The sequence below is a fragment of the Pinus tabuliformis genome, chromosome 7, assembly GCF_031772625.1.
Source record: "Pinus tabuliformis cultivar Carrire ecotype Pingquan chromosome 7, CPIR1, whole genome shotgun sequence".
NCBI lineage: Eukaryota > Viridiplantae > Streptophyta > Pinopsida > Pinales > Pinaceae > Pinus > Pinus tabuliformis.
In genome coordinates, this window is record NC_142293.1 from 997706439 (window position 1) to 997850617 (window position 144179).

Here is a 144179-nt window from a genome sequence, read left to right on the forward strand (position 1 = left end):
AACGGGAACTCACAACTGACTTGTTCTTTGGTCTCGAAACCACGTCCCAAACACTGTTACGAACTATGGAGTCATACTCCCCCACAATAGCATCAACCCAAATCGGCTACACCACTGCTTCCTCAAAGGAAGATGGCTTGGTCTCAACACATTCCCCAGCAAGGGCCATGTATCCAGTGTATCTCTCAGGTGACCTCCTTTGTCTACGCTTAGAAGATGGTGCTCCCACATTCTCTCTCACATCCTCCAACAATCCGTCAGCTTCTTTTGTGTGCTTCTGTCCATCTCTGGAAGAATCTGCTTGAGTGGATGTCTCCACTCCTGGAACCTCTGCATGTGGCTGCTCCTCATAAGTCTGAGGCTCCTCCTCCTTAGGAACCAACATTCCTCCACAGCCTGTAGTTGGTGCTCCCTCTCAAGGGAAAATCGCATGGCCTTATGCTCATCAAACTTGAGATCTCTACGAACCATTGTCCTCTGACTGGTAGGAAAGTACACTTGATAGTTGTAAGGTGTATCAGTGTACCCCACAAATATCCCCAACTCTGCTATCAGGTCAAGCTTCTTCCATGCATCCTTTGTCACATGGCAATATACTGATAAGCTAAAGATCTTGAAGTGACCCACATCTGGTCTCTTACCAGAGAAAGCTTCCTTTTGTGTCTTCATCCCAAGTATGCGATGTGCGCTTCTATTCTGCAAATAGACCACTGTGTTGCATGCCTCAGTCCACAAGTGAAGTGGTAGGCCTTGGTCATGCAGCATTGCCTGTGCTACCCCTACAATAGTTTTGTTCTTCCTCTCGGCCACCCCATTCTTCTATGGGTTATGAGGTGTCATAAACTCTCGTTTAATTCCTTCCGTTACAAAAAAGTCCTTAAACTCTTGAGAGACATATTCTCAACCATTGTTGCTTCTCAAGGCCTTGATCTTCTTTTGTGACTCTTTCTCGATGAAAGCTTTGAACTCACAAAACTTTGTGAAAGTTTGGTCCTTCTTCTGCATGCAATAAATATTCTGCATGCAATAAATCCAACATTTATGGGAATAGTCATCAATGAAAATCATATAATACCTTTGCTTCATTGAGGATGCCATCGAGAATGGTCCGCACAAATCAGTATGAACTTGTTCTAAGATAGCCTCTGCTCGACTGTCTCGATCATGAAAGGAAGACTTGGTGTACTATCCCAAGGTATAACCTTTGCATGTGTCAACTTGATCAAGTTTACCTTTGGGAAGTCCTATAGATATCTGTTGCATTATCTTCAAAGCCCCATGATGAAAATGGCCCAACCGTCTGTGCCACAACTCGCCAATGTCTTGGCTTTGCACCAATTTTTCTTTCGTACTCAATGCTGCACAATCATCTACCTTTATTTTATAGAGATTCTTCACCCGAATCCCTATCCTCTTGGTCTGACCCATGGCTATGTGTCTTAGGAACGCCTTTTCTTTACTGAAGAAAACATCATGGCCTTTTTCCTCCAACATCGTGACCGATACCAAGTTCCTCTTCAGTCCAGGCACATACATCACATTTGTCAAGGTGAGAGGAGCTCCATGCTCCCTCCGAAAAGCAACTGTGCCCACTCCTGAAACACTATACCTTCCATCATCACCCATCTCTATGCGCATCTTGAGGTCTTTCTCCTCCAAGGCACTGAATAAATTTTTATTGCCGGTCGTTTGGAATGAGGCTCCACTGTCAAGATACTAGATGCAACCCATCATCGATGACACCATGCATTCAATGAGGGTAAAGTCCATTTCCAACTAAGAGGCTAATGCCTCACCTTCCGATCCTTCTGAGGATCCCTTCTTGGACTTCTTCGATGGGCAATTAGTCGCATAATGTCCCATCTTGTGACAATTAAAGCATCTTACTTTAGACATATCACCCTCCAGGAGAAGAATTCGATTTGAAATGGGAAGCCTTCCCCTTCCCTTTCCTTGCCTTAATTGCTAAGGCTAGATTTTCTTCATCATCATTCTTGGATGAAGAACCATCTCGTGTGCTCCTCTTGATCTCCTCATGCATAAGATCAGACCACAGTCGTTCCTAATCCGACAGTTTCTCCCTTCCATTCATAGAGTCCTGGTAGCTATTCCAACTATTTGGAAGGCTAAGGAGAGCAAGGCTCACCATATCATCATCGACAGTAGTTATTCCCACATTGCCAAGCTCATCTCTATAGGTGGTGTGCTTGTTCAAATATGTGGAAATAGTATCGCCCTTCTCCATCTTGATTTTTTGAAGCTTATCCTTGAGCGCTAATTTCCTCTGGTCACTACTGTTTTGGTAGAGGTCCTTCAATGTCTTCCACATTGAAAATGGAGTATCCTTCCCATGGAGACTCAAGACAACATGGTCTCGAACTCCCTCAAGGATGATTTGTCTCACCTTCGCCGCACACTTCCTCGACTCAGCAAACTCTTGTCCATTAGTTGAAGTTGGCTTTGGGATTTCTTGATCAATGAATTCCTTCAAGCCATTGTCTTCTAATACAACCTCCATTCTATCTTTCCATGCTATGTAATTTGAGCTACCTTCCAAGGCATACTCGAGTCTCAAGCCATAGAATGCCATTGGCCAACCTTGAAGTATGATATGAATTCGATTTGCACCTGCAACCCTGAACTTCAAACTTCAAATTCTCTTCTCAATATACTATTCATAGCTCTGATACCATGTAGAAAATCTGTGATAGGTTAACCCAATAATGCAATATAAATCAAAGCAGAATACTATAACCTACTTCTACTATCAATTTGCGGAAGCTTAAAGATTGAGCTGAACAATATAACCAGAATAAGAAGAATCAATGGCACAATCCACATGAAAATACTTTGGGGAAAGTCTCAGATAAAAGCCCCACATTATTGTATTATCATACATGGTGGAAGTACATAGGAATTATACAAAGCCTTAGCTCTCGCAGCTAGCCAGTTCTTAGTACAATCCTCACAGATGCTCACAAACAATCTTGGTTTCTCTCTAGCCTTCCTCTCTACCCTCCAAGCTCCTATTTCATTGCACTATTCCTTGTGGATGATTAGCCTATTACCAAGTGGAAAAACAAGCCTTCAAAACTGCGCAATCCTCAAGGATGAATCCTTGACTGTATGCATGAGTTTTCTCCATGAGGAAACACATGCAACTGATTGTACATTGTCCTTGAACATTAATCTCAACCAGGTCTTTCCTAGAATAGACATGCATGAGTTTCTGATGAGGGAATCTTCAGTTAACTGGAGTAGCACTAGTTGAGTGCATTAATGCATCAACTGACTGTTAACTCACTGTTAGTTCCTCAAACAATTTGGAACTAATTTAACTGGACTTAACTCAGTAAACCGAGTTAACTAATTACAACTCAAATATAACTCAATATTATCTTTTTAATTGAAGGGATAACTCTTGCATAACTTCAGAAAGAATTCTAACTTGAATTTCTCCAACTAATTAATTTAAAATTAATTAATTAATTATTTCCAAGTAGCTGTTAAGACTAAATTCGATTTTAACTCACAATTTAATTCAAGGACAGATTAAATTGGAATATTCTTGTTTCCATATTTCAACACCAATCTCAATCAAACTTGTGGGGTTGGAAATAGGACTCAGAGGGTTACCACATGACTAAATTTCAAACCTTGGAGATCTGCCATAGAAAAGATACAACAGATTCAATATCGAGCTCCTACAAAGAAAAAAAGGGTGTGTATTTTTTTAAAATTTTCATAAGTTTTGTTTGAAAAAATAAATGGAAGTGATTTAAAGAGCATATTGAAGCATAATACTCATTAATTGATGCCTCAAAGAAAGAAAATGGAAAAATCTAGTAAGAAACCTGAAAGTTTTACTATGACGCTTGAAGAAGAAGAAGAAATGCAACATGATATTGTTGGCATTATGATACAAGTGTTGTCCTTGATGGCAACTCACTCACAGGTCAGTTCAATTTCGATGAAAGGCAACCCATAGTGTAATAGGTCCATTCAGATGTAATAGGGCATTGGTACAGAAGAATAGGAAGATGGAACTAAAGTCTACTAATCAGAATGAAGAAATTGAAGGTAAAGGATGGTGAAAATCAGTTTAAGATGTATACGCAGGTCCACTTAGTCAAAATAATGTATACACACTGGTTTACAGAACAAAAGGAGCGTATATGTATACACACACTTTCATAAGAAGAAAAGTGTGTACATGTTGAAAAATTAAGGAAATTCAAGAGGAGACAATACCAGGGGTCAATACCATGGTATTAGCCCACAATATTGAGCGGAGTAACCACTATTTGATCCCGTCCAAGAATACCATGGGTCCTAAGTGGTTTTGGTCCAAGGTATTAAGAAAGACCAAAAACTATATAAGGAGGAAAAGATAATAAGACCAGGGTGGGCAAGCAAAAAGGGTTTTCTCAGGAATACTTCTACTTGAAGTATATTTTATGTTGTCGAGGTTTTGTTTGTGATTTGATCTGAAATATTATGTGCACCTTGAATTCAATGTTGGATCAGGATCATGAGACCTGAAATGACTTATCATTGAATGATCTGATATTGGTTGGGCTAGATCTGATTGTGTACACCTGTTTTATTATTTAAATGTCATGATCTGGGTTTGTCTAAAGTCTGGAATAGCAACGAAGTTATGAGTTAATATTTACAAATCTATACGCTAGTTCATCTCGGTAAAAGCGCGTATACATGCAGGTTCTACTCTTCCAAGTAGTGTATACAAAAGAAAATCCTATTCTTCAGATCTGACTGATCTATCTTATTAGTTCTGTTGTTTTACTGTTGTCTGTCAATGAAGTCTTCTTAGATCTGAATGTAAACTTAATGCATAAGGAGTTTGGTGTTTGATTGATTGATTGTCTAAGTAAGAAGGGTTATCTCTGCTACTACCTATGTAAAGCTCTGTAAATTGATAGTAAATGTTTAGTGTATTGCTAGTTGGTACAGACTTGATTCAGAAGTTTTATGTTTCAGTAGTTTTGAGGGTATATGCAGGTTTGGTTAAAGGAAGTAGCGTATACACACAAGTTGGGTTCAGTAAAGTAGCATATAAATTCTAATGCATGATTTTTTAGGTTACAACTGGTTTTGAATGATGATGCAGGTTTCTGAGTTCAATACAGTGTTCTGGTGACAATGATCTGATTGTTCAAATTAACCGATTGTTGGCTAATGTAGTTTGAGTTTCAAAGTTTATGATGGGTCCAGTATGAAAATTTGATGAAACAAGGCCTTCATTTGTATTTTTGTGTACCATGAGCATCCAGTCTGAAAATTTATGAAACGTGGTCCCTGGAGGAAGAGAGAAGGTCATAGCCTTCTATACGTTGGTGCCTATGTACTAGTAAACACATTGGCTAGTACAAGAGCTAGGGGTTGTAGCTCTGAACCTGGAAAACAAGAGAAGGTTGTAGCCTTCTGTAGGTGGGTGCCTGTGTACTGGTATGAGTCTACACAAGTACAAGATTGTAAACATATTTTCTTAATATTAAAAGAAGACAGAGATGATAGCAGCAGGTGGTTTTTCTCCCGCATTGGTTTTCCACCTTAAATCTTAGTGTTCATGTGTGTTGCTTATGTGTGATGGTTTATTATGTTTTTACTACACTGTTCAACAAGTTACTAATGCACTAATTAAGGTTTAACCCATGACAAATTGACTAAATCATAAGTTCTCTGGGTATACGTTGGTTTCTCTAATCACAGTAGCGTGTACACGCAAGTTCACTTCACAAAAGTAGCGTATCTAAATCTATTTTAGAAATGAAAAATTATTGAAATGCAAACACTAATTCACCCCCCCTCTCAGTATTATTTCCAACAATTGGTATCAGAGCAGGTCCTTCAGAAGAAGCTTGATCACTTGAAGGGAGATATTTCAAAATGAATAATCACGAAGGCATGGGATCAATCAGACCACCAATCTTCAATGGGAGAAACTTAGTATATTAGAAAATAAGAACTAGAGCCTATCTGCAATCACTTGGAGCCGATGTTTGGGAAATTGTGGAAGGAGGATATAAATTTCCAACAACATTTCCTTTAGACTCTACAGGTTAGAAGTTATACGAAACCAATGCCAAAGCTGTCAATACATTATTGGGAAGTTTGTCAGAATGAGAATTTTTCAAAGTCATGCAGCTCAAGAGAACCAAAGAGATATGGGATAAAATCATTCAGAGTTATGAAGGAGACTCACAAGTAAAATGTGCTAACCTTCAAACTATCAGAATTCAGTATGAAACTCTTAAGATGCATAGTGATGAGATTATTTCTAGTTAATTTTTACATATAGATGAGATTGTTAATTGTATGAAGAATCTGGGTGAAGAGATAAAGGAAGCTACTTTAGTTGAGAAAATTTTGAGATCTTTGTCTTCTAAATTTGAGTCAAAAGTGTCTGCCATAGAAGAAAAACAGGATCTTCAAACTATTACTATGACTCAACTCCATGGAATCCTAACTACCTTTGAAATGAGGAAAGGAGGTGCATAAGATATGAGAGAAGCCGCTTTTAAAGATTTAGCAAAGGGAAAAGAAAAGGAAGAGAACAATGAACCAGGATACATTTCAGAAGAAGAAGATGAGGTAAATTTTGTCAAGAAGCTTCAACGGGGTTCCGAAAGATTCAAAGGTAAGCTACCATTCAAATGCTTTGCTTGTGGTAGAGTCGGCCATTACACTGCCAAATGTCCTCATCAATATAAATATGAAAAGGGAAAGGAATATGCAAAAGGAAATAGAAAATAGGTTGTCAATAGAAGGAGTTACTATACGCATGAAGATATTGATGGTTTATCTAATAGTGATGAAGATGAAACTGAACAAGATTATATACTTCTCATGGCCTATGACAATGATGATTTTTTGGATGCCTTAGAAGAGGAAGACGTTCTTGAAGAAATAAAAAAACTCCAAATCTGTTTAGAAGAAAATAATATGATCATAGATACGTTGACACATCAACTCACTGAAAGAGAAAAACATAATGAAAATATAGAATATGAAGTTCTGGGTCTAAGAGAAGAACTTGAGAAGACACAATCTCTTAATCTTAGATTTGCTAAAGGATCAAAAAATTTAAATGAAATCATCAAAGTTCAACGTTATCCTCTTATAAAGATAGGTCTTGGATATACTGAAGAATCATCTCAATCACAGAAGCCATCAACCTCCACCGGAATTTATCTTGATGCAGCAAAGACCAGTAAAGAATATGCCAATCATTAACAAAGGCCTAAAAGTACTCCTCAGGTAAATCATACTCAATTTACTCCAAGAATGAATATCAGTAGAAGCTTCAACCAACAGGTAAACAATGCCAAAAGATTCTATGATCACATAAACTTCTTCAATGCACAATGTTTTTCATGCCATAACTTTGGGCATAAGGTTGCTCAATGTGTTGCTTACAAAACCATCATGATTAGAGAAGCACGAAATCAAAGGAGTGTAACTGGAATCAAGAAAAGTTCCTATAATAAATTTTATCCTCTTGAAGATGAAATAAAATGTTCAATTTGTAACAACTTTGGTCATGGAGAATCTGAATGTAGGAGAAAATTTCGGCCAACACTTCAAAAAGAGCAATCATCGTTAAATTCCAAGACATGGAGAAAGAAGGAATCTCAATCAGAAAGATGTGGCATAGATCTGTATGCAGAAGGACAAGAGAATAGGTGGTACATTGACAACAGATGCTCCAAACACATGACAGGTGATAAAGAGAAACACCATCCTTTTAATGCTTTAGAAGAGGAAAAGAATGCCTCATTTGTAAATGACACACCAGCTATAATTAAAGGTAAATGTTCTGTTTTTTTGAAAGAAAAGGTTAAAGCTGGAAATGTCATGTATGTAGACGGTTTAAAACGTAACCTATTGAGTGTTAGTCAAATGTGTGATCAAGGAAATGAAGTTGTTTTTCGATCAAATGGATGTGTGGTTTGTGAGCTTGATACAGGAAAGATTGTGATCAAAGGTACAAGAAATCCAAATAGCTTATACATACTCAAAGGAGGACAACGACAATGCTATTTAAGCAAAGTAGATGAAAATTGGCTATGGCACAAAAGATTGGGACATCTAAGCTTTTCTCAGATAAGAAAAGCATGCAAGCTCAAGGTAGTTCATGATCTTTTAGATATCAGCATCCCAAAAAATACCATATGAAAACCATGTTAAGTTGGTAAAAAAACCATAGTTCACTTCAGTGAAAAAGAAGGATCAACAAGTAAGCCTCTTGAACTCATCCATACTGATTTATGTGGACCAACATGGAAAAAGTCACCTCGTGGAGAAGAATACTTTATTTTATTTATTGATGATTTTCAAGGATGTGTTGGATAGGTCTACTAAAGCATAAAGATGAAGCATTTAAAAAGTTTAAAGCCTTCAAATCTTTAGTTGAAAATGAATCAAATTGAAAAATCAAATGTCTTAAATCTAATCGAGGGGGAGAATTCATATCAGATGAATTCTTTGACTTTTGTGAAAAACATGGAATAAAAAGGCAATTCTCCATCGCAAGAACTCCTCAACAAAATGGCGTAGTGGAAAGAATGAACAGAAAAGTTCAACAAATGGCTCGAGCTATGCTTGATGAATCTAGAACTCCTACAACCTTCTAGGGTGAAGCTGCATTTGCTGACTTGAATATTCTCAACAAAGTGAATGTTCGGGTAAATAGTAATCAAACTCCATATGAACTTTGGTATGGTAACCCTCCTATTGTAAAACACTTTAGAGTTTTTGGAAGAAAATGTTTCATCAAAAGGATTGATGAAAAACTTGGTAAGTTTGAACCCAGAATAGACGAAGGAATTTTTCTTGGTTATTCATCTAGAAGTAAAGGATACAAATGTTATAACAAAATACTTCGGAAAATTGTTGAAAGCATTGATGTTATAATTGATGAAGCATGCATAAATACAAAACAAATGAAATCAACAAAGGAATATGAAAATGAGGAAGATGGGGAATGCTTTCCTGCATCAAATCAAAATGATATAGAAGAAGAAACCAATGAAGCACTAGAATAAGGTGCAACATACAAGGAAAATACTCCATCTAGGTATGTTCAAAAGAATCATCCAAAATCTCAAATTCTAGGAGAAAAAGGGTTTGGGGTACAGACAAGAAGAAGTCTTACAGGGACCTCAAGTTATCTATCATTACTATCCTCCACAGAACCTTAGAATCTAAATGAAGCTTGAAAAGCTAAATTTTGGGTCAAGGCCATGGAAGAACTTGAAAAAATGAAAAGAATGATACTTGGGAATTAGTTCCTATACCTCACGATAAAAATGTTATAGGAACAAAATGGATATTTAAGAGTAAGCTGAATGAAAATGGAGAAGTTATTAGACATAAGGCAAGACTTGTTTGTAAAGGGTATGCTCAACAAGAAGGTATAGATTTTGAAGAAACTTTTTTACATGTTTCCAGACTTGAAGCCATAAGGATGTTTCTTGCTCTTTCTAGTTTTCGAAAATTCAAAGTATATCAAATGGATGTAAAATCGACTTTTCTTAATGGAGATCTAGAAGAAGTTTATATTAAACAACCATAAGGATTAATTCTTGGAAATGATGAAAAAATCATATGCAAGCTCAAAAAGGCTCTCTATGGTCTAAAACAGGCTCCAAGGGCTTGGTATTATCACCTTGACAAATATCTACAACAACAAGGTTTTAAAAAAGGTTCTGCAGATAATAATTTATACACAAAGATTGAAAATGACAAATTGCTAATTATTGTTGTTTATGTTGATGATATCATCTTTGGTAGCAATGAAGAATCCATGAGTCAGAATTTTGATTCAGTAATACAAAAAGAATTTGAAATGTCCTTACTTGGTGAACTTACTTATTTTCTTGGTCTAGAAGTACAACAAACAAAAGATGGCATTTTCCTTTCACATTTAAAATATCTCAAGCAGATCTTGAAGAAGTACAAAATGGAATATTCTAAACCAGTATGTACTTTAATGGTAACATGATGCAGTCTCAATCCTAATGATGAATCACCAGCAATAAACCAACCAACATATAGATCTATGACCGAAAGTCTGCTCTATCTAATAGGTACCGTACTTGATATCATGCATGCCGTAGGAATTGTTGGAAGGTTCCAAGAAAATCCAAAGGAATCACATCTTCAGTCAATTAAAATATTTTTCGAATATCTTCAAGGGGATCAGGAATTTGGACTATGGTATCCTAAAGATACAGATCTTACTCTTCAAGCATATATGGATGCAGATTGGGTAGGAAATGTTGATGATCAAAAGAGCATTAGTGGAGGTGCATTCTATATGGGTTATCGGTTAGTGTCTTGTTTCAACAAGAAACAAAGTTCGATTGTATTATCTACAACTGAAGCAGAATATGTGGCTATTGCATCTTGCTGCACACAACTACTTTGGATGATGCAAACATTACAGGACATCTAGATCACATGTACTCCACCCATCTCCATTCTATGTGGTAATACAAGTGCCATCAATATTTCGAAAAATACAGTGATGCACTCCAAGACCAAGCACATACCCATTAAGTACCATTTTCTACGAGAACAAGTGCTTGAAAAAAAGGTTAAATTGGAGTATGTTCCCTCCAAAGAACATGTTGTTGATATATTCACCAAACTGCTTGCTGGAGAATCATTTGAATATCTCAGACAAAAGCTGGGAGTAGTTGCTGCATCATCCTATTGTTAAATCTAGTTTTCAAAGGAAGGTTTTTATATGCAGGTTTCATGAAGTATAGTCACATATACATGAGGGTTTCTGTGGCTAAAGGAGTGTATATGTTTTTCTGATAAAAAAACAGAGGGTCAGACTATGATATGGGTGCTCAGTCTAATATTGATGATTACAGTCTGACGATATGATTTGTTCATTGATTTTTATCTCACTGACAAATATGCCTTGATGAATGACTTGTTGATAATGCACAGGTAGCACAGGTTCAGGGGGAGCATTATTCTTCACACACATTCTGCATTGTTGGCATCATGGTTGTTGAGTTCAGCTATGGCTTTAGATACTTATATCATTTGTTGCATAAGTCATGTAAAGATCTAGGGTGTGACATGACTTCGTCTATCATTGTCTATGTTTGAATGAGTCCTATTGGACATATGATGTAATTTTTATCCCCACTTTGCATGGGATGGATGATGTAATAATTGTTGTATTTTTATCATGTACAAAAGTTGGTATATCCCCATTTGGTTGGGTGATTGATGTATGTATGAGTTATTGGTCATAGGGAGGTCATACTCACTTATTTGAGTTATAGAGTCATGTTATTCTTTTGAAACATATCTTTGCAAACTCGGTATGCACTCAGGGGGAGCATGGACAACACACTGTATATCAAATGGGGAGAGTAGTTTGGTCCACCTTTTCCCTTGATGTCAAAGGGGGAGAGTCTTTTGGTGTTGCATGTTATCTCTAACAGTTTCTACAACTTGTAGTAATCAACACCATCATGGTTGCCATCAAGTCCAAAGGGGGAGATTGTTGGAATTCTGATACAAGTGTTGTCCTTGATGGAAACTCACTCACACGTCAGTTCAGTTTTTATGAAAGGAAACCCACAGTTGAACAGGTCCATTCAGATGTAACAAGGCATTGGTACATAAGAATAGGAAGATGGACATAAAGTCCACTAATCAGAATGAAGAAGTTGAAGGTAAAGGATGGTGAAAAGAGTTTTAAGATGTATACGTAGGTCCACTTAGTCAAAACAACGTATATGTGCTGGTTCATAGAACAAAAGGATCGTATACGTATACACATACTTTCATAAGAATAAAAGTGTGTACATGTTGGAAAATTAAGAAAATTCAAGAGGATACAATATCAGGGGTTAATACCATGGTATTAGCCCAAAATATTGAGTGGAGTAACCACTATTTGATCCCATCCAAGAATACCATGGGTCCTAAGTGGTTTTGGTCCAAGGTATTGAGAAAGGCCAAAAACTATATAAGGAGGAGAAGATCATAAGGTGAGGGTGGGTAAGAAAAAGGGTTTTCTCAGCAATACTTCTATCTGAAGTATATTTTATGTTTTCAAGGTTGTGTTTGTGATTTGATCTGAAATATTATGTGCACCTTGAATTCAATGTTGGATCAGGATCATGAGACCTAAAATGACTTATCATTGAATGATCTGATATTGCTTGGGCTAGATCTGGGTTTTTCTAAAGTTTGGAATAGCAGTGAAGTTATGAGTTAATATTTGCAGATCTATATGTTGGTTCGTCTCAGTAAAAGTGCATATACACGCAGGTTCTACTCTTCCAAGTAGTGTATACAAAAGAAAATCATATTCTTTAGATTTGACTGATCTATCTGATTAGTTCTGTTGTTTTACTGTTGTCTGTCAATGAAGTATTCTTAGATCTAAATGTAAAACTTAATGCATAAGGAGTTTGGTATTTGATTGATTGATTATATAAGTAAGAAGGTTTATCTCTGCTACTGCCTATGTAAAGATCTATAAATTGATAGTAAATGTTGAGTATATTGGTGGCTGGTACAGACTTGATTCAGAAGTTTTATGTTTCGGTAGTTTTGAGGGTACATGCAAGTTTGGTTAAAGGAAGTAGCGTATCCATGCAGGTTGGGTTCAGTAAAGTAGTGTATACATTTTGATGCACTATTTTTGAGGTTACAACTGGTTCTGAATGATGATGCAGGTTTCTGGGTTCAGCACAATGTTTTGGTGACAATGATCTGATTGTTCAAACTAACTGATTATTGGTTGATGCAGTTTGAGTGTCAAAGTTTCTAATGGGTACAGTATGAAAATTTAATGAAACGAGGCCTTCATTTGTATTTTTTTGTACTAGGAGCATCGAGTCTTAAAATTTATGAAACGTGGTCACTGGAGGAAGAGAGAAGGTCGTAGCCTTCTGTAGGCCAGCGCCTACATACTAGTAAACACATTGGCTAGTACAAGAGCTAGGGGGTTGTAGCTCCCTTATAGTAGAGGCTGGAAAATGAGAGAAGGTTGTAGCCTTCTGCAGGTGTGTGCCTACGTACTTGTATGAGTATGCATCAGTACAAGATTATAAACATATTTTATTAATACTAAAAGAAGACGGAGATGACAACAACTTGTGGTTTTTCTCTCGCATTGGATTTCCATCTTAAATCTTAGTGTTCATGTGTGTTGCTTATGTGCGATGGTTTATTATGTTTTTACTGCACTATTTAAAAATTTATTGATGCACTGATTAAGGTTCATCCCATGATAAATTGACTAAATCATAAGTTCTATGGGTATACTCTGGTTTCTCTAATCACAGTAGCATGTACACACCAGTTCACTTCACAGAAGTAGCGTATCTAAATATGTTTGGGAAATGGAAAATTATTGAACTGTAAATACTGATTCACCCCCCCTCTTAGTATTATTTCCAATAGATATATCAAAATTACGAGACCAAGTGCAACAATTTTCGCTCTCACAAAGAGTAACCAAAAATGAAATGGAAGCTAAGATGGATGGTTTCAAGAATAACTTAAAATCAGACATGGAAGGATTGAAGAATGCCATGAAAGCTAATATGGATGACACGAAAGATAATATGGAATATTTTAAGAATGGTTTAAAAGCAGACATGGACGGTTTCAAGGAAGGTTTGACATGGTTTCTACAAGAAATGTCCCCTAATGGTGGAAAGGTATTAGATGAAACTCATGATGGGAACAAAATGTTAATCATGATTTCATAGACTCTAACATTGGATCGAAGACCCACCATGTTCTAAAGATATATATGAGAAAGTCTGATGGCAAGGATCCCGTAACATGGATACTATAGATGGATTAACATTTTGATCTCCATAATGTACAAAACACACAAAAGTTACGCATTGCAAATTTATATTTGGAACCCAATCAGTTTATATGGTTTGGATGACTTTTATCTCATAAAAAAATTGTCACTTGGTAAATTTTTATGAAGGAAATGATGGCACATTATGAGGATACAAAGAGAAACACCTTCTTTAGTTAATTGATAAAATCTCAAACAAAAGGGTTCAATGGTGGAGCACATTGAGGACTTCCAAAAATTGAATATAAGGGTAAATGATATTCCAAAGGAGCATAAGATCGATGTCTCCATAGGGACCTTAAAGGATAACATCCAAAATGAGGATCACCTTTGGGAACCTGATTCATTAGAAAAGACATTCAGGTTGGAAAGAAAAATTGAAAGAAAAATTATGGAAATAAGGAAGCTTACCACTCATAACTATAAATATGGAAGTGTTACTGCCCCTAACCTTCCACAACCTACAAGTTTGACACCACAACAATTGGAAGAAAAAAGAGCAAAATGGCTTTGTTATAGTTGTGATAGCAAATACACTAAAGGTCATAAGTGTGCTGAGAAGAAATTATTTTACATAGATTGTGAAGAGAAGGAAGAAAAGGAACAAGAAATGTCAAAAGAAGAGGATATACGCCAAGAACCAACCCTAGAGAAATAAGAAATGAATCCAACCATATCTTGTAATACATTGGTAGGAATTACCACTCCTCAAACTCTCAAGATAAAAGGACATATCAAGAAGAAAGATGTAATAGCATTGATTGATTTGGGTAGTACCCATAATTTTATTCATTGTAGGATAGCCAAGGAATTGTATTGCTTCCTATCTCCAGCACCAGAGTTTCAAGTGATGGTTGCAAATGGGAACCATAAATTTCTCTGGAAAGTGCCATAATTTTCAAGTTAGCCATGGGAGAATATGTATTGAATAGTCCAATGCTTTCATTCCAATGGGCGATGTTGATGTTGTATTAGGAGTCCAATGGCTACAATCTTTGGGTACAATAGCTTTTAATTTTCATGAAATTTTTTTGGGAAGGAAAGGAAGTTGAATTAAGGGTTATCGCAGGGAAACCAGGAAAGATAATCAGCACTAATGACATGACAAATCTTCTAAAGAAAGAACAACGGGGCATAATTCCACAATTATGTTCACTAGAGGTTCCACATTGAAATCATCTATTTTTCCAGATCTCCAAAAAGCCTTGGAAAATCATTCCAAGGTATTTGAGACTACCAAAGGCCTCCAACCTATTCGTGATCATGGCCATGCTATTCATTTGATTCCGAGAAGTGTTCCTCCAAACATCAGGCCTTACAGATATCCCTATGCCTAAAAGAGTGAAATTGAATGTATGGTTGTAGAAATGCTAGAGGCTGGTATACTTCAGCCTAGTCAAAGTTCTTTATCTACTCCAATGGTATCGGTGCACAAGAAGGATGGATCATGGTGCATGTGTCCTGATTATAGGGACCTCAACAAGCTCACTATTAAAGATAAATTTCCCATTCCAGTCATTGATGGATTATTGGATGAATGACATGGAGAAATTTACTTCACCAAGTTGGATCTTCGTTCAGGATATCATCAAATCAGAATGAAGACTGAAGAAATTCTGAAAACAAAATTTATAACTCATGAGGGTCATTATGAATTCTTGGTCATGCATTTTGGCCTTACCAATGCACCTTCTACATTTCAAGGTTTGATGAATTCTATTTTCAAACCCTTCCTTAGAAAATTTGTGTTAGTATTTTTTGATGATATACTAATCTACAACAAGTCTTGGAACGATCATGTTCAACATGTTGACAGGGTGCTCAAATTATTGGAGGAGAAACAATTATACGAAAAAACCTCCAAATGTTTCTTTGGATTACAGGAGGTGGAATATCTAGGTCATATTGTATCTCATGAAGGTGTTAAGGTAGACCCTAGAAAAATTAAAGCCATTAAGGAATGGAAAATTCCCACATCCATAAAGCATCTGCGAGGATTTCTTAGGTTGATAGGGTATTATCACAAGTTTGTTAAGAAATATGGGAGAATAACAGAACCTATAACAAAATTACTGAAGAAAGATGCATTTTCTTGGACTCCAGAAGCAACGAGGGCCTTTGAACATCTTAAAGAGGCAATGTTCCAAGCACTAGTATTAGCTACGCCAGACTTCACAAAAACCTTTATTATGGAATGTGATGCCTTAGGAAATGAAATTGGTTTTTTTTTAATGTAAGAAGGAAGACCCATTGCTTTTGAAAGTCTTCCAATCAAAGGAAAGTATTTACACAAAGCTATTTATGAGAATGAAATGTTGGAAATACTACATGCACTTAAGAAAGGACAACCTTACCTAATGGGAAGACACTTCAATGTAAAAACAGATCATGATAGCCTTAAATATTTTTTAGAACAAATATTATATTCAGAAGAGAAAGAAAATGGGTCACAAAGATTTTGGCTTATGACTTTGAAATCATCTACAAAAAAGGGAAGAAAAATGTTGTTGCAAATGCCATCTCAAGAAAGGATGAGGATGTGGAAGCATTGTTTTGTGCCATTCCTATTATCCAACCAGATTGGATAAGTGAAGCAAGGGATGAATGGAAGAATGACGAAGAAGTGTGGGCACTCATTCAAAAGTTGCAACAAGATCCCAGTACATCTAACACATTTATCTAGAAAAATGTTTCGTTGTGTTACAAAGATTTCTTATACCTTTGTAATAATTTCGAACTCAAACAAAATATTCTTCTCAAATTGCACACCTCTCCATTAGGATGACACTCAATATTTTTAAAAACTTACCACATGGTTAAAAAGGATTTTTTTTGGGATGGACTTAAATCTGGTATTCAAAAGTTTATGGTGGAATGTTTGGTTTTCCAATAAAATAAAGTTGAAACAATTAAGACCCCAGGTCTGTTACAACCTTTATCCATTCCAAGTCAACATTGGGAGGAGGTTCCGATGGATTTTATCACAGGTCTACCCAAGTCTCAAGGAAAGAGTGTCATCATGGTGGTAGTTGATAGAATTACCAGGTATTCACACTTTTGTGCATTATCAAATCCATTTAAAGTCAGTATAGTTGCTACTGCATTTATGGAAACAATAAAAAAGCTACATGGAAACCCAAAGATTATTTTAAGCAACAGAGATCCCAATTTCACTTGAAACTTTTGGATGAAATTATTTTCTTGTTTGGGTACTCAGTTAGCTCATAGCTCATCTTATTATCCTCAATCTGATGGGAAAACTGAGATAGTGAAAAAATGATTGCAAGGATATATTTATTGATTTGTAACTAATAAATAGACACAATGGGTCAAGTGGTTGCCTCTGGCTGAATACTAGTATAACACTTCCTTCCACACTGCAACAAACATGACCCCATTTATGGCACTTTATGGATATCATCCACCGTCCATCACGTCATCTTTAAGAGAAAATCCTAAGGTTCAAGCAATGGAAGATCACATCGAGCATCAACAACAAGTTCTTCAACTCTTAAAGGATGATGCAAGAGCATCTAGACCTAGCCAACAATGTGATGGTGTCGTCACATGTTGTGGCTAATAAAAATTTGGAGGAAGAATTGGTTATCTAATTTGTATTAATTTCAAATTATGTAAGTAGTTAATTGTTACCTAATTCTGAACAGAATTAGGAATAAAATGGGAAGCGATCCTCCCTACGTGGAGATCAAGCCAATTAGCTATATTGATTAGTTAGAGTAGGATTTGATTTCTTAAATATGGTGAATTCCTTCATTTGTGGAAGGAAACTATTAGATAGAACATATATGTAATTTCCTTTCTTTTCTGGAAAGAAGATTCGAGACAGAAGAGGGGGAGAGAGGATTCATGAGGGAATTGTAATCCTATGGGCAGATAAGGAATAGAGGCCACTAATTGAAGAATCAGGCCAGAGAGGAAAGATTTAGGAGAGGATTGAGTAAAGTGAGAGTAAGTATAGTGTGTGGATTGCATTTTCAGGAAACAAAATGTTCGATGGATAAGATTAGAGAAATACATAATAAATGGCCAATCAAGTATGAGTATCTAGAGGTTAAAGCAAAAAAATCAGCGGGGGGGTTCTCACGCTATGGGACCCACAAAAATTTGGAATCCTGGATGTTGAGGCATCTAGGAACTATCTTTCTTTGGTATTTCAACCTTTAGGTGATAAGGAGATATACATGATCGCAAATGTCTATGGCCCTCAAAAGAAAGAAGACAAATTCAAGCTTCTTACCTCCCTTGAGGAACTAAGAACAAGATATCCTAATATTCCCTGGATCGTTGTAGGAGATTTCAATATGATAAGATCTCTTACAGAGAAAAAAGGGGGCATCAGGCAACTAGGCAGAGACTCCATGGCTCTCCAGAATTTCATAATGAACATGGGATTAGTGGACATGGAAACAATAAATGGGACCTTCACCTGGAACAACAAGAGGGGAGGTGCTTCACAAGTCACCTCTAAATTAGACAAATTTATTATCTCAGAGGAACTCTTTCTCTCAGGCCCTGCCATGAAAACTTCTATTCTTCCCTTTGGAGGTTCGGATCATTGGCCTGTATAGCTGAAAGCCATTTTTAAGGGTACTCCAAGAAACAGACCTTTCAGGTTTGAGAATGCCTGGCTCTCTCAGCCTGAATTCAATAGTGATATTAAAAAATGGTGGAAAGAGGATCTAAACATTCAAGGCACTAGAATGTTCATGCTCCAACATAAAATTAAACATATCAAATCTAAGCTTAAAGGTTGGAACAAAAATGAATTTGGAAATATCTTCAAAGCCAAAAGAGTAGCTGAGCAGAAACTCTAGGAAATCAATTAGATAAACATCACAGAGGGCTTTACTGAGGAACAGAAAAAGCTAGTTGATTCTTTGCAGGAAGAATGGGAATATCGGTGCTTGGAAGAGGAGATTTTCTGGAGACAGAAGTCAAGAATACTGTGGATTAGAGAGGGAGAAAGAAACATGAGGTTCTTTCACAAATCCACCATGGATCAGAGGGCACACAACAAAATTACAAAGCTCAAAGATTCTCAAGGGAGAGAAATTTTCTCTCACAAAGACATGGAATCTCTCCTTGTACAACATTTCCTCAGTATTGCAGAGGAGCCTCTGGAGGATAGATCAAGGTTCATCAACCATTTCACTCAGTACATCCCTCAACTGGTCACCAGATAAGATAACCACAATCTTAGCAGGCCAGTGTCAGAAGAGGAGGTTAGTGAGGTGATCAATGAAATGCAAAATGGGAAAGCTCCATATCTAGATGGGTTTAATGTAGACTTCTTCAAAGCATGTTGGAAAACAGTCAAACAGGATATCCTTGAGGTGGTGGAAGACTCAAGAATATCCAAAAAGGTTTTGAAGGCGTTTAATGCTTCCTTCATAGCTTTGATCCCTAAAAAGGAAAATGCCATGACTCTGGATGCCTTCAGACCCATAGCCTTATGTAATGTGGTGTATAAAATTATTTCCAAGGTGATCGCCAATAGAATCAAGCCCCTTTTACCAGCTCTCATCTCAGAGGAGCAAACAGTCTATGTGGAAGGAAGACAAATCCTCAATAATATCATCCAAGCTCATGAGGTGGTACACTCTCTCAAAAGCAACAAACAAGATGGTATGATCATTTAACTAGACTTAGCGAAATCTTATGACAAAATAAGTTGGTCTTATATAAGGGTAGTTCTAAAAGCCTATGGCTTCAACCAAAATTGGATAAGATGGGTTATGGCACTAGTTACCATGACTAGTTTCTCCATCCTGCTTAATGGCACTCCTTCAAGACTCTTCACACCCTCTAGAGATCTCAGATAAGGGGATCCGTTCTCACCCTTCCTCTTCATTCTCATGATGGAAGGGCTTGGTAGAGCGATTAAAATGGCTAACGCTGAAGGAAGAATGCAGGGCATCAAACTCACTTTGGATTGAGTGACAAACACACATCAACAATTTGTGGATGACACAATGCTGCAGGGCATACCTACAGTCACGGAAGCCAGAACGATCAATTTTTTTTTGAATGAATTTGCTATGGCTGTTGGCACAGAGGTAAGCCTCAACAAATCAAAAGTTTTTTTCTTTAACACTAACATTGCTATTCAAAGAAATATCACCAAAATTCTTGGGTTTCAAAGGGACCAGCTACCTTCCAAGTATCTAGGCATACCTCTCAAAGATAAACCTCTCAACAAGGAAGTGTGGGAGCCAATTATAAATAAATTGTAGGACAAGATCTGAAAATGGACATGCAGGTCTTTAAACTTGGTGAGGCGCCTTGTGCTCACACAGGCTGACCTACAGGCCATTCCTATATTCATGTTGTCAACTCTTCCTACTCCTAAAGGAGTTAAGTAGCAAATCAGGAGCATACAAAGGGACTTTCTATGGGGAAAAGGAGAAGAGAAAAATAAATGGGCTTTAGTAGCCTAGGACAAGATCTGCAAACCCAAGAGCCACGGTGGCTTGGGGCTTCATGATCCTGAAACCATCAGCAAGGTTTCAGGAGCTAAACTCTAGTGGAGATGGATCAAGGAATTGGCAACTCCCTGGGCTAAGCTTTGGAAATAAAAATATGCCAAGAATTGGCAAGATACAGATCACATTAGAATCTCAGGGCACATTAAGTGCTCCCACATTTGGAACCTTGCCTATGAAAATAAAAGTATTGTTCAGCAACATAGTTTCTGGGAAATTCGAGCTGGGAACCTAGCATGATTTTGGGAGGACAACTGACAGCAGGAACCTAACTTGTATAAGGATGAATTAGCATCTCTCAAGAATGACACAGATAATAAAGGTCTACTTATGGTAAAATACTTCTAGGACTAGGAAAGGAACAATGGAAAATGGAGAACTTGGAAGGATCTAGGCCACAGTAAAGAGAATACTTTGAGGGCCTAGGCAGACTCTCTTACCCAGGATCTAAAGCATAGGAGGATTCTAGTATCCTCCTTTCCTAACCAACTAAGATGGGGAAAGAAAAATGAAGGAAACTTTAACCTCAAAGAAGCTAAACAAGTAGTAACAGGATTTAACTATCTAAATCCTGATCAAGTTTGGAAGAATCTTTGGCAGAGCCCCCACTGGATGAAAATAAAGTTATTTATTTGGCTAGTTCATCAAAGGAAAATCTTAACTTGGGATAATCTCCTGAAAAAAGGCTTCACTGGACCATCCAAATGTTACCTTTGTGGTTCACAAGAGGAGACAATGGATCACCTTCTCAACCTCTGCCCTTTCACCTCCATCGTGTGGGAATGGGTGGCCTAATTCTTTAAGCACACTGATAGGGAAAGACTCAGCATCTCGAACACTTTGAAGAATTGTAGGAAAAAAGTTATCAGGGAATGAAATTATTAATAAATCTTGGACCCTGGTTCCAGGCTTTGTCATTTGGAATGTCTGGAAAGAGCGCAATAGTCGGATCTTCAAGAACAAAGCAAGCAAGCCCGAGCACATAATTGACCAAAGTTTAAGGCAACTCAAAGACACAGTTAGTAGCTTGTTGAGGACACTTCTTAAGGACCCTCCTCTACCCAAAGATGAGAGTATTCTACTACATTTGGGTCTCTAGTCCATAAGCCCATAGGGCATTATCAATGGAGTGAGCCAAATAAATTCAGATATAAACATTTGGAAGCCTCCTCCATATGGTTTCTTAAAGGTCAATATAGATGGAGCATCTAAGGGCAACCCAGGGTTAGCTGGTTTTGGAGATGTTATAAGAGATGAACAGGGGAAAATAAAGAAGATATTTCATGGCCACTTGGGGAAGGCCACTAATAACATGGCAGAACTCTTGGCCCTAGAGCAATGCTTGGAAGTATTGGTGGATTCAGATTCACATAATGTCATCATTGAAGCAGTGTAGAAATTGATTATTAGAGCAACCAAGAAAATACACAATGGTACATCACAAGATAAGTGTCGAAACACTGGAGGCTTTCACAGGTCTTTCACCGTATCTACTCCCACCTACAAACCTTAAAAACTATAAGCTTTGTCCATGTGAAAAGAAAAGCTAACATGGTAGCAGATTGTTTGGCGAATGAAGGAGTGATTAATAAGAAAAGGGACACCCAACACGTCTGGGAATTGTTAACCCCAGGAAAACTATTAGAGGACTGTCTCTGTCAGGCTACCAAACATGTGGAGCAATGGGAAAGGTTGGGATCAGCGGAGGAAGACCAACGATGCAGTGGCGTGAGGATCAATTCTGGAAGTGCTGCAGGTTTGTTCGTTCATTGATCGCTGTATGGATCAATGGTAACACATTGATTCAATGAAAAGTAGAGAAATTGGGGTTTAAGAGTAAATCCATCGAAAAGAAAAAGATCAATGGCGTAGGGAGGAAGAAACGGGAAACGTCTGATGGGTTGGATCGACAGTCATCGCTCAGCGAAAGGGCGTGCAAGTTAATTCGCAAGGAAGTGGTTTCTCATACCACAAGTGGTATTTTGGAAGGGGTCTAAGTGGTAACCGATATTGCGAGGAAGGCCTCCAATTCCACTTTTCAAGCGACACGTAGCAGTGAGCAGGAAAGAGGATACCGCTTTTCGGGCGAGGATTCCTCGAGCTACTTGTCCACCCGAAATTTGCATGGACCATTGGATCCACGAAAGGTAGATCAATGGTGGAGGGTTGGTTGTGCAAGTGGAGGGTCAGATACAAATATACGATTCAACATTAGCCGTTGATCATTGAATTAGCTGGATGGAGGATGTCATACTGATCAATGATCAAGGTTCAGTGAGCGCAGTGGGAGGGCGTTGTATCGGGAATGCGGACCTGCCATTTTTTTATGGTAACGAATGTAATAATTTTAAAATCCGACCTTATGGGTTGTCGGTCGAGTTTTTTTGTATTACCTATGTTATCCATATCTCCCAATAGAGGGGATGGTTCCAAGTTTTAATGGTTTAAAGCCAACTCTGCTTCAGATAGGTCATGTGGACCATTTTTTTGTAAACGCAAGGAATTTTGGTTTACCTTGTAAAATATGTAATGTACTTGTTTCAGTTAATAGAAAGCTCGATTCTTACTTGAACAAAAAAAATATAACATAGATCTTTCATTTGTGTAATCGGGCCAAGGCAAGACTCTGTAATTATCTTATTATGAATGAATGATTGCTGTGTTTATGATTGATTGTCGGGCCTGCGGAAACCCTTGTATACTTTCAGATTGTTTGTATTTAGGCTGGGTGAGTATCCCTTTGTTTTGTTATGTTTAAATGCCTAAATCATATGATTGATAGAAGTCATGGCTTTATTTTAAATATCATTGTTTGATGCGGGTTGATGAAGTCTATTTACCTAGTTTTGGTCCCGCAAGCGAAAACCCCATTTACACTAAGAATCGTCGCATAACACAGAATCGGATCTGAAATCCGGATTTGAAATCTTATAAAGGGTGGCTTATATCCATATCGATTCCGTAAGAATATCGGATCGGTGTTTTAGAGTGGCCAGAGCCTCGCTTGGAGGAATGTGACTATGCGATATGTGATTAAATCATAGCCGTTAGATCGCGATCAACTGTGGCCGTTGGATCACAGAAGCGGTTTCGTAACAGTACATGGTAATTCGGGCAGCTCAAGAGTCGTAAGCTGTATTGAAGGACAATCACCCGATCCCATTCACCCTTTGACATGTAACAACGAGGGTGAATAGGGAAACCAATTTATTGGGCATTAATTCCCATGTTTATTGTTCACCTGGAATAAGATGTGGACCGTCGGATCCACTACATGTAGATCAACGGTGGAGAATTGATGCGCCAATTCGATAGTTGGAGTAAATGTGGACTGTTGGATTGAAAAAGGGAATGAATGGTGGAGATCAGTTGATCGGAGATCGGTGATCAGAGCGCGCAGTAGGAAGGTGATGGACCAAAGGACGGATCCGCCGATAATTATAGTTGCAGATATATAAAATTTGAGTTCCGATTAAAGCATTTGGAGTGGGGTTTTGTTTGATTTTCTTGTGTTTCTGTGTGTTTCAATAAAAAGTGTTGTCTAGTATTTTAAGGTTAAAAGTGGAATAAAACACTTCCAATAATGTAATGGGTTTCGATAGCTTGAGTGGTTCCATATTTAAAGGAAAAGCACCAAACTACGCTTCCAACATGTATATGTGGGCATGGAGCTTTAAAGGTTTATAAGGGTGGAATAGTCCCGATAAGGTGTGAGGGTGTAGTAGCCATATGGTTGCATCATTTTTAGTATCAGAGTGGGAAAAGGGAAGAAATTTTCTGCGAGAAGGATGTCTTGCTTATGAATATTTATGATACAAAAGGTATGAAAGTTGCAGCAATTGAATGAATGGAAACGTTGGGCACAGGACTATAGTAGTAAGACTATAGGAAGAACTTTTGGAAATTCTTAGAGATTGTAGCAAAACCTCATTCTAGCTGAGGCTTGGAATAGATAGGGACAGAGGAGTCCTTAAGAGAAGTGAGTGGAGCAACTAGAGAGAGAGAGCAAGATTGCTTAGTGCAAGTTCTAAAGAAAGAGGACTTGGAGACTAGGCAGAGAAGAAGCTTGGTGAGAAGATCAACTTATAAGGAAGTTGATTGGTTGCAGGTGTAGAGCTCACACAGAAGAGAAGATGGCTATGGAAAGTCATATGGAAGGTTCAGAAGAAGACTACAAGATAAAGGAGAAGGGTGCTCAAAAAATCCGTAGGAAACAGATGAGTCAAGTAGAGATTGACAAGGAAATGGCTGAAATAAGAAAAGAACTCAATTTTTTAGTAATGCTGCTAGAGGAGAACCAAAGACAAGGTTGGGTCTTGAAGAGGAAGCCAGTGAAGTGGCCTAAGTTGCAGAGAAGGCTGCAACAAGAACAGATAAAGTGGTTGATGGAAAACCTCAGGGAAGCAGAGGCAGAAATGGAAGTTTCCATTTGTAGACCAGAATAGGGTGAAATGTTAGGTGAAGAGGATAATGAGAGATCAACTGAAGATCTCATGGACTATTGGCATAGTTCAGAACAATTCGAAGATATGTTGACAAGGGAAGCAAATGAGGCAATGAAGCTTTGTGATTTTAATTCTCATAGTTTGTGTATGTTTGTAGGATATGCAGAGGATGATCGATAGTCTAGTGAAACTGTCACAAATAGGAATGAAGCTCTTGAGGTGAAGTATGATGGAGAATGCCTTTTAGAGGAAGAAGGTGTTGATTTATTGCAGCAGAAAGAGTTCATAGATGAAATTCTGTTTGGTGTAAGACAGTAAGATGAAGTTGATATGGACCAGAAGCCTAATGAAAATTCCACAGTGGTATTACAAGAAGGTAAACAAATGAATTTGTTTAATGAAATTGATGAAAGAACTTTGCAATATGATAGTGCAAAAAACAGGATAATTCAGGAGGATTGCTAGGAAAAGAATGAAGCTGAGAATGGAAGTTGTGATGAACTGCTGGAGAGATTTCACATGGAAATAGAATTCTTGGAAAGATTTCTCAAGGAACCTGAAGGAGAAATGAAGCTTTCAGAACCTGATAAAGAAAAGGATATGGTTACTATGCATGATAAGGATGAAATGTCTCTAACATTTATAGAGTTAAGTAAATTTTTAGACTCTTCAATTAATGATGTGACTGTAGGTATGGAAGACAACATTAATAAATATGATGCTGAAATCAAAGAAATTGATCAAAGATTATTTGAAGGGGAAATGAAAGGGCTGGAGAAACAAGGAAGTTATTTCCTCAGAGAGATGAAGGAAATAGAAGTATTAATCCAGTAAGATAAATATGGAAGGAACCAGTAATTTAAAAGAGATGATCAGCTACATGAGAGTGAATTTGAGGAAGGCATTATATTGCAGGAGTATAGCAACTGGCAATAGAATGAAGAACCAGAGATTAGTCTGGCAATACAAAGAAAGACAAATGAAGACTGAAGATATAGATGGAGAATGAAGAAAAGGGTCAAGTGGAAGCTATTGCAACAGAGGTGGAATGGCAAGCTGATGAACGAGTTCAGGGAACTTGAACAAATTCATATTGATTCGTTAGAGAAGGAGAGACTCAAAGGAATGGAGTCACAACAAGGAGTATCTTTTGAAATCCAGAAGATCTATGATGGAAGATTGGTGCTTGGAGCATCAAAAGAGGATGAAAGGTATTGTATTTTGAAAACTAAAAGTTATTGTGTGTTTGCAGGTTATGAAAACTTGAGGGGAAACAAGTAGTTGTTGGAAACTATCATATTAACAGGTGAGAAGATGACTACCCACAGTCATATGAAGAATAAAGAGGAAAGTTACAGTCAAGTGAAGGAAGATGTTCAGTGAGGTGACATCCAAAGGATAAGTCAAAAGGAGGATGGCAAAGGAATTATTGAGATCAAAGAAATGTTTGGAAAGGAAGAGATCCATCCATATGAATATGGAACAAAGAGTTTTCTTAGGAAAACTGATGAAACTAATACAAACCAAATGGAGAATCTTATGAATACCTTGGTGTCTCATAGTTTTGAAACTAATATTTTGTGTGTAAATGCAGGATACACTAAAGTAAGGCAACTGTTTGATGTTGTCATAAGTGAAGGGAGAAGTAAAGATATGATTTTTCAGGAGTTAGAAGAAGGAAATTCACATAATCTGGTGATGCAGGGGAAAGAATAGTTGTTAAACATAGCTGTAGTGAATTATGTAGATATTGGACAACTATTGAGGACTAAAGCCAGAGGAGAATAGTTATTGAAGTTTGATATAGAATACTTTGTAGATATTAAACAGCTATTGAAGATTATTGACCTTGAAGAAAGCCAGATTAAAGAAGGACTATATGGAAAAGAAGTTGTCATAAATGTTGGCATAATGAGGAAACAGGGTAAAGCATTTGTGTTTAATGAATTGATTGATTCTGGTGAATATTTATATGTAAAAAGAAGGCAATGTGAAGTCAATTCGAAACAAGGAATTGATTCTGAAGATCAGATCAAAGTAAGGAAGGGTGAGATCAGAATGTCTCAGAAAGATGGAATGATGTTGAATTTACAGAATGAAATTGTTGAAATAAAGATGAGTTCAAGAGATGATAGTAACAAGAATACTATTGTACAACAAGGAGTTATTAATGAAGAAGAGGCTGAATATGGCATTTCGGAAGTAGACAAATATAATGCCATAATCATTAAGTGTGTAGAAATTAAGTTACTAGAAGAAGAGGTATTCCAAGTACCTAAACAAGTAGGAAGAATTCTTAGTTTTCAGGAAATTTGTGGAATTGCAAGTATACTGGAAATTGAAGAAGAGGTGAAGCCATGAATGAGAAACCAAAAGAAGGAACTAAAATTGTTGCAGGGGATCAATGGAGAAGGTATTTGTACATTTCATAAATGTATATGGAACAATATTGGCACAGGGATTATGATGTTATTATTCAAGAACACATCCAGATGCAGAAAAATAGTATTCATCATCTGAGTAGTGAAGTGGAAAAGAAATTGATGAGTTGTGGAAACTCATAAAACAACATTCCATTACACTAAATAGAGGACAAAAGAAGGAAGGACGATTTGCCGGAAAGAATGGTACAGGTGAAGGTAATAGTAAATTGCAAATTAAAGTGTGGAAGCTTGACATAAATTGTGATGATGAGCAAAAAGTAGTAAGATATATGTAAGAGACAGCAACAGACAGTGAGAACATAGCTAATGGGACAATACAACATAAAGTATGGAGATCTAAAGAACAACAAACAACAACAGTAACCAAGGACAGACTACCAAACAAAGTATGGGATCCAGGAGGACACAGATCAGAAGCACATGATCAGGAGATCATGATTATTTTTAACCTTGGGAGTCTGATGCAAGAGCATCTAGACCTAGCCAGTAATGTGATGGTGTGGTCACATGTTGTGGCTAATGAAAGTTTGGAGGAAGAATTGGTTATTTAATTTGTATTAATTTCAAATTATGTAAGTAGTTAATTGTTTCCTAATTCTGAACAGAATTGGGAATAAAATGGCAAGTGATCCTCCCTGCCTGGAGATCAAGCCAATAAGCTATATTGATTAGTTAGAGTAGGATTTGATTTCTTAAATATAGTGAATTCCTTCATTTGTGGAAGAAAATTGTTAGATAGAACATATATGTAATTTCCTTTCTTTTCTGGAAAGAGGATTCGAGACAGAAGAGGGGGAGAGGGGATTCACAATGGAATTGTAAGCCTATGGGAAGATAAGGAACAGAGGCAACTAATTGAAGAATCAAGACATAGAGGAAAGATTCAGGAGAGAATTGAGTAGATTGAGAGTAAGTATAATGTGTGGATTGAATTTTGATAACATAGATCTTTCGTTTGTGTAATTGGGCCAAGGCGAGACTCTTTAATTATCTTATTATGAATGAATGATTATTGTGTTTATGATTGATCATCAGGCCTGCGGAAACCCTTGTATACTTTCAGATTCTTTGTATTCAGGCCAGGTGAATATCCCTTTGTTTTGTTATGTTTAAATTCCTAAATCGTATGATTGATAGAAGTCATGGCTTTATTTTAAATATCATTGTTTGATGCAGGTTGGGGAAGTCTATTTACATAGTTTTGGTCCCACAAGCGAAAATCCCATTTACACTAAGAATCATCGCATAACAAAGAACCGGATCCGAAATCCAGATTTGAAATCTTATAAAGGGTGGATTATATCCATATCAGGTCCATAAGAATATCGGATTGGTGCTTTAGAGCAGCCAGAGCCTAGCTTGAAGGAATGCAACTATGTGATATGCGATTAAATCGTAGCCATTAGATCACGATCAACTATGGTCGTTGGATTGTAGAAGCGGTTTTGTAACAGTACATGGTAATTCGGGCAGCTCAAGAGCAGTAAGCTGTATTGAAGGACAATTTCCCAATCCCATTCACCCTTCGACATGTAGCAGCGAGGGTGAATAGGGAAGCCACTTTATCGGGCAGTTAATTCCCATGTTTATTGTCTGATCGAAATAAGATTTGGGCCATTGGATCCACTGCGTGCAGTTCGACAGTGGAGAATTGATGCGCCAGTTGGATAGTCGGAGTAAATGTGGACCGCTGGATTGGAAAAGGGAATGAATGGTGGAGATCAGCCAATCGAAGATCGGTGATCAAAGTGAGCAGTAGGAAGGCGATGGACCAAAGGATAGATCTGACAATAATTATAGTCGCAGATATATAAAATTTGAGTTCCGGTTAAAGCATTTGGAGTGGTTTTATAGACATTTTTGTGCCTTACAGCATGAAGCATGAAATGTACATAATCAAGGGATCCAAAGTCCCTAAACATGTTGTTCCTACCCCTAGAGGAACAAGGCCAGCAAACCACAGCACTTAATAAAAGTTCTCCACCTGAAAACACTCAAAAACAAGGCAATTCTAGATCATGTCAACTGCTCCACTGAGCATCTGCGCTGATTGTCAACTGCTCCACTGTCTACCTGCGTTGAATGTCAACTGCAAAGAAGGCTACCTATGCTGGGCGAGTTTGGACATGTGGCACAGTCATTCCTCAAGATGTCAATGCCCAGGAAGCTTCCAAAATGACACTTGGATCAGGGAATTCGACTAGTGATGAGTAAGAGGTTCTAGATCTCCAAGTGGAAGCAAGAACCTCCAAGTGGACTCAAGAACTGAAGAAGAACTGGAGTGGGAGAGGACACTAGTCACATCACAGGCTGACTCATCCTCTCTCCAAACTCCTATATATGGATCTCTCTCCCATGAGATCCAGGGGGCTGGAATCTTGTGAATGTAAAGAATTGCTATTGGTTTGAGTTTAGAACTATTGGGTGATTTGCTTTGAAGGAGGTGAAGAGGAGATTTCTTTCTGCTGGGAAGGTGATGCTGGATTGGGCCTCTTATGGTTGTATCACTTCTTGAACCTTACTTCTTCCATTAATAAAGCATTTGAGGTTCTTCTATATGCATGTGTCTCAATGGTGTATTGTTATACTTGTGTATTTGATTTATTCTAATCCTTGAATCAATTATGAATGTATGCTTCTTGTAGTTTCCCTCTCTTGCCATTTTGCAGGATCTTGGTGTAGTTGGGCCAGTGAAAGAGCAAGGAGCTGGGGGCAAGCAGCAAGGAGAGAAGATTGGATCAACCATTAGCGAAAGACATCGGTTAGTGGATCTCTTTCTCCCCTCTTTTACATCTCATAAAGAAGTAATCTCAGATAGCTTTGCTTTGATTGTTGCTAAGGAACTATCACCCTTAGAGTGGGATAGGGTCATTCCGTATTGGATACTTTTCCCAACAACAAATTGGTGACTCTGCTGGGGATCGTATCTTGTTGGTTGTTTGTGTTTTTGCTATTCATTTCCTAAACACAGGGAGTACCGAATCGAACTGCATTTGAATCTTTCAAATGCAAAGTAGAGGGCAACTACTCTAGCTCAGTTTCTGGGCATGTTTATGATTTGAAGAGCTGATCCACAAGGACTCTGAACAGCTCTTAGTGATAGCTTTTCATCCTCCTTTGAATCATCCTTTAGTGTGTACTTGATTGGTAGCTTTGATTTTGCCAAAAACTGTTGATTTTTGAGCAATCTGTAACCCGGAAACCAAGAGAAACGAGAGTTTCTCTCTTCATTGCAGGCACTGTGAAGGCAGTCTGCATTTCAACGCAGGTCCCGAAGGGGCTACCTGCGCTGAATGTCAAACTGACAGTGTTCTACCTGCGCTGAACCAGTGGGGCCTTGTGCAACTGGGGTTCTCTGCTTTCTGTTGCCCTGTTTTCATCCCTGTTTTTGCAGCCTGTTATCAGTCAATGTACCTATCTGAAACCACCTTTCTTTGCCACTATTCCGCCTCGGTTGTATAAAGAAACTGTATTTGTTCTTTGTGTATTTCTTACGTCATTTGCAGTTTCCCATAACGAAAGTGAACTAGTCTTGCTGTGGCCTCTTAGATCTAGACCTGTGATAAGTGTCGTTCTGATCTTAAGAGTTAGTTTGTTTGCTGTTCATAGCTGATTGAGCTTTTTCTTTCGTCATATGGTTTGAATTTATGTATTTCTAGTGTTGAAACAAGTAAATCTTAAGGTGTCTTTTGATTTTGGACAAAAGCTTGTTTGCTTTCACTTGAAATTGAATTCAAAGTTATACAACAACTTTCTTTTTGTAGTACATCAACATTAAGAAAGAGAAAAGAAATACTTGCATTGTGCATGAGCATTTTGACAGCTTGCATGTTGATTTAGGAAAAAGTGCATTAGTGTGTGCTCTATGATCTGTGTGAAAAGATGATGTCTTTCTTTTCCCTCAGTAGTTAAGATTTTCATAAGTTGAAAAGATTGAAAAAGCTTGCTTCTCATCTTTAGACTGCATTTAGGAGTTGTACCATACATCTCGTGGTGATCCATAAAGGCAAACTGCTAAACAAGATCAACCTAAAATAAATTGAATTTACATAACAATGCTTTGAAACATAATGCAAACACATAGAGGTCTAAGCTAGAGACGCGTTCCGGCGTCGTTAAATGTGATATCTTACCATTGAGTGGTTGGGTGATTCCTCCACGGTGAAGCGATAAGTATCAATACGGACTTGTGCTCCCACGTACCGTCGCGTATATATTGGGAGACCCCTATAGGAACAAAGCCTTTATCCATAGGAAGCCGTGTCGGCCGCCCTACTGATCGCAATGCAGTGAACACAACATTCACGAAGATCGACCACCTGTACCGTAAAACATATTCTGTGGTTTTGCGAAAAGTTTGGCACACCCTCTGCCTAGAACTCCAGAGTAGTTTCTTTTGGCCTTTTTCAAACTCTATAACTGAAAAAGTCCATCCGAGCATTTGTCACTTCGGGCTCGTTAAAACATCGAAGGAGACTAGAGTCATCTTTAGCTTTTTCTCGACTCTTAAAAAGTGAAAAAGCAAGTTGTGTCTAAAGCGTCGTTATAAAATTTATTTTAAAACGGAACATAATCACCTCCTATTCCTGCGTTGATCTGTAGGTTGAGAACATGGAACGCACCAACCAAGGAATTCCCCATGATGGAAATCCTAGTCCTTTCTCCTCTTGGGGAGAAGTTGGTGCGCCCCACATGGCCACATTGTCGCTTCCAGGACTGACAATTGGCCTGCCAATCTGGCTATTCTCAACCAATGTAGTTCAGAACACCATGGTTCCTGAACAGTCGAGTCAATAGTTAGATCAGTCTAGAGCTGCCCACCAGCCTTCTACTTCCTATAAATCTTCCTCCAATCCTTCATCTTCGCAAGGTAGAGCCGGCAAAAGACAAGCTCCCATGGAGAAGAAGGAGAAGAAGAAGAGAGAGAAGAAGAAGAAGGAGCCTAAGGCGACTGGGGGCAAGCAAAAGACATCTGACAAAAATCCACACACAGCACAGACCGGGCCTAAATCGCCATGTGTCATATGTAGAGGAGACCACTTCCATAGAGATTGTCCCTGTATTCCCCGGATACTAAGGGACTGGTCCCCTCGTTTGCACAGTTCGGGAGCATCAACCTCTGATAGCCATGTTGAATGCTTACCGTCAACCAGCAAAAGTGAAGGTTCAAGACAAAGAGGGGGAGCAAGATCCCCCTGCAGACTGTGTGAAGGCGATCACGCCATCCACTGTTGTCCCTTCTTAGACGAAGCGAAGAGAGTTTTGGAAGATCGTCCGGTTTCACCGTTGAGACTTCCTCCTGGGTACAAAAAACTCGTGCCAAGTCCTTCGTTGGTTGAGAATACAGCTGGCCCGCTCAAGTGGTCAGCTGAAGCGTCAGTCATTGAAAATGAACCTACTGAATCCAGACCGGACGAAAGTCCAAAGGTCGAAACGACAGTTGACCCGGTTCTCCCTTCAGAAGTTTCATCTTCAAATGACACCGTCACTGAAGATTCATCTTCAAATGACACCCTCACTAAAGAGAATAAGGATGACACCATCCAGATTCTTTTCATCAACACAGACTCTGACGAGCGTCAGGGAAATGCGCCCATTCCTTTATCGCAGGAAGGAACATCGTCAGTGTCATATCCAGCCGTGTATTCGGTCCCACCACCAAGCAACCTGGTTGTGTCCTTTGATTGGAACCAACTAGGCAGACCCCAGTTGCCAGCGAGTATACCATTCAGAATCATAGTCCAAATATACAGAATGGTAATGGCTGGCACTATCATTGATGAAGGGGCATCTGTGAGTATTCTTTCCTCTGTTGCTTGGAAAGCACTGGGTTCCCCGACGCTTTTGCCTGAGATAAGAAATCTCTCAGGTTTCGATAAAGGAACCAGTCGACCATTAGGGATCCTCCCCAATGTGCCCATTACATTGAAAGGGAAGGCCATTCAAATGAACGTGATGGTCGTTCAAGGACCCTTGGATTATAACCTACTCCTTGGACGAGACAATATATATTGCATGGGAGAAATAGTCTCCTCACTCTTTAGAGTAATGTGTTTTCCACACGAAGGAAGAATGGTCAAGCTCGTAGACCAACTTTCATTTCCGGGATCACGCATCACAAATAGTCACATACCAACCCTGAATGGTCTATTCAATCAAGAAATGTCTCCACCCCCAGTCCTTCTTCCCGATGAATGCGAGTGATTCAGAAAGATGGGACTGGAACCCAGGGGGCATGCGTCCTGGTCTGCTTCGGGCAGAGAAAACCTCAGGTATAGGGTAGGTTTCCGCAAGAGAATATGACTAGTCTGTACCCCGTCCGTAGAGGAAGAGGGGTTGTTCTGGAACAAGATTTTTTTGTCAAAGTTATGTGTTTGACGGAACAGGGTCATTCACCGTTGTCTATTTAGGTAGACATCGCCGAAGAAAATGTTTTATTCGTAGCCGCGAACGAGACAATCTTTGGGTAACCAGAAAGAGGTAAGCCTCCCTCACTAACACAAATGTTTTGTCTTTGAGTAGTGTTCTTCTCTTGTCGCAAGTAGCTGCTCTCTTGTCGCAAGTAGCTGTTCTCTTGCGATCTTGCGAAAAATCTGTTGAAAGTTGGGCTAACGAGAAGACAAGTATCGTATAGACCTGTTAAAATTAATGAGAAGACAAGTATCGTTAAAATTAGACTAGCAAGACGACAAGTAGTTGTGAACACCCAAAGAAAAGCAGAGGTGAGAAGGAGGAGGGGCAACCTTGAAATTGTATTTTATACCTGGGGGCATGCAAACCTTTTGGAGTGCAAGGAAAGAGCGGTTATTTATCTATTTTTTAGGTTAGCCGTTTCCGAACTTACATAAATAAAGGAGCGGAGCAAAGCTTAGTGAGATGAAGCTCCATAAAAAATAGAATCTTGAGGGGACATTTCTTATCTTATGACTGGTAAAACGAGCATTTTTAGCAAGGTTCATGCTCGTTAAAAAAAATAAACGCACAATTGAGCAGTTTTAGCAAGAGTTCATGCTCGTTAAAAATAAATGCACCTGTGAGCAAGCTTCCCCCCAGAGTTCAAGCTCATCCAGAAAAAATGAATCGGTAAATAACCATTTGAGACCGTAAATTCATCAGCCATAAAAGCCTTGGTCGTGTTTGCACCATCACCTCCACTTTTCATTTGGCCGATCATTCACCTCCACTTGATTGTTTACCTATTTTGAGGAACAGCTGCGAAGAGTGATTTCACCTAGCCATCCTTGTGACACTGCCGTGATTGGAAAATTCCAACCTGTACCTGGAATCTGCTGCTATCCCTGTTTATCACTCGTTCCTCAAAATACGAGTCTTCTTTGAGCTCTTTTCTTCTGACTCGTAAAATATGAAAAGTTTGCCGAGTTTTGGCCTTCCAGCTCGTTAAAATGGCCGGAAGAGCTATCCCTCCTCTAGATTTTAATCTTTTTGGACCTGAGGGATTATTGCACAAAAAGATCGAGCGCTTGTCTGATTCGGCTCGATAAAACTATCGAACATTCATCCCTTCTGTATTGTTTTATACTTTTTCGGACTTAAGGGATTAGATGACGAAAAAGGACCTTTGGAGTTAACTTTATGTACCTTTTCAGACTCTCTAAAAATGAAAAGGACCGAGTTTTCTTTGTCGCTAGACTCGTTAAAATGCATTAAATAGCGACAAACTTGTCTTTAGACAAGAACGAGTTTCCCTATCGCTAGGCTCGTTAAAACATAGCGATGGGCTTGCCCGAAGGGCAGGTTATAGAACAAGCATATGTTATCCTCCTCAAGCTTGACAAAAATAAAGAGGTACTGGTCAGAAATGACTGGGGAAAAATTGGGAGAACCTCAAAGCTTTAATGGTAGCAAGTCGCTCTTGAACATGACACTTTTCCTCCGTACCACATCGGGTTGGGTTGTTTCATTCACCGGTCTCATCACCATGGTCTCGCCAAACCATCCACATTTGGGGTAATGCTACCGATCCATCGCATCAGTGTCGTTATATGTTCAAGACATGTTGTTCAAAAAGAGTCAACCGTGTCCCATCCACTACCATACATCATCTTTCATCCTTTCATGACCGCCACCCTGAATCATATTTCACAGATCGTTTTCACCTTCATCACAATCATTAGCTCCGTTTTGTGTCACTGATGTGGGATTCATTAAGGCCCTCCTTTGACGGATCGCTTCTTGTCGTCTTCAGCTCATTATCCAAGAAGTTGATCTAGGAACAACCCCCTCAGTACTTTGAAGCTTGCATGCCTCAATGGCAAGTTTCTCACTTCCGGCGACAGGTATACATCAATGACCTTCGACCGAAAGATTTTGCGTGGTGTTCAACGCCAAGTCCTTTATTCACGCCACGTGGATTGTACTGCCGTACCTTGAGGGTCATCATCATTATCGGTGATTCCTCTCACGCTTGTTAACAGTTTACATCATTGACTGGTAATCAAGCGATGTCTTTCCATGTTCGGCTCCAAGAAATTCTCACATGGATCGACTTGTACTTAGAGTGAAGATCGGACGAGTTTGAAGACCTCGGATCTAGTTTCATCCATCCGGGCTGCGATATATATTCAGGAAATAAAGACATTGACATGTGCAGCAGATGATCATCCTACTCAAAGGATGATAATTTCAACAGAGAATTATCAGTCTACCATCAGACGATTGTTTGTTCTATGTACAGAAAAATGTATTTATAAAGCTGAGCATGGGAATGCCCGCCTCAGCTAGATCATGAAAGCAGTATGAAAAATAATGTATTGTATTGTATCTTATTACAGGTCACCTCTCAACGATTGAATGAACTTCGGATCCTCCTGATAAAGCATTTCACCCGATAAACGACCTCATACTTTAGGGGGCAACTGTTATAGACATTTTTGTGCCTTACAACATGAAGCATGAAATGTCCATAATCAAGGGATCCAAAGTCCCTAAACATGTTGTTCTTGCCCCTAGAGGAACAAGGCCAGCAAACCACAGCACTTAATAAAAGTTCTCCACCTGAAAACACTCAAAAACAAGGCAATTCTAGATCATGTCAACTGCTCCACTGAGCATCTGCGCTGAATGTCAACTGCTCCACTGTCTACCTGCGTTGAATGTCAACTGCAAAGAAGGCTACCTACGCTGGGTGAGTTTGGACATGTGGCACAGTCATTCCTCAAGATGTCAATGCCCAGGAAGCTTCCAAAATGACACTTGGATTAGGGAATTCGACTGGTGATGAGTAAGAGGTTCTAGATCTCCAAGTGGAAGCAAGAACCTCCAAGTGGACTCAAGAACTGAAGAAGAACTGGAGTGGGAGAGGACACTAGTCACATCACAGGCTGACTCATCCTCTCTCCAAACTCCTATATATGGATCTCTCTCCCATGAGATCCAGGGGGCTGGAATCTTGTGAATGTAAAGAATTGTTGTTGGTTTGAGTTTAGAACTATTGGGTGATTTGCTTTGAAGGAGGTGAAGAGGAGATTTCTTTCTGCTGGGAAGGTGATGCTGGATTGGGCCTCTTATGGTTGTATCACTTCCTGAACCTTACTTCTTCCATTAATAAAGCATCTGAGGTTCTTCTATATGCATGTGTCTCAATGGTGTATTGTTATACTTGTGTATTTGATTTATTCTAATCCTTGAATCAATTATGAATGTATGCTTCTTGTAGTTTCCCTCTCTTACCATTTTGTAGGATCTTGGTGTAGCTGGGCCAGTGAAAGAGCAAGGAGCTGGGGGCAAGCAGCAAGGAGAGAAGATTGGATCAACCATTAGCGAAAAACATCGGTTAGTGGATCTCTTTCTCCCCTCTTTTACATCTCATAAAGAAGTAATCTCAGATAGCTTTGCTTTGATTGTTGCTAAGGAACTATCACCCTTAGAGTGGGATAGGGTCATTCCGTATTGGATACTTTTCCCAACAACAAGTGGGGTTTTGTTTGATTTTCCCGTGTTCCTATGTGTTTCGATAAAAAGTGTTGGCCAGTCTTTTAAGGCTAAAAGTGGAATAAAACACTTCCAATAATTTAATGGGTTCTAATAGCTTAAGTGGTTCCATATTTAAAGGAAAAGTGCCAAACTACACTTCTGACATGTATATGTGGGCGTGGAGCTTTAAAGGTTTATACGGGTGGAACAATCTTGATAAGGTGTGAGGGTGTAGCAGTCGTATGGTTGCATCAAAGGATAACCTCACTTTGGCACAGAATAGAATGAATCAACAGGAAGATCAACATCACAGTGCAAGAAGTTTTGATGTAGGTGACTGGGTATTTCTATGACTACAACCATACAAACAAATGTCCCTCAAGCAAGCTAAGAAGGATAATACATTATCACCAAAGTATTATGGTACATACAAGGTTTTGCAAAAAATTGGTACTATGGAATACAAATCGGAGCTTCCTGCATATTCCCGAGTGCATCCAGTTTTCCATGTTTCATGCTTAAAGAAGGTTATAAGTGAAAAGCTCCCAATTCAAACAATATTTCTAGAACTTGACGAGGAAGGAAAAATCATATTGGAACATGAAGTAGTCATAGAAACAAGAACTCGACAACTACGAAATCGATCAATTTCAGAGTATCTAATCAAGTGGAAGAACTCACCCGTTGAATATTCCACATGGGAGCATGAGAATTTTATACAGAAGCATCCAAAACTACTAAAGCATTGAGGACAACACTTTTTTAAAGGAGAGGGCATATTAGGTCCCTATAATACTAGTGTATTCCCTCAGTATTATTGTCATTGTAGCCTTTATTATTATTGTTGTGCCCATGTTGTCACCATATTGTTATTATTGTGCCCCAAAGAAGCCCAATATTGTTATTGTTGTGCCCTTACATTATTATTTTTATGTCAGCTCTGATTATATTGTGACCCCTTAGACTCCTATATATAGAAAGGAGGTTTTTTCGTTTGAATGATCCAAGAATTGTTCATTTGTGTAATGTAAAGGAGGTTTCCCCCTTGAAGAGTCTGATTTTGAAGTCGTTGATCTATCTTTTCTATATTTTTGTGAGTTGGTTGCATAACAAATGCGAAAGCCCAATATTCAATGTTACGTATGTCGCAATGAAGGACAAACAACACAAGACTATAGATTCAACTTGAGATGCCATAAGGGAGAGGGACTTCCTATTAATCTAAGAGTCAACTCTATGGGATAGAGAAGGAGACAAGAGGAACCAAGATTAGATCTGACCCCTCAGATATAATCCCTTAGTGAAGGCTTCTTAAAAGTTATGAATGGTTGAATTGAAACTTCAAGAAGCAACTATATGCAGGAAAAATGATTTCTTTGCTATGAGGAAAAAATATGTTAACGAATAGTGATAGGGGGAGATTCCATTTGTAGAGAATTGGTAAGCTGATGATATCTCAAATGTAAAAGAAGTACAAGGTTGATGACAACAATAAAGGAGAGCAAGACTATGTTATGACAAAAATATAAGGAAAATATGAAGATGTATATTAGCAAGTGGAAGTGTATCGACGAGGGGAGATTTTGTTGATTAGGTCCACAAGAAGCATGGTTTCAAGAGAGACTCCACAAGGTTCACAAGTTAGTTGAGGGGAAATTAAATAACAAAAACATCAATAGATATGGCAGCAACTTATAGATGAAGGAAGCATGGTCCCACAGGGATACTTGATCAAATCCACAGGAAATTCTAGGAACAATCGGAGAAGCATTGGAAGTATGGTCTCAGGGGGAGACTCTATCAAGTCCACATGAAAGTCCAAGAATAGCTAGATAAGTATTGGTTGGAACTTACAACATAGTATTAGGGGGATCCTCCACTTATATTACTATCAAGCTCACACATATTCATGACAACTTGGTTGAAAACCATGTCCCTTTTCCATTCATGTTAAAGGGGGCGGGAGTGTAGAAATTGAAGAAGGAAGACAAGGAAGTAACAATACCATGCAACAGGTCAAAGGAGAGAGAGGAATGAAAGAATAAAGAAAAAGAAGAGAAGAAATAAAATCATGTAGAGGTCTTCAACAACATGTTAGGGGGAGTTTGGACTTTGATCCATTGCCATCAATAATTATCAATGTTTAGTGGTGTTTTCATCAATGAAAAAGAGGGAGATTATTAGACATAGTATTTTCACTGATGAAAACAAGTGTCATTGATTTGAAAGGCGACGCATAAGGAAGCAACAATGTCATCCATGAAGCAGTATGATAGCCTGACCTCTTGCTTTCCGTCATAAAGTGAAGTCAAATAGGTTTGAATTTTTATTTATTTATTTATTGATCTTATGATGTCCTCATGATCCTATGTATAGTATGGTTGGATAGTACTCATTGAGACCTTTCCAATGATATATTAGACCATGAAAAAATCCTCCTAGATGAGAAGTTATGGCCATTTGAAGATTGACATTCAACAAAGGACCCAAACCATGAAGCAAAACCCACATACACCAAATTTGTTAAAAAAATGTGCATATTCTCGATGGATATATGGTTCAATAATCAAATCTATGGTGGATAACGTCCCATTATGCATGAACTTTAACAAAATTAAAGTTCAAGAATGTTTTCTCAAATCGTATGGCTCCAACAATCAAATATGGAAGTGAATAAAAGATGACATATTAATGTGCCCAAAGTTTAACCAAGGTTAACCCCTCCATGTTGGAAAATTCCAAAATGCTACCTGGCACATTTTCATTGGCCAAAAGAGTTGATGTGGCAATCCTAACATGCAACGAAGTTTGATTGGCCATAGGAGTTAATGTGGTAGTCTTGATGACGTGGAAAAGATTGTTTAGTTGAAGACAATGACATGGAAAGTAAGGTGATGACATGGGATAACACATCATTTCAATGCTTCCACATGGAATGATGACATCATGTTGGATTCATCATGTAGAAAACCATGGACCCCTAGGGACAAGGTCACAGAGCATGGTAATATTGAAAAAGAAAAAGGGTTGAGCACTAATCTCAATAAGGTCACATGGTTATGGTCACATTGTTAGTGTTAGCTCTCCAGGAAACTCTCCTAGGTTGTAGCTCGGAGATGCCTGGTAACATATAATCTTCAATATGGTTCTAGGAACTTATTGGGATGGGTGATGGTTTGGTTCAAGCCAGATAACCACTTCTACTCTGTTTTCACTCCAGACATGCATGAACACCCTCAGACTACAAGAGTTTAGACCACCAATTCTCAAAAATTTTGGAATTAGGTGAATAGACGAAGAATACTAACCACACCAGCAGATGCATATAGAATGTACGATGGCCAACTGCAACTAGTAAAGAAACTTGCAAATCTAATCTATTAATGTAGAGATAAGATGACAATTATCTTGCATTCGATACAGAAGAAACCTGAGTGACCTACTCACTGATACATTCAATTGTCTAATCTAGAGATAAGGTGATAGTTATCTAGTATTAGATGTAGAAGAAATCATGAATACAACATTTAAAGCACAAGCTTATAACAAAGGAGAAATGGGCATTGAGAAATTAACAGCAAAAGAAGCTTGCATTGTTGAAAATGAAGATGAGATGCTACAAGTTAAAAAATATCTATAGTCTCCAGAAGTTGAACCGAAACATAATTTCCAACCCTGATTATATTTTTCTTATGGCTATTTATAATCTATCATTACAATGGCCCTTAGCCATTTAGGGATGGAGGGGCCTTAATTTACCACCAACTACCATTAACTATCTAATAGCGTCTTTGAACATAGTTGATTTCTCCACTACGAAAACCTAATCAGTTTTGGTACAGTGCTATCCTCCAGGTGGTCAGATTGATTATAACAGTGGATTTCCATGACTATTTAATTCGGTTGCTGAGTCGTGCTATGTACTTTTCTCCTCTGGCCATGCTCTTCTTTTAATTCAATTTCATGGTTAGATTGTCACCAGACTGACAGAGTCGGCCATCTTCTCCTTCGTGCAACAAACAGTGAGTGGAGTATGGAGTGCATCGGTAGATGAACGGTCAGGAGTGATTGTGAATGGTGGCTATCAGATCAAAGGAGATATGTGGTGGATATTGTGTTATGGAGGCTAGCGGTCGTGGTGGGAGTGGGACATGTCCAGGTCGTTAGACATTCAGGTGAGCGGGTCGGACGGGTATCGGGCGACGAAGATGTGCGGGTGATAACGCGTGCGGTGGTTTGATTTGAGTGGTAATGGTTTTTATCAGAAGGGCCTTGGGTGGTAAGTGGGAAGTGTCAGAACTTTCCTGATGCCATTCAGTGGATGACACATAGCGACGAAGGAAAGAGAGAAACTGCCCTCAACGGCCAGGTACTTTTCGCGCTTGTTGCCTATGCGATATGGGCAATAGTCGTTAGATCTGGTGGGGGTGATCTAACAGCGGAGGAGTGTCAGACAAATAGGTGTATCAGATAGGACATGCACCATTGGATTGGCAGGGAAAGATCAACGATGAAGATGCAGTGCAGGTACGAGATGTCTTTGGGAAATGTGTTATAGGCATGTAAGGCATATGGGTGAGGTTTTATGGGGATTTTGGCTATTGCGCTTGGGGCTAAGGCCAAATAGGAATTTGTCAGGGCATGAAGGTTAAGTTAGGGAAGAGAAAGGGTAAAGTGGGAGCGGATTAATGTAAGGTGTAGGAAATAGCCCTGTGGGACCGCTTTTACAAACAACAAAGCAGACTGAATTTTCCTGTTGACCTTCAAAAAGTTAGCACTGCACCTCAGGGCTAACACTGGCTCCTTCTGGGGATGAAACCCTCCCTGTGAGGTTTCAAGGACTGTAGACCACTGCCTTTTACATAAGAAACAAGATCATAAATATTACCTAGTATTCCATTGGGCGTGGAGTCTATCTAAGCCTACACTAAAACTTTAAAAAATAACATATTTACAATACTGAGGCCTGAAAACCTTAAACATAATAAAATTTCAAAAACCGCCCATTGACTGGGCCATCAAAAACAATTTCTCCTTCCAAACTTTGCAGCATGAATGTATTGTTTCCCTGGACCTGAGAGATGACAAATGGTCCTGTCCATAGAGCATCAAATTTATCATGATTGCCTTTCTTTTCCTTTAGTGCATCCCATTTGAGGACCCAGTGACCAACCTGAAGATTGTCCATATTTTCTTTCATGTCAAAAGCTTCCTTTATTTTCCTTTGATGTATTATAGACCTCTTAATTAGTTGATCTCTGATCTGATGAACTTCAGCCAAGTCACTCATCCTTCTTGCCATGTCACTTTCCTCGTTCTGCTCTTCTTGCAAGAATTTGGCCATAGGGAGGATCAATTGGATTGGAAAAATAGCCTCAGTGCCATATACCAACTTGAATGGAGAAATCCCTGTGGAATTCTTGGTTGTAACCCTGTCAGCCCACAATGCAAACTTCAGTTTGGAATCCCAGCTCCGCTTGTTGTCTTCCAACAGTGTCTTGATTATCCTTACTAGGCTTTTATTGGATGATTATTTTAGGCCATTACCCTGAGGATAATATGAGGTGGTATGCACTAATTTAATGCCCATTGACTCACGCATGTACACCAACTCTTTTGCCCTGAAAGCTGCTGCATTGTCTGTAACCAATTTGGTTGGGCAACCAAACCTAGTGAAAATGTTTTCTGTCAAGAATTTCATGACAACCTGGTGATCAACTTTCTTAGTGGGGATGGCCTCAATCCATTTGGTAAAATAATCATTGGCTACTAAAATCCATCTATGTTGGTCACTGGAATGTGGATTGATCTCCCCTATGAAATCCAAACCCCACTGCTGGAAAGGGACATTAGTGTGTATTGGTTTCAGAGGCAAAGATTTCAGCTACTGTCTTCCTGCAAACCTCTGGCATTTGTCACAAGACTTCACAAATGAAAATAAATCAAAGAATAGAGTAGGCCAATAATACCCAGCTCTTAGGATCTTGTGGGCTGTTGTTTTCCAATAATGATGCCCTCCACAGATGCTAGAATGGAATTGGTGCATAACTTCCACTGATTGTTCTTTGTCTAGACACCTTAAGAGGATTCCAGATGGGTCCTTCCAATAAAGCCGGTTCTTATTAATACAAAACTTCGCTACTCTGAGCTTAAGGGTCCTGGCTTGGATTGAACTAAGGCTTGGAGGGACTTCTAGCTTCAACGGGAAATGAGTTATACTGGAATACCAATCACAAGAAGCCAAATTCTCAGCTAATGACTGGTTCTGCCTTCATTCTTCTGTTTCTTCCCCTATCTGTCTAACATCTGAATTTGTACCCATGCAATTTATGTCCAGCAGTTTGCAATTTTCTTCAACCATCAGCTGAGCTAGGCCCTACCCTTTGACAAGCTTGGTGGGCTTCAATTCTATGTTGAACTCAATGAGCTTTGTAATCCATTTAGCCCTTCTTCCATCAACATCTAGCTGTGTTAGGACATCCTTTACTGAGGTAGAAGGTACATAGGCAATCACCTTGGAGTGCAGAATGTAGATTCAGAATGCCTTTAAAGACTTAATAAGATCATAAACTTGTTTTTCAATAATGTCATATCTTAATTCAGCATCCCTTAAAGTTTTGCTAAAAAAGACCACTAGGTGCTTTGTACTTTCATCATCCTTCTGCAACAAGACTGCTGCAAGGGTGTCATAGGAAGCACAAGAGAAGATATGTAACTCCTTGTTATAGTCTGGGCTAACTAAGGTGGGAGCTTTCATAATAGCTCTTTTGATGGCTTCAAAAGATTTTCTTGATGCATCTGTCCATTTGATCTTTGCTCCCTTTTTTAGCATGGAGGTGATATGTTTCACTAATTTTGAAAAATTGGTAATAAATCTCCTCACAAAGTTAATCTTTCCCAGAAAAGATTGAATGTCCTTTTTTAACCTTGGGATAGACAATGTCTGTATTTCTTTAACTCTTTCTGGGTCGATCCTGACACATGTAGTAGAAACATTGTGCCCCAAAATCTTGCCTTCTTCTAAAGTGAACTATGACTTCTTAGGATTTACTAAAATCCCAAAATTTCTGCACTTCAGAAACATCTTCTTCAAATGCTGCAAATAGATCCTGATGATTGTTGGAGTAAACGGTTATATCATTTAGGTAAACTAGGACAAAATTGTCCTTCTCTCCTACAAAAGCTATATCCATGGCCCTCTGAAAGGTGGCCCCAACATTCATGAGTCCAAAGGGAATCATGGAGTACATAAAAGTTCCCCAAGGAGTGGTGAAGGTAGTCTTTTCTTGGTCCTCTGGATGTACAACAACTTGGTTGTACCCTGAAAATCCATCCAAGAAAGACATGACTCTATCCCCTAAAACCTTTTGCAGAAAATGTTCCATTTTGGGCAGGGGATAGTTGTCTTTCTTAGAGCATTTGTTCAAGTTCCTGAAGTCAACACACAGCCTGATTTCCCCACTTTTCTTCCTCACAACTACCAAGTTGGCTACCCACTTCGAATACCTCAGGGGAACTATGATCTTGGCAGCCAACAATTTCTTAATTTCCTTTTCAATCAAAGGGAGTAGCAGAGGTTTTATGGGTCTTAGCTTCTGCTTGAAAGGGATGGTGTCTTTCTCCAGTGGGATCTTATGCTGAATGATGTTTTTGTCATAAGTCTTAAGGTCACTGTACTCCCAGGAAAAGACATCAGCAAATTGCTTCATTAGGGTGCAATATTCATAACTTTGGGTAGTAGACAAGTGGGTGGATAGATTTATATACTTTGGATGATCTGGGATCCCTATGTTATGCCTATGGACTATAGATTTATTTTCTTTTTGGGTAGTCTTATAGGGAACATCATTATGGTCAAACAACTTCTCTAGAGGCACTAACCCTTTAGGTATATGGTTACTAGGCAATTGTACAATGCTGTCTTGGCCAATTTTTTTTCTCAACTGGTACTGATGACATTCCTCCATGGCTTCATTCTCTTGATCAATTTGTAATTCAGAGAACTCATCAATGACTTGCAGAAACCTATTGACTTCATCATCATCCTCAAAAACTTTCCAGTATTTTACATTATCAGGCAGAGATGGTCTATATTTTTCCTGGACTTAATTTGCCAATTTAGGGTGCATGGGAGGAATGAACATGCTAGAAGACACAGTAAGGGAATTAGCAAGCTAATTTTTGACTCTAGGAATATATGAGATACAAAAGCTACTAAAACAATCTTTGAGCCTCCATACCTCATCTCTGTATGCTTTCAGCTTAGCGTGCTTTGCTTGGAATGTTTTGTTTACTTGTTGAATTATGATATCGACATCTCCAAACACCTTTATGTCTCTGATTCCCATTGCTTTAGCAGCATTTAAGCCCAATATCAAAGCCTCATATTCTGCTATATTGTTGGTGACCTGAAAAGGCAGTTTGAAAGATAGATGTATGCATTCCTGTGTTGGGGGTACCAGCACTACACCTGCTCCTGCAGCTTCCTTAGAGCAAGCTCCATCAAAGAACATATCCCAAATCTATGGCCCTTCCTTCTCCATGACCTCGCATACTGGTTTCTTGAGCTACACTGAGGCCAACTAGGATTCTTCAATTTGGAGAATACATGCTCCAAAACCAGTGTCCACAACATAAATGGGATTATTAGTGGGATCCTTTTCATCACTAATGCTATAGGCTAGCTGGGCTTCCCTGTATAACCTTCTGCTTTCTCCCCAAAAAACTGGGATAGTGGCATAGGACAGGTCATTTTGCAATGTCCCACCTAACCTCTTAATCCATCCTCTAGAAAGTAGCATGCAAACTTTGGGGGCACATCAACTACCACAATATCCATCATCATGCTCTTCATGGGCAGCTGAGACAAGGTGATGGCTAAGTCTTTGATTAACCCCAGACATTTCACCTTTTTGGAATCGAAAGAGAACAAGTCATGATAAGGTCTGGTGATATCAATGCCTAACTCATCCATGACAGCCTTGGGCATTAGATTATGACTGGCACCTATGTCCAGTAGACAGTTGTGAAGGATTTTGTCACGAATGATCAAGGAGACATAAAATTATGGGGAATTGTCATCAGCAAGTTCAGCCATGGCGCTAAGAATAATTGGAGGTTTATCATCTTGAAAATTGACACAGTCATTTGATGCTTGTGTGGCTTTGAGCTCAAGGGCATCAAGGATGGGTTTCTTAAAGGCCTCATTCTTTACTAGTTCTATTAGGGGTACAAATATTTTCAACTTCTGGACTTCTGATTCAAAACTGAAAGGGAAGGGGACTTGTCAGGGTGTCTTACCTCTTGAGCTGGTGCTTTGAGGATGATGGGATCAGCGGCTGGTTGCTTCTGCTTGCTAACCTACTACTCTGTGGGGACAACAACTCTTTGGACAGGGCTTTCTTTGACATTACTCATCCTTGACCTTAGGTTATATCTCTATTGATCTTCAGTTTGCAAAACAACTTCTCTGTCCCACTCTTGGCTGGTCTGGTCCTTGAGTAATGACTCCTCATAGGCAGCTAATGTCAAAAAGGAAGCACTACCTTTGTCTTCCATGCAGTGGATATCATCATCTTCTTCAAACTGCTCTTCATCCATGACTACATTCTGGAAAGGGGTATTCACTCTTTGGTCTTCATTAGCATCCTTTCTCCTTTGCATGATCTACAATTGTTCATTTGCTCTTCTATATGGATTTGGATTTCTAGGAGCAAATGTATTAGGAACCCTTCCTTTCCTTGAATGTTTCTAAACCTTCAGCTTGGAGATTTCAGAGGCCAATGACTCTATCATCTTGGTCATTTTTTCTATCTTGGGGTTTGAAGACGAAGAAGATTCACCCCTCTGTCTCCTTCGATTAGCATGTCCCTTGAGTTTCTCTGTAGCCATGATATTGGATTCTACCTCCAAGGCTGCATCTTGCATTTTAGCAGAGAAGCACATATTCTTTCTCTTAATAGCAGGTATAAGTCGGAATCAAAGGCAATGGTATAAGTGAGTTTGATATAGGTGGAGTAGGTTTCACTTCCGCTGGTATCTTGTTGTGCATGTTGTTGAACCTTTTATTGAAATTGGACAATGACTCCCCATTTTCCCTTTTTAGGTTGCCAAACTCAGTATGATAATAGAGCAGATCTTTCTTATCCCCCCAATGCTTTAGGAACACATCATCTAAGGCCTCAATATCTGTTATAGACCTAGGGGTTAATTCTCTGAACCATTTTCTAGCTCTCCATCTAGGCGTTGGACGAATACTCTCATCCATACATCATCTTCACTAATATCTAGGTTATCATCATAGCTATAGAATGACTCAAGATGTTCTTCTACTATGACTCCTTCTGTCTCAATGAACTTAGGTATGTACTTCTGATATTCTCCTACAGGAATGGCATTTAAAGGAGTAGGCAATACCAAGGGCCCATACCTAGCAGCTATGATCCTCTCCATTTTGGTGGGTGCTTGTGGGCCTGCCATGATTGGGGTAGATGAAAGAGTGCTGGCAGTCTGAAAGATAGGGAGTTGAGAAATAACTAACAGGGTTAAAGGAATATGATGGACAGGAGGGGGGGGTTTCCTTTGGGTGAAATCCAAAGGAGGACCTAAAGGAGCTTTATGAATCTCCAAAAAATTTTCTTCACTGCTAGTGTTAGAGGCTATACTCTCAACATGTATTTGTTCTATTACAAACCTTTCTTTCAGAGATATAGGGGATTGTTTAGGTTTATGTATCCTGGTGCTCATTTCTGCAATAACTTTCTTCCTTTGATGATCTTTTCAGGGTCAGGTACTGGATCAGCTAGTGACTTCTGAGGATTTCTTTGAGTATGCATCTCAAACTATGCCAGAACTGTGATGTGGAGTCGCCAAGAGGTTCGGCCTCTAATAGAGTCACCAGATAGATGATTACAACAAAAAATGTGTCCGAATTTGTCTATCATCAAAGCAAGATCTATGTTGTTCTCCTAGGGAAGTTGAGCTTTAATCTCCTCTCCCCGGCAGCAGTGCCAATTATGTTAGCTCTCCAGGAAACTCTCCTAGGTTGTAACTCAGAGATGCCTGGTAACATATAATCTTCAATATGGTTCTAGGAACTTATTGGGATGGGTGATGGTTTGATTTAAGCCAAATAACCACTTCTACTCTGTTTTCATTCCAGACATGCATGAACACCCTCAGACTACAAGGCTTTTAGACCACCAATGCTCAACAATTTGAGAATTAGGTGAATAGATGAAGAATACTAACCACACCAGCAAATGCATATAGAATGTACGATGGCCAGCTGCAACTAGTAAAGAAACTTGCAAATCTAATCTATCAATGCAAAGATAAGATGATAGTTATCTTGCATTCAATACAGAAGAAACCTGAGTGACCTACTCACTGATACATTCAGTTGTCTAATCCAGAGATAAGTTGACAGTTATCTAGTATTAGATGTAGAAGAAATCATGAATACAATACTTCAGGCACAAGCTTAGAATAGAGGAGAAAAAGGCATTGAGCAATTAACAACAAAAGAAGCTTGCGTTGCTGAAAATGAAGATGAGACGCTGCAAGTTTTACAGAATATCTACAGTCTTCAGAAGTTGAACCAAAACACAATTGCCAACCCTAATTACATCTTTCTTCTAGCTATTTATAATCTATCATTACAACGGCCCTTAGCCATTTAGGAATGGAGAGGCCTTAATTTATCACCAACTACCATTAACTATCCGATAACGTCTTTGAACACAATTTCTTTCTCCGCTACGAAAACTTGATCAGTTATGGTACTGTGCTATCCTCCAGGTGGTCAGATTGATTATAGCAGTGGAGTTCCATGACTGTTTAATTTGGTTGCTGAGTCGTGCTGTGTCCTTTTCTCCTCTGGCCATACTCTTATTTTAATTCAGTTTCATGGTCAGACGGTCGCCAGACTGACAGAGTCAGCCATCTTCTCCTTCGTGCAACAAACAGTGAGTGGAGTATGGAGTGCATGGGTAGATGAACAGTCGGGAGTGATCATGAATGGTAGCCGTCAGATCAAAGGAGATGTGTGGTGGAGATCATGTTCTAGAGGCTAGCAGTCATGGTGGGAGTGGGACATGTTCGGGCTGTTAGATATTCAGGTGAGCGGGTCGAATGGTTATCGGGCGGTGGAGATGTGCAGGCGATAATGCGCGAGGTGGTTTGATTTGAATGGTAATGGTTTTTATTGGAAGGGCCTCAGGCGGTAAGCGGGAAGTGTCAGAACTCACCCGATGCCATGCAGTGGATGACACGTAGCGGCGGAGGAAAGAGAGAAACCGCCCTCAACGGGTAGGTACTTTGCGCGCTTGTTATCTATGCGATATGGGCAATAGTCGTTAGATCTGGTGGGGGTGATCTAACGGCAGAGGAGTGTTGGAAAAGTTGGTGTACCAGATGCGACGTGGACCGTTGGATTGGCAGGGAAAGATCAACGGCAAAGATGTGGTGAAGGTATGAGATGTCTTCGGGAAATGTGCTATAGGCGCGTAAGGCATATTGGTGAGGTTTTATGGGGATTTTGACTATTGCACTTGGGCTAAGGCCAAAGAGGAATTTGTTGGGGCGCGAAGGTTAAGTTAGGGAAGAGAAAGGGTAAAGTGGGAGCAAATTAAGGTAAGGTGTAGGAAATGGCCCGTGTGGGACCCCTTTTATGAACAACAAAGAAGACCGAATTTTCTTGTTGACCTTCAAAAAGTCAGCACTACACCTCAGGGCTAACAGTTAGCATCATGGAAAGTCTAAGCCCCATATTATACAAAGTCAATTTTTAGAGCCATCAGATTTGAGAAAACATGCTCAAACTTTAATGTTGTTAAAGTTCAAGCATGTTGGGCCATTATCCACCATAAATTTGATTACAAAACTATAGATCCACCCAAAATATGCACATTGTTTAATAAATTTGGTGTTTGCGGGTTTTCTGATCTGGATCTTGGTGGGATGCCCCCAAGATCTTAAAAATTTAATTTCCAGAAGAAAAAGAGGAGAATGCCCAATAAACAAAACCACAATTTTTTTTTTATTAAAACAAAGAATAACTGTGAAGGCTACATTATGGTGGAAAATCTGTCCTTTTACAAAATGCGACTTGTTACTTATAGCCTTTTTGGGTTACAATATGATGGGTAAATTCCATGGGTGAATGAATACCATGGGTGGATGTCACAATACCATGGGTGCATGAAAACCATGGGTGGATGCCACTTACAATACCTTGGGTGGATGTCACTTACAATACCATGGGTAAATTCCATGGGTGGATGAATAATATGGGTGGATGCCATTTTCCATTCGGATCATTTTGCTCCATTATTTGGGTACTTCACTGAATTTTGATCTTCAAATGGCCATAACTTCTCATCCAAGAGGAACTTTTCAGATTGTAATATACCATTGAAAAGGTATAAAGGAGGACTTCCCAACCATATTATGCATAAGCTCATTAGGACATCATTACTCATAAAAGGTCAATAAAATTCAAAATTATTTGATTTTTCTAATCTCAATAATGTCATATGGTTATGATCGCATCATCAACATCATGGAAGGGTTATGCCGCATATTATATGAGCAATATTGTTTTTTTGGTGGAGGTCACAGAGCATAGGTTGACCCGAAGGTCGTCCCTCGAGCCCTGGGTCCAAGTTGATACACTCTCACACACACACACGCACACACAGTCATTCCATGGATGATCTAATTAAGACAGACATTCAATGGACACAATGTATATCCCTATGAACTAGCCCGAGCTCGAGCCTTGCAGTTGTGGTGCATTTGATCTTTTATGCAAAGGTTGATTGATGGTTTGATTTTTTATGAATGGTGGTATTTTCATATATATGGTGCTATGGTGAAAGTTCCTATGAGGATTTATCACTCAGGTTTTTCACTTAGAAGTTATTAGAGAAGGAATGGCCCGAGGTAACCACAAACCAATCTTTTAGACTCAGTTTCTGGCCAACCTAAGTCTAGAGAGGGCTCTCTCTTTAAGATTTAACTTTGTTTAAATAAGATTTCAGGCTAGTTCTTAATGTTTAGGGTTGTTTGTCTTTAATGGGTTGTGGAATTAAGAAGACAGATGGGCAGAGCAAATATTTAGGCCATTGGGCTATGGAGTTAATCAAGAAAGGCTTAACTAGATTTGATTTATCACTGAGGTAAGAGTTCACAGGGCAAGCTAACGCAACAAGAGCAAATCTGAAGGTTTCAATGAATGGAAAGTCCTAACCAAGGCTAAGGGCAATGAAGAATCCTATACTATGGGCCAAAAGGGGGATAAATTACGGAAGTAAGGAGGAAATTAAGAATCTCCAGACCAAGACAGTTTAGAAGAAAACATGAATAAAGTAAACAGTTAAAACAGAGATCAATTAAGCTAATTCTAATGATATTATTCCTTGTTTGCTTTTAAGATTATATAAGAAACACATATGAAGATTTCATGACATAAAGAGAAAATGAGATTTAAACATGAGAAAATGATACTTATTTGTTCCAACTGTGCACAAGAATCGAGTGAAATGTCCTCAACTTTATTTGATAATCCAGTAAACCAATCCAGTCTTGAGTACAATAGCTCCTTAGCTTAAAACAAAATGTCTCTAGAAACACTTTTTAATCCACCCTAATTACTTTAACTTTGTGAAGTATCTATACAAAATTTAATACAAAATATCTCATAACCATATGAGAATTATTCTAGGAAACAAAAGATATATTCAAAACGAAGATAGAGACAAATGGAAAACTATTTGCTTGTTGTCCCTTTAGTTGTGTGTGTGCTGGTTGCTGGAATTCAGATTTGGCTCTTGCAGTTGCCTTGGTATTTATATGCTGGATTCACTCTTATATTTAACTTATTGATACTCTTTACCTATGCTGATTAATCCTGGATTACCTGTTTTTACCTGGTAGTTATCTTTACCTTCTATATTTACTATAGTAACTTATAGTAAATCTGTCAAACTGGTCCACCATTCATTATCTGATAATTTTATTCTGATCATTTTCTTGTAAACTTCATCACCTTCTGTATATTTGGAAAAATTGGGTTTGCTAGTGAACAAATGCTTCATTTCATGTTCTATACAGAATAGATTCTCTAGGCCATCATAAAGTACTTTTCTTGTAGGAAATGCTTTTACTCCTGAAGAAATAGCTTGGCTCCTTGACTGTTTATTCAACCTTTTAATGTAATCCTCGTGTGTCATTAATTTGGCATGTATGACCAGCGGACTAGGAAGTCCTTTTTCTCTCAAAATGCCATATTTTAACATAAAGTTGTCGATGTTTGCTTGAATGCTTTGACATCTTTTCTCCAAATTAAGCATCATGTTCCTTTTAGTAAGAACCTTATTTATCTCAATAATAGTTTTTGTTCTATCCTGAATCTATAATTCATCCAGCTGGTACCTGTTTCTACGGTTCAAAAACTCTATCAATTGATTTTCTTCCTCGGGTTTGTCTCCTTGTTCTTCCTTTGTCTTTTGTATGACTTCCATGGCTATTTTGACTAATTCAGTCTGCTAAAAAATAACCTAAATTGAAGGCCAAATATCATTGATGGAATCAATGACATTGGTCCATAGTATATCCTTGATGTCTCCCAATGGCTTTTCTAGAGTCAAATCATTCTCAAGGATTCTTATTCTTTCTTCCATCCTTTGGTTTTTCTGAGTCTCTTATTTGTGATGTATTTGTGCAAGTGAACAACTGGTTTCTAGGCTTGTGACTTGCTCTCTGAGTTTCTTGAGTTTTGTGGCTTGGATGCTCTATTATTCCATAGCCTTAACCAATTCATCTGTCTTTTCTGTTGTTATCCCTACACTGGTCTATGTACCTATGGCTGAAGTAGTACTTGCTACTGGAAATGTTGTTGCTCTTGGATTCGTTGGTGCCAAGGAAGTTGCCAAGGTGGAGGGTAATGCTGTGGAAACTATAGGTGTTACAGCCTGAGGAGCGGTGGTCAACTCACTCTGCTTGGACTGTATCAAATTCTCCAATTATTTCTCAGTTTCCTTTAATTTATCATTCAACTTAAGGACTAGGTCCATAAGTTCTCCTTCCTTCTATTTTTCTAAAACTTTAGCAGTTTGAGGATGGTGAAGGGGAGGAACCTTGAGCTTCTTATTTAGTGAAACTATGTCATCATTTTTCTTCTTTATTAATTTCTCCACTGCTTTAACATCCTTGGGATCATGTCCCAACTCTATGACCAAGTCCTCTAAGGACTTTATTCTAGTGTCTTTGGCTTGAGATGAAGCCTTTTCCAATTGAAGATGTGCAGATGTGTTATTTAGTGATTTTTGCAGTTGATGAGCTGTGATTGCTTTTTTGGTCAATGTGGAGTAGACCATTTCACCTGTCTACTTATGTATCTCTATTTGATCAATTGGGTGAATACCCTTTGCCAAAATTTCAAAATCAGTTTTCAAATAGTCAACCATTGATCTTGGTTGTTGCACAGTTGGCTTATGAAAGCTCATCTGCATCTTTCCTTCCTTTATGTCAAACACTGACATCAACCTTGTCTGGTTTTTTGGGGCCATCCTTAAATAATGTGCATAGCTTTGCAGTTTTAATCTTTCACTCCTTGCTTTGATTTCTTTGTATTTTTCTTTAATGTCTAGGCTCTAACTAGAAGGAACCCTAAAGGAAGATACCTTGGTGCTCTGTTGCCTTTCTAATACTTGGAACTATGAGGTGGATGGTGAACCTCCTGAAGGGATAGTGTGCCCACTTTCTGTCCTTTCTGCTCTTGAAGTCGTTGTTGTTTCCTCAGTGTACTCTTGTTCTGCATATGGGTTTAACCTTCACCTTTTAGCAAAATTTTGATCAATAGGCCTATTGGAAGGAGTGGCCTCCTCTCTGTCTCTTTTAAGGTTTCTTTCCTCATTGAGAAGAGTCTGAAAAATATGAGGATTGCTCATGATTTGTTCAGGTTGAGAAAGCTCCTATGAAATTTCAAGTTGTTCAGATTCTTATTGTTGTTTTGATGGATCTGCTTATTCTAATGATTCTGGTTGTACTTATGCCCTGCTTGCTCCGAAGTTTGTCCATTGTTTTCCTGTGACTACCTTTGAGATGAAGTTTCTCTAGGCACCTATACAAATAAACCTTCAGCAAGCCTCCTTTATAAATCCATCAATACACTGTCAATTGCAACCTTTGTACTATCTTGATCTACTAATGTGTTTTCCACCCATTCAGATTGATTAGCATACTGTTCAATTTCTGGGATCCTATGGTGGATGTAAGGAGATAACTTATTTTTTGTCTCCTATTACAGATAAAGTTGTGAGGATCATAGGTCCACATGAAACTCTGTTTTAATTTCAACCTTTGGAGGATTTCATTTGCCTCCTTTCCTGCTTCTCTATTGTTACAAATGAAAGGGCCAAGATGATATTTTATTCTTAGTTGGGCCTTTTTCTTGGTTCTAACAAAATGCACCTCATCTGAATTGATTATTTGTCTATAGTACTCCAGAGCAAATAGTCTCATGGGGAGGTACTTTGGAATTTTGTAAGGTGGTAATACACTTCCATAGATTCTGATTTCGGTATGGTTTTGGTACAAGTACCAATCCCATACTTTGTATTGCTTTGACAACTGCAGGATCCTCTTGATGTCTGCACTGATTCTGGGATGAAGGCTTCCTAGCAACATGGTAGCCACTGTGTGTACAAATAGATCAATGAAATCTGTATATGGGTAGGGAGAATTAGACATGTGGAATAGAGGGGTCCAAAAGACAACAGATCTAGGATTCCCTTTGGTATCAAGTTTTTGGACAGAGAAGGGAAGCTTATCAATCTGATAGTAAAGAAATAAATGGTACAGGACTAATGGATATTTGAACACCCTTTCATTTTCCAATCTCATAAATTGATCATGTATCTTATTTGAGATGAATTTTTCATAGTCAAATTTGACTGAAGGAGGCTGGCCAGGGGTAAAAATAGACATGTAGGCAAAAATGATATCATCTTCATATTCACTAGTGGTAAAACGTAAAATGCATGATATCATTGATGTGATATCTTTGCCCAAATCAGAAAAGAAGGATGACATGTAAGGAGGGGGGTCCTTTGGCATGTATTTTTCTTCAACAATGAAAGTCTGGAGGATTTGAGTGCTTTTGGAACTAGATAGCATGGAAAATCTGTCAAGCAAGTCAGCAATAGTAATGGGAGTAAGGTTTTCACTAGGTTGTAACTGTAACATCTCATTTATGGATTCTGCAGTGATAGTGAATAGGACATTTTGATCTGGGGACATTACAACTCTCATGATAGGGTCATAGTTTGCATGACAGTAGTGAACAATCTCTGGGAAGACATGAACACTGGGGAATTGATATTTGGGCAGGTTTGATTCCCAGAGGCCTATCTTATCTGCATGGTTCAAGTAGTTATCTCAGTGTCTGCAATGCAATTTCAGAGGGGATTCTTCAAAGGTGAGGTCTTTAATCTAAAAATCTTTGTCAGCCAGGGGAAGATGGTCTAAATCTCTGTGGGGAGTAGTAACTGGCATGACATTCAAAGAAATTGGGGCATCCATCCTTGGTTCTTGTGGATTCAAGGATGAGGGCAAATAATTTTAGGGAAATATGGAAAAATTGGATTATCACAGAATATCTCAGGACTATCAGACACCTTAACCCACTGAATTACTTAATTTTTAAAGCAATTTAGCTCAGGTTTGGCACAAAAATAGGGTTTCTTAGTTGAAAATAGGGTAAATACCTGGTTTCAATTGTATGAATGGATTAATGGTACTGGTGTACTGTTCACAGGGAGCACACAGGTCTACAATGGTAATCTGGAGTTCACTGGCTTCGGGAGATTGATGGTTGGTAGTAGGTTCAAAACTCAAATGTACTCTGTGCTTGCATGGAGAATAGAAGTTTATTTTCTTGGTAAAAAATAAAATCCATAAGTATTTTTGGTTTATCTGCAAAGTCAATGATTTTGGCGGGTATAATGGAAAAACGACAATTGGCGTCGACTGACGGAGGTGACGTTTTTTCGAGTAGTGAAGGTGGTAAGCAGAGGCAGTAAGAAGATTCTATCGCATTGCTTTTGGGTGCTTGGTGGTATTGGGAGAGGTCCACCCAATGCCATTCATTGGGCGACACGTAGCAAAGGGGTGAATAGTAAAACCGCTTAGATCAGGCGGGTAAAGGTCGGCATCAGAGGCCGCTCGATATGAGCGAGAGTGGTGAGATCTGAAGGGGTCAAATCGTATGGTGATTGGGATGTGATTTGGTCGAGGGGTTAATGGAGGGGCCCAAAGGGATTTTAATTGCGAGTTAGGGCGGCTTAATGACGTCAGGGATGATATGATTGGGTGAGGGTTATTAATTAATCACTATTTGATTAACTAATCCATTTTTGCATGGCGGAAGGTTATGGCTCTTAATTAGTCACAAATCGACTAATTAATCCATTTAATCATTTACTATTATGGTTTATATTTCAAACCACGGGGTGGGATATTTAACATTTGGGATTTTAATTAACTAATACAGGAAAGGGGTTTATTTTTCGGGAGTTAAATATAATAAAAGTTAAAGTTAATATGAAATGGAAGCGAAAAAACAAATTGCGCTAAGTATGATATATTGACATTTATACATCCATATTTACACATCATAACTTAGGCTTAATGCTTTTTTATGGGTTTTTATGTAAACAAAGGGGGTTTTAGGTAAGGTTTATTACTTTTCCTAGGTAAATGAGGATTTCACCTTAGGAAAAGGGATTTTTAGGTGAGATGAATGTTCATGGAGGGAGTGAATGTTTGTAAGGGGGTTGTAGTACTTAAACCTTATAAGTTATTGGGCTAAGGGTCCAGTCCCTCTAGAAGTCAGAGAAATGCTTTGAGCCCCTTTAACTTAGGGTTTTAGGTACTTTTAATTTTTTCTTGTAGGAAATTAGTGAAAAGGTAAAATAAATGGGGAAATTAATCACTTGATTTTGTAATTGTCCCATTGTCATCCATACTTTAAGAAATTTGATGATGAAAGTAAATGACTTGATTTTATCCAATAAATCACCATAATATTGCAACCATTCACCTACTTACCCATCTACACATCCTACCCATTTTTCTACTCTTTATTAGGGTAAACTTAAATTGGCAAACCCTTATCAAAATTTTTCTTTTCTTTTACAATATAAATATATCTAAATCTATCCTTATTATATCCAAGGGCTCAGATTAAACAATTGAGCTCCTTTTATTATCTCTACCTATCTACTTATCTGCCAAGATTAAACAGTTTGGTCAGATTGTATTCTCTATCTCTAAGCACGAAATTGAAAACATGGAATAACCAAGATTAAACGTTTGGTTACCATGGATTGTGGCATAAATAACACATTGCACACAATCATTATTGTACAACAAATAAAATAGTAGTGGCATTTGGACTTGCACACTTTCATGGTCTTTTTCTTTTTCTTTGGGGTTCATTTTTCATCTTTTCTTTTAAACCTTTTTTCATTCTTTTTGTCCTTTGATTTTCTTTTAGGACATACCCTCTTTACATTTTTTAATTTTTTGATTTTTTACAAATATGAAAAACATTTGCAGAAAGCAAAGGTATGTACATATTACAGTTTTGACCTCATTCATTCAAAAATTATGACACCTATTGGTATAGGAACATAACATGAGCTACAATGATACTCATCGTAGTTCTATGCTCCTAAACCTAAATATGTATGTGCAAATTTCTCACAGGAAATGACTTGTCAATTAGGCTATTTGGTTATGTGGTTTGGTTTTCTCTGCATTTTTTAGTCAATTTTTTATATATGGGGTTATTAGCACACTAGTTTTGATAATTTTGTAGAACATTTAAGAGATTGATGATGTAAATTTTGTATAACCATTGTTGGGAAATTACCATTTTATAGAGTGTGTCCTGAAAATTCTATTCTGTAGAATAGTTGATTTAATTTTTTATTTTATATGGTTTTGGAGGGACTCTAGGCTCATTCCAAATCAAAATTGGATTCTAGAAGAAGCATGATGATCAAGATTCATTTGTGAATAGTTTTGATGGCATGAAAAACATTGATGATGCATTTTTTATGTTCATAGTCATTGTTTTGTGTTTTGAGGGCTTATGAGTAGGTTGCAATGAGCATTGTGTACATGATATAAGCAAGTTTCAAGAAGGGTTTACGTGAACATATTGATGAACATGTTATAATAGGGTATGTACAATATATGATAGATTTATGAAAGACTTATGACAATACTAGTAGGATCAGTTTGAAGACTTATATTGATTGAAGAGCATGTTGATCCAGTTTGAAATATTGTGGGAATTGGTCCACACAAAGTTGAAGAAGGAGGTGGGTGTCTACCCTGAGGTTGATGCCTCAATCAAGTTGAATCCTACAACAAGTCGAAGCTTTCTCATCTATGAGGTTGTTGCCTAAATCAGGTCATATCCTATTGCAAGTGATTGCTTGCACATTTTTTGAGGTTAGTGTCACAATTAGGTTGTACCCTATCACAAGTAGTTGATTTCACATCTTGGGGGTGTGCTTCTCCATTAGGTCATTGCCTGAAAATATATGTAATTAATTGAATAATAATAAGAATAATTTATGGTTTTCTCCTATAAGTTTTCCAAGTAAAATCTTGTGTCCTCTTGTGTTGATGTGAAGATAGCTTCTTGATGCATTATTTATGTGATGATGGCTTCTTGATTCATTGTTTTATTTACTGATATGTTGCAAACGATTATGATACATTTCCACATGATTTTTCATTAAAAAAATGTTTTAAAATGATAAGTTTTCCACCACACTGATTCACCCCCACCCCCTCCTTCTCTTAGTGTGATGTTTGGTCTAACAAAAGATGTCATAGTGCTAGGTTTAAATGGTCCTTACTGGATAGGGTGGAATACTAGGATATATATTTCAAAATGGATTGTATTCAAACTAAATTGGTTGTGATAGTGGGAGACTTGAACTTCACTTTAGGAGCATCAAAATTTTGTGTCCCAATTTTACAATTGAGCTCTCTCTATGATTATTTTATTGGGAAATTGGAAGAAACTGGTGTTTTGGCTATTGAACTATCTGAATCATTTCCTGCATGGAGAAGCAAGAGAGTAGGGGAAGCCATAATTATTGAGGCTCAATTAATTTTTAATCTAATTTGTTTGGACTAAACAATCGGTCATATCTATGGGGGACTTCATTCGTAATCATGTGTTATTAAAAGTGGCACCTATAATAGAGAAAAATAACAGTGCATTCAAGTTAAACTTTTTTTTCTAAGTTATGCTAATTCTATTAAGGTAAAATTATTATCATACACTGGGGCCGAAGCTTGTGCTTATCTATGCCAGAGGAAAGGCATCAACCAGCAAAAAAACTAGATTTGAACTGCCTAGAAGGGAAACCAGTTCTTAACCAAAGTGTTTCAAAAAATTGTCTTGCTACCCACGCAGGGGAAACCAACAAATTATCTAGTTTTGTGTCATTGTATCTGAGGAGACTAGAAAAAGTAAACCCAACTGAAGAGCCTAAAATTTTAAGCTTTCCCAAAAAACCATATAAAACAAGAACTAAAAAAGAGAGTTCCAATGAACCTGAGACACGTAGCATGCTGAGTGGAAGTCTACTAGGCAGGCGCATGGCACGTTGAGTGGCAGCAAGGTGGCAGATGAGGCGGCGAACACAAGGCATCAAGGTGGCGGCTAGGGACGTGGCGACAATGGAGGGTGCTCCTCCACGATGAAGCATCTGTACTCGTCCATGTCGCCACTTGCTAGTGGCGAAGTCTCCGTGTCGCCAGCCTGCAACTCCGGTTGTTCTTCCTCGATGAGGCAACAATATTCGTCTATTACCCAGTTCATTTGTGGAGCCTCTTTCACTTCCTTCCCTGCGCGTCTGGTCTGCTACTCCTAGCTCCGCTCCTCTGCACCTTGAAGACTCGTCTGAGCCAGTTCCGGCTTGGCTTTTGTTTGGCTGCTCCTCGCTGTGGTGCATCCGCCACCAGTAATGTTCGAGAGCCCCATTGCTTTGGTGTGACCACCTCCCATTGCTCCTTGTTCCTCATTTTCTGTGAGTTGTCCTCCAACCTCGGAGTCTTGTGCCTCATAATTTTTCTTTTCCTTTTGAAAGCTAATGGTGATGGTGGCGGTGATGAGGGGCTTGTTCAGGGGGGAGCAGAAGGTAAATTGGGCATTCTGGGAATGCAGTTAAGGAGCGGGAGATGGGCAGGAAGTGGAGGGGAGGCTGCTGGGAGGCGTAGCAGAGGCCACCGAGTGGAAGCGACCTCTTCCACTGCACGTATTTGGGTAGTGACCAGTTTTCTGCTCAGCCAGAGAGGAAGTGCTCTTTGAAGTAGAGGCGCACTGGGAGCGACTTAGGCTCCCTCAATTCCCACCTCTATGGCTGGGCATCTTGTGTCGCATTATGCTGTCTGCAATTGGAGGCAAGTTTCGTTCAGAATTGGGCACAATGGGATGCAACATTGAAGTGGAGCTAGTAGGAAATTCAGCAGAGGGATGAGCAACCAGGGCCGAAGGGATGATAAATTAAAAATTCAGGCTGTGGGTGAAGTGGATGCTTGACCCAAAATCAATACAAAAATAAACATTACAGCGTCTCCCAGTGGTTGTGCGGGAGCTGGGTGTCATCACTGCATGAGGGCAGAGGCATTGCAGGGGCCGAGGTTGCAGGGGAGGATTGGCAGGAGCAGAGGTGGTATTTTCCCAAGAGTTCATGGTTACCTTGAGCCGAGGTTGATGGCGGTTAACAGAATGGTGGCAGCACTCACTTGAGGTGCATTTATGGCGATGGTTAATGCCATTTTTGGACCACTATGCCGCCCTACGGGAGGCCATGTGGTCTCGCCACACACCAACCCAGTTGGCAGCCACCTCACCGTCCTTCATTGTCACCCGCATCTGGGAGATGGGCGTCCTTGTGCACTAGGTCAGTGCAAGCTTGCAATTGAGTTTGGTCATTTAGAATGTTGAGTGTGCTGGAATGTAAGACTTGATCTTGTTCCACCCGAATGTTTGCTAAGAGATCTGCTACCTTATTGTTGTCCCTTTTGACATGAGTAAATGTGGTTGCTCTCCTATTTTTCATCCATTGCTCTATTAGTTCAAGCCTGGCCACTAATCTCCAGCTTTTGGTGACTCTCGAGGTAGTGCTTCCTAATTGTATTTGAGTGACCATATTGATTAGAATTTGCGAGTCCCCATCTATTATGATGGGATGAAAATTATGTTGGTGAGCTAAGTTCATACCTTGCCATAGTCCTTCTAGTTCTGCGGAGTTATTCATATCCCATCCAATGGAGCTGAAGTAAATTAGCAGGGGTTGGCCTTCATGGTCTCTGAATATTCCACCATGTCTTGCTTTTCCTGGGTTTCCCTTGGAGGCACCATCAAAATTTAACTTAATCACCTTCTGTGGGGGAGGAATCCAATATGAGAGTTGCTTGGTGATAATGCTTGGTCTGTTGGGACCTAATTGTGCCTGTTGGAGCTTGAGGTTCCAATTTTTCCATATGCTTTGTTCCTGTGTCTAGGTGGGAAAGTCCTCAGCACTCCACTATTGGAGAGCTAGAGTTTCCTTAATATTCTGACATAGGTTGGTCCATATGATCTCTAAAGTAGTTCTTTGGTTTTTGAAAATTCGCTTGTTTCTTTCCTTCCAAATTGTCCAGAAAAGGAAGCTCGACAAAATTATCCATAGATTATTGAGAATTTTGCTGTTACAGGGCTCTGGAGTCCAGTTGCAGATGGTTCCTTTTATATCCCCTAGAATTCTGCATGGTCGCTGACATCTGAAAGTGAGCTTTTCCCATAGTTGGTTAGCCATGTGGCAGGAGTCCATGAGGTGTTGAATAGTTTCTTCATGATTTTGACAGTTAGGACAGTAGGATGGTCCCTGAAACCCTCTTTTGATTAAGTTGTCCCAAGTGAGAATTCTTTGGTGATATAGCAGCTAGGTGAAAGTGGATATTTTTAGCCAAATCCCTATAGTCTGGATTCGATTCCAAGCAGGATCAACTGGTTCTTGTGTTTGGAGCATCAACTGGTATGCTTCTTTGGTGGTGTATACTCCTTTCGGTGTTTAACCCCATCTTAGAACATCTTTTCTAATATTGAATCTAATTCTTCTACTGGTGAGTTCTTTGTGTAGCTCCAAGTTATAAGCTTCCATTTCTTGTTGTGTTATCTGAGCAGAAGGTTTCCATTGCTTGAAGCCCTGATTGGTACTGTGAGTCCAGAATTGTGCTACATTGTCCACCTGGTTAATGTTGTTTCCATTGTGATTTGTGCAAGGTAAAAGTTCTGCAATTTTTGGTCTCTATTGCCATGAATCCATCCAGAAGCACACTATTCTCCCGTCCTGTATCTCCCAAAAGCTATGATGTTGGATGATCTCTCTGCGTTATTTTGCCGCATTCCAGATTAGGGATCCTGTGGTCGTGGAAGTTATTCTTATTAGCTCTTGTTGCAGTCGATTGTTTGCATATTTTGCAGTCCAGAGTTGTGCCCATGGCTTTTGTGGGTCTGAGACCCATTACCACCAAATTCGTGCTCCCATTAATGTGTTGCTATGTTGTGGGTCACGTAAGCCTAGACCTCCCTACTTTTTAGGTGTACAAACCGTGTCCCATTTTACTAATGCCCATTTTCTGTTTTGTCCTGTGGATCCCCATAAGAAGTTGCGTTGCAGATTTTTTATTCTCTTTAGAACCCATTTCGACGTAGCAAGAACTGAGAAGAGATAGAAGGGCATAGATTGTAGGACTACCTTTATTAGTACGAGCCTACTTTCCATGTTGAGAGTTCTGTATGTCCATGAAAATAGCCGACTTTCCATTTTCTCAATGAGTTCATGCCAGGAAGCATGCTTTAAAGTTGAATCTATCAGTGGGGCACCTAAGTAATGAGAAGGAAGTTTGGCTTGGGAGAATCTAATGATTTGGAAAATGATTCTTTGAGTGGCTACAGGAGTATGGAAGAAGAAAATTTGGGATTTGGCAGTATTTATAGTGGTTCGATAGGCTTTTGAGAAGGTATCTAAAAGAGCTTTAAATGTTCGGGCTTCACTGACAGAGGGATGTCCAAAGAGCATACTGTCATCAACGAATTGTTGATGTGTGATCGCAGAGGTTCCATGTACTGAGATTCCTCTAAGGTCATGGGATTGAACGCCCTGCTTTATAAGATGACCCAAACCTTCAGCCATGATAATAAAGAGAAATGGGGATAAAGGGTCACCTTGACAGATTCCTCTAGAAGGGGAGTAGGGTTTAGAGGGGATCCCATTGACTAGTACAGAGCAGAGGGGGGAGGATATTAGAGTCATAAGACATCTAACCCAGGTCGGGCTAAATCTGAAGGTAGTCAACATCTGTTTTATATATGTCCAGCTAAGCTTGTCAAAGGCTTTAGAAAGGTTGATTTTCAGAAGCATACCTGCCTGTTTGTTTCTCTTTAAGGAGTGGATGGTTTCATGAGTCAGAATAATGTCGTCCAAGATTTGACATCCTTCTACATATCCAGATTGTTCTGGTGAAATGAGAAGAGGGAGGAGCAGTTTGAGGTGATTTGCAATTACTTTCGAGATAATTTTGTATATGACATTGCAAAGTGCAATGGGCCTGAACTTCTCCGAAGTGCTTGGCTGCTCTTCTTTGGGAATAAGAGCGATGAGTGTCGCATTAAGCGAGGGAAGTAGCAAATGCATAACTCATGATTATTTGACCACATTCCAGACTTCTACTTTGATCAAGTCCCAGAAATGATGGTAAAAGTTAGAGGTGAACCCATCAGGTCCTGGCGCTTTCCCAACTTTCAATTGATTTGATGCCTCTTCTACCTCCGTCAGGGTGACCGGTCTTAGAAATAGCTAATTATGCTCCTCTGTTATGATTCTGGGAATATGCTGAAGTATTTCATTGATTGCAAGCTCTCTGTATGTGGGCGGATCTTGATGTACTATTTTGAAGTGATTAGTGAGCTCTTTATTGATATCTTCCTGTTTCTCCATTCTGTCTCCCTGTGGGTTTTGAATATGCGAGATGGTATAATTCATTCTTCTTTGTATAGTTTTGCGATGAAAGAATTTGGTATTTCTTTCACCTTCTTTTAGCCATCTAATTCTTGACTTTTTTTTCCAGAGCAGTTCCTCTTGTTTCCTTCTTTCATCTAATTGTGTTAGTAGAACTTGTTCATGTCTGGCTAGTTCCTCTGTTCTGCCTCCTATGATGATCTTCTGCTATAGATCTTTCATACTTTGCTCGAGGACTTTTTTCTCCTGAAATATGTTGCCAAATGTAGTGTAATTCTAGGTTTTGATTTGCCTTTTAATGTGCTTCAGTTGCTGCTGGAATTGATACATGATTGAGCCACCATTGGGAAGGAAGCTTTCCCATGCTGATTTGACCACTATTTTGAACTCAGGGTGTGTGAGCCAGAAAGCTTCAAATTTAAATGGTTTTCCGTTTTAATTTGCCGGATTTTTCCATTGCAAGGAAATGGGCCAATGATCTGAGCCCGCCATGGGGAGTATGGAGGCGCATATATCACCACCTAAATGTACAAAGCTATCTGAGATTAGATATCTATCCAACCTGGTAGAGATTTGTTGTGAGCTTGCCCTTTTGTTATTCCAAGTATAAGTGCCATTATCAAATGGTAAGTCAATTAACCCATTATTTTGAATGTATTCTTTGAAGCTATTGCTTTCATTGTCCAACTTTCTTCTACTGCTAAGCTTTTCCTCCAGCCACGTAATCATGTTGAAGTCGCCTCCCGTGATCTAGAGTGGATAAGTTCTTGTAGCATTGAGAATCTCCAACGTTTTTAGCAATGTGGTTTTTTGCATTCCATCTTGAGGGAAGTATACATTGGTCAAATGGCCATGTATGTTGGTTCCTATAAGGTGGAAAGTTGCTTGAATGAAATGGTGTGAAGCATGGAAGTCTGTTAGGGAGACATGTTGAGTGTTCCATGCTATGGCAAGCCCTCCTGAGGCACCTATTGCATCTACTGTCATAGTTTGACATCTCGCCCAAGCTTTGGATAATATGGAAGCTAAGGTACTAGTGCTACATTTTGTTTCCTGCATGAATACTATGTGTGGTTGTTCTTGCTGAATCATGTTCTTTAACATTCTGTATTTCCCGGGACCGTTAAGTCCTCTTACATTCCATGAGATGAGCTTCATGGTTGACCTGTAGGTAGAGAGTGGTAGTATTTAGTCAACTTGGAGCACCTCCGGGACTCCACTAGCATTTCCCTAATTAGAATGGTGCACTGTAGATCTGCCTTTCTCCCTCTTTTTTTCCCATCTTTGATGATATGTTTCCCGTCCCCTTTACCTCCTTGTTGTATGCCCAATGTGTTGTGCTGGTGCACTCTTGATAGCACTACTTCCAAGTTTTCAAGTCGCCTATCCAGTATTGTGTCAAACTCTTTCCTCTTACAAGCTTGTTCTAGACTGAAAATGTCTATATCACCTAGATCAAAACTTTCAGGTTCTTATTCCATTAAACTTTGTTGACTATTGTCCTCCATATTCGGTGATGGCTGAGGAGGGTCTGTCAGTATATTATCAATGTCCATTACTTTGTCGGACCAGAGGGCTTTGTTATTAGCATGGTTGGGGATGGGTTGTGTGGCTGATGCATGTAGATCAAAGGTATTAACTTTTGATGGTTGACTAGTTTTATTATGAATAGGTATGGAGGAAAGATTGGTGGATGGAGCAGAGGTTGTCTTTGCTGTCGCGGGGGGATCTGATTCAGGCATATCTAGGTTTGCCAAAATATCAAAGTTGTTGCTTGAGGATGGCATATATGATGATGGAGTAACATTTTTTGGTGCTGTGGGTGGTTTTTTGGTATGCTTCTTTCTGCTGGCCACTTTGGTGAACCCTTCTGGACCAGACTTGCTTCCATTTTCTGTGGGTTTAGGAGGAGCGTTTAAGGGACAATCCCGAAATAGGTGTCCATGGGCATGGAACCTCCTATATCTGAAGGGTACATGTTCATAATCTATGGGTTGTATCCATTCAAAGTCATCGTGGAGGAGACTTACCGAGTCCGTGAGCGCCTTGCCCAGATTCATGTATACGCAAATATGAGCATAGGAGGTGTACCTGCGAAGCTTTGTTTCCTCTGCTGCCTTTATGAACTCGCCTAATCCATTACCAATGGATTTAAGTGATTCTTCATCCCAGTATTCCAGCGGAAGAGAGTACATGCGGATCCAAACTGGCACCCAACTGAATTCTTCCTTATCTGGGTTAAATATTTCTACCCAATCGCGTAGATAGAGACCTGCTGCATTGAAGAAATATGGTCCTCCATCCATGACTCGATTTCTGTCTTCAAGGCAGTTAAAGATAGCTGTGAAGAAGCCTTTGGGGCCTAACTGTAGGGTAACATGTCCTTTGGGCTTCAACTTTGAGGTTATCCAGTCTTGCAGAGCTTTCTCAGTTGGCCAGTAGCCTATAAATTTACCTATCAGGGCATGGTCTCTCATGTATTGTATTTTCACATTGATCCTATGACTGAGGAGCTCAATCTTAGGCCTTTATGTAGCAATGGGCTTGCAAGTGGATGACGATGCTTTCTTTGATTTCTCAGATGCTGCTGAGTTATCTTCTTTTTCTTTTTCCAGATCCTTTTGTGCATTCTTCTCCTGCTGCTGTGCAAGCCGTACCTTTGGCATCTTTGCATTCTCAGTTCTGCCTTCAAGTGGGTCTTCATTGTTACAGTATTTGGGGGGAGGTGCTGATGCCTCCCCCATCAGAATATTCATCGTTTTTAGCTTCCAGAAGCGCAAAGCCTGAACTGGAAACAGTCCGACTTGGATCTGAGCGGTTGCTTACTCTATATCTGTGTCGTGTAAGGGTTTGTCAGAAACCCTAGTCCGCCATTTTCCTTCAGCTCACATCTCAGTTTGATGCAGTTATTAATGCATATGCCTTGTTTACTTTTTTGCGTTCAAGCTAAAAGTTAAATGCTTGAAGGAAGAGGATTTTATGGGTAAAACCAATGCTATTTTGAAACCATATAGTGGCAACTTAAGAGAACATACTCCCATTCAATTTCACAAAAATTTAAAAGAAGATGGAAATGTAACTTATAATAGTGAAAGGGATAAAATGTTGAGAGATGATATGGTTCTTATATAAGTAGAGGAAGCCTTGAAGGTACTCTAAAATAATGTAGGGAAATGGATAAATGGTCAAGAGAGGATATGGTTCTTAATGCATTAGATGAAGCCTTGGAGCTACTTTGCAATAGTGAAGGTTTTGGGTATATGAATGAGGATAATAAATATGAAGTAAAGCTAGTAGTAGCTAAAGGAGGAATAATTATTTTTGAAAAATAAAATAATGGAGAATATATAGTAGGGATTTGCGGTTACATGTTGGTGATGAGAAAAAGAAAAAATTCACGGACATGCAAATTGTAGAAAGAATAAAAGAAGGGAGATGGTACTTGGGTGATAAAATTCAAGGTCATAAAATTTGATGAAATTAAACATTTATCTTCCATCTTAAAAGAATACATTCATGCTACAATAGTAGAGCTTATTAGGCTATCAAACTCCTTCCCGAGATTTGTCACTGAGGAAGACAACTAGGTGTTGATAAAGGAACATGGGAAACAAGAACAATATCAAATATTGAAAAAAAATTAGAAAAGAAAAAATCATAGAATTGTTGGTATACCCGTGGAAAGTTTCTTAGGATGTTATGGTTTTAATGAGGAATCTTCAAGGAATCATTGTGGTGACTATAAGAACTCAAGGAAAAATGTTTGAAGCTTTTAATACAACATTCCTAACTTTGATCCCTAAAGAATATAATTCTACAATGTTTGACAAATTTAGGCCTCCCTCTTTATGAAATTTCATATACAAAATTATCTCAAAAGTAATTTCTAGAATATTGAAAAGTATTCTAGAAAATCAAAATTCATTTAGAATATTTTGGGTTGTTAAAAGGAAGGAAAATATATGAGGCAGTTAGGATGGCCCAAGAATGCATTCGTTCAATAAAAATAAGTAACCAAAGATCAATATAGAGGAAAGTGGACCTATCTGAAGCTTATGACATCGTAACTTGGATTCTCATTGGATTAATTCTAATTCATTTGAGTTTCTATCATCACTTTGTTGTTTGGATAATGATTTTCATATAATCATTATATTTTGTTGTCTTAATAAAATAAAGAAGTAACCCCTTTCTTTAGATCAAGTAGAGGACTTATATAAGGGTACCCTCAACTCCCTTTTCTATTTATTTTAATACTTGAAGAGTTAAGAGGGCCACTAAATTAAGCAAAAGGAAATGACAATATTAAAGGGATACTAATAAGAGTTGCATGCAATATGTAGATGATATTATTGTTCTTTTGTGAAGGCAAGGCGCTATAAGACTTATTGAAATATACAGTACTATTATGGATTTATTTCATAAAAAAGTTGGAATGGTAATTATAATGGAAATATGAGATGACTTTATTGAGGGTATCTAAGTAGGAAAAGAACCATAATCCTCAAAGTTTCCTTTTAATATGATTGATCTAGATTAGGGCATGAAGAATCTTGGTTTTTTCTAGAGGCCAAGTCAATATTAAAAATAAATAAATAAATAAAATTTATTGAAAATGGCTAATAGATAAAGTGGAGAATAAATTAAAAACTTTGTGTAATAGGTGATTGTTAAGGGAAGGTCATTTGGTATTGGTAAAAGTGGTTTTTGGAAGTGACTCCAATCTAGTAGATATTGCTTACATGGGTTTTAAAAGGATATTTTTAGAATCCATTAGCAAATTTTGTTACAAATTTATATGGTGTGGAGATCAAAAAATGAAATAACTAATGCTGGCCTCTCCTAAAAGGTTGGCATTACTAGAAGCCATTTTAGGATGGGGGCTCAAATATTCCTTTCTCTTCTCAAAGGTTATTGCTACAAAAAAACTATGGAGGCTAATTTAACGAATAGATTTAAGGATTCAAGTAGTAACATCTAAGTATATAGTCCCTAATACCATGGAGGAATGGATTAGAAATTCACTTGAGCAATTAAATAATGTGTCAATCATATCAAAGGGTGCTATTATCACAATCCATTTAGTTGGGAATTGGTTGATCTAGAAAATTGGGAAAGATGATTAAGTGAAAATTGGTCTTAGCCATTGGGTAGGGAGAAATGTTATGCAAAGACTTCCCTTAGACGTGATTTAGTGTCTAAGAAATAAAGTTTAACAACCATGGGTTAAAAGTTCATGTAATAAAGAATAATAAAGGAAAAATAAGACCAAGGTCATGGGACATGTATTCCAAGCTAAATATTGGGAAAAACTCTATAGTGGGCATCACTTATGGTTTATTATGGCTAAGGAATTTGACAAAGGCATTGGCAAAACACAAAGAGGTATTAATTGGCATTTAATTTATGAGAAATAAAGGAAGATAGGAGAAAAGGAAGGTAAAGAGACATAGATTTACATTTTAAGGAAATTATAATGAAAATTGAAGGAAAATGGAGGAAAATGAAGAAAATAGAGGCCTCAATGATAAAAATTATTTTGAGGATCAATTCACAACCTTTTTCAGTTCAATTTTGGACCTCTCTTGTATTCTCTCATTCTCTTACACACATAGAGCATTCTTGGAGCACTCTAGCATTGGAGAAAGGAAGGCAAAGGAAGGACAAGAAAGGAAGGTTGGATCAAGCAGCTTCAACAGGAGGATTTTACAAATAGCAGGTTACATGTGTGATTTCCTAGCTGATGTGTGAGTGCATGGTACATGCATTTATTTATTTGGTTAATTTTTTGTCATTAGCATGTGTTTTTCCTAGTTTGACAGTGGTTTCACCCTTGCCTTGTCATTTCCTAAATAGCCATGGTGTGATGGGATTCATTTCTTGGTTTAGCTTTGGATTTCCCAAAGGTTTTGGAACCGGGTGAGGTGGTCTCAGGAAAATTCCCAAAGGTTGGGAGTGGAGATGGTTTTCTCTGGGAAGCCCTCGACAATTGGGTGAAGATAGGAAAATTCCTCAAGGTAATGGTGAAGAATTATATGGCATCCAAGATTTATTTTGGATTTGCAATCTCTTGACTGGTTTTGGCGAGATTTCGGTAGCCTAAGGGTGGGGGTCATTTAATCTCCAGGATGCCCTAGTTATTTATGTCTCAAAATCCCACGTTCATGCTTGGAATATGGCATGGGGATGATTAGCTAAAAGAAATATTGGGGTTAGCCCAATCTAAGTTCAGGTGGTACGTGGAAGTCCCTAACTTGGTTAGAGTTTGCACAAGTTAATAAGAAATATTTTCCTATTTTAATATATGAACACTTGTTATTATGATGATTTAATGGTTGTTATTTCATGGTTAATAATATGGTTATAAGCATGGATTTGTAATTTTCTCTAGCTATGACTTGTTTAGGATTTAATAAGTATATGAATGGGTGATGAATGCATGGATTAACTAGTGTTATTGCAGTTAATATGAGAGGGAATTAGACCTTCTTAATGATTATAAAATGAACCAAAAAATCCTAAGATTAGATATACATTGATGAACTTCTTATCTAGGTAAATCCTCTCTGCGTACAGAGACGATCCCTCTAGCCCAATGAGTGGGACTAGCAACCAATGTGACAATCTACAAGACACTTTCCTAAATTACAATCAAAATGAGAGAAGAGGAAGGAGACCTACCTCATTCTGATGCTATAACACACTCCTTTGTTGAAGATCTTGATCACTTTCTCCTCAGGCTCAACCCTACTTCTCACAGAATTTGAATACCCACACAAGAGGCCAAAAACACAACAAAGCGTACAAGTGCAACAAGCATAATAAAAAGTAACCCACTTAACAAATCAAGGATAATTAAGATAAATTATGCATTAACACAATCATTTATGGAAAGTGAACCAATAGTTGTATATATTAATGAATAAAATGGGAAGCATACAACCAAAGCATTGATGTTAATAAGCTCTCCTTGAGTGAATGTCCAAGTCCAAGTTCAAGCTCTCCAAGAACTCCTTCTCCAAGCCAAATCAGTAGCATGTAGGCACTATCCCAACATAAGGGTGCAAATAATCAGACACCAACTATTTGGGAATGGGAGAGGATGAATGTATAGGCAAGGAGAGGGAGTCAGGATCTCTCCAAAGATAGGGGAAGGCCCTCATCTCAAGGAGGTAGCTCATAGGGATAAGATCAAAGGGAAATATTGGGAGAATTTGACCACATCCACAACGAACAACCTCCATCTCGTTGTTCTGGAAGCCTCTCGATCACGAATCTTCTTGTTCTCTTTGGGAAAACTTGCCTTTTAGGGATCAACGCGAGTGTCCAAGTAAAAAGTGCGCTGGAAGCACGAGGCTAGTATTGTGCAACTCACCATCAGCACGAGTTTCTAGTGTCATGGTCATGCTGACCCTGAAGTTAGTGTTTTGAGCTTACTTATTTAGGTAAGGCTCAAGGCATGTTTTCATTACGTCTCCAGGGAGGATCTGGACTCTATATCAGGATGGGTACACTGCATAATTGCCATGTTTCAGGCACTTCGGGGTATGACCTAGGGAAGTGCAGGAAGTGTGACAAAATACTATGTAACAGATGCCCCCTAAAGCATGAAGGTAGAATAGGGAGTGATGGCTGGGATGCTTTACAAGATTTTGCAAGGAAGAGAACAAACACTATCATGAGACCTGCAAATCAAGGACGCATATACATATACATATCTAATATGAAAACATAAATCCATAGTATGGATGTAGACATCCAGATAGAAAGGACTATGTGAAAGGATCCATGGCATGGGCGCAACCATCCAAATGAAAAGGATTGTCTGGAAGTCTAGGATCCAAGGTATGGACGCAACCACCCGATATAGAAAGATCATCATTATCATGAATATAAATTCCCACGATATGGTCGTAGCCATTGGTATAGAAGAAACATGTATACAATCATGAAAAATACATAACACCACGCAGCTTGAGTTATAACAAACAAAACTCAGCGTCTTGCGCTCCATATCAACCCGATCAAAGTATGAATTCTAACATGCGAATGAACGTGTCAAAGTCGAACATGCTAGAAATCCACCTGATTATCAGTCAATGATGTGGACCGTTAATAGGCACGAGAGAAACCACCAATAATGACAATGGTCCTTAAGGTACGTCAGTATAACCTATGAATTTGAAAAGGAAGCTGAAGTCGAACACTTGTGGAATCATTCGATCGAAGTCCAATGATGAAAACCTGTCGTCAGATGTGAAGAACTTTCCATTAAGGCATGCAAGTTCCAAGGTACTGAAAGGGGGTATCTAAGTCATATTCCTGGATAATTAGCTAAAGTCAATAGGAAGTGACCTATCGAAAGAGGGCCATAATGATTCCCTCATCATCGACACTAAACAATGAATAAAGTGGAATAAATCAGTATGATCCAAGATTTTAGAAAAAGTTCAGACAATTTATAGGTAATAAACTGTAGATAGGACTTCTCCTGAACATGGGTGAAATGACTCTGGAGTGTGGAAACATTTGAATCAACATAGGATCAAGGGTCATGATGACGAAGAATAGTCAGATGAGAGGAAAAAAGGATCACCCAAAACCAGAAAGACAAGTGAGTAGGTGAGCATATCCCAAACCCGACACGAGAAAAATATGAGTGTCATGTTCAAGAGTGAGATGCTGCCTATACAAGAGATGTTTCACTTTCATTTTCCCCACTATTTCTAGTGAGTACTCCAATTATTTTTAATCACAGGCTTGAAGGGGATAGAATATTCTTGTCGTATAAGTTCATTCTTCGAATGAATACATCCTAGTAAGTTTTACGAGTCCTAGGAAGGAGAAACTCGATCTCATCATGGTGACAAGTCATTCGATGCTTAATTTTGACGAGTCCAACAGAAGAATAACTCAGTGTCTTTTCATATTTAGAGAGTTTGAAAATGGGACGAAAAATAAATCTCCATCATGTCCCTTTTCGTAATTTTTCTCTCGAACTTGAAAGGGTAGAAAACAATATTTGAGAGAACCTCCTGACCATGTCGACCAAGGTGTACCTTTTTTGTAAATAGTCAATCCCAGCCCAAAAAAGGGGTAATCTTATACTAACACGACATCAATTCATTTAATTTAACAAGTTTGAAAAGACAAGTACTCGACAATCTTTTCATATTTTGAGAGTCAAAAAAGAGCTTAAAGATGACTCTAGGGGGGTTCCTTTTTCGTTTATTTTTAACGAGTCCGAAAAAGAGATAAAACAAAAACTCATTGAATCGGTAAAAAATGATCATTGTAACCACAAAAAAGAGCTTGTAACTACACAAAGACAACCACACATCACTGATATCGAGAAAAATAATAAAATATTGGCAAAAATGTGTTTAAAAACTTATAAAAAGACCAAAAGTAAAAACATTTTTACCATTTCACTTGGAGTAAATTGGAGAGTGCATTTTACCCCATTTTCCTTGATTCTTCAGGCAAGCAGTGTGGGAGATCCAGGGCACCATTTCACAAACCGTCAGCTGCGGGTAAGATATCTTCCTTTTCTATTGATTTTCATTCTGATTTCATGTCATTTCATAGGACTTTTAGTTGGTTAAGAGGAGGATTTCAATTTTTAAAATCAGGGGCAACTAGCATGAGTCTGCTCATCAGATCCTCATTGATCACCCCTGAGCCCAAAAGGCTCTCGCGCTACCAGCACAAAAATAATTTAGATAATCACTCTAGATAGCAGAAAAACAAAGATAAATCCTCTCTATTGATTGCTTTTTTCAAGATTTTGATCCGTGGAAAGGAATCTAAATGATGTTTATGGGTCGTTTGCAGGAGATTTCGATAGTTGTGGCCATCCAATGGAAGGAAAGAGGTTATGAGGAAGAAGATCACTAAGCTTCCCAAAGTTTTGAATGTGTCAATGCCTTGAGGGACCACGGGTTATTGAAATTCTTCTGAACCCCAAGGCTTGAGCTCAAAATGAGTTGTTACATTATCTGATCGGACTATGGGATGTTGATCGACAGATATTCATCATTGGAGATTAAGAATTAGAGCTGGAAGTAGCAAATATCTACTTCATCACTGGATTGTCCAAAAGAGGGGAAAGAGTCCAACTCTTTGGAGCTCGTATTGGAGCTGAGAACACCGACACCTTGATAAGAAGGCATTGCCTGAGTGCAGAGATAACTGCGAGCGGGAAGGTGAAGATAGAAACCATAAACAATCTTCCCTTGAGGATGATTCTACACACCATGGCTCGTATAGCTGGGGTGCATGTGTTGCATGAGGCAATGAAATCACAATTCCAATACTCAGTGTATTTCCTTGCTCCAACATTGTTCAACTGGTGCAAGGGGCTGTTGGTTAACATGAAGAGATAGCTAACCAAAGGCAAGTTGGGAAAATTGAAGCAGTTTGGCTTTGGATCAATTTTTGTTACTTTATTTTTGGAGCATGTGCCCTTATTTCGATACCAATGGGTAGAGGTGGACGACCCAGATCCACAAGATCCGAGGTTGTTTAGTTAGAGTCAGATCATACCTCGAGTAGGGGGACGTCAACAGATGCATTTTCCTCGACCATTCTTTGGTTGGCCACACCAACAATTGATCGTCGTGGATGACTATGCCTATGCAAGCACAGATTTTAGAGGAGATCCAAATCTTCCTCTACCACAGGGTGCACAGTGGATCGATGCAGGTAAAACTTGTTTTTTCAGAATTTTTTCAAGTTTTATGATTTTTTTTAAAGTGTATCTAAGAGTTTACTTGTAATAATTGTGTAGATGTAGGACTAGAAAGGCCTCCTGGTATATCGCCAATAGCACAGAGAGTAGGATGTCAGATAGAAGATGCTACAGACAAGGAAGGAGTAGATCCTATGGTAGAAATGGAACAAAATCTGGAAGTTCTTACCCGAGGTATTTCAAAATATGTGACTATAGATGACGTGCCATTGCGATACCAGAGGCATATAGTAGAAGTGTATGCGAGACTACGTCCGTCGTTAGGCCGAGTGATCAGAGTGGTATCATGCTATCGCAAGCATAATGTGGGTGAATAGCCTTTTATTAGTCATGTTTATCTGTGCTATTGTAGGCTTTGAAAGCCATGTGTCCTAGAACACTTATTTTTTTGAGATTTTGATGAACAAACTTTGACAGATTCAATATGTGTGTGTGTGTGCATGTTTATATCATCTACTTTTGTGTTCAAGATATCATGATCGATTTTTTATATGTGATGAAAATGTGTATCTAAAACATAATTTGGTAATGTATCGATTAATGTATTCAAATTTCGTGGAATGTGTTGATATGTGATATAATTACAATTTATTTCCAGTAATTGAACACATAGATACATACGCAAAATTTGTGGACTTCTTACTGAGTAATGATTATTTAATTTTAGCACAACGAGTTGTGAATCTAACTTAACAACCAAATTTCTAATTCCAAGAGCAACTGCTTCTGATAGCAATTCAATAAGTGCATTGTAGTCGGCAATATTATTAGTTGTTCGTCCTAGGCAAATAACTTGTAAATTGATTAACTCACCATCAGGGGTGAAAAGTGCCCAAGCTACGGAGGATAAGTTCCATGTGCTACAACAAGCACCACCAGTGAAACCAACATAATGGTTTGACGACATCTGTGAACCGAGTGAAACACAAGGTAAGCAGAGGAAACATGTCTGAAAACAAAACAATCACACCAAAAAATGTAAAATTCACACCAATGAATTCACACTAATGTACAAAAGTAATTACATGGAACTCACGCATAATAATTTTTCAGATGGAGCCCATTCTCGAACTCGGGTAATCGATCAATAGAAAATAAAACCGAAGTTTCATGGTATGACATGTAAGCATCGACTCGGCCAAAAAGTGGAATAACACACAAATGGTTATGCCCCCATGCCTCGCGAACGAGTAACAGTTACGAGTCATAGGATGAATACCCCATTGTAATAATGGGAAAATGGTAAAAACTCGATGAGGAAAGAAAGTCTTAAGCTCATGGGGACAAAAAGATGCCTCCAGCTGAAATATTTTGACAACTTTAGGTTGGACTGAAATGTCAATGGGCACGGTTGCAGTAACATTTCCCATGTTACCTTCAGAAGAAACTTTATACACCAAAACAAGTATCTAAAGTGGATGTGTTGAAATATGAGAAACAAAATCCTCAAGACACGAAGTAATCTCAGTAAGGCTCAGAAGAAACGAGGAATGATGATGAGCATCATTCCAAGGAGTTTCATCAAGAGACATAACCTCAACAATACTGTCGTTGGTGGGGAATATCTCATTCAAGGGATCTGGAGAATCCCAAGAACCAAGCCAAGGAGATTACAAATACGTATCCAGGTTCATACTAAGAATGGTATGACTTTCTGAAGCGGATACTGAAGCAAAGACAACTTCTTGATAAGCTTGTTCTAAAGGACTTAGTGGCATAGCATCACCAAAAGAATCAACCTTATCTGGAGTAGGAATGATCCATGGATCATTGGAGATAGAGATCATTTTGATCAAGGCGACATGTGGAGGTAGGAGAGAAAAAGTTCCCATTAAAGAAGAATATTTGAAAATACCTACCCCCACACTCTTATATGGAATATCAGTATTTCCCACATATGGGACATTTCCATTTAAAGCACTGGAAGATAATAAGGACAATTGATCAACGGTGAAATTCTTTCCTTCATGAGGAAAACTAAGCACTCGGAACAAAGAGGAAACCACAAAAAACTTGGCATGGGTCCAACTTCATCCAAGCAGAGGGTTGTAATTAAGATTTGCGTCTATAACTTATACTTCTAACTCGACAGTCTTCCCTTCCAAGGTGATGGGAAAACTTGCGATAATGCCATAAGGATGGGAACCTCTTCCATCAAAGGCTTCTAAGGTGTTCGGGGACTAGTTGAGAGGTGGAGAGCCAATGGATTTCCAACATGAAACATACATGACATAGGTGGAAGCACATTCATCAATGGAATTATTATGGATCATCTTTCCTTTTATAATGACTTGAATAAAAAATTTAATTTGATGAGGAAGACGAGGAACATGGTTTTCTAGATCGAAAGTAATCAAGTTCAAACAGACAGGATTGATGCCTCCTATAGAATGCAATAATGATTTCTACTGCATTGGACAAGTTTGGAGAACTTCCAAGGTAGACATCACCAAAGGTGCTTGAGCTAAATCTTCAACAATACTGTAATGTTGAGCAACTCTAGCGTTCAGCTTATAGGATGACTTCCCAAGCACACCTTTGGGAGGAATTTGGATGAAAGATTCATTATTAGGTCTCTCGATGTGGAGAGGACAAGAACTTGGTGGAGTGGAAGTAGAAGGTGTATCAGTTACTTCCTTTTCCACCATATTCTTTTGAGGAGCTTGATAATCTTTCGATCATGTGGCAACAAAGATAGGCAGTGAACCCATCATGTAAACCTAAGAACCAAAAGAGGCAGAGGATTGTGGTTGGTCTACCAACTAGGTCTACTAAGATGGAAATGTATCTTTTAGTATAGTTTGGGTACCTTTCAATAAACGACTAAATTTTTCACATTGGGGACAATCCTTAGTGTAATGATCTACCTCACAAATGTGGCAAGGATATTTCGGCTTACGTTTGGAGGCATCATCAGAAGATGGATTAGGAGGATCCTATTTTGGGGTATCAAAATTTCCTTTACCTTTACCCTTTTTCTTACCTTTTGAGGCTTTATCTGTTGCGATAGAATGGATGGAATTAACCTTGGAGGTTTTACTAGGGTTCGATGGGGTTTTCAAAGGAGGATTGGAACTAGTATTCGAAACAGGTTTTTTCTTCGAAGAAGATTTAGTGGAAGTTTGAGATACTGATCCAATGATACCATCAATAGGTGGCACACATAGAGACTTTGAACATGCTAGATCCAAATATGGCCTTGGGGAATCAAGGAAAATTTCATACGATGTTCCAGATTGGGAATAAACCAAATCCAAATACTGGGCACGGGAAATGACTTAATCCTTGGTAACACAACTTGCCATTGATATATTTGCAATGATTTTGTTTACAAATGACTTGGTGAACCATTTTGTTAACAAATCATAAGGTATTTCAAACTCAATGAGGTGACACCAACGTCTCCATTCATGGATGTGATCGAAGATATGAGTTGTGGTATCCTATTTCAAAGATGTAAGCAAGTGGGTATCAGTTTCATAATGGACTGGTAACTAGAAGTGGGTAAGGAAGGCCATGGAAAAAGAGTTGAAGTATGCATAGGTACCTCAAGGCAACTCGGTGTATCACTTTGTGGCAACACCTGTCATGGTTCACTGAAAGAGGTGGAGACGAACAAAATCATCAACATAAGAATTGGAAGAACACCATAAGTGATATGTCATCACATGGACCTGAGGGTCCTCTTTAGATTTTCCTTCGAATTTGGTTTAATCAATCAAAATTTTAGTGGGAACTCGAGGCCAATAAGGCGAATGAAGCATTGGATAATTAGTAAGCCTCAAGATATCGGGCAGTTCCAACATTTCTAAAAATGACAATTGCAGGTTACAAGGCATATAAGGCCTTTGGTAAGGCCCAGTCTGTGGGTTCCAACCTTGTTGGTAAGGGTTCTACTCCCAAAGTGGAGGATTTTGACCATAAGGGGCTTTCTTTTTCACCCAATGAGGGATACCTTGACCATGAGGCGGATTCTGCCCAAGGTAGGGTTGATATTGACCTGCCATAGGCCGTTGATAACCATAAGGTCGATAAACATTGTGCGCAACATATGGATGGTAAGGTTGTTGCAACTGCTGACCCTAGTAATAAATTTATTGGCCCTACTGTAGCAGAGGTTGGGCTTGTATCTGCAAGGTTTGACCTTGTTGATATAAAGGTTGAGCTTGATGCTCCAAGGGCTAACCTTGCCGATGCAAAGGGTGACCTTGCAGATACAAGGGTTAGTTTGCTTGTTGGACAAACTGCGTTTTCTATTGCAAAGGCTGTTGAAACTGCTGTAAAGGTTGCCCCAGCTACTGCAAAGGTTTCCCTTGCTATTGTAAAGGTTTCCCTTGTTGCAGTAAAGGTTGTTGAACAGTTCCTTGAGGGATTCCCTATTGGTACTGATAAGTTCCAATTGGGATTTGACCATATGCACTGGGAATAGGATTTTGACTAGGTTGCACATGAGGACCTACTTGTGGAATATAAGGTGGATTTTTCAGTGCTTGTGAACCATATGGACATAATACTGTTGGAGAGGTATCTAAGTCGCATAAGGTTGTTGATATTAGACATTACTAGTAGTGACTAGAATAGATGAATCAGCAGGATTAGGAATGCCACTAACAAAATGAGTTACTCCAACCATGTGAGGTTGCGATACACTCACATGGGTTCCACCTGGAACAAGAGGGATATTTGGAATTCCCCTCCCATGCTGGGAATGAGGCGGTGGCACATTTTGTCCACTTGATGGGGGAATCAAGGAACTTACAGATGTATAAACCAAAACTGTTGGTTGCACCAGAATGGAAGGTTGAAATGAAGGTAACAGTTGTGATGGAATCGTCGGTTGAATCAGAACTGAAGTAACAACAATTTGTATAGGGATCTGAGAGGTCACGTTAGGAATAAATAGACCAGAAGTAGGCATAGCATTTGATGACCAAATTGGATTTTGGTATAATGAAGAAGCACTGGGAGTTCCTGAAACTAGTTGAGCCAAGGTTGTATAACCATGTGGAAGCATAGGCCCACTATTTTCAAGAGGCAGTTGAGATGGAACTCTTCCTACATAAGGAAAGCCTTCCGGAGGAAAGTCATATTTGGAATCATTATCAACACTAGGAGTGTGAGTAGTGAAGACTTCCAAAGGACTTCGATGAGAGGTTGGAATGTCACCTTCTGATGCCATAGGTGGAAACAACTGGTGAGGAGGAATCCAACATGGATGAGGAGATAACTCCAAAGGAACACCAGGTTGATCGTATGGACTATAAGGATGTTGAGGAGATATCACAAATGGGTCGAATAACAGATTTGGAGGGTATAAAACAAACCTTTTTGGACTCTCAGGGGTTTCTGGATCAAAATCCTTAGATGAAAATGAGTCTCAAGGTGGAGGATGAGAAGCAAGGGGTTGGCTACTTGGGATAATTACAATTTCAAAACCTTGAGCTTCACGTGGCTGCGAAAGTTCAGGATGAACTCCTTGTGAATACCCTTTAGTATCAGACAATGAAGGGGAACTGTGAGGTGAACGCAATGGTTTAGCCACAGTGACTTTCTCTCAAGAGTAGAAGGAGAAGAGATGATTCATTGAGGGTTGATTAAAATTAAAATTTACAAGGAATTACTCAATGTGAGGCCAAGAATCAATGGCATGGGTTTGACATGTTATATTTGGCAATTAATTTTATGACACGAAACAACAAATAAATCAAAATGGGTAATTCTAGGCAAGAGGGTTTACCAAGTATCCCTGAATCATTATATACAACTTAGCTGAAACCAAGGACTTTATGTATGATGATCGATATCCCCGAATGTTGTGTTTGGTGTATCACGTTTACAAGGTGGCTGACTCAGTTACATGTGGCTAAAAGATAGCATCCTAGTGGTGTCTCCCAATATATACACGATGGTATGGGATCACAATTCCATATTAGCACTATCTAATGCATAACCGTTTGATGAGAGTGTCCCTATATACCTTCCATACTGAAGTGTCTCCTATATACCTGAAAGTACTAGAGGGTATACTTCCATTTTGGGATAGGATTTCACCCCCGGGATACAATGCAGGAAATTAACAATAGTTTCTATGTTTAAAGACATCATAACACATCTCTAGCCTATACCTCTAGATATTTGCATTAGGTTACAAATTCTTAGGTTGATTGAGGTAAATTTTAAGTTTATCTTGAATTAGGTTTCAGTTTTATGGCTCAACGTTGTCACCTGAATTCCTAAAATGCAACTAAATTAGAAAAATGAAATCTTTTCATTCAATGAAGGCTAAACTAATGAGGGAAGAGAGACAACCAAGAAAATGCATCAATCAAGCAAAAGTGTATCAAAACATAATTCTTTAACTTTCTAATGCAAAATGTAAAAATTAAGTCTACTCTTTCACTTTCACTAACAAATGCAATGCCCAAATGCAATCCTATGAGAAATGAAACTAACTTTTCTTTCACTAAGATGCACTAATCTTTTTTTTCTTTTCCTTTCACTTTGATTCAAAAATGCAAACTAATGCAATGAGCAAAGGGAAAAATGCAATCTAAAACAACTAAAATGAAAATTTCATTCACTTTTTGTTTTGAATGCAAATCATTTCAAAAATACTTAAATGAAGAAGTCCTTTCACTTTTCTTTTCGAAACAATGAAATCAAAACAAGCATTCACTTTTAGTTTCACCAAAGCAAACAATTGTAATCTACTTTTGACAATGGAGTAGAAGCAATTTTCAAAGTACCAAAATGATCCAACACTAATGAAAATAACTTCACAAACATGAATCGAAAGCAACTTGAAAATGGTGTCCTGACTGCAGCAAAACTCCCAAATGGAAGAAATCAATCTCACAGAGACAAACCAAGCAATGAGTGAAGGGTGACCTAGAAACTCAAGAAGGAAATCAAGCTTAAAACAGACATCAACAAAGGCAAGAGACAATTTCAATCCTACAAGGATGACAATCAAGACAAACACACTGTAATTACATTGAAAAATCACTCACAGAGTTTGAAAACCACCGAAAACAAGAAGAAACCCTAATTTTTGTTAGAAAATTATATATTATGGAGCAATGGAACACATAAAATATTGCAGAAATATAAACAAAGAAAGCACATAAAACAAGAGAGACACAGATATACGTGGTTCACCCAGTTTGGGCTACGTCCACCCCGAACAGCCAGTCCTTCCTTTCTATTATCCAGCAAAAAGAAGAGACACAACCTATAGCAGATCCGCTGTAATATCCTCTGTTTTCTCTCACAATCTCACCTCTCTATTTCCCGCTCACAGAATACACATCTATCACATAGCCTCAAATACAATGCCCTCATACAGAGAGAGGGGTTGCCTTCTAGGGCAAAAATCCTAAACTAAACATAAGTTCTACCGTTAGATCATCCGCCTAATGAATGACCCAGATTGACTAGAAATTACTATACTTTTACAAGGCAATTTTACAGCTATTTTTAGCTTCGGGGGCGCTGCCCCTGAAACCCCCCGCTAGGGGGGGGCTCCCTAAGGTCGTAGCTGCCCCCCCTGGACCCCCCCTGCAGCGAATATTTTACGGGCGGTGTTGTCGCCCCCATTTCGAACTGGGGTCCAATGTGGCAATACCTTTGAATATAGAAGATAATCAGGCTCCACACCCAACAATCTCCCACTTGGAGACTGATTGTAGCAACTCCACCGCTACTCCATTTGCTGGACAATGACTCCTCTTTGGACCTGGTTGTTTCTCATCTTCATCGTCATCCTTGAAGACCAATTGAAACTGAGCATATTCTCAGTTTCTCCCTGGTTACAACTTTTGTTAGCATATCTGCAGGATTCTGGCTAGTGTGTATCATTTCCAGCTTCAACTCTCCATCTTCCAACACTGATCATATGAAATGGTACTTGAGCTGTATGTGTTTAGTTCTGGAATGAAATGCTGAGTTCTTTGCAAGATGAATGGCACTTTGGCTATCACTGTATAACGTGCCCATATCATGCTCCTTACCCAATTCACCCATAAACCTTTGTAACCAAATCATTTCTTTACTAGCCTCTATAGCAACAACATACTCTGCTTCTGTTGTTGAAAGTGCAATAACACTTTGGATTTTTGAGACCCAACTGATAGCTGTTCCTCCAACAGTAAATACATATCCTGTAGTGCTCCTCCTGTTATCTCTGTCACCTGCCATATCTGCATCAACATATCCTTGTAAGGAGATGTTTGAACCACCAAAGCATAATTCTTGATTTGTGGTACCTTTCAAATATCTGAGAATCTATTTCACTGCCATCCAATGTTCCTTTCCTGGATTGTTCATGTACCTGCTTACAACTCCCACTGCATGTGCAATATCAGGCCTTGTGCAGACCATTGCATACATTAAGCTTCCAACTGCTGATGCATATGGAACTTTAGACATATAATCCATGTCTTCTTGGGTCTTTGGGAACATTTCCTTGCTAAGTTTGAAATGGCTAGCAAAAGGTGTACGAACTGGTTTTGCATTGTGCATGTTAAATCTTTTCAACACCTTTTGTATGTACTCATTCTGAGACAATGTTAATTTACGATTTTTCCTGTCTCTAGTTATTCTCATACCAAGGATTTGTTTTGCAGCTCCCAAATCCTTCATTGCAAATGAATTTGCAAATTTTCTTTTGAGCACATTAATTTCTTGCATGTTAGATCCTGAAACAAGCATGTCATATACATACAATAACAATATAATATAGCTGCCATCATTTTTCTTTTTCAAACAAACACAATGATTAGAGTGACATCTAGTATAACCTTGTTCAGACATAAACTTGTCAAATTTTAGATACCACTGCCTTAGAGCCCGTTTTAAGCCATACAAGCTCTTCTTCAACCTCCACACTAGTTTCTCCTTCCCTTTCACCTCATATCCTTGTGGTTGTTGCATATATATCTCTTCCTCCAAATCCCCATGGAGAAAGGTTGTCTTTACATCTAACTGCTCAAGATGCAAATCTTCAGCTGCTACAAGACTTAAAATAGTTCTGATTGAAGTCATTTTAACAACAGGAGAAAATATTTCACAAAATCAATACCTTTCTTTTGTGCAAACCCCTTCACCACAAGTCTAGCTTTATGCCTCTGTTTTCCTCCATCTTCTTCCTTTAGCCTGTAAACCCATTTATTCTTCAATGTAGTTTTTCCTACAGGAAACATGACTAAATCCCAAGTCTGGTTATGCATTAAGGAGTCCATCTCTTCTTCCATGGCTACCTCCCACTTCTTCCTGCTTTCAACCTACATTGCTTCTTCATAATAGTCGGGTTCACCAGAACCAGTCAACAATAAATAATAAAATGAAGGAGAGTATCATTCAGGGGGTCTACTTATCCTGATAGATCTTCTAACACCACTTTCAGGTGTTTGGGGTGCCTGTTGTTGTTGTGGTGGTTTCTGTTGTTGTGGTTGTTGATTATTATTATTTTCAGGCACCTTTACTTTTTCAGTGATTTCATCAAGAACTGCGTATTCCTTGTTTTCCTTTTCCTGTTTCTTTTCCTGCAACTGATTCTTATACATGACCTTTTCATTGAATATTACATCTCTGCTCCTAATGATTTTGTGATTTTCGTAATATATAAGCGATAAACAAAATCATTAACACCATATCCAATAAAGGTACATTTCTTTGACATTGCCTCAAGCTTTGTTCTATTTTCTTTATCAATATGGACAAAGGCCTCACAACCAAAAGGCTTTAAAATAGAGTAGTTTACCTTTTTACCTGTCCATGCTTCCTCTGCAACACCACCATCCAAGGAACTTGAAGGCCCTCTATTTATTAGATAAACAACAATATCTACAACATCTGCCCAAAACTGTAAAGGCAATCCTGCATGCAATCTCATGCACCTTGCACGCTCCATGATTGTTCTGTTCATCCTTTCTGACACACCATTTTCTTGTGGTGTTCTTGGAACTATCTTCTCTCTACAAATTCCATGCTCTAAACAGTACCTATCAAACTCTTTGCTGCAATATTCACCTCCATTGTCTGATCTAAGACACTTCAATTTCTTTCCTGTCTCAATCTCAACCAAAGCTTTCCATTTCTTGAAAGTATCAAATACATCAGATTTATTATTAATACAATAAATCCAAGTTTTTCTAGTTGCATCATTAATAAAAGTAACATAATAATGAGAGCCACCGAGAGATAATACTTGAGCAGGTCCCCATACATCTGTATGCACAAGCTCTAATTTTTCATTCTTCTTTTCTTTCCCAACTCTGAGAAATCTGACTCTCTTCTGTTTTCCATAAATGCAATTCTCACAGAAGTCCAAATCAACATTCTTCAAACTCGGCAACAAATTCCTTGAGTGAAGAATCTTCATCCCCTTTTCACTCATGTGTCCGAGCCTATGATGCCATAATGCTGCATCTGCTCCTTTGGAAGGTAAAGCATTAACAGAGTTAGAAATACCATTGCATAAATTCGATGTACCAACCTTTTCGCCTTTTGATATTACTAGGGCTCCTTTGGTGACCTTCCAAGCTTTATCTGTGAAAGTTGTCACACAACCTTCACCGCCTAACTGCCCTGTTGAAATCAGATTTTTCTTTAGATCTGGAACATGCCTTACCTCCTTTAATAGCCATTGGTTTCCATTCTGTTGTTTTACAAGAACCTTACCCATTCCAACGATTTTACAGGGTTTATCATCACCCAGATGAACTTGTCCAAATTCTCCTTGAACATAGTCATGAAAGTATTTCTTATCAGGTGTGGCATGGAATGAAGCCCCTGAATCTACCACCCAAGAATCAGTAATATTTTCGAAAGAAAGAATCTTGCTCTTAAAATCTTATATGCAATAGCCCTCCAAACATAGTGTCCTCCACAAATACTTGCATGAAATTGATCAATGATTCCTTATGTCTCACTAATTTCTGTCAATAAAAGTAAAAGGATGTTGAATGGATCCTTCCAATATAGATTTTCATTAATAATACAATATTTTATGGCCTTCAACTTCAGTGTTTTACATTGATTCTTTGTAAATTAAAATGGACACTCAAAATATCTAAGAAAATGCACAATATTAGTGTACCATTCAAATAACAAAAAATTCTCCTCAACGTGAATCAGAGTTGGTTGGATAGAATATGAAGGTTCTTGTGGATTCTTCTTTGCTAGAATTTCAAAAATAGAATTAATTCTCAAGAAATTACAATTTGACTCAGCTAAAATTTTAGCCAAGCCTAGACCTTTTACTAATTTTGGAGTTTTAATAAGAAGATCAAACTCCAATGTCTGGTAATCCATCTCCCTCTCCTTCCATCAGTATCAGGTTGAGTTGACACAATTTTAACAACACTGTTAGGAACATAGGAAATAATGGAAGACTGAAGGACATAGAATCTAAAAGCTTTCAGAGCTTGGACTAAGGAATATGCCTATTTTTCAATGATATCATATTTAATTTTAGAATCCCTCATGACATTACCAAAAAAGGCAATATGTTTGTCATCTCCATCCTCATTCTTTTGCAAAAGAACAACAATTAAGGTAGTTTTAGAGGCAAAGGAAAAATGCTAAATGGTTGAGAATAATTTGGACTGGCTAGTATGGGGGCTTCTAAAATGGAATTTTTAATATGACCAAAAGAATATCTTGTTGGAATGGTCCATTTAAATTCATGATTATTTCTTAACATATCAATGATATCCTTAACTATTTCAGCATAATTAGGTATAAACCTTCTTAAAAAAATTATTTTCAGAAGAAAAGCCTGAATTTCATTCTTATTTCTTGGTAATGCAAGTACTTCTATACCTGAAACTATTTTAGGATCAATAATTACTCCTTGGAAATAATATGGCCAAGAAATTTTCCTTCCTTGAGTGCAAACAGGGACTTTATGGGATTAAGAGAAATCCCAAACTTCTTGCACTTGTCAAAAACTTTCCTCGAGTGCTTTAAATGTTTTTTATCAGAATTAGAAAAAACAGTCAAATCAACAAGATAAATGACAATAAATTTGTTTGTCTTACCTACAAATGCTAAATCCATAGCTCTTTGAAAGCTATCTCCAACGTTGGTTAATCCAAAAGGCATCCTTGCATGCTTAAATGTACCGCAAGGAGTTGTGAATGATGTATTTTCTCTATCTTCTAGCCTCACCATGATTTGACTGTATCTAGAAAAACCATCTAACATAGAAATTCTTTTAGCACCTAAAACTTTTTGAAGCAATTGGTCCATCTTGGGTAATGGATAATTATCTTTCAAAGAAGATTTATTCAAGTTCCTACAATCCACACATAGTCTAATTTCACCATTTTCCTTTCTTACTGGAACTAAATTAGCAACCCAATTAGAGTATGTCAATGGAACTATAATTTTGGCATCAAGTAACGTTTTAAGTTCTTTTTCAATGGTAGGAAGAAGGACAAGATTAATTCTCCTTAATGTTTGCTTAAAAGGTTTAGCTTCTCATTTTAAATGGATTTTATGCTCAATTCTAGATGTATCATATGTCTTTAATTCACTATAAGACCAAGAAAAAACATCTTTATAAGCTTTAAGGAGAGCTAAATATTTATCTTTGACTTCCACTCACAAGGATGCAAAGATTTTAACATTTTTGATTTTTTTTGAAGTTTCAATATTACATTCTTCTATATCTTCTTGTGGTGAATTTGATAATGGATTTTTAGGGATATCATTTTGATCAAACAACTTTTCAAAAGGCACAAAGGCCTTAGGAATGAAATTTTTGGATAACTGAATACTACTGTGATCACCAATTTTTTTGTCAAATTGAGAAGTTTGACTTTCCTTATTTGACTCATTGTTATCTAGTTATTCTTCTTCAATTTTTAAAACTAAAAATTCATCAATTACTTGCAAAAAGGATTTCAATTTCTCGTGACCATAAAATATTTTCCAATATTTAAGATTTTCAAGTTTTGATGGTTTATACTTAACTTGAATTTGATATTGGACAAGCATTTGATCAGGATTTTTAAAAGAACTGGCTGAAACATCTAAAGAATCTGCATGAATATTTTCATCCCTAGGAATAGCACTGATGTTAAATGCTTGAAAGAAATTATCCACTGAATCCCACACTTCTTTCCTATAACATGTAAGTCTAGGATGTTTGTTTTGACACATATTCCTTACTTGTTTGACAATGAGCTCTGAGTCACTGAATACACTTAGATTCTGTACTCTAAGATTTTTGGCTAATTCCAAAACTAGCAAGAAGGCTTAATAATTTGCAACATTATTTGTCACATCAAATTCAAGTTTATAGGATTGAGTAATATTCTCTTTGTCTAGTGAAATTAATACAATTCTAGCTCTAGCTCCTTCCTTTGAGCAAGAACCATCAAAGTATAATTTCCAAGTGTCAGTTTTAATGGTTTTTGGCTTGTCTAAAAAGTTTTCATTACTAAGCTGAGTGTTTTGTGAATTATTTGATGATAATTCAAAGCATCCAAAGTCTTGATCCACTGCATAAATGGGATGATTCCTAGCTTGATCAAATTTACAAATAGTATTCATGAATCTTACTTCTCTATATAATCTGAGATGTTCACCCCCATATACAAGAATAGTAGAATAAGACATGTCCATTTGAAGACTTCCTCCTAATTTGGCACAATAGTAACTTCCTAATAACATGCTAAATTTAGGAGGGATATGAGTCACTACAATTTCTAAAACGACACTCTTAATAGGGATTTGAGCTAAAGTGACCACTAGATCCTTTATAAGTCCATGACAAGGTACAAGGTACTTTCTTGGAGTCAAAAGTATAAAGATCATGATAAGTTCTGGTAACTTATAATTAAAGTTGGTCCATGATAACCTTTGGCATCAAATTCTGGGAGGCTCCAGAGTCTAACATGCAGTTATATAACAAGAAATCATGAACCTTAAGAGTCACATAAAAAGGTGGTACATTTTCATCAATCATATCTGAGCTGGGACCAATACTATTGAAGGCTTTTCATCTTGTAAACTTATTTCATCTCCTTCAACATCAACACTAGATGACTGGATCCAATAAGAAACTTGGTTTTTGTATCCTGGATTATTTGAAAGTTCAAATAAAGGAATGGGTATTTTGACTCTTTCTAATTCATTTTCGACATTGAAAGTGACTAAAGTAGTTTTATCAATTGAAGTTGCTTCATTTTATTGATTCAATGGTTGAATTGATGTTGTTTGAGATTCGATAGTTTTGCTTTGTGGTTCATTTACAATGGGATTTTTGGGGGGTATACTAGGCACTGACCTAGGTCTTAAGTCATATCTCCTATTTAGTTCAACAATTAAAAACTCAGAAAAGGGCTGATATTTTGAAACTTGTGAGTCTTCTTGATCTTGTTGAGAAGACGGATTTAAAGGAACATAGAGAATAACATTTTGTACAAATGAATGAACAAGATTATTTATATCCTCATTAATCAAAGGGCTAGTGTCTTTAGGTTTCTGATCATCAATCATCAATGGAGGTTGAATTTGTTGATTAGTATTTGGTCTTTGTAAGATTTGGGTTTGAGGAGCTCTCCTAAATTGAGTTTGAGGTCTAGCAACAATTTGTTTAATTGTTCTAGGTTGAGTTTCTATTTTTGAAATTCTGTTTGAAAGGTTTCTAAGTAATGAAGTGATTTCATCTATCTTTTGATCTTCATTTTTAGTTTTTGTGGAAGAAACTTCTTCCTTAGCTTTCATTTTCCTTTCAACTTTTTCTGCCTTCGCTTTAAGTTTAGATGATGTTGACCCATTGTCTTCAACTTCTATAGAATTTGTTTGCATGTATTCTAGGTTATGAGTTGTCCTTACCCTATGCATAACTGCAAAATCATATTCAAATGCTTTAGAAACCCTTACTGCTAGTAGTGGTTTACAGTCAGGTGGCATCTTATGAAAAAGTTTATTGAATATTTTTATGAAACCTGCCACTGGCTCACCATGGTTTCTATTCAATTCTTCAAATTCTGTGAGATAGTAAATAGGATCCTTCTTAACCCCCCATTGATTCTTAAATATGGTAGTTAATTCATTCCAAGAAAGAATTGAATTAGCTCTTAGTTGTCTAAACCAAATGATCTAAATGTTCTTCAGCGGACAAACCCGTTTCTCCATTAAACCTTGGTAGGTGTTTTAAACACCCATCAGGAAAATTATTGAGTGCATTAGAAAACTACAAAGCAACATACCTAGCTTGAATAATAGTTTGAAAAGAAGCTATAGGTGAATATGAAGATGAAGCAGTATAAGATGTGGTAGATGATGAGGCATATGATGAGGTAGAGAATAAATAAGTTGTAGGTGAAGATGAAGATGAAGCAATAGAAGATGTGGTAGATGATGAGGCATATGATGAGGTAGAGAATAATGAATTTGTAGGTGAAGATGGAGGTGTAAAAGTAGGAGGAGGAGGAAAAGAGGGTGGATGATCTCTAAAAGTTTTAAAATGTGTTTTGATGACTAACTTTTGAACCTCTGTTTCAACTTCTTCTTTATTTTCAAACAAAGGATTTGAATATACAGAAAAAGTTTCCTTAGGTTAGTCAGAAGTAGATGGAAATGTATAATCAGTGGGGGAGATCAAATAAGTAGGTTTTAGCTCTGATAAATGTACATCCAATTTTTCATCTGAATTGGGTGAATCAAAAAATATTTCAAGGATTTATATGATTCGAAAGAATGGACTAAAAGAGATGATTGCAAATCAAATCCTTTGAATAGTAGTTCTAAAACCCTAGTTGTTAAATCAACCAAATATAATGGAGATGGAACAGACCTAAAGGGATCGGAAATTGAAATATCTTCAGGTTGTAATGGTACAGAAGAAGAAGTAAAATCCTCAAGTCTCCTTCTTAAAGAGGCTTCTCTTACTGGTCTCTCCAGGTCAGATAATAGAGAGAAAATTTTAGAGTCAGAATTAGACTTGGTAGATCTTGAAGGAGCCACTTTGGGTTTGTGAACTCACCAGGTGAAATATTTTAACCTGTTATTTCCTTATTCATGTTAAAGGAAAATATTTATTGTTGTCCTAGGGAAAAATACTTCGTTTTTGTTCCCCGTAAACGGCACCAATTTGTTGTTGTCCTCTGAGATAATTCTAGGTTAATTAATCATGCCAGATCATCTAAAAGGTTTTGTTGTTTTAAGGTTTTTTGGATGACAAATGTTATGAAAAATTAAAGTCAGGTGCTTAAACCTTAACAATGTTGAATTTAATGAAAGGGTTGTTTGTTTGTCTCTAAACAATTAATTGATTTTTAGTTGAATGAATAATAGAGTTGAAGGGGTTATAACTTACTGAATATTCAAACTGAGTATTTAGTTAATTATAAGAGAGAGTGCAGGTAAACAATGTTTACCCGCTCACAAAATGTATTTAATTTTATGAAGATGGGTGTGACATTTTATAGATATATAGGAATTTATAATAACAAACAATTCTATAAACTAATCTCTAATTATTGATTATAACTTCACCGGGGATTTCAGATAAACTAACATTCATTTTAATCTTACCCAAGGTTCTCCATTAAAATTTAAATACATGAAGAAGAACATAATGAAATGAAAACATGAGAAAAACTCACAAGGAGACAAAATATTTGAGGAAAATCCAGAATATTTTCATTAATTTGAAGTAAATCTCCAGTTGATTACAATTCTGCTTTGAAAATATCATCCAAGGGTTCAACCCATAATAACTTGAAGCAAGATTTTTTTATACAAATATTGATTTTATAGAAAGATCCATTAACAGAATATAAAAATAGTACAAAAATATAGGAATCCTAAAATTGCTAAGATGTTGGCACTATCTTCAAGGAATTTGTTGATGAACTAGCACCCAAAATCTGTTGCCTCGTTGTCTATGAGTTGGTGATGAAAGTTACTCAATGATTTCACACAAGTGATCCCATCTATCTTTTCTTGGTATATCAAGATTAATTAATTTCCTGTAGACTTCATCCACCTCAGTATATTTTTCAAAAGTAGGCTTATTGACAAAGATATATTTAATTTCATGTTTGATCATTAAATCAAAACTCAAATCGTCTGAGAAAGCCTTCCCTGTAAGATGACCTTTGATACCTACAAATTTATCTTTATCAGTTGCAATTGTGTAAAGATTTTGGCAATACTCCTCCAAACTGGTCAATTTGTCATTAGGTGTGACTAATCCTAGAAATCCTCTTTGGTTGAGCAAGTTGAACTTAAAATGAAACCTATGGACAACCATTTTCAAAGTCTGGCACTTTTTCTCCAACTGAGTCATGAGTTTTTTCTTCTGCAAAACTTTCTTAATCTCAATAATGGTTTATGTCATGTCTGTAATCTCAATCTCTTCTAATTTGGCTCTAGTTTTTGAATTGAGGACCTTCAGAATGCTGATGAAATGGGCGCCTTAACAGAGATTAGTTCCTGTAAAAACTGGTGAGGGAAATGTTAACTTGAAATATAGGCGCAATATGTAGCAGAGTTTAACCAAAGTGAAGCTTTAAAACCTACAATTGAAATAGCAGTAATATAAATGAGGGAGTCATGTGAAAAAGCGATGAAGGTTTATTTATAATAGTGTAGTGATTACCATTAAAATCAAACCATTATCCTACAGGATTAGTGTGCATTAAATGGACAACAAAAGACAGACAACGGGTAGGAGGAATGGGTAAGAGGAGTCGGGATGATTTTAACAGATATGAGTGTAACAGATAGGGATACATGGAGGAAAATGATAGGTGGGAGGAAGAGAACGAGAAACGAGGATAACCATTGGTGGAGTGACGTATAAATGAGATAAGATAAGCCGATTTCAGAGGGGGAGGTAGTGGTAAATGGTATTGTGCGGGGGGCGGGGGGGGGTGTGCGAAGTGATGAGGAAGTGACACATTGCAATGGGCCCTCTGAAAAGGAAACCACTTTTTGGACCCACCCCTTGTTTTTAATGTGAAATGATAGAAGGGGGTGTGAAATGGATTCCTTGTCGTTGATCTCGGCGGGGAAGAAGATCACCGTCGAAAGGTATCCACTTGATATCGCTCCATGACAAAATTCTTTTGTCGTTTATGACTTTAAACTTCACTTTATAACTTCGTTTATACAATATTAATCACATATAAAAGGTAATTAACCCTATTTAAAGAAATTTTTTTATCTATGAATGGCACATTTGATCTAGTAGTCATTTATTTTCCCTAATCCTATTCTAATCTTCTTCTAATACATCACTTGGCCATGTTTTTAGCATACCAGGCCAAATTTTATTCTATTCTATCCTATCTAATCATGTTCTACCAAGATTACGCAATTTGGTGAACTTATTCACTAATCTAGAGACACAAATTTAAATGATTTGATCATGGTTAAGATAAATGATTCAAATCAAAACATCAGGCTGTGGCATTTTAAATAAGCTCGACACAAAATGCTAGTTTATTTGTAATGTAATTTAACTCTTTCCTAGTGGCATTTTAATTTTTTCAATTATAATTCTTTTTTCTATTGATGAGGTTTCATTTCATATTTTTATTTTTATATATTTCATTTTCATTTTTATTCTATATTTTTTATACCCTCTTTTATAAATAAAAACTAACTTATCAAAACCAAATATGTTACAACATCAGCTCCAACTGGGGACTGCTTCCTCCTGCAGGATGCAGAGAACTTGTAGATCCATGTTCCTTGTCCTTGGGCTAATGGAGTCTCTGTTGAAAACAATTTCACATTGCATGTAAAGAAAAGCACTCCGGTGACATATAAATGATGAATGAATGAGGAACTCCTCAATATTGAATATAATGCTTCAAGTATTTCCCATTGACAGATAATGTGGAATACTGTCCTTCCAAGTTTTGTTGATCTCTTTGGAGAGATCTTGTTTGCCAAAAATGCATATATGAGATGGTTTTCCCAACTCCCTTTGTGGTCCTCTAGTGTTTTCTTAAAGGCTTTAACCAAACTCTTATTTGAGGACTCTGCCAATCTATTTCCTTATGGATATTAAGGGATAGAATGATGCAACAAAATTTGATATTTCTGACAAAATTGAATCATCTTGACACTACTGAATGTTGTTGAATTATCTGTAACTATCTGTTGGGGGCATCCAAACCTAGACAATATGTTCTCTTCAATAAATTTAATCACTACAGTGTCACTTGGATTTCTAACCATAATTTCCTCTACCCATTTGGTAAAGTAATATGTGGCAGTCAATATCCATCTGTGTTGGCTACTTGATGGTGGATGAATTTCCCCAATGAAATCCAATCCCCATTGTAGGAAAGGTGCTTGAACTAGTATTGTAACTAGAGGAAGTGTTGCTAATCTTTGTTTTCCAGAAAACAATTGACATTGGGTACAACTTCTAACCTTTGCTCCTACTTTTGCAAACAACGTGGGCCAACAAAATCCTTCTCTTAAATTCTTATATGTTGTATCCCTCCAAGCATATTGTCCTCCGCAAATACCTGCATGAAATTAATCAATGATTCCTTCTGTCTCACCTTTTTTTCAAGAAAATTAAAATGATGTTGAGTGGATCCTTCCAATAAAAAATTGCATTAATAATACAATATTTTATGGCCTTCAACGTCAGTGTTTTACATTGATTCTTTGTAAATTTAGATGGACACTCAAAATATCTAAGAAAATGAACAATAACAGTGTACCATTTAGATAACAAAAAATTCTCCTCAATGTGAATTGGATTTGGTTAGATTGAAGATGAAGGTTCTTATGGATTCTTCTCTATTGAAGATGAAGTTTCTTGTGGATTCTTCTTTGCTGGAATTTCAAAAGCAGAATTAATTCTCAAGACTTTACAATTTCACTCGGCCAAAAGTTTAGCCAAGCCTTGACCTTTTACTAATTTTGTAGTTTTGATAATAATATCAAACTCCAATATCTTGTTAATCCATCTCCCTCTCCTTCCATCAATATTAAGTTGAGTTAACATAGTTTTAACAACACTATTAGGAACATAGGCAATAATGAAAGAGTGAAGGACATAGACGCTAAAAGATTTCAAAGCTTGGACTAAGGAATAGGTATGTTTTTCAATGATATCAAATTTAAGTTCAACATCCCTCATGACTTTACTAAAAAAGACAATAGGTTGGTCATATCCATCCTCGTTCTTTTGCAAAAGAACAACAACTAAGGTAGTTTCAGAGGCAAAGGAAAAAATTCTAAATGGTTGAGAATAGTTTGGACAGGCCAGTATGGGGGCTTCTAAAATGACCTTTTTAATATGATCAAAGCATATCTTGCTGGAAAGGTCCATTTAACTTCATGATTCTTTCTTAACATATCAATGATATCCTTAAATATTTCAACATAATTAGGTATAAACCTTCTTAAAAAAATTATTTTCCCAAGAAAAGCCTAAATTTCCTTCTTATTTCTTGGTAATGAAAGTGCTTATATAGTTGAAACTCTTTTAGGATCAATGATTACTCCTTCGTTGGAAATAATATGGCTAAGCAATTTTCCTTCCTTGAGTGCAAACGAGGACTTTATGGGATTAAGAGAAACCCCAAGCTTCCTGCACCTGTCAAAAACTTTCCTCGAGTGCTTTAAATGTTTTTGATCAGAATTAGAAAAAATAGTCAGATCATCAAGATAAATGACAACAAATTTGCTTTTTAAACCTACAAATCCTAAATTCATAGCTCTTTGAAAGGTATCTCCAGCGTTGGTTAATCTGAAAGGCATCCTTGCATACATAAATGTACCCCAACGAGTTATGAATGATGTCTTTTCTCTATATTCTAGGTTCACCATGATATGATATCCAGAAAAATCATCTAACGTAGAAATTCTATTAGCACCCGAAACTTTTTGAAGCAATTGGTCCATCTTGGGTAATGGATAATTATCTTTCAAACAAGATTTATTCAAGCTCCTGAAATCCACATATAGTCTAATTTCAGCATTTTTCTTTCTTAGTGGAACTAAATTAGCTACCTAATTAGAATATCTCAATGGAACTATAATATTGGAATCAGGTAACTTTTTAAGTTCTTTTTCAATCGTAGTAAGAAGGAAAAGATTAATTCTCCTTAACTTTTTCTTAAAAGGTTTAGCTTCTCGTTTTAAAGGGATTTTATGCTCAATGAGAGATGTATCATATGTCTTTAATTCACTATAAGACCAAGAAAAAACATCTTTATAAGCTTTAAGGAGAGCTATATATTTATCTTTGACTTCCACTCGTAAGGAAGCAGAGATTTTAATATTTATGATTTCTTTTGAAGTTCCAATATTACCTTCTTCTATATCTTCTTGTGGTGAATTTGATAATGGATTTTTAGGGACATCATTTTGATCAACAAATTTTTAGAGGGACAAAGCCCTTAGGAATGAAATTTTTGGATAACTGAATACTACTGTGATCACCAATTTTTGAGTCAAACTGAGAAGTTTGACTTTCCTTATTTGACTCATTGTTATCTAGTTCTTCTTCTTCAATTTGCAAAGCTGAAAATTCATCAATTACTTGCAAAAAGGATTTAAATTTATCATGACCAGCAAATATTTTCCAGTATTTAAGATTGTCAGGTATTGATGGTTTATACTTAATTTGAATTTGATATTGGACAAGCATTTGATAAGGATTTTTAAAACAACTCACTGAAACATCTAAAGAATTTGCATGAATATTTTCATCCCTAGGAATAGCACTAATGTTAAATGCTTGAAAGAAATTATCCACTGAATCCCACACTTCATTCCTATAATATCTAAGTCTAGGATGTTTGGTTTCACATAGATGCCTTACTTGTTTGACAATGAGCTCTGAGTCACTGAATACACTTAGATTTTGCACTTTAAGATTTTTGGCTAATTCTAATCCTAGCAAGAAGGCTTCATACTCTACAACATTATTTGTCACATCAAATTCAAGTTTATAGGATTGAGTAATATTCCCTTTGTCTAGTGAAATTAATACAATTCTAGCTCCAACTCCTTCCTTTGAGCAAGAACCATCAAAGTATAATTTCCAAATATCAGTCTTAATGGTTTTTGGCTTGTCTACAATGTTTTCAATACTAAGTTGAGTGTTTTGTGAATTATTTGATGATAATTCAAATAATCCAAAGTCTTGATTCACTGCATAAATGGGATGATTCCTAGCTTGAGAAGATTTACTAACAGTATCCATGAATCATACTTCTTTGTATAATCTTAGATGCTCACCCCATATACAAGAATATTAGCATAAGACATGTCCATTTGAAGGCTTCCTCCTAATTTGGCACAACAGGATCTTGATAATAACATGCCAAATTTAGGAGGGATATGAGTCACTATAATGTCTAAAACCACACTCTTAACAGGGATTTGAAATAAAGTGACCACTAGATCCTTTATAACTCCAAGACAAGGTACTTTCTTGGAGTCAAAAGTGTAAGGATCATGATAAGTTCTAGTAACTTCTAATTGAAGTTGGTCCATGATAACCTTTGGCATCAGATTATGGGAAGCTCCAGAATCTAACATGCAGTTATATAACAAGAAATCATGAACCTTTAGAGTCACATAAAAAGGTGGTACATTTTCCTCAATCATATCTAAGGTGCGACCAAAGACTATTGAAGGCTTTTGATATTGTAAACTTATTACATCTCCTTTAGCATCAATACTAGGTGACTAGATCCATTTAGAAACTTGGTTTTTGTATCCTCGATTCTTTGAAAGTTCAAATAAAGGAACGGGTATTTTGAATCTTTCTAATTCATTTTCAACATTGAAAGTGATTAAAGTAGTTTTATCAATTGAAGTTGCATCAGTTGATTGATTCAATGGCTAAATTTTTGTTGTTTGAGATTTTGTAGTTTTGATTTGTGGTTCATTTACAATGAGATTTTTGGGGGGTATACCAGGCCTTGACCTTGGTCTAAGTCATATATCCTATTCAGCTCAACAATTAAAAACTCAGAAAAGGCTTGATATTTTGAAACTTGTGAGTCTTCTTGATCTTGTTGAGAAGACTGATTTAAAGGAAAAGAGACAATAACATTTTGTACAGATGGATGATCAAGATTATTTATATCCTCATTAATCAAAGGGCTAGTTTATTTAGGTTGCTGATCATCAATCATCAATGGAGGTTGAATTTGTTGATTGGTATTTGGTCCTTGTAAAGTTTGGGTTTGAGGACCTATCCTAAATTGAGTTTGAGGTCTAACAGCAATCTGTTGAATTGTTCTAGGCTGAGTTTCTATTTTTGAAATTCTATTTGAAAGGTTTCTAAGTAATGAAGTGATTTAATCTATCTTTTGATCTTCAATTTTTAGTTTTTGAGGAAGAACCTTATTCCTTAGCTTTCATTTTCCTTTCAGCTTTTTTTTCCTTAGCTTTAAGTTTAGTTGATGTTGACCTATTGGCTTCAACTTCTATAGCATTTGTTTACATGTCTTCTAGGGTATGAGATGTTATTTCCCTAAGCATAACTGAAAAATCATCTTCAAATGCTTTAGAAAATATAACTTTGGTTGTTTCTGCTGGTGGTTTACAGTCATGTGGCATCTTATGAAAAAGTTTATTGAATCTTTTTATGAAATCCACCATTGGCTCACCATGGTTTCTTTTCAGTTATTCAAATTCTGTGAGATAGTAAACATGATCCTTCTTAACCCCCCCCCCCCACCCCCCGAATTCTTAAATATGGTATTTAATTCATTCCAAGAATGAATTGAATTAACTCTTAGTTGTCTAAAACAAATCCTAACATTCCCTTATAGTGATTGAACAAACAATCTCGTATATACATCTTCATGTTCTATGTTCATGTTATCAACAAAATCCAAGAAGGCAACTATATGATCTTCAACAGACAAACCAGTTTCTCCATTAAACCTTGGTAGGTGTTTTAAATACCCATCAGGAAAATTATTGAGTCATTAGGAAGCTGTAAATCAGCATACCTAGCTTGAATAATAGTTTGAAAAGAAACCATAGGCGAAGATGAACATGAATCGATAGAAGATTTGGTAAATGATGAGGCAGATGATGAAGTAGAGGATAATGAAGCTGTAGGTGAAGATGGAGGTGTCAAAGTGGGAGGAGGAGGAAAAGAGGGTTGAGGATCTCTAAAAGTTTTAAAAGGTGTTTTGATAACTAAATTTTGAACCTATGTTTCAACTTCTTCTTTATTTTCAAACGAAGGATTGGAATACAAAGAAAACGTTTCCTCGGGTTGGGCAGAAGTAGATGGAAATGTATAATGAGTGGGGGAGATAAAATCAGTAGGTTTTAGCTCTGGTAAATGTACATCCAATTATTATTCTGACTGGGTGAAGCTGAAAATATTTCAGAGATTTTATATGATTCCAAAGAATGGACTAAAAGAGTTGATTGTAGATCAAATCCTTTGGATAACAGTTCTAAAACCCTAGGTGTTAAATCAACCAAATCTAATGGAGATGGAATAGACCTAAAGGAATCGGAAATTGAAATATCTTCAGGTTGTAATGGTATAGAAGAAGAAGTAAAAGCCTCAAGTCTTCTTCTTAAAGAGGCTTCTCTTACCAGTCTCTCTAGGTTAGATAATGGAAAGACAATTTTAGAGTCAGAATGAGACCTGGTATGTCTTAAAGGATACGGTTTGGGTTTTTGAAGTTTCCAAGTGAAAGATTTTAACCTACTATTCCCTTATTCACCTTAAAGGAAAAAATTTATCGTTTTCCCAAGAAAATACACTTCAATTTTCATTCCCTAATAATGGTGTGAATCTGATGTTTTCCTCTGAGATAATTCTAGGTTAATTAATCATGCAAGAGCATCTCAAATGTTTTGTTGTTTTAAGGTTTTTTGGTTACCAATGTTATGAACTATTAAAGACAGATGCTCAAACCTTAACAATCCTGAATTAAATGAAAGGGTTGTTTGTTTGTCTCTAAACAATTAATTGAATTTTAGTTGAATGAATAACAGAGTTGACGGGGTTATAACTTACTAAATATTCAAACTGAATATTTAGTAAATTATAAGACACAGTGCAAGTAAACAATGTTTACCTTCTCACAAAATGTATTTCATTTTATGAAGATGGGTGTGACAATTTATAAATATAAAGGAGTTTATAATAACATACAGTTCTATAAACTAATCTCTAATTATTTATTATAAGTTCACTGAAGATTTTAGATAAATTGATATTCAGTTTAATATTACCCAAGGTTATCCATTAAAATTTAAATACATGAAGAATAACATAATGAAATGAAAACATGAGAAAAACTCACAATGAGACAAACATTTTGAGGCACATCCAGAATCTTTTCTTTAATTTGAAACAAATATCTAGTTGATTAAAACTCTGCTTTGAAAAGCTCATCCAAGGGTTCAACCCATAATAACTCGAAGGAAGAGTTATTTATACAAAATATTGATTTTCTAGAAATATCCATTAACAAAATATAAAAATAATACAAAAATATATGAATCCTAAAACTGCTAATTTGTTGGCACTCTCTTCAAGGAAGTTGTTGATGATCTGACCCCGAAAATGTGTTGCCTCTCTGTCTTTCAGTTGGTGATGAAAGTTACTCAATGATTTCACACATGTGATACCATCTATCTTCACTTGGTATAAAAATATTAATTAATTTCATGTACACTTCATCCACCTTGGTTACTTTTCAAAAGTAGGCTTATTGACAAAGATATGTCTAATTTCATGTTTGATCATTAAATCAAAATTCAAAGCCTCTAAGAAATCCTTCCCTGTAAGATGACCTTTGATACCTGCAAATTTAGATTTATCAGTTTAAATTGTGTAAATATTTTGGAAATACTCCTCCAAACTGATTAATCTATCATTAGGTGCCACTAATCCTGGCAATCCTCTTTGGTTGAGAAATTTAAACTTAAAATGAAACCTTTGGACAACAATTTTCAAAGTTTGGCACTTTTTCTCCAGCTCAGTCATGATATTTTTCTTCTGCAAAACTTTCTTAATCTCAAGAATGGTTTATGTCCTATCCGCAATCTCAATTTCTTCTTATCTAGCTCTAGTTGTTGAATTGAGCACCTTCAAGATGTTGATGAAATGGGTATCTGAACAGAGATCAGTTCCTGTAAAAATTGGTGAGGGTATTGTTAGCTTAAAATATATATGCAATCCGTAGCAGAGTTTAACTAAAGAAAAGCTTTAAAACCTGCAATTGAAATAGTAGCAATGAAAACAAGGGAATCAAGCGAAAAAAGGATGAATGTTTATTTATAACAGTGTAGTGATTACCATTAAAATCACACTGTTATCCTACAAGATTAGTATGTATTAAATGGAAAACGGAAGGCAGACAACGGATAGGAGGAATGGGTAAGAGAAGCAGTGATGTGTTTAATGGGCATGAGTGTAATGGATAGGGATACGTGGAGTAAAATGATATGCGGGAGGAAGAGCATGAGAAACGGGGATAGCCGTTGGTGGAGTGACGTATAAATGAGATAGGATAAGTAAATTTTGGAGGGGGGGTAGTGGTAAATGGTATTGCATGGGGGGTACGAAGTGATGAGGAAGTGACACGTTGCAATGGGCCCACCAAAAAGGAAACCACTTTTCGAACCCCCCACCTTGCTGTTAACGTGAAATAGTAGAAGGGGGTGTGAAATGGGTTCCCTGCTATTGATTTGGGTAGGGAAGAGGATCACCATTGAAAGGTATTTGCTTGATAGTGCTCCATGACAAAATGATTTTGTCATTTATGACTTTAAACTTCACTTTATAAAACTTTGTTTATATAATATTAATCACCTATAAAAGGTAATTAACCCTATTTAAAGAATTTTTTTATCTATGAATGGTGCATTTGATCTAACAACCATTTATTTTCCCTAATCCTATTCTAATCTTATCCTGATACATCATTTGGACACGTTTTGAGTATATCATGCCAAATTGTATTCTATTCTATCCTATCTAATCATGTTCTACCAAGATTACACAATTTGGTGAACTTATTCACTAATCTAGAGACATAAATTTAAATGATTTGATCATGATTAAGCTAAATGATTCAAATCAAAACATCAGGCTGTGGCATTTTAAACAAGGTGCACACAAAACCCTAGTTTATTTTCAATGTAATTTTACTCTTTTCTAGTGGCATTTTAATTTTCTCACTTATACAAAAAAAATCTTTGATGGGGTTTCATTTCATCATATTTTTTATTGCATTTTCATTTTTCTTTCTATGTTTTCTATAATAAATAAAAACTAACTTATCAAAACCAAATATGTTACAACACCAACCATTTGGGAATGGGAGAGGATGAATATATAGGAAGGGAGAGGGAGTTAGGATCTCTCCAAAGATAGGGGAAGGCCCTCATCTCAAGGAGGTCGCTCATAGGGATAAGATCGAAGGGAAATATTGGGAGAATTTGACCACATCCAAAACGAACAACCTCTAGCTTGTTGTTTTGGAAGGCTCTAGATCACGAAGCTTCTTGTACTCTTTGGCAAAAATTTCCTTTTAGGGATTAGTAAAAAGTGCGCTGGCAGCATGAGGCTAGTATAGTGAAACTCGCCATCAACACAAGTTTCCACTGTCACAGTCGCCCTGACCCTGAAATTAGGGTTTTGATCTTACTTCTTTAGGGAAGGATCAAGGCATGTTTTCATTAAGTCTTTAGGGAGGATCTAGACTACATATCAGGATGGGTACACTACATAATTGCCAAGTTTCGGGCACTGCATGGTATGACACAGGGAAGTGGAGGAGGCGTGACAAAATGCTATTTAACAGACCTGTAACTCACATGTTCACCATATGTTTGATGAAATGACTATCATGGTTAGGCCTGGTTAGGTAAATTTCTTGTTTAATTTTTGTATGAATAACATTCTCATTATGTCATTTATCATTCTGAGAAGTTATAGGAAGTTCTGGGAAGTGGTCTGGAGGTTGGTTTGGAAAGGTGGCTCAGATCTTAGGACTGCACCCTCTAAAATGAATATTTTGGGCCATAACCGCAAGGAGAAAGGCTTGTGCATGTGTTTGGAGGACTATAATTAAACCCTTGCCTTGTCATGCATGTGGTTGTGGGCCCAGGTCAGTGAAAAAGTAATTCAACTCAGAGTTTGGTCACTTGGGGTGGTTTTTTGGCCCCTAGGTTTCCTGTAAGCCTTCAGTGATGTCTATGAGTTGTCAATTGTCGGCCCCACTTCCATAATTGAAGCTTGGAGGTTAGGTCATGTCATACTAACTCTTCATCTCATGTTTACCCTGACAGGCCAATGAAATTGGGTAAATGTGGGATGGGGTCGTTACAGATTGTTATGAGAGCATAGTGAAAATACTTAGAGTGGAAGTGTTGGATACATGTTATTATGCATGCATTGTCTTGGTTATGGCTATTATGCATGAGGTCATTGTATGTAGTTAGTAATATAATGCATGATTTCAAAATATTGATATGATCATCTATATATATGTATATATATGTACACACACATATATATACATAATATATATATATATATATATATATATATATATATATATATATATATATATATATATATATCATGCTAATCTGGATTGATTTTGCAGATGAGATATCCTCCCTTGAACTTCACTGAGGTATGTTTACTATGTATATATTTGGTTATCTCACATGGTATGTTTGCGGGAAAAAGAAGAGGTTCATAGACGACTGACATAATGGTGTATTATAGTTAATGTGACTCTCCTTATAGATCAAATGAGCAGCACAAAGATGAGTACTCTCCTGACATAGCAGACCCTTTGAGAAGTTTAAAGGTAGAAATCAGAAGTTGGAAGGCAGATAATGACAGAGTCATTCAGTCGCAAGAAAGGTTTGCTAGGGCTCAATAAAAGCAAGAAGAGGTCAATGTAGTAATCATTCAAATCTTATCAGATTTGTAGAGACGAAGACAACTACATATCAATTATGGAAAGGAGGACAGGACTAATGGGGCATATGGTCACAGATCTCAATCAGGGCACATATCGGATAGGGATGACACAATCAAAGATAGTAGTTTCTTGGATACACCTAACAAGAGAGGTAGTGGTTATGGGTTCTATTCTAGTTCTGGTTCAGATAGGAAACATGGTCTTCATCGGTATCATCCTTGCAGGAAGAATGAGAGGGGATACTTGTCAGATGAGTTCAAGAATGCCAAGCCTCCTACCTTTGATGGAGAGTTTATGAAACCAGAAGATGCAAAGACATGGTTTCTTGGGATGAAGAAGTTCTTTGAGCTGCATGATTAAACGGAGACCATGAAAGCTAATATAGTTATTTTTAGTCTCAAGGGAAAATAGGACATCTGGTGGGAAGATGTGAAGTGTGTCAGAGGCATCAGGATAGAGGAGTTGAGTTGGCATGAGTTCAAAATAATCTTTAGGAAAAAGTACTTGTCTGAGAGATACTATGACGGTAAGGCTAAGGATTTCTACGAGTTGAAGATGGGATGTATGACAGATGAGGAGTACATGACTAAGTTTCTAAAATTGTTGAGGTATGTTCCTTACCTCAAAGACGAGAAGATGAAAGAGTTCAAAGGTTCATCAATGGACTGCCATATGAGCCTCAGTCATTGGAGGAAGTCATGGAAATTTGAAGCATGTTTTCTTACAATCGAAGCATAAGTCTTAGACTAAGTGAGATTGGAAAGGGAATGACAAGACTAAAGGAAAGTGGCCACCAAAGTGAGCAAGACCTCGGGATGTAAGTGAGAAGGAAAATGTTGTTCCTTACAAGAAATTTAATGTGGTAGAGAAGGGACACAGACCTCAGCTTGGAGAGTAGAAAAATAAGGATAGTGGCAGAGAACCATTGCAGTGTTGGATTTGTGGCATAAATCATTGCAAGAAGGATTTTTTGTTTCATCAGGGTGGAAGACCTCAAATCTACAATGCTTAGGAGGCACGGGTAGTTGGGGATGTAGGCTAGAGAATTCCTCGGATCTATGCAGCATTTGATAAAAAGCAGGCAGATCACGAGGAATCCATTATTGAGATGGAAGTTAAATTTTGTGATCGAGTTGTTTCCATTTTGATTAACCCTAGATGTAATTATAGTTATCTTAATCCTGACCTGGTGGATAAGTGTGGTTTGAGAAAAGAAGTGCATGCAGAGTCCTGGTCGGTGCAGTTCGATACAGTTACTAAGAAAAGATTTTATCATTGGGTGAGAGCCTATGTATTTGAGTTAAACAATATGTCTACATCAACACATCTAAACGTGCCTCCATTGGGATCATACAATATGATTTTGGGTCTAGATTGGTTGTACCTTCACAGGACTATGGTAGGCTGTTATGAGAATGCTATCGAGTGCTTGGATGATCATGGACAGAAGAAAATCTTATAGGGAAAAAACAAGCCTACATAAGTAATAATGGTTACAGCTATGCAGGAAAAGTGAAGTTGTAGGAAAGGGTGTGTATTGTTCGTAGTGCATGTTTGCAGTGAAAAATGTAACAATGTTGAGGATGCGAAAGTCTTGAAGAGGTATCCGGTTTTGCAGCAATTTCAAATGTATTTCCAACAAATATTTCAGAGTTGCCTCCTCATAGGGAAGTGGATTTCTCTATTGAGTTGGTACCAGGAGCAACACCAGCGTCAAAGGCACCTTATAGGATGAGCACTCCAAAGTTTGGGGAACTGAAGTTGCAATTGAAGGAAATGATTGAAAAGGGATACATAAGGCCAAGTGTATCGCCTTGGGGTGCACCAGTGTTGTTTGTGAAGAAGAAAGATAGTACTCTTAGGTCGTGCATTGATTACAGGTAGTTGAACAAGGTGATGATCAAGAACAAATATTTGTTACCCAGGATTCATGATTTGTTTGATTAGTTGAAGGGAGCAACAATGTTCTTGAAGTTTAATTTGAGATCAAGATATCATCAGGTACACATCAAAGAAGAGGAAATTTACAAGACTACATTCTAGACTAGGTGTGGGAATTCTTAGCTTGTTGTGGTTACTTTTTGTTTAACCAATGCTCCAGCTACTTTCATGTGTTTGATGAATAGTGTGTTTCATCCTTTTTTAGACAAGTTTGTGATAGAATTCATTGACGATATATTGATATATTATAAGAATGAGGAATATCATGCAGAATACTAGGAAACAATCTTAAGATTGCGAAGAGAACATCAGTTGTTTGCCAAGCTTAGTATGTGTAGTTTCTTCTAGACAAGATTTCATTACTTAGGACATGTCATTTCCAAGGAAGGTATAACAGTGGACCCGGAAAATATCAGAGCTATCATGGAATAGAAAACTCTTAGGAATGTGGATGAGGTCAAATCATTCATGGGGTAAGTAGGTTAAGGTTCATCAGGAAATTATCACGAATTTCCTATCCTATTACATCATTGCAGAGAAAAGGAAAGAAATTTGAATGGACAGAGGAATGTGCAGCTAGTTTTGAGCAGTTGAAGCAATTTCTTACAAACGCTCTAGTTCTAAAGATTGTAGATCCAGATAAATAGTTCATGGTGTGTATATATTCTTGCAAGAGAGGACTTGGTGGAGTCCAGTTGCAAGAGGGATAAGTGGTATGGTATGAGTAAAGGGAATTGAATGAGCATGAGTAGAATTATGTGATTTGTGATCTTGAGTTGGTAGCGATCATTCATGCATTGAAGATGTGGAGGAATTATCTTCTTGGAAGGAGGTTTGTTTTGATGAGTGATAATAGTGGGTTAAGATATTTATTTGACTAACCTAATTTTAATGTTAGGAAAGCCAGATGATTAGTCACGCAGAGTGATTTTGATTTCGAGATCAGGTACATTAAGCATAAAGAGAAAAGGGTTGCAGATGCTCTTTCGTAAAAGAGTGTAGGTAAATCACATTACGACTATGAGTTTATATGGGATAGATTTGCAGGAGTATATATTATTGGTAGGGAAGTAGGATGAAAAGTACCATTAACTTAAGCATAGGTTACAACAACAAAGTACAATTGATCAGGATGTAGATTATCATATCACATCAAATTGTTTAGTTAGATTTAGGGATAGGATCTATGTGACAGACAATAGTGAAATCAAGAAGATTATCTTGAGGGAATTTCATGTTAATCCATATTTAGGGCACCCAGGATATCAAAATACTTTGAAAACTATGAAGAAGTTTTGCTACTCGTTGAACTTGAAAAAGGAAGTGGTTGAGTTTGTGGCTAGTTGTTTGGATTGTCAACAGGTAAAAGTAGAGTGAAAGCATCCAAGTGGTTTATTGCAGCTAATTTCGATTCCATAATGGAAATGGGAGGTCATTTTCATGGATTTCATTACAAGTTTTCCAAGGACATCATGGCATCATGATTCCATTATGGTTATGGTTGATAGGTTGACTAAGGTAGCTCACTTCATTCCAGTGAAGTATACTAATTCAACTAGTGAAGTAGCTTAGGTCTTCATTAGGAAGGTAGTGAGACTGCATGGTGTTCCTAAGAAGATCATGTCAAATAGAGATGCCAAGTTCACTTCCAGGTTTTGGAAGGAGTTGTTTGCAAGTTTGGGGATAGAGTTGGCTTTTAGTACAACCTATTATCTGCATACAGATAGACAGATAGAGAGGGTTAACAAGATTCTTGAGGACATGTTGAGGATGTATGTCATGCACCAGTAGAGGAGGTGGGAGCAGTATCTTCCAATGGTAGACTTTGAATACAATAATGGCTATCAAGGGTTCTTGAGGATGATTCCATATGAGGCACTTTATGGGTGGAGTTGTAATACTCCCATAAACTAGATCAAGTGAACAGGGTGTTGATTGGAATGGACATTTTAGCTGAGATGGAACAAGAAATGAAGGTTATTAAAAGGAATTTAAAGGTAGCACGAGACAAGCAGAAGTGTTATTTAGACCAAAATATGACCTTTAAGTAGTTTCAGGTTGGGGAGCATGTGTACTTATGCATCAAGCCCAATAGGAGATCCTTGAGGTTTGGGTCATGTGCCAAGTTGGCACCTCGGTATTGCGATACTTTTGAGATCTTTGAGAGGATTGGACTAGTGGCCTATAGACTTGCACTGCTGCCAATGGTGAAAGTCCATGATGTTTTCCATGTTTCATTACTTAAAATATATGTGAAGGATGTTGATCATGTGATTGACTGGTTTGTATTGCAGGTGGAATCAAAAGGATAATTCCAGTCGATACCTCAGTGCATATTGTCATGGAAACAAGTCATGCTCCGAAACAGAGCAATTGAGCAAGTTAAACTGAAATGGAATCACTTTGGGCCTAATAAAGTTACATGGGAGATGTTTGATCAAATGCAGGATTTATATCCTTCATTATTTGTTGATTCAAGAAAATGATTTTTGGTATATGTACATATCTATATATGGTTGTTATTGTAGACACCACGATGAGATATGTTATAAATCTCCAATAAATGATATGATTGTCATGTTGTCACGTTTTTCATGTTGGTTTTGGCATTTCAACAACTTTTTATTGTAAATACTGCATCGAGCTAAGTTATAAAGCTCCATAAGCATTATGTTTTGGTTTCAACGGTTTTGTTGGTAATAGTTGGCATAGAACACCGAGGATGGTGTTCTCTCAAGGGGGAGGGTTTTGTAACAACCCCAGGTTAAGCATGCATGTAATAAAGGATAATAAAGGCAAAATAAGACCAAGGTCATGGGACACGTATTCTAAGATGAATGTTGGGAAAAAATCTATAGTGGGAATCACTTATTGTTTATTATGGCTAAGGTTTAACACCTTCCTCCCACATCTACCCAAGTAACAAACCAATCGAGGAAAACATGTGATGAGAGGCTACTATGATTGGATTCAACCTCCTATGTGACCTTAACGAAGTGGACTCAATGGAAACATAACACACAAACATTCAACGTCAACTTTCAGACCCTTAGGAACCGATCCAACACTTCAGACAACTTCCCTTGGGTCCTAATGAAGTTTTGACCATCTTAAGCCTCAGTCGCTCTCATGCTATAGGCATGAAAATGTCCAAAAACCTAGAGTCACTCTCACGGGCTTTCTTGCTAGCATCCGGAGACTCATTTTGCAAGTTTTATGTCAGCGTCCCCAAGATTTGAGCCACTTTTTCAAGCTGAGAGCCCAGGTCACTGCCCATAATGAAATGTTAACCTAGGAGCAGTAAAATAACAGGGAAAAAATGATGCAAAATCAATAAGTTAAGCAAGACCTTAAACAGACCCCGACCTTAATCAGATCCCTACTATCCATGACATACATTTCATCAAACATTACACAAGCATGTAATCTATGGGTATAACCAACATAATTAAACATAGGGATCTTGTACTTATATGAGAATATCTAAGAACCATTGTTCCCTCATGTTATTTGCTACATTACCATCTATTAGACCATAGATACATTATCCATTCATTTACAAGTAAAAGCATGTTGAGAGCCATACATAGATGTTTTCATAAAACACACATATAACCAAAATAATAACAACAAAAATGCTTATGAAATTATAGCCATATAGACCACATATAATCCGTCAAAATGATTATATAAATACAAGGAGAAATTACCTTTCATTAGTGATGCAAAAACCAAACTCGGGATGGGACTTCCACGTTCCACCCAACCATAGAATGACTTAGCCAAATATCTCTTCATCCATTCACCCTCATGCTATATTCCAAGCATGAATGTGGGACTCAAATCAAAAGAACCAATGGGAGCATACCGAGGCTAAACCATCTCACCCTCATCAATAGAAACTAGGATTTACTGTAATCCATCCTGGATCACTAGGACAACACAATGAACACATCATAACAGGCTTTACCATAATCTCCAACCGATCACTAGGCCAAACAAGCATGGATGCCACCAGATTTCTCCACCTACACCATGAGGAATTTTCCTGCCTCCTAGTCTCTCAGGCTTTACTGCAATCCAAACCCGGATCACTAGGCCCTAAACTGAGACCCACTCTCCAGGCTTTACCGCATATCCCAAACCCAGGATTACTAGGCCCAATGGAGAGAAATCCACCTCTTGGCTTTACTGTATATCTTGTCATTCACTGGAAAGGATTCCTAGGCCCACCGAGGTAACACAATCCTAGATTTACCGCAACCCACAATCTGGCTCAGGGTTCACTAGGCCAATGGCTTTACCATGATCCATAGTCCAGTTCAGGGACCACTAGGCCATGTAATCTATCATTTAGAGATCCACCCCACTCATCTTCGAATCCATCCGGCAATCCAGCTTAACCAAAACATGATGATCCCATCACACCATGGCTATCCGAAAATGGCAAGGATAGGTTGAAAACATTGTTACACCTGGAAAAAACCGTGCCACGACAACGAAATAAGCACATGCAATACCATGCATGTTAAATATAGCAAGGAAAATACACATGCAAATCGATACCTGCAATGAATCATGATGTAGCTTCTTGATCACGCCTTTCCTTTCTTTCTCCTTCCTTCCTCTTGCCTTCTTTGCCTTTCTTGATCCCATGCATAACCAAAGAAAAATATTGAGCCAAGAGCTTACACTGACTAAGGGCTTGCCAACTGATCCTCATAAGCCTTTTTATGAATGAGCCGCCTCTATTTTTTCATTTTCCATTATTTTCCTTCAATTTCCTCCTCACATTCAACCTGTGACCTTTCACCTTCCTTTTCTCCTAATTTCCTTTATTTTTATAAATTAATGTGCCAAAAATTCCATTTTTCCCTTCCAAAGCCTTAGCCATTGCCTTTGCCAATTTCCTTAGCCATAAACAAGCAAATGAACACCCCCTATGATGACTTGCCCAATATTCAGCTTGGAATACGTGTCCCATCATCCACAGTATTTATATATTTTACATGAGTTTTTAACCAAGGCTGTTACATAAGGAAATTGACAAAGGCATTGGTAAAGGAAAAGAGGCATCAATCGACATTTAATTATGAGAAATAAAGGAAAATAGGAGAAAAGGAAGGTGAAGAGACACAAATTTTCATGCTAAGGAAATTATAAGGAAAATTGAAGGAAATAAGAAGAAAATGAAGAAAATAGGGACCTCATTTATAAAATGGATTTTGAGGATCAGTTCAAAGCTTTTGTCAGTTCAGTTTTAGAGCTCTATTTTATTCTCTCGTTCGCTCATTCTCTCATACTCTTACACACAGAGCATTCTTGGAGCAATCTAGCATTGGAGAAAGGAAGGAAGAGGAAGGACAAGAAAAGAAAAGGACAAGTAAGGAAGGTTAGATCAAGCAGCTTCAGAAGGAGGATTTTGTAGGTAACAAGTTGCATGTGTTATTTCCTAGCTGTGGTGAGAGTGCTTGGTACATTAATTTGTTCATTTGGTTCATTTGCTGCCATTGGCATGGGTTTTTCCTAGTTTGATAATGGTTTCAGCCTTGCCTTGCCCTTTCCTAGATAGTCATGGTGTGATGGAATTCATTTATTGGTTGAGCATTGGATTGCTAGAAGGTTTTTGAACCGAGTGAGGTGGTCTAAGGAAAATTCTCAAGGGTTGGGGGTGGAGATGGTTTTCTTCAGGAAGCCCTAGAAATGTGCGTGGAGAAAGGAAAATTCCTCAAGGTAATGGTGAAGCAATTCTGAGACATGCAAGATTGTTTTGGTTTTGTGATCTCTTGACTAGTTTTGGCAAGATCATAGCCTAAGGGTGGAGGTGGTTTAATCTCCAAGAAGCACTGGTTGTTTATGTCTTGAGATCCCACATTCATTCTTGGAATATGGCGCAAAGGTGATTAGCTAAAAGAAAGATTTGGTTCAACCCTATCTATGGGCAGGGATACGTGGAAGTCCCTCACTTGGTTGGATTTTGCACAAGTTAATAACAACTATTTTCCTCTTATAATCTATGAAAACTTTCACTTTTTATTATGATGATTTTATGGTTGTTCGTTCATGGTTAATAATCCGGTTATATGTTGGTTATAAGCATGGATTTGTAATGTTCTCTAGCTATGACTTGTTTAGGATTTGATAAGTATATGAATGGCTGATGAATGCATGGAATAATAAGTGATATTGCTGCTAATATGAGAGGGAATTAGACCTTCTTGATGATTATCATATGGACCACAAACACTTAAGACTATATATGAATTCATGACTTGTAACTCACATGTTCACCATATGTTTGACAAAATGACTATCATGGTTAGGCTTGGTTAGGTCAAGTTATTGTTTAAGTTTTGTATGAATATAATTTTCATTATGTCATTTATCATTCTAAGAAGTTACATGCCATTTTGCACTGTGGTTTGGAGCCTGACGTGGAAAGGTGGCTCAGATTTCAAGACCATGTCCTCTGAACTAAAGATTTTGGGTTGTAACTAGAGGGAAGGAGGCTTATGCATGTAGTTGAGGCCTATAACTACACCCTTGCATTGTCATGCATGCGGTTGTGGGCTCAAGTCAGTGAAAACGTAATCCAACTCAAGGTTTGGTCTCTTGGGGTGGTTCTTTGGTCCCTGAGTATCCTGTAAGTCTTGAGGAATGTCTCTGAGTTGTCAGTTGTCAGCCCCACTTCCATAACTTAAGCTTGGAGGTCAGTTCATGTCATAGTAGCTCTTCATCTCATGTTTACCCTCACAAGCCAGTGAAACTGGGTAAATCTGGGAGGGAGTTATTTACCCTCACAACCTGGTACCAATAATGACTATCATGGGAAAACTTAGTTTGGGGCTCAATATGTAGAGGAATGAAAAGGTGCACAAATATAATAAAATACTACAATGTTAGATGCAAAGAGAAGAGGACTATTTGATTTGGTCATTAAATCATACGAGGGATTATGCTCCCAAAATAACAACCCTATAAAACACTAGAAAAAGAAGGAAGAGACAATTAACAACTCTAGTGATGGAAAAATCATTTGGAAATTGAATTGCTCAACAAAAAATAAGAATACATAATAAGAATCCCACATTGAAAGTTCCCTAGAAATGAAATTATATTAGGCAAAGATGGTGTTATCAATATCGTCTTCTAGAAGAAACTACTTAACATATCATTATGGAATGTCCATATTTTAAGGAGGTGTGGAAAGAGGTGGAAAGGGTAATAGAAATAAGGAATACTTTGGGAAGGAAATAGTCTTGAAGTGGAATTTCAAAATTGGTGTAGTAGAAGGGATACTTCTAATATCAAAGCACTACATGTTAACATAGACTCAGGTGTATGTATAGCAACAAATGTAAAGTAATTTGAAGGTATGGAAACATTACCCCTCAATTGTGTAGTCTAGGCAATAAATATTGTAAAAACCTACCATGGGAGCTTCACTCAATGAACCTTTGACATATCATGTGTGCTCATGGCATACTAAACAATACTCTCAATTTGACTACATATTGGAAAATACCTCTAAAATTCACATTATTTAACCCCCTAACAATATGAAACCCAATACACCCTCATAATTTAAAGAACCCCTACTTTCAATAGATATTGTAGGTATCAATTTTTTCATTAAATTTTTTATACCTCTTTATATTTATTGAATAGAAGCTTTTGTGATCCATATCCAATTTTTGAGATAGGTTTTCAGCGATAATCACATCATATATTCATTTTTCGACGCATTTCGAACTAACAAGTGTGGTCCATCGTCAGGACAAGATGAAGAACCAGATCGAGGCATAGCTTAAATAGAGAGAGAACATTCAAACAATTAGAAAGAAACAACTATAATTGACCACAGGGACATGGCAACAACTATATTTGACTGGTCTAAGAGTTAGTTAATTCATTAATTAATTTATTAGAAATAATCATTTTTAATTCATATGAACCTAAACAAATCTAATTAAAAATATTCTTAACCTAGGAACTATAATCAAAATATTTATAATCATTTTTAATTCTAAATAAATCTAATTTAAAAGTATTTTGATTACCCTCATTATCTAAAGAATTAAATAACTCATAATAATAAAGTATATTATGTGTATACTAATTAGTTAATTAATTAGTTATCAAACCTATTTTATATAATCAAAGATGAATAATTTTTATTAAAATATATATAAACTCATGATCATTCCTAACCTATGAGGTACTATGGTATTAAATAGAATAAAATTCATGAATAAAGGATTATTAATTACTGAATAAATTGGTTAACACTATTAGTCAAATTAGAATATATTAAGGGAATGCTAATCGATTAATTAGTTGATTGCAATTATAAACAGATTTATTTATATATTAAATTAAAAATATTATAGAATTTAATCTCACTAATACTAGAGGCTTTTTTATAAAAACAAAAAAAAAAGACAACAACAACAACATCAAAACAATAAAATGGGAAATCCACTCGATCAAGAAGACGCGGTGAAAAACAAAGGAAACAAGAGGAAGAAACCAGCGGGGGGCTAAGAGGAGAGGGCAAGGATCCAACAACGGCTAATCTTCCAATCTTCGTCCCTATTGAGATTGTTTGGCCTCCTTTTGATTTCTATGGCGTCCCTAAACTTCCGATGATGAAAATGAGAAATCTTAGCAACAGCCTTAGCTTCCTCAATACATATATGATACTTAGTCTTCTCTGTGTGCTCAACCAAGGCTGAAGTCCAAGTCCTCCCATGGTTGATGTCAGCTACATGCTCATGAATCCTCTAATTAATAGAGTGCCCAGTTTCACCAACATAGGGGGTCCCACACGAACAAGTAATAACATAAACACTTTTTATGTCCTTGGGGTCAATCGGGTCTTTAATAGATCTAAGAGAGCTATGAATGATATGGTATTAACAAATGTGGTATGGTATTAATATATATCCCCAATATGAACAAGCGTGGTATGGTATTAATATATATCCCCCAATATGAACAAACATAGTATGGTATTGCTCTCTCAATAAAAACCCATGAAGCCTACCCACAAATGCAAGAAAAAATTCTTAATATGCAACAACAATAAATGAAGGCATTCCATGAGTTCTTTTTTATAGCACATGATAGGGGGGTCCTCTTTAATGGTGACTTAGGGGTAATTTTATACTTATCTTTATATTATAGTTTGTATCTTAACACTAGAATTGGTAAAAAACAAAACCAATAACTTCAATAAATTAAGGGCTCTAAAACTACCCTTGAAGTTAGCACAAGAGTTAAGTGTAACCCAATGACAAATGAATGGTTACTCAATAAATGTGCAAATAAATTACTTTGAGAAGTTTTACATTACATCTCTAATTTAGTGTTCTCAATCTATTCACATATAGGAACAAGGAGAGTAAGGAGCATCAACGATCGATCAATCTATCGTACAAACTTGATTTCAAAGGTATCTGTCCCATTGCCAAAAGCCATTGGCAAATCACTCATATTCTCGAAAGTCCATATCAAGGCTCGGAAATACTCAGGTTCTTGGAGCAGGTATGAGTGATACAAGGTTGGCTTAAAAGGTTGGTCTCCCACACCCAGCCTCCTAAAATATTTGGCTCTTTAGATGGCTGAAGCCCTGATTGACGATGGGCTGGAGAGACGTGTGAAAAAATATCGATCTTTTTGTTGAAGGGGGCAAATCTCGAAGTCCTTCATTGTAACTTCTTAAAACACGGGAAAAATAAAATTACTCATTTCGTTTTCTCAAAGGCAGTTGGAGGAAAACGAAGGAGTGTGCATGCTTAGTTCCGTTGCAAATATAATATATTGCTGCTGGAGGTGGGGAATGACTGTTATTTTCAATAATTCAATCTCAACTAATTGAATGTGTCCCACACGCAGCGTCCTGAAATAATTGGACGTGATTATGTCCCCGAGCTTCTTATTGATCATGTGTTAAGAGACGTGTGAAGAAATTTCAACTTCTTCCTGATTGTGTCCCACACGCAGCGTCCTGAAATAATCGGACGCCGAGCTTCTTATTGATCATGCGGTTGAGAGACGTGTGAAGAAATTTCAACTTCTTCCTGATTGTGTCCCACACGCAGCGTCCTGAAATAATTGGACGTGATTATGTTTGTGAAGAAATTTCAACTTCTTCCTTGTCCCTTTCATTTTGTCAAAGGTGGTAGGGCCAAAACGAAGGAGAAGGAGAATGCATGCTTCGTTCAGTTGTAAATATGCTCTTATGTCTTTCTCATGTTTCTTTCGGAGTACCAGATTTCCTACAGGGGATGACTATGACTCTGTTATTTTCAAGAACTCAATGCCGAGTGAGTGGTTGTGACCATAATCGGAATTGTAAGTGGATGTTGGGAGTCAAATATTCAATACGCGCGTGCGTTTGAAGTTTAGCTTGCTCTCCAAGCGACCTAATTCGCTTCCATTTCTAAATTTGTACCCTATAAATAATATATCTATCTCTCTATCTTACGCAGAAGAGAAGAAGAGTTGATGATAGAAAGAAAGAAAGAGCCACGACTCAAATTCTGCCAACTACCTACTCAATATATTGCTTACGCCAACCATACATGGGTATGGAGTGCAATACTGATCCAGCTATCAAATTAACTTATAGTTCAGTTAATAGTCAAGATGGCAAAGGGAAAGTAGACAATTGGAGGCGGGGGAGAAGTAGAAGCCCTCTTTTCAATGTGTTTTGTTGGTTCTGCTTCTCCTTCTCTTCCGATTCCGATGATGGAAAAAGAAGCGAGGAATTAGAAAATGAAGATGGGGTGGTTCTATCCATGGTTTCCGCAGAAAACCATTTCCGTAATGTAAAACGTTTTCACCTCTGAAATCATTATGTTATTCTTCTGATGGATGGATCATGTAAAATGTGCCGGTAATACATATATATATATATATATATATATATATATGTGCAGGCTGCCAATTCTTTACAGTGAATATCTGCCGCAGCAACCTGAAAATGCTTATCAAATGCATGAATATAGGAGAGCGACTTGTCCACGAGTTCCATTACTGGACATGAGTGAGGTATGGGATGGAGTTGCGGTTTGAGTGGTTGAGAATGAGCAAGGTGGTTCATTGTAATTTAGAAGGCGGTCAAATTGAATAGAGCAGGAAGTCGGAGGCGCGGATCAAACAAAGCACACCAGCGTCCCTTACTCCCCACCGTTTTAGAATTGCAAGAGTGCTGGTCTATAAATAGATGTTTTCGTTTCTCCGTTGGATTTACCGTTACTGATTTATTGACCATGACAAGGACGTATGTGCTGAAAATTCTCTGCCTTTGATAAATAATCTTCTTTGACAATGGGAGCAATTCTCTTTCAATGATAATTATAAATAATTCTTCACTATTATACCAGGAAGCGTGGCAGGTGACATCGAATGCCAGGTGACATTGAAGAGAATGTATTAGCTGTAAATCGTATTCTTATTGTTATCTTTCTTTCTTTTATTTGGGGTAAGCCAATACAAAAGATTTCTTTTAATAAAGATAAGTTAAGTTTTACAGTGATAATATAGGTCTTTCAAAAAACTTATCAGTGATTATTAAATCAGTTTCCAACCAAGTAAGATAAAGTAAACATGATAACTAAATAACAAAAAATCTACAATTTACATTTTATTAGCCAACTGTAAAACTAACACCTCCAAATTTTTTCACGTAAGAAAAAAGCACTTCAAAGGAGAACACATACATATTTTGACTTTTTAGTATCTCTGTTACTTTCTACCGATCCCATTTACAGTAATATGTTTCTTACAAAATTGAAACAGCCCTTTGTGTACCCTTTTCCACTATGCTGCTTGATTTTACATGTCTTCTCACAGTCTCCCAGAATTATGGAGTATGGTCTTTCCTCAATACTTCTTATCAAAATTTATGACTTGATTCTTCATAAGCTATTCAAAACAAACAGATTACAAAAACTGAATTACAAATAGCATGTCCATGTCCTTTGTGAAGGACCAAGGCAAGAAATCTCATATGAAGTTTGTATTCTTCGTTGATTTTAAAATGATTTTCAAAAATTGCATATGTAATCTTAAGAGGTTTCACTCTCAAACCTCTTTTGGGTAGGAGCGGGCTATTGTAGGTTTAAATGGACATGTTGGAAAGGATCTTAATATAATTCATCCAATTTGATAGAATATGTGGACTGAAAGAATTGTAATCCTTTATCCAAGCGATTATGTTCTTTGCATCCTTTTATACTTGCAGTTTCTCAATACTCAACCACTTTGCAGCTGATAACAAACTCCATAAAGCAATGATCTCTGCTCTATTGTTTATTCCTGTACCTCCTTTCCACCAAAAATTATGTTCTTTGCATCTTTTTATACTTGCAGTTTCTCAATACTCAACCACTTTGCAGCTGATAACAAACTCCATAAAGCAACGAACAAACTCCATAAAGCAATGATCTCTGCTCTATTGTTTATTCCTGTACTTCCTTTCCACCAAAAATTAGAGAAGAAAATAAAACTGATTTTTATAAAAACCCCACATCCACATCCACATCCACATTTCCTCATCTTACCAGCACCATAAAAAAAACCTACAAATGGACTTTCCATATATTTTAGGCTCCATTTTATTAATCACCATTCCTTTTACCATATAAAATTGAAACAATGGAAAAACAAAATATCACGATAAAAACACCTCCAACAAAATTGTGTAAAGAAATTAAACATTTACCTTGTTGCAAGAAGAACATAATTTCATAGAAGATGACAATTGTCGGTTTCTCTTTCTTAATCAGATGTCACGTCTCTACTCACAAAGAGGGAAAAAACATATATATTTATTTTAAATTTATAGTTGGTGACATCACCATTAATACAAAGTTAGTGCAATTATATATCTCATTATAAATAGGTATATATATACATTTTTGCAACATGAGACCAACACTAAAGTTAATGGCACCTTTTAGACGAACATCCTTATAATTCTTATCTTAGCAAGATGTACCTTAGTACCAATTCTTCCCCTTGAGGGTAATCTTCTTCACGCCTCTCAATTTGCTTTGTTACCCTATGTGTTATATTATAATAAATGCAACTACGTAAATGGTTTTCGGCATTCTTTTACTCATTGATTGATCTGAATGTATTTTTTAATAAAAATGTTTTTAGCACTTCTCATATGTATCCACCTACACACTCATGATATATAACTTGTTGGAGGTACTACACATCTACATGCAGACACTTAGTTAGAGCATGGGACTACATGCAAGATTTCTTTTACATGATTTACTCCTTGATTTGCTCCTCCTTTCACTCCACTCCTCCTTTCACTCCGCAACTGGCTAGTTCTCTCCAGAACTTGTTTTAGGTGTTGAGTCCTCTCATTGATCACCACTATGGTGCATTACCTTGGGATCTTCACCGAGTAATGCTATATCATGAGCATTGTAACCTATTTTCTAATGTATCATTCTTTTGTTCTTTCGATTTTCTTTTAGTGTTTTTGTTTTGCAAAGCTATGTGTTCACCCTTTACTAGCTAGATTCATCTGTGCAAGGTTTTTAACACATTTACATGGTATCAGAGTCCATAGGTTGCTAGATAAAAGGCACACCAGTACTTTATTTTGTAGGTATTACAGCTTGGAGATCGAAGATCAATAGAAAAATGGAGTTTCCCAAAGCATCGATCCTAACACCATACAACTTTCACGAATGGAAGGACCAAATGGCTCGATACCTTTGTCAAAAAGGGTTGTACAAGATTACCATGGCTGCAGAAGTGGAACCCACTTTAGCCATAGAAAAATCCAAGTACCTCAACCGCATGGATGAGGCCCACGGATCCATATGCATGTGCATCTCCCCAGAGTTGCAGTTTCATCTATCTCCCTGCACTACTCCCAGTGAGATTTGGAAAAAGGTTGAAGAACTCTACGGGTAACAGGATGAGATGAAAGGACATCTACTCGAAGTGGAGCTGTTGTCATTAGATCCACGGAACTATGACAGAATTCAAGACTTCTTCACCAAATATAAGGATCTATTGCTGCAACTCAAGGGTTGTGGAATTGAAAAATCCAAGGATGAAAGTCGCCAAGTTCTCTCTATTATGCCAAAGCTCGGACCGGAATACTCCGTCTTTATGTCTACATTTCATTCAGTAAGGCTCGCAACAGGTAAATCCTACACTATTCCTTCTCTCAAAGAGTTCATGGAGTCCCTTACTTTTGAGCAAGATAAACCCATTGGCATGGGGGAAATCAAACCTCCAAAAGCGCATGCACTTGCTATGCATGATTGCAGCCATAATAAAAATCACAGATCAGATCTGATTCAAATCAGAAAAAATAGCAGCAAAAAGACAAGGGAAAAGTGCATTCCCATCTAAAGAAGGAAGGGTACACCACGCCCTTCAATGAATCCTCCAGCTCGAGAAATGAGAAAGGGAAGAAAGGAAACAAATGCACCTACTGTCAAAGAGGATTCCATCTAAAATCCTCTTGCATGAAGAAATAAATTGACCAAATGGTAGAAATCCTTTAGAAGCACAACCTTGGGGACCACATCCCTCAGGGCGCCAAGAAGAAAACTGAGGATCTGCCACACAGGAAAGGTAACAATGTTCATGCTTTAGTTGCAACTAATTCTTCCTCTGATGCATGGATTATAAATTTTGGTGCATCACATCATATGGCTGCTGCAAAGGAAGTCTATTCCTCTTTGGATGCATGCAAAGGACCTCCCATCCTCATGGGAGATGTCTCACCTATTGAGGTCACCGGAAAAGGTAGAGTGGAACTTTTACATGGAAGCTTTAAAAAATGTGCTTCATGTTCCAAAACTTTCAATAAATCTGCTTTCAGTTTATCAGATCACTCATTCCAGCATCGGAAAGAGAGTGGAATCTCCAGATGCAGTGAACATATATGACCTACATAGCAGCTCCAAAATTGCAACTGGTGAGGTAAAAAATGGAGCCAGATTGTATTTAAATTTATTGAATCTGAATCCTCCTTATTGCTTACGTATACTGATGATAGTAGTAGGCTTTGGCACGAGATGTTTGGTCACTTAAATAACAGGTATATGCAACAACTAAGCAAGCATGGGATAGTGGAAAGCTTGCCAAATATTAGTTTCTCCAAAGGAGTTTGTGAAGGGTGTGTCCTTGGCAAACATCCTAGAGAAAAGTTTGACACTAGCAAGACTCACAGAGCATTCTCTCCTCTAGATCTGATCCATAGTGATCTCATGGGGCCTTTTCCTCATCCTTCCATCAACAAAGCAAGGTATGTGCTTACATTTATTGATGATTTCTCATGGTATACTTGGGTGTATCTTCTCAGGAACAAATCTGAAGTTTTTGCGCACTCTGAAGATTTAGAAGCACTAGTTGAGACACAGTCAGAGAGAAAGATCAAAGTCCTCCATATAGAAAATAGGGGGGAATATGTTAACATAGCACTTCAAAACCTTTGCCTTCAGTCCGGCATACAGTTGCAGTACACAATTCCATACACTCTGCAACAGAATGGAGTTGCTAAGAGAAAGAACCGATCTCTCAAAGAGATGGCTTCCTGCATGCTGCATGTTAAGTCACTGCCTCATAAGCTATGGGCCGAAGCACTTAATTGTGCTAACTACATCCAGAACAGATCTCCTCATAGGTCTACCAAGGATCAGACCCCCTTTGAGGCTTGAAGCGGCACTAAACCGAAGGTCACCCACTTCCATGTTTTCGGTTCCCAAGCATGGGCCAGGATCCCCTCTGAAAAGAGGAAATCTCTTGATCCACAGAGCATTGAGTGCATCTTTTTTGGATACCCTAATGGTGTGAAGGGATACCGACTCCTGATTTCCTCTACGGACAAGCTCATCATTGAGCGAAGTGTCAAATTTCAGGAAAGTCTCTCGCATGCACCTCAATCGCCGCATGCAGAAACCTGTTATCTACCTCATGTCCAAGATGATGACTCAATACACTCAGATGCAGATACAGAGCATGCAAATGTCGAGGTCGAGCATGCAGATGCAGAGATAGAGTCTTCAGATACAAATCTAGTGCATGCATATGATGATCCACATCCAAGCACAGATCGGGCTTCCCACAGTGAATCAACTTCCCCTGTCATACATTAGAGAACAAGGAGCTTACGTGAGATATATGCACAAGACCACCCAGCTGCTAGAAATGGTCTTGTGGGGGATAATTCTGATCTGCAGAGGACTAGCTTAGAGTTTATTGAGCCTCCTCTTGCCCTCACTGCCACTGAACCATTGCCATCATGGCATTGTCATTTGGTTCAGTCTTCTGATCCACAGTCTTATGCTGAGGTTGTTGGGCATCCATCTTGGGAGTCCGCCATGGAGGAGGAGTATAACTCCCTCCTCGAGAACCAGACCTGGGATCTGGTCCCCCTTCCTTCAAGAAGGAAACTTGTCCAATGCAAATGGGTCTATAGGACCAAGAGTGCTGTAGATGGCAAATCACCAGACAGAAAGCTAGGTTAGTAACCAAAGGCTTCCATCAAGTGCATGGCATTGATTAGGATGAGACCTTTGCTCTAGTAGCAAAGATGGATTCCATACGCCTTGCAATTGCCATTGCAGCTACCCAGGGGTGGGAAGTACATCAGATGGATGTGAAGAATTCCTTTCTTCACAGAGACCTATTTGAGGAGATCTACATGGAGCAGCCACATGGTTTCATTCATAATTCATCTTTGGTCTGCAGACTAAAGAAATCTCTCTACGGCCTTAAGCAGGCCCCGAGAGCTCGGTATGCGAAGATGGATTCTTTTCTCTTATCACAAAACTTTGAAAGATGTAAGTCTGATCCAAATGTTTACATGCTCAGGACACATGATTCTCTTCTTATCTTAGTTTTGTATGTGGATGATCTCCTGGTCACCGACAACTTGGCTTCAGCCATTGCTGCAATCAAGAGGGCCTTGCATGATAGGTTCTTGATGACAGACATGGGTCCATTACACTTATTTCTTGGTCTTGAGATCAGCCAGGATGCCATAAGCATCAAACTCTCTCAGGCTAAGTATGCACGGGATCTCCTTGAGAGATTTCACATGACTGACTACAAGCCAGCATTGACTCCTTTTCTGTCTGGGGTCCGCCTTAAGGACGGAGCTGACACTCCATTAGTTGACAGTACTCTCTACCGACAGCTAGTGGGGAGCTTATTGTACCTCACCCACTCCAGACCAGATCTGTCACGCCCCTACACCTGCGGTAGTCTTTCAACCGCTTATAGTGAGGTGCGGCACCACCGAACACTTACTTTTCACCAATACTTATGTTCATGGACTACGCCTAACCATTCATACTTAGTTTATTTTTCATTACCAAGTATTATCTTTATCCTTTACACAGACGAAAACCCATACATATTCATCATCAACAACAATTAACATATACAATTGCACAATAGTATAAAGGGAGGGGCAACTCCCTGCAATATGAGTCTGCCCGAATCAATATATATAATCTTCTTTTATAAGTACAAGTTAAATCTTGGGAAACCCCAAATTTACACTTAGCCAAATTTCCAACTTCGGCAAACTCGGTTGCCCAGCTCGTCGACACCTCTGCATAGTCGCTGCACAACTCACCAACCCTTCCTTCACCTCGTCACATGATCGTGTTGTTTTCCCAACTTGGGTGTGCCTCGTCGTAACCAAGTCGCCACACACAGATGCCTCCACATGAGTCACACCTCCGTTCACAACTCCAACACTTCACCGTTTCCACTGTTTCATCATGCACGACGCGCCCTACCCAGGTCACCCGTCTGCACGATTCTTAGTTTCGTCGTGCATGGTGTGCCCTCACTCGGCCACCTGTCCACACGTCCACCCATTCACCTAACTCGTCCACTCGAGCTCGTTCACTCAAGTTGCCACACAACTTCACCCAGGTCGCCCAACGACCTCACCCGGTTCGTCCAAACGACTTCACCCAGGTCGCTCGAAGACCTCACTTGGCTCGCCTGAACGACTTCGCCTGGGTCGCCTGACATCCTCGCCCGGTTCGCCCGAACGACCTCTCCCGAGTTTTCTACCCGACGACCTTGCCCGAGTTTTCTGCCCGATGACCTCACCCAAGTTCTGCTTGAACGACCTCAACTGAGTTCACCCTTGCCCGAGTTCGCCCTCGCCCGAGTTTCTTGCACGAGTTTTTTGCACAAGTTTTTCACCCGAGTTTCTCAGCCGACTTTTATGAACGATTTTTTCACCCGAGTTCTGCCCGTCGTGCAGGCTCATCCACGCACTGCAAAACTCCTTGTTCGAACTCATGTTGGCAAAATAATGATTGAATGATGGTCATTTGCCTCCAAACGCCCTCCAATATATACGGGCGCGTGGCGAGTTGTGTCACCCGACCAACCCACGCCCAACGCCCAAACCGACTCGTTCAACATGTTGCCTTCGCCCGAGTGGAGGGTTGGCCCGCCCAACTCGTGGGACCACCCTCTCAACTCACCCAACATCATATAAACTCGTCTCTTGGTCATTCAATTTGTATTTCACACGTCCTTCACATGGTGGAGTCACCCTGCCTGTCACACAAACCGCAGGTCCTTACATCCTCCCCCACTTGAAGTCATTGTCATCCTCGACAATATCTCATCCTGCAACCACCTGTCACCAAGATATCCATACCAAGGCATACACCCCACTGGTATGTCGTACATCGAAAATCATCTCAATCCATGATCATTAACCACCCTGTCACAATCTCCACATGCTGCTCCCCATCGTGGATGGTTGTCCCCTCCATCTCAAGCTACATGCCCACTGCAACATATCGTGTCAACCTCATCATGTGTTGTCATCATTGTGAACTACTGCCATAATACTCCAACATAATGCTAACACATCTCTGCACACTACGTGTCCCCATGTTTGACCTAGTTGGGTAGCTAATCCAACTATCACGTTCAAACCATGAGAGTGAACATCCTCATGCCATCAAGAGTCATTTCTGAGAACGTCACGTCACATCCTCAACTCGATTAAGAGTCCATCTCCATATAAGTGTAAGCCATGCTCAGGTCCATGAAGTAGTCCTCATCTCGTCTGCAACATGTTGTCCATGATGTTTGGTGTTAATGTGTTGCATGAAATCAACCGCATCTATCCCAACATCATCCATCTGCAAAATATCCATCTCCTCAAGCTGAAGAGATCATCTCCCGACTCTTGATGTACCACATCCAAGTCCATGAAGCAACCTCCATCATGTCTGTAATGTGCCATCCCTCAAGTCTGCCATAGAAACAAGTATACACATGTCTCATCTATCCATGTGCTGCCCATGATCATAGATCAAGCAGCTCCCATGTGTCAAAAGTGGTTAAGTCTCGGCTCAACCCATGCCCAAGCGTTGCCACCAAGGCATCATCATCGTTGTAACTCCATCACTCCAAAGTGTCTCATAACAATCCTCCCCATCAATTCACTCTTCCAAGCCACACCCATACATGTACTCGGAAGTATGCACCCCATCCTGCATCAAAGTCTCTGACCTTAGCTCCTCAATGCATCAGATCCTCTAAGTCCACCATATATGAAGTCCAAAGGTCACAACAATCTCATGTCATCATGAGCTCCATGAGTCATCTCCAACCAACACTCTAGCAAGCATACAAGTCTCGGCCCAAAGATCTCTGCAATATGCCTCAGCTCTCCATGTAGTAGGAATGCTCCATAGTCTGCTCACATATCTATCCAAGTCCATGGCCTTGTTGTACAAGAGTGCATAACCTCTCCATCGGCTCATAAGTAAAACATCTCCATGTCACACCAGCAAATTTACCTACACAACATCCCTGTCTTGAAACTCCTCATTGGATGCCCATAAGTGACACCTGTATAAGTGCTCCTTCATAATGTCCCTGCATAAGACTGCCATGCTCCATGTCTCCAACCTGATGTCCATGAATAAGTTGCCCATGTAGTCCAACTAAGTAGACCCATCACAACAATCGGTCATCCTCATCCAAGTCTGCAAATCTGGTCTAGTGAACTCGGTCACCGAACCATTATCATCATCACATGAGTCTCTCCATCATAGCTCCCCCACTAAAGGTCCCACCAAGACTTGCTCTTGGTCTCAGCCATGAGAAGTCCACCCAAGCAACTCAAGTGTGTTCCCTCCTCCAATCTGTCCATGAGTCATGCTGGGCACTTAGCTAATTCTCCATGTGGCTAAAGCATGACCCATTCCTCCGCAACGATCATCATGTTCCTCCCTTGTCACGGGCCTTTGTACCTTCTACCATAAGGTCACAAAACAACCCCAACAAGTCCTGCAACAATCAACAATCCTTGCTTCTCCATACAAGGTCTCATCATAGACATCCATGGTAAGATGCTCCCTTGCATCAACAAACTGATTTTGCTCTTCCCTGCATACGGTTCATTTACCAAAAGCTCAAATGAAGCACAAGTATCAATAGTACTTACATCATCATCATGAGGCTCCTCCAAGTGAATATCCTCATTCATCCATGTTTGCAAACTGCACGATCCTGGTCCAACTTGATCAATCTCAAGTTCATCCTCCATTGTTGTCATATATGCATAATCCTCAATCATCACAACTTCTTCTTCCTAGTTAGCACAATCTGCAACTTCATCCTGCTCCATTGTCCAAACAAGTTGAAGAAGTTCGTCTTCAACATTTCTTTCCAAGACTTCAAGCTTATCTTGAATCCAAGGATTCTCTTCTTTCATCTACTTCAACCTGTATAATGTCAGCAAGAGCTTCCCTTCGCATTCTTCCAAACCTACCATATCTTGTCGTTCAGCTTGGCCCAAGCACAAGGCTTCACTTATGCTAAACCTGTTTCACCATTCACCAGCTTCACCAAGTTCCCTGCAACCATGAACCAGAACTTGTTCCACTTGTATGTGAAACCATCTTCCTTCACCTGCAAGTACCTGCTTCCACTATCATAAACTGTCAAGCTTCTTCAACCCTGAATCAGCTTCAATATCACTTGCACTTTGTCACAAGCAACCCTACTCTAATACCAACTGTCATGACCCTACACTAGCAGTAATCTTCGAACCGCTTATAGCGAGGTGCGGCACCACCGAACACCTCCATTCACAACTACAACACTTCACCGTTTCCACCGTTTCGTCGTGCACGACGCGCCCTACCTGGTTCGCCTGTCTGCACGATTCTTCGTTTTGGCGTGCATGGCGCACCCTTGCCCGCCCGCCCGTCCGAACGTCCACCCATTCACCCAACTCATCCACTTGAACTCATTCACCCGAGTCACCACATGAATTCACCCGAGTCGCCCAACGACCTCACCCAGTTCACCCGAACGACTTCACCCGGGTTGCCCGACGACCTCACCCGGCTTGCCCGAACGACTCTGCCTGGGTCGCCCGACGACCTCACCCGAGTTTTCTGCCCGACAACCTCGCCCGAGTTTTCCGCTCAACGACCTCACCCGAGTTCTGCCTGAACAACCTCGCCCGAGTTCGCCCTCGCTCGAGTTTCTTGCACGAGTTTATTGCATGAGTTTTTTGCCCGAGTTTCTCACTTGACTTTTCTGAACGAGTTTTTCACCCTATTTCCACCCGTTGTGCGGGCTCATCCACGCACTGCAGAACTCCTTGCTCGAAATCATGTTCGCCGAATGATGATCAAATGATGGTCATTTGCCTCCAAATGCTCTCCAATATATACGGGCGGGTGGCACGTTGTGTCACCCCGCCGACCCACGCCCAATGCCCAAGCTGACTCGTTCAACATGTTGCCTTCGCCCGAGTGGAGGGTCGGCCCGCCCAACTTGTGGGACCGTCCTCTCAACTCACCCAACATCATATAAACTCATCTCTTGGTTTTTCACTTCACATTTTGCACGTCCTTCACACGGTGGAGTCGCCCTGCCTGTCGCACGGATCACAGGTCTTTACAAGATCTCTCATATGTAGTAGGGGCAATTTCCAGATACATGTAGGAGCCACATGAGCTACACTGGAATGCTGCCAAGAACATCCTCCGATATGTGCAGGGCACCATCACCTTTGGGATTCACTATGCAGCAGGCACTGCATTGAATCTCCTTGGCTTCACTAATTTTGATTGGGTGGGCGACAACATTGATCGCAAGTACACCTCCGGATATTCACTCAGTCTAGGGTTTGGCCCTATCTATTGGTCGAGCAAGAAGTAGGCTGCTATTGCTCTCTCTTTAGTTGAGGCCGAGTACAGAGGAGTAGTCAACATCACCATTCAGGCCTTGTGGCTACAACACTTCCTCACTGAGTTGGGCGTCTAGTTCCACCAGCCCATTGTCATCTGGTGTGACAACCAGAGCACTCTCAAATTTTGCAGGGATCCAGTACAACGACAACAGATGAAGCACATAGAGATCCATATGCACTGCATCAGAGACTTAGTACATGATCGGGTCATTGATTTGCAGTTCTGTCCTTCAACAGAACATACTATAGACATCTTCACCAAGACATTCACTAAGCAGAAGTTTTGTTCTCTGCATGATTGTCTTGGAGTGAAGGGCACAGTTTCTTAGCAACTGTCTTTTCTTCCTATTTTCTTTTGATTACATTGTATTTTTAGGGGGGGTTTTCCCACGAGGTTTTCCCTCTTTCCTCAATTTTAGTACAAGTTACACTATATTTTGGGTGACCTTTGGCCTTAGTTGCCAGGGCCCATTTTCTATTTTTCCCCATAGTGGTGTTTAGGGGGGGTGTTGGAGGTACTACGCACCTACATGCAGACACTTAGTTAGAGCATGGGACTACATGCATGATTCCTTCTGCATGATTTACTCCATGATTTTCTCCTTCTTTAACTCTGCAACTGGTTAGTTCTTCTGCATGATTTACTCCCTGATTTGCTCCTCCTTTCACTCTGCAACTGGCTAGTTCTCTCTGGAACTTGTTGTAGGTGTTGAGTCCTCTCATTGATCACCACTATGGTGCATTACCTCGGGATCTTCACCTATTAATGTTATATCATGAGCATTGTAACCTATTTTCTAATGTATCATTTTTTTGTTCTTTCGAATTTCTTTTAGTTTTTTTGCTCTGCAAAGCTTTGTGTTCAACCTTTACTAGCTAGATTCATCTGTGCAGGTTTTCTAACACATTTACATAACTGAAGTCCCACTACTGCACAGGCCACTCGATTCTTTTACCCATGAGAAAATTTCCTACCCATTGAAAGGTTCAGCCATCATGGTTATAATTGGACCACTTCCTTTTATCAAGATGGGGTCGAAATCTTAGGAACATAAGTTCATTCTTTCTCTTACCAATATATATGTGGTTTCAAGCCTTGTCCAAACACTTGGTTGCATTTTAAAATCTCTTGGATAACCTAAGTTACTTGTTATATATTTATATGTGAAAATTGGATTATCCTAAGTCTCTTTGCTTTTTCATTTTTATTTTTAGAACTTTCTATGACCCTAGCACCTTATTAATGATTTTTAATGGTAGATTCCCTTCGAGGCCATCCTAGCTTTACATCTATGAAAACTTAATGTTGAAAAGTGTGCAACAAGAAATGCTAAATTTAGAAAGTGTTAAAAATAGAACTGCTAAAAATAGAACTTCTAAAAATAGCAGTTTGGCCAATGAGCATTTTGGCCACCTTGGGTGAGAGGTGAAACTGCTAAAAATAGCATTTGAGGGTCCCTTCCTATTTATAACAGTCCCTGGTCTATCTATAGGAAGTAAATTCGAATTTGGTCTTACCAGTAGTTTGGAATATTAATTAATTAATTCTCCATGAGTTAATTAGTTAAGGAAAAGCAAACTTGAAGTCTTGGTGAGAACATGCAATTATTTCTCCACTGATTAGGGAATGTGTCCTTGATTTTCTCCATTGATTGAGGAATTAAGGATGAGTTCTATATTGAGAGGATCAGTTGACTTAGTCAAGTTCAGTTAGATTAATTTAACAAGTTGTTAAATTAATGAGATATAGTTTTTTGATGCTTGCATGCATGTGACAACTATTATTTTCGGATAACTGTGTATTCACTCATGGATAACCGATGCATGTCAGTTTGGACAAAGACCCGGTTGAGATCAGATGAGGGACAATGTACTATCAGATGCTAGGATATTTCTAGTGAATATTTCTTGCATGCAGGAGGAAATAGTACCTCAAGGATTGCGTAGTTGGACCTGAGGTTGACAACATGTATGATTTGGGGCCAATTCACACATGTTATGTAATTGGAACCCAATCAAAATTGTGAAAGGAAATAGGGTATTGGAGGACTTGTGGCCTATATATTGAGGCCTAGGGAGTCTATGATCTACATCATCAGAGTATAGAGAGAGAAGGATAGCTTTTGAGCCGATTCTTTTTTAATGTTGTTGAGGATTTCCACTTGATTGATAATACAACGTTGGGGTTTTATGTTGATGCTTTCCCCAGTGACATATTCTGTGTTATGTGTGATTGATTCCTTCTTATCAGTTATATGTGTTCATGCTTGATGTTGCTCATGGCTGATTGGCTTCTGCAAAGTTTATGGTAGATGTAGATCTAGTATTATGCTTTAGTACATTGCATATATCAGTTTGATCTGCAAGTGAAATTTCTACATGATATCAGTGAGCTAGCTGATTTGTAGAGAAAATTCTACATGGTATCATAGCACAGGTGATCAAGGAAGAATAAAATACAAGAAGGAATTCGAAGTTTATTATTTGAGATATAGATTTCAAGTTCTTATCACATCTATTTCACCAATGGCGTTCTATGGTTTGAGGCTTGAGTATGCCCTTGATGGCAGCTCAAACTATATAGCTTGGAAGGATCGCATGGAGGCAGTATTGGAAGATAGCAGCCTTAAGGACTTCATTGATCAAGAAGTCCCTAAGCCTACTGATGCTACTCAACTGGCAGAATGGAAGAAGTGTGTGGCTAGAGCTAGGAAAATTCTCTTGGAGGGAGTGTGAGATCACATTGTCTCAAGCCTCCATGGGAAGGAGACTCCGTTTGCAATGTGGAAAACATTGAAAGATTTATATCAGAATAACAGTGATCAGAGGAAGCTGGCATTGAAGGACAAAATTTGAAAGATCAAGTGTGAAAAGCATGAGACGATCTCTATGTATGTGACCAAGCTCATCACATGTAGGGATGAGCTTGCAAGTGTAGAGGTCATGAAAGATGATGATGATATGGTGAGTCTAGCACTCCTTGGCTTTGCTAAGAGCTAGCATAGCTACTAGGACTCGATTAATGGAAGGGAGAAACTGCCAGATTGGGAACGACTATGGTCGGATTTGATGTAGGAGGAGATCAGACAGAGCACCAGAGACGGTTCTTCATCCATGAAGGATGAGGAGAACTGTGCCTTAGCGAGTAAGGCAAAGAAGGGGAAGGAGAATGTTTCTCTTTCTGAATCCAGTTCTTTAAATGGTGGGAAGAAGGTTGACAGATCAAAAGTGCGATGCTTTCGTTGTCATGAGGTGGGCCATTATGCTGTAAATTTTCCACAGAGGAAATCCAAGAAGGGATCCAGGGAAGGATCTGAAGGTGAGGCACTTGCTTCACAGTTTGAGTTGGATTTCACACTCTTCGCATGCATGGTTTAATCCATGGTGGGAGGTGGTTGGTTTCTTGACAGTCGAGCTTCTTTCCACATGACCGGCGACAAGATTTTTTTCAGTACTTTGGAGGAGAAAGATCTCCAGATACTCATAACGATGGGTAATGATGAGAAGTATAGTGTCTCAGGTGTAGGCACGGTTATTTTTTGGAGGAAGCATGGAGCTCATCTTACCTTGGCCGATGTCAACTATGTACTAGGACTGAAGAGAAACTTGGTGTCAATCGCGATGCTGGAAGACAGAGGCTATGATGTAGTCTTCTGTAAGGGAAAGGTTTTCCTTAGACACATCATCACTAGACAGGTGAAGCAAATTGGTTCACTGATCAAGAACCTATATGTTTTTGAGGTTCAAGAGGCATGCAAAGCCTTGAGGAGCAAGGCAACTGATAGAGACTTGGTGGTTGAGAGGGAGAGTACATTACCTCTCAACATGCAGCACCAGGAGAAGTCTCAGATGATTTCGGAGGAGCCATGATTGGTGCAATAGCTTCAGGAGGTTGTGGAGTAGCCACAACAGGGGAAGATGAGTAGAGATCGAGTAGAGACATCTACTCATGCAGAGACCTCCAATAGGGGAAACTTCGAGCCAGGTGGGCAGAGGGATCACATGTAGCCATACATCCAGGTAGGAGGTGGGGTGATATAGAGTGATCGTTCTAAGGAGAAGGGGCAGGATCCTTGAGGTACCCAACCTCTTGGATGAGACCTTGCTACAGGAGCCCTGATGTGGAGTAGCAGGAACTTACTGATTAGGTAGAGACAGATGTGGATGGAGCGGCAGAGAGAGCTACAGTGCAGGGAATCCCAGGACAACGCAGAGCATGCAGGCTGCAACAATGCAAGAGGCACAAGTGTGTTGCACAATGTAGGGCAGCACAAAGAAGGGTGCAATGGTGCGAGATGCATGGAGATGTTGCAGTAGCACAAAGTTCAGAGAGGGAGCACTTGTCAACAACAGGTAGAGCTTCAGCATCAGAGTATATTTCTATCCCAACGGAGTGGGCATTTGGGAATTTTTTTGTTCCGAGTGTTGCTGGAGCAACCGCACTTAGTAGATGTGTTGCATGCAAAACATTCTAGAGTTACAGGATCGGGTTTGAGAGGAAGCCTTTGTTGTTGAGAGGGAGTGTTGAAAAGTGTGCAACAAGAAATGCTAAATTTAGAAAGTGCTAAAAATAGAACTACTAAAAATATCACTTCTAAAAATAGCAGTTTAGCCAATAAGCATTTTGGCCACCTTGGGTGAGAGGTGAAACTGCTAAAAATAGCATCTTCTAAAAATACATTTCTGGGTCCCTTCCTATTTATAGCAATCCCTGGTCTATCTATAGGAATTAAATTTGAATTTGGTCTTACCAGCAGTTTGGAATATTAATTAATTAATTCTCCATGAGTTAATTAGTTAAGGAAAAGAAAACTTGAAGTCTTTGTGAGAACATGTAATTATTTCTCCTCTGATTGGGGAATGTGTCCTTGATTTTCTCCACTGATTGAGGAATTAATGATGAGTTCTATATTGTGAGGATCAGTTGACTTAGTCAAGTTCAGTTAGATTAATTTAACAAGTTGTTAAATTAATGAGATATAGTTTGTTGATGCTTGCATGCATGTGACAACTATTATTTTCAGATAACTGTGTATTCACTCATGGATAATTGATGCATGCCAGTTGAGACAGAGACCCAGTTGAGATTAGATGAGGGATAGTGTACTATCAGATGCTAAGATATTTCTAGTGAATATTCCTTACATGTAGGAGGAACTAGTGTCCTAAAGGTTGCGTATTTGGACCTGAGGTTGATAGTAGGTATGATTTGGGGCCAATTCACACATGTTATGTAATTGGACCCCAATCAAAATTGTGTAAGGAAATAGGGGATTGGAGGACTTGTGGCCTATATATTGAGGCCTAGGGAGTCTATGATCTACATCATCAGAGTACAGAGAGAGAAGGATAGCTTTTGAGCTGATTCTTTTTGTATGTTAAGGATTTCCACTTGATTGATAATACAGTGTTGGAGTTTTATGCTGGTGCTTTCCCCAGTGATATATTCTGTGTTATGTGTGATTGATTCCTTCTTATCAGTTATATGTGTTCATGCTTGATGTTGCTCATGGTTGATTAGCTTCCGCAAAGTTTATGGTAGATGTAGATATAGTATTATGCTTTAGTACATTGCCTATATTAGTTTGATCTCTAGGTGAAATTTCTACATGATATCAGTGAGCTAGCTGATTTGTAGAGAAAATTCTACATTTAAATCTAACGGTTGTCACAAATTAGGGTTATATTGGTTAACTGTTTACGAGGAATAGCCTCTAGCTAGTTCTCATTTCTCTATGTCATGGAAGGGGAGGGATACGCCTCTTGGTGAAAATCGATGAGGTTTCACCCTATTTGAGGCCTTATACGACAATGGTAAAACCCTCTACGGAGGTTCAACGGGGCTTGAAAAATCAATGCAGACCAAAAGCAGGGCTTGCAAACCAGTAGGTATTACCATCAGTTTAATTGCCTTAATGAATCGTCATGCCTTTGCGCTAAGGTTTTCTTATTCTATCGTAAGTGGTAATGATTCAGTGCCAACAAATAATTTTTTCAAGATCTTTGCCAGATGGGTTATCCCTTTCAGTTTTTCCCCATAGGTGGTGCTTGGTACCCTCCAGATTCACTTGGTAAGTGTTGTGTTTTTCTTTGATATGAATTTAGGTTTTAGCAAAAAGGAATTTATGCCTCCCTTGTAGCCCTCTATTCTCGGGCTAGACTTCACAATCCCATAATGGCACAAGGTGAAGATATAACATAGTGATTGTTTGTTCCTCCACACATATGCCATTCTCTACCATGGTGGAATTTCCACTTGCTTAAAGGCAGTATTTACTTTTCTTCTGGGTTGCCTCTCAAAGTTTTCCTTAAAACTCATGGGGTGAGGGAGGGTTTGCGTCGCCAAGGCTAGCTCACTCTTACATAAAATTAGGGATGTCAAAATATAAATATGTTTAAATGTTTTTATTTCCTTTTTTTCCTAGTAATGCAGTTCACCATTCTACTATGTTTGATTTTCTTTCCCATACTTGGGATATCAGGGAAGTTTTATAAGTACTCATTCTTAATGGTAAGAATAAATTAAAGGGTTGTTTTGGATACAAACCCTTTTTCGACTGGATATGTTTTATATGTAGATTTCATTTTCAGTTTTCTTTGCACAATCTCTACATCTAATTCCTCAAGGACGAGGGACTGAGCTTCGTTGTTGAGTCACTTGAATCGATAACCATGGAGCTAACCCTAGGTTAGTGGAGTCCTTATAGGTCCACCCTTTTATTTTTGTAATTGTTTTCTAAAAGAGGAAAAAAAAATTCCCACATATACCAAGCCACACACACGCACACACACATATTCAATATCACTCTAACTAGAACAATATACATGTAGTGAAGCTTGCTTTTCCTATTTTCCAATGCTAACTTTCTTTCTTTAAGAAATACACACATTTTTCTTTGTTCTCGCAATTTAAGCCTACATGTTTTCTTATGCTTCAAACCGGGACCTGCTTTCTTGTTGTGCATGGTCCATACCCTGCATTCCTGCAACATGAGTCATACTAACATACCATACTTAAATTAATCTTTTTTTCCTACTTACCTCTCGACCTCGGATAGAGAAACATATTAGAAACAATTATTAAATCTATACCTGTACACAATTTTTTTTTTTTACTGACCACAGGGGCTACTTCGCTCTGATTTTTCACGCTCAATACAAAATTATTTTTTCTTATTTCCCTACATAGGGGTTATACATGTGTATAGTCACTCTAAAAATCTCTTCATCTTTAGATCAAAAGATTAGAAACTTATTTGAAATAGTGAAAAAGATTTAAGGGTCTATTCGAACCTTCTGACCATAAGCCAAATTCCTCTCTAGCTTCCCCCTAGCTACTAATTCTTCCAATCATATAAACATTATACCTTGCAATCTACAAGTTTCTACATTCGCCCTTATGCAGAAACCTTATCCACTATAGGGCACACGAGTTTTATCTCCCACTGGTGTTAGGTGGCTTATATATTTCTCTCATCCAGGTGGATGTTGGTGGCCATCCGCCTATTCCACTTGGACCCCCACCACTGTCTCTTTCAATTTTTTAGTTTCCTTAATTGTAGCATAATTTACTATTTTTCGCAGTTTTTCGGGTCTTGAATTTCCAGAGTCATTTGCAAGCCCTAAAGTCATTTTTTTGGGAAAATAGGGACAAAATTGACTATTTAGTTGCTTTTTTTTGAATTGAAAGTTATATTCCTTGGATAGACCTTTCTAACAAGGTATTGTGCGCATCAAACAGAGATTGTATGCAAAAGTTACGTTCTTGGGAAGTTGATGTACCAATTTACCCAAACGGGGCCCATAGTTTTGGCACTTCATCTCCTAGGGTTAGGTTTTTGGATGTTTAGGGTTTTCATTGTTTCGAAATAATAAATAGGCCTTCGAGCCTCATTGTAACACAGATCAGGGGCATGTAGCCACCACATCTCTTCTTAGAGGTAAGCTACCATTTCTCGAGCTAGTTTATTTCCATTCTGTTTGTAAGCTTATTTCAATATTTGATATTAATGAAATGAAGTGTTATTTTTGTACATCTCTGTATTTATGGTTATATCTATAATTTGTTGCATTCCTGTTTAAGTTCAGATCAGTGGTATCAAAGTGGTATGCTCTTTCTCGGTTTTTATTTACATGTCCCCAACGAGGTTGGGATATAAGGAGTTAGGGCTCGAATTGGTTGAACCTTTGCAAGACCAACCTTGCAAACCCTAATGGCCTCCCATGGTGGAAGAGAAGAAAGACGACAAGGTAGGAGATCCTTTCAAAATATTGCTTGAAGAATCCATTGAGAGACAAAGGAACACTATGATGGACAACTTTGCCCAGATCCTTCAGCGGCTACCTAAAGGTGACACATATCCTTCCAGTAAGGACTCTAGAAGTGCCACACCCTTCAAGGTATAAGTTAAATTTGACATCCCCATATTTGAAGGTCATATAGTTATGGATGTCGTAGATAAATGGTTAAATCTACTAGAAGGATATTTTTTTGTTCATGATTTTTCTAGCTGGGAAAAGATTACTTTCGCACTTCTCAAAGCTGCCCCCCACGTCAAGGACTGGTGGGGAACCCACTGTAAGAAGAAGGATGAAAGTACACCCTCACTATTTTTAGTCGCACCCACTTGGAATTCATTCCAAGGTGCCATCAAGGAGCAGTACTACCCTGTCGGTAGCTATGAAGATAAATACATAAAGTGGACCACAATGCGACAGGGAAGGGACCAAGACATGCTGAAGTTTACCAATATTTTTCATACCCTTCGCACAAAGTTGGGTATCAAATATTATGAGTGGCATTTGGTACTCAACTACCACAAATGGCTACATAGATACATCCAGGAGGAGATGGAGTTCTTGGACATCTCCGCACTTGGCACAACATACTGATACACTGTTAAGATTGAGAAGAAGTTTAAACAGAAAAAGCGAGACTTTGGATTTGTGAATTTGAAGCAAAGGAAAGGATCCCCTAAACTATAGAGAGGAGGACAAAGCCAAGGTGGGGAGACCTAAGATAGCCTGCTGAAGCCACAAGTAAAGAACAACAACACGAAGACAAAAAAGAACATGGGATAGTGGTGTGAGTTCCAAAAGAGCTCTACTCACAACACAAGTGAGTGTCGAGCCAAACAGTCACTTGTGGCTGAGGTGAAGGCTTGCGAATTAAATACATATTCTAAATCTGAGTGATAACCCAATAAGGGGAATGAAAAAGGGAAGAATATCATTGAAACAAAGCCCAGTCCCACACAAGTTTTAGGTGAGTGACAAAGTTTGGTTGCATTTGCAAAAAGAATGCCTTACCAAATCCCATCAGAAGCTAAAACCACTTCAATATGGTCCTTACACCATTACCAATGTTGTGGGAGACAATGATTTTGATCTCAACATTCCCCCATTCCTTGTCCTACACCCAATGTTTAATATGGACCGCCTTTGACCATACTTTCCACCATTACTAGACACATAAGACATTGTACAACAACTCACACTAATAGACTTAAATCCAGACTGCATGGAATAGGCTATGACTGCTCAGATTATGGACACACATATCAAGAACACTCGCCAACAGAAGTTCCAACCATATCGGGTTTTCAGATATGGCCAACTCATGCACCAAGGCAAGTGGTTCACCAAGGACCAAGTTCAATAGAAGTTTCCCCATCTCATGGAGGCACTCAATGCAATAGGGACCACTGCTTCCTAAGGGGGGAGGATTGATATAGGTAGATGTTGGTGGCCACCCGACTATTCCACTTAGACCCCCACCATTATCTCTTTTATTTTTTCAATTTCCTTAATTGTAGCATAGTTTACTATTTTTGGCAGTTTTCCAGGTCATGAACTTCCAGAGCCGTTTTAAGGCCCTAAATGGAAATTTTTGGGAAAATCAAGGAAAACATGTTTCTACAATTGATGGCTATCCTTTAGAAGTTGTATTCCTCAGATATATATTTATAATGAGGTATTGTGTGCATCAAACAAAGATCGTATGCCAAAGTTACGACCTCAGGAAGTTGATGTACCAATTTACCCAAACGAGGCCCATAGTTTTGGCCTTCATCTCATAGGGTTATGTTTTTGGATGTTTATGGTTTTCCATTGTTTCTCGATAATAAATAGGCCTTTGAGCCTCATTGTAACATAGTTCAGAGGCATGTAATCACCACATCTCTTCTCAGAGATAAGCTACCATCGCTCAAGCTAGTTTATTTCCATTCAATTTGTAAGCTTATTTTAGTATTTCATATTAATTAAAGGAAGTGTTATTTTGTTGCATATTTGTATTTATGGTTATATATTTAATTTTTTGTGTTCATCTTTAAGTTTGGATTATTCTCTCCCACAGTAGCCTCTTATTGGATACTAGAAAAAACAACATTTATCTCTAGCTTCTAAATTTTTGGTTCTTGTCCAATTGCATTTTTCTCTAGTCAATTGTTTTGTACCCTCTTCTTTTGTTAGAAGGAAGAAGAAAACTGAAGAACTCCCATTACAAATAAGGAGTTCCTTTTTGTTATACCCATTCTTGGAAAATAACTAGTTTTTAACTGTTTTTTTCTTGACTGGAAAAATTCCACTCTTCAAATAGCCCTTATCTTTTTCTTATCTCAAGGAAGTTATTATTTTCATCATTAAACATTTACCACTATAATTCCTAAAAAAAAAACAAGGACACATGTAGATTTTGCTTTATTTTATTCTTTTCACATAACAAAACAACATAGATTCTTATAAATAAAGTTGTCCAAAATCATCATTCATCTTAACTAAATTAAAAGTTCTTAGATCAAGTTGCAGAGGCATTACATCTCTCCCCCCCTAAAAGTGACATCGTCCTCGGTGAAATCAAGTTTCCTTTCTTCTTGGAACAATAGTGGGAAGGCTTCCTTCATCTTTTCCTCTAATTCCCAGGTAGCTTCTTTTGGTCCAAAATGTTTCCACTGTACTTTTTTTAGGGATAGTTCTTTTCCAAAGAACCACTTCCCTTCTATCTAAAATTTGTATAGTCTCAACTAGGAATTCTCCTTCTAATTTGACCTATATCACATCCCAATTAATCACATGATTAGAAGTAGGTACATATATTTTTAATAGGGAAACATGAAAAACATTATGTGCTTTAATATGAGTAGTTAATGCTAATTAATATGCCACTGGGCCAACTCTGGAAACAAATTCAAATGGCCAAAATATCATGGAGCTAACTTTGAGAAACCCCCTAGTTAAAGAGAACTCCCCCTTGGTTGAAACTTTAGGTGTATCCATTCCCCCACCTGGAATTCTCTTGGGGTTCTTTTCCTATCAGCATAATGTTTTTTGCGATCCTGAACCTGTTTTAAGCTTTGTCTAATTTTTTTTACCATTTGGTCCATTTCCTGAAGCATATGAGGTCCTAACACGAGTTTGTCCTCAATTGGGATCCAAATTAAAAGCATCTGATACCTTCTTCCATATAGTGCTTCGAAAGGGCTCATTTTTAACGATGACTGATAATTTTTGTTGTACGCTAATTCCACTAAGTGGAGGTAATCTTCCCACTTTGAGGGTTGATTCATACAATACATGTGTAGCATATCTTCTAAAATTAGATTCACTCTTTGAGTCTGCCCATCTATTTGAGGGTGGTAGGAAGTACTAAAGTTCACTTGAGTTCCTAAAACAGTATATAATGACCTCTAGAAATTATAGGCAAACTTTGGGTCTTTATTTGAAATAATGACACACGTAGCATAAACATTTCCTTCATAAATGCTTCTGATACTTGGGAAACTTTAAAGGATGACTATATTGGTATAAACTGTGCAAATTTCATCAATTTTTCCACCACCACCATTATGGCATCTTGTTGTTTCCAGGTTCAGGGAAAACTAGTGATAAAATCCATAGTGATTACTTCCCATTTCCATTTAGGTATCGGTAGGGGATTCAACAACCCCGTTTGGTGTTGATTCTCAACTTTAACTAGTTGGCATTCATGGCACTTTGTCAAATATTCTTCCACCTATTTTTTCATTCCCGGTGAGAAGAATTCCTTCTTCAAGGAGGTGATCATTTTCTGGTATCCAAGTTGTCCTGCATACGATTTTCGATGATGCTAATCCATGATAGTCTTTTTAATTACCTCTTGATCGGGTATGTATAGTTTTTGTTTAAAGGCCAGTATTACCTTATCATTAGTAGCATATTCTGCCCATTTCTCTAGGTCTGTCCTGTTACACAGATTTTCACACCTCCTTCACTTCCCTGTGACATACCCTGAAGTGCCCAAAACATGACCATTATACAGTATACTCATCCATGTATACAACTTAGATCCCTCCTAAGACTTTGTTTGGAAAATGCCTTGAGCTTTCCCTGAAGAAATAGCTCTTAAAACCCTAAAATGAGAGTCATCGCTCTTATGAGGCTTAAAACAATGATGGTCGCCTGTTGCAATGTGTTTGACCCATGATGGCATCGCTCTATTCCATTTAATACCCATGATGATCACAAAAGGTAATTTTCCTAAAGGAGATGAGAAGCTTCGTGATCTAGAAGCTTCCAGAGCAGCGAGCTAGAGGTGCTTTCACATAGATGAGGTTGAATCCTCCCAACTTGACCTCTTTGTCTTATCCCTATGAGCTACCTCCTTGAGATGTGGGCCTAATCCTATCTTTGGAGGAGTCCTAACTCCCTCTCCTATCCTATAAATTCCTCCTCTCCTATTCCCAAATGGTTGGTCTTTGTCTATTTGCACACTCATGCTAAGCTTGTGCCTATAGGCTATTCATTAGACTTGGAGAAGGAGTGCTAGGAGAATTCTTGGCTTGGACTTGGATTACCACTCAAGGAGAGCCTTTCAACATCAAGGATTTGGTTGTAAGCTTCCATTTATATCATAATAATATACAACTGTTGGTTCATATCCCCAAAATATATATGTTCATGTATCTATTTAGCTTGACATTCCTTGATCATGTAAGTAGGTTGTTATTGGATTTTCTATTGGTTTTGGCATGCTTTCTTGCCTCTTGATCACTTGTGTAGGTACATAAATGCTAAAGGGAAGCAAGAACAAGTCCATGACACAAGCGGTTCGAGGCCCTCAATAAAGGAAAACAGAATAGCATCATAAGAAGGTAGTTCATCTCTTTCATTCAACTTTTCAATTATAACCTAGGAAGATGTCTAGTTGATTGTCACTTCAGTTGCAAGACCCACTGATTGGGTTAGAGGGATCGTCTTTTTCCACAGAGAGGATTAACCTTTTCAACAAAATTGCTTGACAAGTTTAATCAACCATTCATTTGTAAGCCTCATTGCTTGTCTGTAGTCAGTCTCACTTTCTAGTAGATGCTTGAAGGTTGTTGATTTGAGTTGTTCTTGACAATTTTGTGTTTTTTCTTTTCTTTTCTCGCACATCACGTTTTTGACCCTGACAATCACGATGATCTCGCGGGTTTGTTGATTACAGTAGCGATGATCGCTTCTTTCCTCTTAATGGGTGCGATGATTGCAGAAGATAGAGAAATTTAGGGTTTGTATTTGTGTTATCAATTCTTTTTTCCTTCTCCCAGTGATTTACCAATGTGATATCAATTGAATACCTTATTGTCTGATTGCAATTACCTTTTAACTTGGTTTGAATGTGCTTGAAGTTTGATTAGCCTTTTAGGGTTTCTAGGTATTCTAGGTCAACCTTCGTCCACTCGTTGGTCTTCTCATCAGAGATCAAAGATCAATTACCTGTGTTAAAAAGTATTTGTGTGTTTAGACGTCCTTTGAAAATCACTTTTGGTTCTTGTGTCTTAAGTTGTTTTCATTAGTCGATACTTTGAAAGTCACTAAAGTTCTATTTGACGAACAATAGATTAAAAATTGATTGTCTCATTTGAATCGAAAAGAAGTGTTTGCTTTGAGTTTTGTGTTTCGAAAAGTGAAAGTGAAAGTGTTTCTATTTTAAGTTTTTGAAGCATATTTAGGTTGCATTCAAATCATTAATGTGAAAGAGAATTTCATTTTTGTTGGCTTGCTTGCATTCTCTTCTACTTTTGAACTAGATTACATTGATTGCATGTAAGTGAAAAAGTGATTAAAAATCGTTAAATCTTAAGGAAGTTTTTCTTTAAGGTTTGTTTTGGCATTTCATTTTCTTATCATATGAAAGATTAGATTCCATATTTTGAATTTAGCGTTTGAAGATTGTCATGGATGCATTTTTGTATTTGGTTTGATGCATGATTTGAGTGATCTTCTTCCTTACATAGATAGCTTTCATCAAAGTGAAGGATTTCATTTCATCATCTAGTTGCATTTTAGGGGTCGGTAACATCGTTAAGGCCTTGAAATCGAAACATGATTCCAAGATCAACTTTAAAATATATCAATTAGTCTAAGGAACATTTGAAACATTAACGCTCGTATTTAGTGGTCTAGGCTAGAGACATGTTCTGGCGTCTTTAAAACTTAGCAACCTTTCTTCGCTTCGGCATTAAATATCGCTAGCACAAACTTGTGCTCCCCGTACCATCTTGTATATAAATGGAGACCCCCATAGTTGCAAACCTTTATCCATAGGAAGCTGAGTCTACTACCCTAAACATGATACAATAAACACAACATTTGGGGAGATTTCCTTAACGAACATCAAGTCCTTGGTAAATTTATTTGCTGAGGTGCATATTGCAGTTCACAGTTACTTGGTACTCCTTTTACCTAGATTCAACTCAGTAGTCATTTTGATCTTTTCTAACTCTTTAAATTTGAAAAGACCATCGAGCAACTTGTCCTTTTATGCTCGCTAAACCATCGAAAGTGACTAGATTCACCTTTTCATCCTTTTCTCGACTCTTAAAAGATGAAAAGACAACGTTTTTGTTTCTAAAAATAACTACCCATGATAAACATGTTGAACCCAAGCAGTTGCTTCTTGGACCAATATTGAGTATTAATTTCAATATTGTTAAAAGCCCTAAACGAATCTCCTTTCCTTTTTTGTTTTGAGAGGAAGTCATCAGGACTGAACCATTGAGTTCATCTCATAGTTCCCCTTCATTGCTTGATATTGAAGGGTCCTCCCAAGGAGTTCATCCGAGCTTCCTCAGTCACTTAAGGATCAAGGTTTTGAACTTGGGATTATTCCAAGCATCCAACCCTTGTCTTCTCATCCACCTCCATCAGATTCTTGGTCATCTCAAGAATATGATCCTGGTACCTCTAATAATCCTATTCAGACCCTTAAGAATTCGTAGACTCCTGAAAGGCCACAGAGGCTTGTTGTTTATTTGTCAAACCCGTTATTTGATTCTATTGTGATATCTCCTTAGCATCCTTTCAGTCCTTATGATTGGCTTGGTATTCCTTTGGAGTTATCTCCTCGCACATCTCAAGTTCCTCGTCACTAGTTGTTTCCATCTATGGAGTCAAAAGGTGAAATCCCAACCTCGTCTCCAGGTCATTCAAAATTTTTCACTACCCATACTCCTCACGTTGATGATGAGCAAGGATATGAATTTCCTCTAGAAGGCTTTCCTTATACAAGATGAGTCCCGTCTCTCACCTTTCCCGAAACTAGTGGACCCATGTTTCCACATGGTTATACCACTTTAGCTCAGTTAGTTTCAAGTACTCCTAGTGCCTCGTCATTGTATCAAAATCCCATTTTCTCTTCAAAACCTATGCCTATATCAAGTTTGTTCATTCCAAACATGACCTCTTGAACTTTTATACCAACTGTTGTCACCTCAGTTCCTATTCAATCTACCATCCTGTCACAACATGTCTCATCATTTCAACCAACCCTTCCAGTACAACCGACTATTTCAGGTCAGGTTTTGGTAAGTTCTTCTACCCCTCTATCAAGTGGATAGAATGTGCCACCGCCTAGGGGGCAAGATCTGAATACTCCTCTTGTGTCAGGTGAAACCAATGTGAGTGGATTACAAACTCACATGGTTGGAGTTAATCAACCTTATTATGGTAGTATTCCTAACCCTGTTGGTCCATCCGGGTCAGG